The 135,775-nt window shown below is 41.6% G+C and overlaps 1 long non-coding RNA gene across 3 annotated transcripts; it reads left to right on the top strand.

The window, feature by feature from the left end:
- Positions 1 to 20,870: 20,870 nt before the first annotated feature.
- LOC116035859 lies at positions 20,871 to 123,499 on the top strand. Of its 3 annotated transcripts, XR_004895772.1 has the most exons (6): positions 20,871 to 21,354; positions 28,625 to 28,704; positions 28,807 to 28,858; positions 54,080 to 54,133; positions 71,801 to 72,030; positions 122,646 to 123,499. It is a non-coding gene; the product is annotated as an uncharacterized LOC116035859 (long non-coding RNA). The 3 variants fall into 3 exon arrangements; XR_004895773.1 differs by lacking the exon at positions 54,080 to 54,133; XR_004895774.1 differs by lacking the exons at positions 71,801 to 72,030; positions 122,646 to 123,499 and adding an exon at positions 56,386 to 57,246 and having other exon boundaries at positions 20,873 to 21,354.
- The last annotated feature ends 12,276 nt before the right edge of the window (positions 123,500 to 135,775 follow it).

The raw sequence follows: 135,775 nt of genomic DNA, 5'->3' as shown, positions 1-135,775 counted from the left end.
GGTTGTTAAGTGTCTGAGTCTATGGCTGTGGTGTTCATCCCTGAGAATTATCAAGTGTGCTCTACGCAGATGAACATAAAAATATCTGCATTGTGGCGCCATGACATCACAAACGCTCTATTTGGATGGGAAAAAGGTCATGTAACTACAACATACTCTGTCATTAGAAGGGCACAGTGTCATTATATTACATGAGTTATTACAAAGATAAAAAAAACACATTATTCTCCTGCTTTGACCTCTTCTGCTGGTATTGTCTCTCAGGCCATGTTCAGACCTGGCATAAACATGCGTCGTGGGTGATCCAATCACAAGTGGACGGCTGTAAGTATGTCTATTCACACCTGGCATTAAAATGTGTCTCCACATGCGTCATAAGTGACCACTTGTGATCCGATGTCACTTCCCAGCTCTATATGAAATAAACACATATGTCATTTCTGTTTACAAAGACCAAATGAGATGTTTTTTTTGTTTTGTTTTTATCATTTTTTTTGTTTTAAGGTTATTTTTTGGGCATTTTCAGCCTTTATTTTTGACAGGACAGCTGAAGAAATGAAAGGGGAGATAGAGGGGGAATGACATGCAGCAAAGGGCCGCAGGTTGGAGTCGAACCCGGGACCGCCGCATCGAGGAGTAAACCTCTATACATGGGCGCCCGCTCCACCAACTGAGCTATCCAGGCGCCCTGAGATGTTGTTTTTAACCGGCGGGAGGCAGCAATGCAATTCCTGTGCTTAGTCTGCTAGAAAGTAAAAGAACAAGAAGAAATAAAAACCTTGTCCCAGGCAAACCAAATTGCCCAAGATGTTTGACGCAAGGGCTTTACAAAATTTTCAGACATTGTGAACAAAGCCAGCTTAAGCAATTTGAGAACACTTATGCTTACGCAGAGGACATCAGTTGAGTAGGCGGTCCTTCAAAGTGGCCCAGGAAACATTCTCGTACACAAAGAACATGGCCATACCAGACCAGCTCAGAATGTGATCGGATCTCAATGCAACCTCAATGCGTCTTGGGTGCATTCATACCTGTACTTTGAGCTGTCAACTTGTGATCCAAGACACATCTTAATGCCAGGTCTGAACAGGGCCCATGTTTGTTTATATCTGTCCATCTGTCTGCTAAAAACGTCAACTTGCAGTTGGCAAGGGTGTAGTCTCTCTTTGCCAGACCCTCCTCCAAAGCGCGCTGGAGAAGGGTCTGGCTACTCCACATAGCATTCGGGGATGGGAGGAAAACTTGCTCTTGTTTATTGGCATTTCTTTAAACCAATCACAATCGTCTTGGGCGGTGCTAAGCACCGAAGAAAAGCTGCGGTGACGCTCGGAAGGAACTTGTTTTGGTGGAACATGTGTACGTTTAAAAGTTGTTTTAGTCGTGCAATAGAAAACTCAGATTGGACAGATAGTCTAGCTAGCTGTCTGGATTTACCCTGCAGAGATCTGAGAAAAGGTTAACCATAGTCCTCATAAATCGACCGGAGTTTAAAATGCCAACACAAAGGAAGCCCAAGGCAACGGATATCCGGCCTAAATGAGTGAAATCCGGCGGATTTTCCGGCGGCAACGGAGCATATAGACTAGCAAGGGTGTGATTCAGCTCACCTCTGTGCTGTTCAGGCTTCATGATGGTAAGGGACTTAGTAGGTTTAGACCAAAGCAAACAGGAGACCACCAAAGTGGGAGGGATGAAGGAGATAGGGGGTTGTGAGAAGCGGGACAGATGGGGCAGGGATCAAGGCTCTGCGTTTCTCTGTCCGTCTGCCTCTGTGCCACTCTCTTTGACTTGTCTTCTTCTTTTTGGTTCAGGTCTTTTTAGCCATTATGCAGCACCAGATGACAACCAGTCTGCCAGCCTGTAAGTCTCTCTCATTATGACCACAGATGTCTTCTCACCACTTATCTTAAACTGGTATTATATATTACTTTTTCTATGATATTACGACATTCTATGTCTAAGACATTGTTTGTTTGTTTTTTGCACAATACTTTGGGCATAAAAGATTTCACCCAGCAGAGCTTAATCTGGCAACCTGCCGTTCCCATGACCCCCCCCCCCCTCACCACCACCACCGACACATGCACATAGAAAGCACCAGAAAATGACAGATAGTGAGACAGAAGTTGTTTTTGTCTTTTCCTTTTTCTCCCTCGCTTCCGCATATGGTCATCCGTTCTGCCTGTCTATCTGTCTGTCTGTCATTACAGTAAATCAGAGGGCTCTTCGGCTTTATCCGAGCGTCCTTCTGGCTGGGACGGCTGCAGCAGATGTTGGAGCCTGGGACAAAATGGATTTCCCCCCGCTGAGAGCAGCTTTTCTTGCCCTCTTTAATGGAGGCTCCTTGAAATGCTAATGCCCCACCATTAGTATAGCGGTGGTCTAGCATAGTGATGGTGGGAAAAAAAGGAAAGACCGCGATCCCGACTGAAAAACCTTTGTCGCTGAACAACCCCTGGAAAACATACTTTGCTGATACAGACAGACAAGCATCTAATAGAGGTTTGAGAAAGAGAAAGCAAGGGAGGGAGATATTTGTCACACCACACACAAAGTTAGGGTGTGTGATGGCATCTCCTCCCCTGGCCTCCTCCCCTTTCCTCCCCTGTATTTCAACCCCCTCCATCCCTTCCTCAAAGTTCAGCTCAAAAGGGGGATAATGATAATCAAGGATATGAATGGAGCAAAAAAAGAACCAATTTCTACTTTGCACCAAGCACTGGCATTTAAAGGATCAGACGGCGATTCCAAAATTACGAGGCTTAACTCGTTGAAAATATTTGATGATCAGCCGCTGCTTGCTGTTATCGGAGGAATCAAACGGCGAAAAAGCAAAGCTGCTTTGCTCAACAGCATGTACCACATGTTTTCACTCCTGGAGGCATACTGGAGGTCCAGAGGAGGAGGAGGAGGACAGCAGTTGTAGGAATTTATGTTTCTGTTTTGTGTGAAGAGGCAGCTTACGAGCAGATGAAAGGGTTTGCAGGTACGAGTGTGGCAAATATTGAAGAAGCAGCTTTAAAAGCATATCAGGCTAACTTCACATTTTCATGCAAATCTGTGACTGTTATGCTATACACTGACTTCTGTGTAGCATGTCAGACTAGAAGAGGCTTATTGCTCTTTTGCTATTTCTTGCCTAACCCCCCCCCCCCCTCTCTCTCACACACACACACACACACACACACACACATGCTCACAGATTTATCGCTCTGGACACTCTTGTCCCTGTCAGCAGCTGGCGGGCTGAGTCTTGTTTGAGCTTGTGTGTGGATGAATGCTTGTGCACGTGTGTGTGTGTGTGTGTGTGTATGTGTGTGTGTGTGTGTGTGTGTGTGTGTGTGTGTGTGTGTGTAGAGCCCCAGTAAAGCCTGCTGCTCTGCTCTGCTGTGCTGGCCAGGCCATGTGGCCACTTTAAAGCTCCTTTCTAAGAGTCCTGTGAAGTTGTTAAGGAGCTCCTCTACACTGGCAGTTGGCTCTGGGAATCCCTCTGCCAGCTGTACCCTACACACACCCCTCTCTGCTTCACTTGCCTCTCTCTGTCTCTCATGTCCTCCCTCTCATGCTTACCTTTACTCCGTTTCTCTGGGTTTGCTCCCATCTCTGTCCTCTCTTTCTGTCTGTATTCGTTTGTCACCTGCTCTCCGTCTCTCTGTCAGTTTCTTGTGTTCTTTTTCTTCCTCTCCCCTGTTACCCACCCTCTGTCTGTTCCTCATTCTGACCGCTGTATCTGCATAATCTATGTAGTGAAACATCATTGCGGACCTTCTGTCTCTTCTGGCACTGGTCCGGCTGCACATGTTTTCTCCTGTATACCTGCTCAGATCGCTGGAAATGCACTTTGGCAACCAACACTGAGCCACATGTGGCAATGATGGCTATTTAGAAAAAAAAAAAAGTCTGCAGTGAAGATAGTTACAAAAAAGATGAGCCGCTGGGAATAGATTGCGGTACTAATTCTGCAAATAATAGAGCTAAATAGATGTTTACTGTACATATTCAGACTATAAATTGACCATAATAGTTATTGTGTCACTCTCTAACACACACACACACACACACACACACACACACACACACACACACACACACACACACACACACACACACACACACACACACACACACGTACTGTACACACAAACACTGGAAGGTTGCATCCCTCTCTGAATTTGGCTGACCTTTTATCAAGAGCAGAGAGCAGGTGCACCTGTGTCCTGTTCCCTGGCTCATACTCCCAAGGTCTGCAGTGCACATCTGCTTGAGTGCACTTGCTTGTACACAGAAGGAGGACATTTGCTTGTATTGTCATCAACTCCATTTACGGCAGAAGTCCCTAGCTGCAGGGTTATGATGAATTGTTGAAGAGGGCCAACATCTCCAATATCTATTCTTATATAATAATAATATTTATTTATTTATTACATGATTTTTTAATATGACTGACAGAAATGTATCAATTGAAGGGATAACCAATAGGTACTCCTTTTATTTCAAGGGAAGTCTTGAAGTACAAAGAATATATATTGTGAAATAAGGTTATAATATGACTTAATTTTGGCTTGTTCCCTGACAAATTTGGTAAAAGTAGGAAAAGATTTTAAGTTGACTGCCAGGTTCACTTGTTTTTCTGTAGGACTTAATACACGATTGAGCAACTTGTTCAGATTAAAGATTTTCATCTCTGTCTAAACTAGACAGGACTTCTCGGCTGACAGACCAGGTTTGGAGCTCCTACCGACTCTCCTCCATCCTCCTGCCCGTTCCTCTTCCTCTTTCTACTCCTCTCCTCATCCTCTCCTCCTCCCATCCTCTTCTTTCTCCAGAGACGGCCATGCAAGCTGGCGTCCTTTCACTCCACAGATGTCTCTGTTCCTATAGGGCTCTCGCTGCGAGGAGATGTGTTGGCAATCCTGTGAAACACACCTAACACACGCGCCCGAGCACACACACACATTCGCAGACGCTCACAGAAACACCCAAACACACGGTGTGATACTGCTGTTGTCGCTGCTGGAGTCGATGTCTGTGAAGACTCTCTCATCTTCGCTCCCTCACTCTGTTGTTCCTTCCTTTTCCTGTGTGTCTCAGTTCAAAAGACAGACAGGAAAAAGTGAAGAGAAGTGTGTGTGTGTGTGTGTGTGTGTGTGTGTGTGTGTGTGTGTACACACAACACATCCTGTATGACAACCTGGCGTAGCCTAGATCCGCCAGAGCTCTCAAGTTGGGTGTGAGAAGGTTGTCACCACATACCTGAGGCTGGCAGGATTAACACCTGTTATGTATGTGAGTGTCATGTATGTTTGTCAGTGAGCATCTCACTGTATTCATTGTGGAGTTTACCTTTTAGGCATTTAGCTAAGATTTTATGCAAAGAAACTTACAACAAACTTGACTCAGTTCATTGTTTAAACCATGGGGAGAAGTTCTCTGTAGAGGTAAAAGACACTGGATACCGCTAATACTGATGATGTCTTGTGAAGTGAACTTTGGCACATATAGTTTTTAGTTATATTTCATAAATTTTTCCTCAAATGTGCTGCATGTGTGTCCGTGATGCCTGTTTAGGCTAGCATGTTGGTGTGTTTTTCTGTTTTCTTCAGTCATGTTCTCTTGTTGGCTGTACTGTTGTGTGTCACTCTGTGTGTGCGTGTGCGTACGTGTGCATGTGTGTGTGTGTGTGTGTGTGTGTGTGTGTGTGTGTGTGTGTGTGTGTGTCCACAGCATGGCAGTCCATCTGTCTTCAGGAGAGCAGCTTCCTGTTCTCTCCCTCTCATTTCTGCCACTGCAGGAACACACAACCTGGTCTGACATCCGCTCACACACACACACACACATGAACACACGCGCACACACACACACACACACACACACACACACACACACACACACACACACACACACACACACACACTCATTGACGCACAAACACACATGTATATATACCTTCTGTCTGTCTATCTATCTGTCTGTTTGCAGACACACATTTGTCTGTCTGTCTTTCCCCACACATCCCCATAAAGCTCGTCAAAGCCAGTCATCTGCCTTCCTTCTGTCCCTCTTTCTGCATTTGTGTCTGATCATCTATTTGTCTGTCATCCAAACGGTCACAAATGATGGGGTGGGGTAGGGGGGTTTCACATGTGCCATTTGACATCCCCAGCTGAAGCTCAATAGAGTGCTAAATGGCAGGGACACAAAATGGCTGCAACAAAGTAGCTGCTGCAAAATGGCAACAGATGGGAGGTGAGACATCAAGTCAAAGGTTTCGGGATCTCTCCGGCCTTATCTAGGTTGTGATTATTTTCAAGTCCAAGTGAAGTTCAAGGAGGATGCAACAGCGAGACGAGCTGATCGATCGCCCTCACTGCTGGCCGAGGTGGTTTACAATGATTGTTCCATAGATCCTGAACAGCGGTGCCAGGGATGTGTGTGCGAGCGTAGCATGTGTATGTGGGTGTGCGTGTGTTTGTGTCCGAGGGAGACATTGATTGGAGCTATTTCTGCTTTGCCACATGACAGATGCAGCCTGTTCACAGCAGAAACGTCAATGCCCACACCTGCTTGGGTGGTGAATGTGAGGCATCACTGACGATTGCCTCTGTGGAGCCAGACTGAGATACTGACAAAGTAGGAGGAAGGACTTTGTTAGGATGCAGATATCTAGCAGAATGTGAATTATCGCAGTGGCACGACAGTCTGTAACATGGGCTCGCAACAGATGATTTCAAATTAAGAGTTGTTTATTGTTGCTATGTAGGTGAAAACAGTCAATGTTATGGAAATAAATATGATTGTGTATGACTCTCCTTTACAGTTGGTCTCTTCACCGTACATTGCATGCTGGGCAAGCATTTCCATCCAGTACTATCATCTTCCAGATCTGCACCATCGTGGGGCAATCTGTTGACTGTTGATTTAAAGGAAAGATAACCCTGTATCGTATTATCCCTGCACATATGTGTCAACCACGCAGTTTGCAGATTAAAAATACAGAGAGAGATAGTGAGACAGAGAAAATCGTGATGAAGACTTTTCTGGCACATAGAACTGATTTAAATGAGGCGAAAAAAAGAAAGCCAGCCCTAAGCATTGGGGCGTGTTTGACGCAGGTACGATTATAAGCCCTAATAAGTTATAAATGATAGTAATGGCCATCTGTTCGCCTATAGGGAGCTCCTAGCCAGCTCTGACTTGGCACGCCGAGCCGCGGCACGACAGACACTCCTTTGAGCATTGGGCATTTAGAACGCAGCCACCTCGTGCCTGGGCATTTGCTAAATTCAGACGTGACACTCTGACAGCAGATGCTCAAAGCTAGACTTCAAGATGAGGATAAGTAGAGCTTTTTCCCTCCTCACCAGGAGCATTTTGAACACTGTAGTTATAGAACTGTCAAATGTGCCTCCTCCATGGACGATTAATACCAACCAATTAGAACTGATGGTTGCAGCATAGGGACGGAAAATCCACACACCGCAGGAAATGATCACGTCTAAATGTAAAATGTGGCTTTGAACAATACAAAAACACCTGAATGTCACACTGCTTGAGCAGTAAGCGAGTGACTGCTTTGTCCATGGTAACTGTGGCCTCTCCATCTGTGTGTGTTTGTGCGTCAGGGCTCTGGTCTTAGCCCTGTGGCAGGTGTCTCATCCCAGTGCAGTGTTTGCAGTCTGGCCCATCTAAGCACCGTAGCCTGTCTGAGGCAGATTACACACACACACACACACACACACACACACACACACACACACACACACACACACACACACACACACACACACACACACACACACACACAGGAGCAGATGGGTGCAGACCTCAGCACCCACAAATACACAAAGCAAGGCCCAGCTGAATGTACTGGATCTACACGGGTCTATATTGTGTATTTATGTACTGTATATATGTGAAATTATGTGTACATATCTGTTCTTTCATCTATGTTTGCATGTATAGTGTCCACATTATGTGTATCAGAGTGTGTATGTACTCTATTGGTGTGTGTGTGTTTCCTGCTTCAGCGTAGCTAAAGACATTAGCGGGTAAACATTCTAATCCTGCTGCCCAGAGATGAGGAGAAGAGTCTCTCTGCTTCTTCCTCTATCTCCCACACACGTCTCTCGTCCCATATCAAGGCTAGCTTAACTGGTTTGGCTGGCTAAGATATTTCTCTCGTCCTCCTCAGGTTCGCTCATATCAAAGCAGGAATTACTAGCATTGCTGGCTAAGATGCTACACTAATGCACTGCATGCCTCCTCTCTTATCAGAGGACCTTGTGTGGCTGGGATAAAATGCTACGCCACGCTGAATGTAAAAGAGCCCAAGGGTGAAATCACACCAAAGCTTGCTGACACAAGAACATGGGTGGAAATGCTGTTGTAAATCTAGACAGACATCTTAAGGTTCATATATTCTTTAAGCTACAAGATTGTTATGTGAAAGTACTCCAGTCAGATCAGGATAATTCACAAAGAACACCCATATTCCCCATCACTGAAGCACCATATTCACCTACAGTGATTATTTTGGTATTGCCATTATGGACAAAACTGAAGAGAGAAAGCTGGCTCACAATAAATAAATGAATGTTTGAGAGGAAGACCTTTTTTTTTGTTTTCACACCTGTAGTTTGTTTACTGTGGTCCGAATCAGTTAATGCATTTGTAAACTTGGAACATTTCCTCCTTGGTTCGGTTTAGTTGCACACAGAGAAAAATCCATTTGAACCAAAATGCATCACTCCAAACCACGCAAGAACGTTCATTCCTCTTATTGGTCAGATTTGTCTGGGACAGGAGATTGAAAGTAAATACAGGAAGAAGGTCCAGTGTTCTGGACTGTTGGATTAGAATCGCAGACTCCACCAGACAGGTTTATGACATAATAAATTAATTGAGTGGTTATTTCAATAACAAGGGATGACAGTATACATACTGCAATTACACGTAATGATGTTTGTTAGCATGCTATACCCACAAGTGCTCCCTATGCTAATAAAAATGAGCTACACAATCCTGGTCTACACAGCTACAGCTACAGCAGGATGGAAGAAATTTTCGTTTGGCCAGTGTACAACCTACCCGTATAGGGCATGGGTTACCATTAGGGATGTCCAGATCCGATCACGTGATCGGAAATCGGGCCCGATCACGTGGTTTCAGACTCGATCGGAATCGGACGTTACCTCCCAATCAGGACTCGGATATATATGTACATATAATCTCATTATTTTTTAACACATCTATAGTTATGCAGTGGCACAGAGTTAGACCCTTTTGACTCCACACAGAAACAGCAACGCGTGCGGTATGACATCACAGAAACAGCAACGCGTGCGGTATGATATCACTTTGTTGCAGAGACGCTATTGGTTAAATGCTGGCAAAGTAGAACACGGAAGCAGCTTGAAGCGGAAAGCGCGAGTATGTCTGCGGTCTGGAGGTATTATAAAGTTGAATTATTATAGAAGTATCGGATCGGGACTCGGTATCGGTAGATACTCAAAATCAAATGACTTGGACTCGGACTCGAGGGCAAAAAAACCTGATCGGGACATCCCTAGTTACCATCATGACAATGACAATATACGTGGCATTATGTGCTAGACTATTTCTTTTTCAGGGCCAGTTGCATCTCAGCTGGTTGCCTGGCAAATGCTCCCAGTTGTAGGGCACTGTGTTGAAACAGAAAAGGACCTTCCCCCAAACCGTTGTCACAAAGTTGTCACTGTTGTCTGAAATATCACAGTATGTTGTGGCATTAAGATTTCCCTTAATTTAAACCAGTAGCCCTAGCCCAAATCATGAAAAAAGGCCTGAGACCAACAGTAAACTAAAGTATGTGGACAGAAGCTTGTACTTACTTTTGGCCATAAAGTTTACAGTAGCGTATATGACAAGCAGTACACAGTCAGTAATGTGATTTATTGTGGGATGTGTTATGCTTGTTTAGCACAGTGGTGGTATTTGGGTATTTCCAACAGACTCAATTCAAGGTCTTTGGGAAGTATCCGTTTGATTTCTTACCTCACATCCCAAACTAAAACAAACTGAACATGATATGAGAAAAAAATGTATTTGATCCAACTGCTTCAAACAAAGCAGGTGCTTTGTCTTTTTATCGTCTCTATACTTTGTGACAGTTTACTTATCCTGCTTAGAGATGCAGCTGTGATTTTACACTGATTTGTTGCATTTTTTCTTCTGTCACGGTCATTTTCTGGATACTGTAGTTTCACAGTGATGACAAGGTGATGTCAGAAGAAACTTGTTTTGCTCAGACTAAACTGATAATAACATGCACACACATACATCATTTTATTCACACACCCGTGCGTATAGATGCTCCTCTGTGTGTTCCTCACAGCTGCTGTTACATCCTTCATGTGACCATGGGCTGCTGGTCACACATGAAAAGGAGAATGTGTCACCAACAAGGCTGATATATGGGACCTTATAGGCAACTGTGTGTGTGTGTGTGTGTGTGTGTGTGTGTGTGTGTGTGTGTGTGTGTGTGTGTGTGTGTGTCTGTGTGTGTGTGTGTGTGTGTGTGTGTGTGTGTGTGTGTGTGTGTGTGTGTGTGTGTGTGTGTGTGGATGCAAATAAAGGGGGCTGGCTTTGTCCCGTCCCCAGCTTTGTGTGTCCTCAGGGGCCTGATGTCCAAACAGGAAGAGGTGTCAGATGGCCCGGGGACCCATCTCTGAGACACAACAACTGGAGGTCGGTCTGGCTGTCTATCTGTCTGTCTGCTACACGTACACACAAACTGTCATCTATACGTCACAGCAGCAGTTTGTCTTCATTCCCCCAGCGCCTTGCATGGATGCTCAGTCGACAGCAGCCTCCTTCCTGCAGTGTGTGCCTGCCTCCTGTTTGCATCTGTTGGCGCACGCACACACACACACACACACACACACACACACACACACACACACACACACACACACACACACTGATAATGAGTAATTAGCCAACCAAACAGGTACTGCCTCAGCTAATGGCTAAGGGTGCAGTATTGAATCTAGGAGGTAGGAAGGTGTTGTGGAAGAGAAGGAGGGGGGAGGAAACATCCTCTTTCATCATCCAACAGAATCTCAGTTTGACTTTAAGAACCATAAGGTGATTGGTTGATTGATGCCTGACATCCACCACCGCAGCAGTGTCCTTTTGTGACATCAGATTCATATTGTTTGATACTACAATTCATGGCTGTCATGTCAAATTACCGTCACTTATCACCATTTGGAATTGAGATTGGACATGGCTATGGTTTATGTGTATTTGTGTTGTTTTTTACTGTCCTGACATTGTTCCACTCCTCTTATTCTCACTCTGTTTGTGTGTGTGTGTGTGTGTGTGTGTGTGTGTGTGTGTGTGTGTGTGTGTGTGTGTGTGTGTGTGTGTGTGTGTGTGTCTGTGTCAGTGCACGAGTGTATCCTTGTATTTGTGTATGTTGGGACAAATTGGTTTTCAGCTTGACTGCTTGTGTGTGTAAATGAGTTTGAAAGGCTATGTAATCACCCAAGATGGGGACTAAGTGTGCCCTGTGTGTATGTGTGTGTTTTTGTGTGAAGGCAGCTGGACCTTAGCCAAACCCTTGCCAGGTCCTTTTTGGTACATCCTCTCAAGAATGAAGCAGGCACTTGAGAGAGAGAGAGAGAGAGAGAGAGAGAGAGAGAGAGAGAGAGAGAGTGTGCATGTGTGTAAGTAAGAGAGAGAATTGAGAGTCTAATAACATAATTAACATCAATGAAATGTCAATCTCCTCTCTTCTTCTAAGCTGCAAACAAGAAACAAAATAGACCAATTTTGATGTCACAGAGCAGCAACGTGCCATTCGGTCCCTCAAGACAACTACGCCGCGGAAAGTAAGTGGTGTTTAATGTTGAGAGCAGGCGTGGAGTTGTTGGTTATGGGGAAATTCCTGTTAATCTTTAGAACGTGAAGCAGGCCTGATTCAACCAAACATCTGGGATGGAAAGTGTCCCCTGCATAACCCCAGTGACGCACCCACAATCAGCCCTCATCTTTGAACATCCAGTTAGCTTGCTGTTTACATGCAGATGGAGCTGTAAATCAAAATATATAGGCCTACCGTCAACTCCTGTCTCATAACTCTTACCTTTGAGTTCACAAAAGAAGCCTTTTTGACTGAATTCTTTATGCTATTTCTTTATTTTTTTTTATTTTAATCGTAAACGTTTTGTTGTATTGTATACACTTTATCTATCATCCAGCCTTGGATCCAGCTAACCATCCATCATCTTTAAATGTTCCCACGCTACTACCCATGGTTGAATTATTTTCCATTTCACTCATTCCTCCTTTCTCAATTGCTCTCTCACCATTTCCACTGTTATTTCTGCTTCTCTCTCCTCTGATATATTTAAATCATCCCCCTGGGGAGAACAGAAGCCCTCCTCAATCTGGAACCAATTGTTTTGTCCGGTTCATGAATCCAGAACCAAACCCTGACAAAAGAACACTTGTAAGGACCGCTGTGTTATTTGTTTTTGCTCGAGTTACAGATTGTGCCGTTATCAAAGTATTCATTGTGCCGCCGTGCTGCATTTGTGGATGCAGAGAGGGCCTGAAGCCTCACAGCACATCAAAGCTGTCACAAAGCGGGGACCAAATGGCAAGAAATGCTATGGGCACAAATGAAATAAGCCCAAACTGTTACTGATAAGGAGCCACTTTTACCGTGTCTCTCTCTCTGTGTTGTAGTGATTGTGCTCTGCAAGTTTGGGCTACTGCTTAATATTCTCACGCTTCTATCACTTTGCTGACGTTTTTAGACAGACTGACTTTAGTTCCGTTCACATTGTCAAAGGGCGAATTAATTGGAATGAAGCTTGGCATTGCAGAACAATGATAAGCAACTGATTAATAAGCTGAACTTGTAATGTTAAAATGAATAATAAGCAACTCAGACCTACTACTGTAGGAGCCTTGTGCAATAGCACATGTGAGATAATGGAATTACAGATGAGAGCAGACTGCAGGATGTCTATCCCCTGGACGTCATCTTGGAGAGGACCTTTGGCTGTGTGTTCATGGCTGATATAGGTGTTTGTCTGTACATGTGCATGTGTGCATCTGTTGCAGGCTGAGCCGCTCCACAGGGAGCCTGTCAGCATATGCCAACAAGCTGAGTAATGCTGCCGAGAGTTAGCTTAGTGACTTTAGCCACCTGACCCCAATAGGTCACCTAATGACCTTTACTTCAAATGTGGAGCTGCAGACACAGGGTCCAAATTTACCAACTGCCAAGTGCCAAATGCCAGATCAATCATCAAGGGTCAGCCACACTGCCAAAACTTTTATAATAACATTTAATGCCTTTGTTTGTGTCCCTGCTGGCCAATGTACACTTTCTTTGACTATCAGCAAGTCAAAACAAATAGCGACATCACATTTTACTTGTGAGAACTTTAAACAGGCTACCACTATGGTGTGCTTTGGTGACTTCTTGGCTTATTGACCTCTCACGCGTCTGTCCTGTGCAGTCACATGCAGAGACAGGAGACACGAGGGCTCAGGTCTGGACAGAAGCGCATGAGGATCTCTGACTGCTCTTAAACCAATTAAGGCCACCTGGGTGTGTAGCCATGCATGGCTAGAAACATGGCCAGGAGGTGTGCGAGTGTGAGCATATTTGTGTGTGCACAGGCCAAAAGGTGGCCAGGACGAGCAGGCTGTTCGGCGAGATTAGCAGGCTCTCACATGTTGCATAACAGATTCCCCGTTTCGTGAAAAACCTGCCTGCATGCTGCCGCCCGCTAAGCAGGATGGCCTTTCACTAACGCCCTCTACACATGGACACGTATGCATGAACACACCCAACACTTTGCAGATTCATTGTTAAGCCTCACCACCAAGATGTTTTTGCTGTTTTACTATTACTTTCTTTATTTATATAAGTGATGTGTGAGAGGGAAAGTAGACAGACTGGCCTCCTTCCTCACGCAGGATGAGTCAAAGCCTTAACAAATGCCATTATCCAGACCAGCCTGGAGGTGATTAGGTAGTGTGCTGCTTATGGCTCTGTGTTTAGCATGGGCCTGCTGCATCCACCAAGGCCAACTGCTGTGTGTGCCTTTGTGCATATGGGCCTGAGCTTGCTGGGGGCTGTGATCCGATGGGTCCTATAACACCAAATCTAACACAGAGGGAGACGCAGCCTGCCTATTTCTCTGTCATAGCGTGTGTGTGTGTGTGTGTGTGTGTGTGTGTGTGTGTATGTGTGTGTGTGTGTGTGTGTGTGTGTAAGCAGGGGGGGTTAAGTAATAAACAAGGTATCCATGGTGACAACAGATGCAGCTGCAGCAAAGAATGAAGTTGAGTATCAGCAGTAAGAACCCACTGTGTGCATGTTTGTGTGTGTGTGTGTGTGTGTGTGTGTGTGTGTGTGTGTGTGTGTGCGCGTGCATGCGTGTGGGGAAAAAACACCAGCAATAGGGTCCCAGTGAGAATCGTAAACACCAGCAGGCCATGACTTCCACAAATAGACCTCTTAAGGAAAAAAGCAGAGCTGGAGAATGGGCAAGAAAGATGATTTCACACACACAATATAAAAAGACTCAGAATGTAATGAGTTAACAATCGTACAAGGCAAATAAAAAAGCTAGCTTACATTAAAGATCACACAAACAATCACTCAAATAAGTACAGCTGGAATAAAAAAAAAAATCAGCACATTTCTTTGCACTTGAAATCCTAAACTCTGGCTGCCACGCTGGAAATGTCAAGTTCCTCACAGAAGCAAGTCGTCCTCCCTCCCCCATGACTAAAGCGCCAACAATCTATTCATCAGTCTTCATCATCTTTCATCATTATATGGTAATCCTCCCAGCTCACTCTGGGTCTGTCTTGACAGCCCCCTGCAGTGTCTCTTTCTAGTCCTGTTGTGTGGTGAGTGTGCCATCTTGATTCACACATCCTGTCATTGGTTCATAATCCCTCCTTTATGGTAGCAGAATAGCACACTGCTGTCTCCCTTCAATGCCTAACTTCAAGGCCAGATATCCGCACAGCAGCCTCATGATGCGTTCTCATTGTCAGAGCACCTCTGCTGGCAGTCCACATCTCACCCCAGCATAACCCCCCCCAACTCCCCACACCCTTGCCCAGGCTATTTTCCAATATTATTTATGCAGCAACTGTCTTTAGTCATCTCTAAAATGGCTTTTTTAAGGCTTTTCACTGAAGGGCTAAAAACATACTAATCCCCCCAAAAACCCTCCGAAAAACCATATGGAGCACTATACCTTAATCAGAGCAGTCACTGTGTGTGTGTGTGTGTGTGTGTGTGTGTGCGCTCACTAATATTAGAATAATCCCTGGTGATTATGGGAGTGGTTATTAGGATGAATATGGCAGCAGGGTTGGGTCGGGCCGAGCTGAGCTGAGCCCAGGCTGTGGTGAGAAACAGATGTCAGTTGACCCACATCTGTCGAGCATGCTGGGACGCTGGAGTGTCAGGTCACAGCTCTGATCACCTCAGGGACACTGTACATACATCTGGGCCCTGAAAGATCATTGGCTTTTTCTCTTGGTTCACAGTGTCCCCTGAAAGCTGTCCCTAACTGTCTCTCTCTCCCTCTACCTGTCTGTCTCTCTGTCATGACCACACACACACACACACACACACACACACACACACACACACGTGCAAATACAAATATTTCTGGCATAAAGAACAAGTTTCAGACTCTGATCTCCAGATCAAAGGTTTTGGCCAATCTACCCTCTTGGACTGTGACCCAGACTGGTGAAGTAGGGATGCTTGAACTTAAACACTCACACTGTGGTTGAAAGGCAAATTGGATGAAGCCCTGGCAATGAACTGGGAAATATCTGACTGCACTCATTTTTATTATTATGTTTATATATACTATGTGCATCTTTGGCATCTTTGACCCCATCTCTCCATATATGCAGCCAGGCACCAGACGCCATTACTTTACTGGTCACCAGGAGAATATGCTACATGTGATTATTGCCGCAAAATGCACCTCACTGAGAGGAATATGCTACCTAGAACTAGATTACATCTAGAAAGAGGATCTCATCTTAATCTAGTAGTCCCCATCGTGTGTTGCATCAGGCTAACATTTGAAAAAACCTTATGCAGCAGCTAATTTTTAACCTATGTGTATTAAAAACAATTTATGACTTGAAGCAGACAAAAACAGTTGAAAAGCAGCAGATCAGATCAAAATTGACAAACCTTTTTTTCATTATTTTCCTAACGTGTTCAGGTTTTTGTTTTGTTTTTCCTTCTAGACCTCAGGGTATGGGTCAGGAGCCATAACTTTTGGGGACATATACAACCCACTGAGACATTGCATGTGATATTAGGCTGTACAAATAAACTTGACTTCACTGAACTATTAAAGTACTGCTGCACTCATGCCTAATTCCCAAGAGACCATCTTTGAAGAAGTGCATTCTTAATGCTCACAAATTTATTCTGATTATAACACTGACATGTTTTGTTCTCTCTCTGGTTGCATCTGGTGGTTTCTGCAGTTGAGTGGGTGAGTTTTGTATTACATTTTCATACAACACAAATGAATGTTAGAGGACTTTTTCGGTGGCTAACACTGACAAGAGAAAGGAGAGAAGCACATATTCCCTTATGGCCAAACCAAACATTGTGGCTTTAAGTTATGGTTGCATTTACTTGAAAAGATGTGGTAGACCAACACTGAGAATCAGCGAGCGCTAATTGAAAACAGCTTGCTGGAGCTCCAGCGAAAACTGACTGTGGGATAGAGTATTTTTTTCTGTATTCTACTGTACTGGTTCCCTGGTCATTCCTCTATGTTCCCAAGAGGCCTGAGGGGTTACGGTCTTCAATAGCTGGTGGATGACTCATACGGGCCTTTTGGCCGTCAAATGACAGTTCAGACAGTGTCATATTGCCTACTATGGAGAGGGACATCAAATATTTCATTTCCCAAGATAGTTGGCTCCATGGTGAAGCCTAAATTAAAAAGGGAATAGCTGCAATTTTCACTGTCTGTTACCGTATAAACTTCATGTGGTTACACAATCACCTGTTGGGTTTAGTTTTCCTCAGTAGTTAAAAGTTAAATGACATCAGTACATTTCTAGAATAAATAATCAGCTTGAAAACAACTCTCTCTCTCTCTCTCTCTCTCTCTCTCTCTCTCCCTACCAACTCTATGTCTGCCTGTCTTTCTCTGATCTTTTCTCATTTCTCCCTGTCTAATTTCTCTCTCGTGCCTTTCCATCACTCCTTCTCGTCCCTCTCTCTCCTCAGCAGGATTAAGGCCCATCCTTGTCATCCTACAGGGCAGAGTGGTTTGATTGACAGCTGGGTTCAGCATCTTGACACAGGTCCGTGCCCCCGTCATCATCGCTGATCGTCCCATGCTGGCCCCTCAGAGTGACAGGCGCCTGCAGAGCCATTTACTCCTGGTGCAGCCAAAAAAAGGCCTACACGATCATCCGGACTGTAGACGCACACTCTCCTCCCCTTCCTCATCTTTCCATCTTAACTTATTTCATTTCCTTTTAACAGACCATCACCTTTTGTTTTAATCAACAACCAATTTTACGGTTCCATTTTTTCATTCATTTTTAAAATATGTTTTATATATATACTGTATATATATTACATTTACTTGTCTTTCCCCACCTTCCTACTCCTCTGCTTGACCTCGTCTAATCCCCTTTTCTCTCTCCTCTGATATCAACCTCTCTAGTATCTAAAGAGGCTACTATTAATCTAAAGGAATCTGCCAGATCTTAATTAGGGTAATTACTGTGTTTGTTTTAACTTAACACTGATGACTCCACTTGAGCTACTATCTTTGAGCAGGCCATAACAGATGGGGTGCTTAGTACTCTTTTGGGTAGGCTGACAGGAGTCAGAATGGAGCTGTATGATTTTTGAGCTTGATATTTATCAACTTCATTTACCTTGCAGGAATTTCTCCCAAACCTTTTCCTCAGAGTTTTAGAATGTCAGTTATGTGCTAGAAATAAAACAGAAATGGCTTTATTTCTCTGCCCTGCCCTCTAATACAACATATACCATTGACTGAAGCTGGTCAGTAATGTCAGTATATGTTGCATTTTTCATGTCTGTTGGGCCACAAGTGTCTGGTTTATCATCTCAGATTCATCAAACTGTTGTGGGGGTGCCGAGCACAAGGTTAGGAACCACTGCACTATATTATAAAGACCCAGAGTGTCTCTTTCTAGCTTGTAGTTCACTCTAAAATTAGGAAACTCCCAGGCTACAGTAGAAAGTCATTTAAGAAACGAGTTGCTCTGTTAATGCAGGCATTTATGTCTTGTTTCAAGGTTTTTGCTTGTGTAATTTCCTTTTCTACTCTCTATCTTACAGGGGGGCTGCCACAGGGCAACTCACAGCAAGGCCTCACAATCTGAAACAAAGATACACTTGTACGCACTTGTTGTACGCACTGTAATATGACATTACGGTTATGACCAAGTTACATATTGCGTGTGTGTGTGTGTGTATGAGTGCAGAAGGACAGGAGGGCATCAGATGAGTACAGACTGTTTCCACCTGCCAGGTGCCTGGTCTGTAATCCCCCCTCTCTGTCTGATTAAACACACACACACACACACACACACACACACACACACACACACACACACACACACACACACACACACACACACACACACACACACACACACACACACACACACACACACACACACACACACACACACACACACACAAAGGCGCAACAAGGTCATCTCTCTGTCAACCATACAATAGTGCTGTGTACCCATCTGGCCTACATCCTAAATACTTCCTCTTTAGAAAGCAAATAAAAAAGAAGAGAGTGAACACTTGGTGCCTAAGAAACAGGTCACTCTTACTATTAATCCAAGTTACAACAATACATTTGTATATCCCACTATTTCATGCAGTTACCATATATTCCTTATTTGTCAGTCACCTGGGAATGCTGCAGACGTCATCTTGGTGCTGTGTGAGAAGAGACCCTCTGTCTTGTTCACTCCAAGTTCACCTCAGTGAGGAAGATGCGTCACACAATACTTTCTTTGTATGATATCAAAAACATATTTTAAGAACACTGTCGTGTGCCTATGTACTGCCAAAGCCACATGAAATCCCACACCCACATTTTACAATGATAAAACTGCTCTCTTTCTTTCTTTCTTTCTTTCTTTCTTCTTGTTTTTTTTTACTGCTTCCCCTATGGTGAGTCATATCATTCTGATAATATGTTGTGCTGGGAGTACAGTGCTTTGATATCTAAAGGATAAGAGGGCTTTGTGGAGACAGTGACACCCATCCTCCTCCTTCTCCTCCTCCGTCTCCTCCCACTCCTCTGCTTTTCCTTCCCCTGGGGAGGTTTGGCTTTTTCTGCCCCCTTCGACGGCTTTTATGTCTGACGAGGTTCTGTGCTGTCGAGGTGAAGACGAGGTCAAACAACTTCAAGCACTGTGCTGAGGAACATCACATTGTAAATAAATCAACATTAATGCAATAATGTTTGTGTACTCAAACGGATACCTGAACACGGTGGTTTTTGTCTTGCATTTGTTATATTTGATCCTGTTGACGCTGACAGAAAATGCTTCCACACTCTAACATAATATGATGTATTATGATATGATATATGATATGATACCATGTGTGGTGGAATATGTACTGTACATTATTTTCTATATTTAGCATCAAAGTAGAGAGTGGTATATGTTTACCATAAATCATGAATACTGTGTGTGTGGTTTGATCCACATTATGATAGTGTAGGAATTCCATGTGGTGCCATGTTGTCTGCGCCGTCTCGTCTCCTCACCTGTTGAGACTGTGATTAGATACTGTCAACCCCCAGGCTATAGCTATCATATACAGGTAGAGTACAGACAGGCTATAGCTTTCCCTTATGCTGTGGGATGGGAGAGAACTGGTGAACTCCAGAAACTGCAGACGGTGCTGAAAGTTTGTGTCACACTAATGAGCAATCTGTCAACAAGTGTGCGCTGCAGGGAACTTGGAAAAAAAAAGGAAACATTTGAAAAAATGTAGATTGTATGGTGGATATCCTTGTATGAATCCACCTCCTAACCACACACACCACCATCCATGACAGAGAAATTACAAAATAATCCCCCTGTAACAGAACTGTTTGTAGGTGTCATGGTTCTCTACCTCTCACAATGTTTTCAAGTTACAGTGTTTAGACTGCTGGGTAGCTGTGATTTAAAGGAATAGTTCAACATAATTGGACTGTGGTTATTCACTTTTCCCCCCAAAAGCTATATGAGATAATTAATATCAATCTCATGGCTGTGTGTTAAGTATGGAGCCTTTGTGATGAAAATCGCTTGGGAGACGAGCATATTTTGTTTGAATGTAAGAATGTAAGCATAATGAGATACAGAGAAAGGTATTTGCCAATTGCCAAGTACAATATTTAGCTAGCGTAGCTCTCTCCAATGAACACGTTGTATGTTTGTTTAATCCGTACACAATGAGAAATTTAAAAACTAGGTTACTATTTTCAGGTTGACTTTCATCATGAGCTTTTGACAGATATGGTTGAAAAGTCAGAAAAAAGCAAGCAAGGGGACATTAAGTCAAGATTATTTTGCCTAACCACTATTCCCAAGGCCTAAAGGAACTTTTTCACCCCAGTAAATTACTTTATTTATTTATTTTTTACTTTATTACATCTGTATCATGTTACTTCCCTTATTCCAGTAGGTTACTGGGTTGTAACCAGCATTAAAAACAAACTACATTAATCACATTTTATATCTTAAGACTGTTGTTTTTTGGCCAAATGGCCTTCTGTAAAGTTACACTCCTATGGTTACACTTGATTAGAAGGACGTTTGCTTGATATTACTCATAAGCTATTCTGTGATAATGTTTTCTCAAATCTGCAAATTGTCAATAATATATCCCCCTTCCCCTGCGTTAAAAGTCCTCATTCACTGTAGTTTTACTGATTTGCTTTAACGTACAAGATATGTGAAGAGGAATTAAAATATTTAAGGTATCCAATATCAAGCTAACTTCCCCTTCCTCCAGAAAATTAGCTGCGCCACTTTCCTCTTACGTTACGTGAGTTTTTTTGTTTTTTTTGTCTACGTAGCTTTTAATGTTAAACCTGATGTCAGGTGAGTAAATAATTTGGACTGAAACAAACCTCGTGTTTACGCCATTGTCATTTTATGTAGTGAGTAACGTTAAACGTTTCTCTACTCTGAAACTCCACCATATTCGTGTAGTGGAACCTGACGTCCTGTCATCTCTTTTTAACCAGTTATCAGCGAGAATTATGGATCCTGGAAAGCAAGGTACGTTATATTAATAATACTGTTTAAAGTTAGCTAAAGAAGCTTTTATTCTTCACAGCTTTTAGAGTTCGCTCTTGTATGTTGTCATAGGTTATCTTCTAACTTAACAAAAGAGCATGCTACATCCCCAAGTGGAAATTTGTCGGATTTGACTACTTAATCAAATCATGTTTCAACAAACAACATTTCATGTTCTGCCTCTCTTGGTAAAATTTTTTATTGAGCATACTGCTATCCCCCACCCTATACCATTGTTTGGAATGTAGTTTTTCTCCAGTGTATTATAGGAATGGTGCATCCAAATTATAATAATAATAATAATAATAATAATAATAATAATAATAATAATAATAATAAGTAGTGACAATTTCTTCAGTATAAAGTAGTTAATTCTATCCACCTCTTCTGTATTTGGGTGGAGGCAGAGATCTCAACATCTCAGAACCTAAGACACATACCACAAGCGGTAAGTGAGAAAATATGTTCTTGTATTTTGGGTGTACCAGCCCTTTTAAATATAATTGCTTTTACCCTAGGTACCATAAAGCAGCTATATGTCACCGACCCTGCCATATCTTATACAAGATGGTTCCTGATTGTGCACTGAAGGGGCCCATCTTGCAGGCAGGGAGGCTGACAAAGTAGGCTTGACCCTGGGCTGAGGCTTGTTGTGGCGCTGTGTCTCTGGAGGGCTTGTCTGGAGGTTGGCTGTGCTCTGTCTGGCCCGTGCTGCTCTCTAATCACCCTGACACTGCACTTACAGGGCTGACAGCTATGGCGCCAGAGAGAGAGAGAGAGAGAGAGAGAGAGAGAGAGAGAGAGAGAGAGAGAGAGAGAGAAGGCCCACCTTGGCTCTTCACTTGTTCCCTCTCAAGATAATCACTTTCTATTGATTTTGTTTGGAGCACACATATCCCTGTTACCTTTCAACCTCTGATGTTGCTTGTCAAAATACCTAAGGGCCACAGCATACAGACCTGTTACCTATTACCTTTCCTCTTCTCTTTAATAATTGATCATGTATGCAGATAAAAGAAGTAGAATAGTGAAGGTGCTGCCGGCCTCCATTTTTGCGCCATGATCAATAATGAAACTTTAATCGTAAGCACACATTTAATCCATCCCTTTTGAAAACAATCAGGGCTATTGAGATTAGGGGGTGGGGGCTAGTGTGGTGAAACATAAACCTAAACTCTGTGTGTGAGTATGTGTGTGCAGTCGATGCTTCATTCCTTTACAGCTCGCATCAGTGAGCTGAGGCGTCACAGCCGGCGCCCTCTGCTACTTACCTAATTAGCTCTAGGAGCCCCTGCATTATTAACAGACCCCCTAAATCATTCAGTGGGGCCCGTGTGTGTGTGTGTGTGTGTGTGTGTGTGGGTGGGGGTGTGTGTGTGTGTGTGTGTGTGTGTGTGTGTGTGTGTGTGTGTGTGTGTGTGCGCGCACACGCAAAGGAACACAGAGGGGGTACTGCGATAATGTCCCTCCCTATTCACGACATGTCAGACGTAATTATTCACCCTGGGAAGACACGGGTCCAGAACACTGGTAATGGCACTCTTCTTATCCCCTCCTCCGTCTCCTCCTACTCTCCCTCCCCCCCCTCTACTTTTATGACTGACAAGGTGCTAGCTGGCTGAGACACACTATAGATAGACAAATAGAGAGGACGATTGGTATTGTTAGACAAGAATGTTCATGTTACAAAGGTCATGTGTTAATGCGGGGGAGATCAGCAGGAATAGATGGATAATGTTTATTTTATTGTGTACATGGATCTCATTAACGTGAGCAGCTATGTCATTTGTAGGCCTCATTTGGTTATATTAGATGTAATGTACTAATCATTTTAGTGGAATATTACTGTGATAATGGTTTGAGTGTAATTTAGCTACTTTAACCACTGACTCACATGATTCACAATTGTGGCGGTAGAGCAACAGAAGTGCTTGATGAAAACACTCATTTGAGAAGCAAAATGCAGCTGAATCATGTTCAGCAGAATGTGGTTGTTTTCTCTAGGTTTAGCAGCTGGAAGTGGTTTGGTCCTTTTGTCAGCAGAGTCAGCAAGACACAAATGAAAAGTCAATATACATCACTTCCTCCCACTCAGCCAATAGTTGCTATGTATTTGGTGGTGGTGGTGGTGGTGGTGGGGGGTATGATATTGTGCTGTATGAGATAATATTTGGCTAGGCTGGTGACCAGGAGCTCTTTCCCTGGTAATTCCACATGTGTTTACCGGAATGTGACTGTTTCCTGAAGCACTGCAGTAGCCCTGGTATGCGGGTTGAATTCCAAAACATTGCTCCCCTTCTATGCAGCATAGTTCACTCTCCCACATAGATTTTCTAGTATTAGAATTATGGATGAGGTTTGTGGAGACTAGGAGAGGATGACTTACATGTAACACTTCTTCTTGCAGCAGAGGGCTTTAGTAGTATTGGTGGTTGTATACGAAATTCTGTGAAATTCTGTGAATGGTCACATTTTGTTAAACGGTGTTGCTTGTGTGACTGACAGAACAATTTATGTAATTTATTTGGTATACGTTAGTGAACAAACAACATGTATTGTAGTGTTGACAATGTTTTCCTTCAAACAACTATTCAGTTATTTTGTCATTTATCATAAAATGATGGATTTTGCTAGCAAGTGCACTGTCTAGAATGGGCTTTACTCTAACATGGACACTTCTTACAAAGATTCTCAAGAGAGATCTGAGAAAGACGTCCTTCTGTGCAGCTTTACTTGTACCCAACAGTGTTAGCAGGATGTATGGGTGATCATGATTGTGCATGTGTTATTGCTTTTGCATAATGCATATGTTCGCTGCTTTAACACATGTAGTCTTTACCATTCATTTGTTTTAGCATTTAACAGGGCACCATATGAATAAAAAGTTGATGTACATCCAATGATGGTAAATCAGACAAATTTGGCATAGCAACGTTAGTGCTAAAGATCCATAATTGCATATTGTGTAAACAAAGGTGTTAAATTACAGCAGTGGACATTTTTGTTAAAAACATTAAGGCGTTGCTTGTGTGAATGACAAAACAATGTACGTGATAAACGGCAGTGAATATACAGTATACGTGTGAAAAGAGCTATGGGCTTTTGGCAAACAAGCATTTTAGAGCACAAGCGGCAGACCAGCAATACTGTTCTTCAGAAATGTTTCAGCCTTACCCTGTCTTGATTTTAAGATGGGTGTGAGGCTAAGTAGATTATTGGCTTTTTACTGCAAGTGCAGGATGGGGGAAACAATATGGTGAGAAGAACTGTAATGGGGAAAAAGAATTAGACAAGGTAAGTCTCGACGTTGTGAGAGCGAGGGAGAGAAAAACACTCCTTTACATCGTTAATCTGGTCTGCCCCTCCCCCCTCTGTTTCAATTTATAAAATTACTTTTTAGTTCAATTAACAATAATTCACGGTTAACTGAATAAAGTTTATTACACAATCAAGGCGACAACAGAGCAAGTGAGAGGGACACACTTACACTCACAAGTGCACACAAGAGCAAGTGAGACACACACACACACACACACACACACACACACACACACACACACACACACACACACACACACACACACACACACACACACACACACACACACACACAGACAGGCTCCTAGCAGGTGTCAGGGCCCCTGATCTGTTGACCCATGCAGGCTTTGGTGAACTGTGGCTGGGGGAGGCAGGATACTGGTGAGGGCTTGATGCTGGAGGTCGGGGGAGGACGATGTTGTTATGGGATGTTAGGGAGAAATGTGTCATCACACTCTTAGATGGAGGGGCCTCTCTGTCCTCTATCTTGGCCTCAGGCAGCAGCTTGCATCACAGCGATTAGCTCCCGAACACAAACAGTAACGCCAGCAGCCACATCGTCATAATCGCCATTATCTCCCCCCACAACCAGCACCACAAAACATGGCAGGGACTCATTTCTGGATGGTTCTGCCCCCTTTTATGCAACTACAGATGAGCAGTCTGCCCATACACATTTAGAAAAAGGAAAAAGCACAGCATGTAAATTGTTCTCTTTTACATATTCATACCAACAATAAGGTGTTCTTTGCTTCAGTTGTAATTCATCCTCCTTTGATCATTCCCTCCTCCACTTCTCCCCTCTCTCCTTCTTTCTTCTCTCCCCCCCAAAATGATTTACACTGCTACAATTATTGGGTAATCTCCACTGTCATTACTCTTAACATCTGCTCTGTCACAATGCTAAGGGCTTTTGCCTGTGCTCTGTGACAGTTATTCTATGTGCTTACAGTCCTGTGATGCAGACAGACAAATCCTCCCCCCTTTTCCCACTGCTCTCAGTATGTGCTATCAGCATTAGAGAGATGAACTGGCTTTTATGTGAGTGGGGGCAGTATGCTGGGATGATTTGCTTGTGCTGGTATGTGAGAGAGTGAAGAAGAATCCGATTGGAGAGGTAGGCTGAGTTGTAGACGGGCGCTGCTGAGGTCTCTAGAGGTCAAAGGTCAGCTGATGATCTTGAGTCAAAAGTCAAACATCAGCTGAGGGGAAACCTTTCAATATCAGACCCTACAGAGAAGGCAAAGCAACTGATATTACTGACAAAATTACCACCCACCATCTTGATTTCCTCTTATGGATACACCCATTCTCTCATGTGTTTCTGTCTGTCTGTCTCTCTGAATGAATAATAAGCAACCACCCAGCAGACAGACAGTTAAGCAGGCTAACCTTTAGCAAGCAGGGAGAGGAACATTCAGAGATTTCCATCAGATTACCCTCTCCAGTTTCCATTGTGTGTGTTGGCCCCCTCCGTGGTATTCCCCCCCCCCCCCTTTCCACACGGCAAATTGGAACCATTTGGTATTCAGATAACGGCAAACAGCTCAGATCTGCTGGAACAATAAGCGGTCTCCAACCAATCGCCCACCTGGACTGAGCTGTGCTAAGACGGTCTCGATAGTTGTCAGTTCTTTCAACACCACTCAATTGCCAGTGTGGGTTTCTTTTTTTCCCCTAACAGCTAGCGTTTCTAAAGCCTCCCTTCTGATTCTAGTTTTACCTCCCTCTCTTCACTCACTGCGGATTAACCTTCAGCTTCTTCACAAATGAGATATCACTCAAGAGTGCCATACAAGATGAATTTGGTCTATTGAATGTCGCAACCTGGCAAGCGTTCTCTATGCACTGTTGTCTGTGAGTGTACGTTTGTGTATAAACTTTCTATGCTTCACCCCAGTGAGAGGAATGTAATGACATGGGTCCAACACTGTGTGATTGAGATGGATGCCCTGTTTTATTATCTGTGTTTTGTATGTGTATGTGTGCACATACTCCCAGAGTGCTGAGGGAACACATTGTGACCCTAGTTGTATTTGGCCACCAGAGGCCATGCTGGCAAAGGCTGAAATGATGATTAAGGATAGGGGGGCTGAATGGGGAAAATGTGGATTAATGAAGCTCAGATAGAATTAATAGCCATGACATCCCACAACAGTGCAGCCGCTAAATGAGAATATGTCGTGGGTCCACCGGAGTCTCAACGCTTGTTTCACTTTCAAGGTGATAGTAGGAGTAAAGAAGGAAAAGTTGCATCTCTCAGCTGACTTACCTAATTTAAAAGCAGTGTTTCTCACAGGCGGAGAATTTAGTTATGGAGGTCTTAGCTCAGTATCCCTAGGAATTAACATTCATAATGAACCGTTTTGCAGTGCCAATGCAGGAAGTAGTGTGCCCTTCTGACCGATTCGGAAACTAAGGTTGTGGCGATTATGCCGGTGAATGGGCCTGTAGGGCCGCATGAAACTTGTTTTGTCACAGTCAAACGAGCATTGTTGGCTTTTCTTTTATCTGTATGATCTCCTCTTTACCTAAAAGGTAATTTTATCATTACTTCCTCAATTGAATACATGTTGTGTTAAAACAGCATGATGGGGTGACTCAATCCTGAGTGTAATGCAGAGAAAGGCAGTTGTTGTTCACCACTGAAGATGCAATGTTTTCCATTAGGTTTAAGTGCCCTTTTAATGGGCTATTTCACAAAATGTTTTAGTTGCTTTACATACATCTTATCTTAATAATAACTTAGCAAAAACCAGCAAGTCTCCCTACCCTTAACTATACAGGAACCGGGGAGTATTGCGCTTATTGAAAAAACTGAGAAAAGCTCAAAAATGTAAGCAGCAGAGGCCAAGATATCCTATCATTGAGTTCCTATGTATGGGTCAAAATGCATAGCTTATGTGCGGCATTTTTTCAGAAAAAAAGGAAAGAATAAGTGGAAATTGCAAAAATAGAATCTTGTTTGGTGCAGACACATCTTTTGAATATATGGATTAGATTCAATATATAGCAAACATTGCAAAAATAATGTTGTCACTGCATGGCTGCAGCATGTTTGTCTCTCAGAAGCTCAGATGTTTTTAGCAGCAGCAGCTGCAAAGAGTACAAATTGAACCCCCTGAAGTTTTGAGTTTGACTGTTTTGAGGATAACAGTTGCTGGACCGACGTGTCTTCTCTGTGATTTCACCACCTGGTTCGTTGTTCAGTTGGTGGTCTTTCACTTCTACCTCCTGCAGACTACAAACATCCTGTCTTGTGTGTGTGCTCACATACACACACACCTGGACAACTTATTAGCAATTAAAGTCAGGAACCGGAGAATGGTTTAGCTCCAGGTGGTGATCAGTCATTAATGTGTGATCAGCTCTGCAGGTAAATGTTTACCTCAGACTGGTTAGACATTACTGGAGCCTAGAGGCTATAGAATCAGTAGGCCTTGACTGGAAGAGTTTGTAACAGTTTAACTATTTGTAACTGTGGCGCATGATAATGACTCATTTGTTTCTTTAAGAACTGGAAAAAGTGCAAACAAGGAAAGCAAGAGTTAAGGTGTTCTATATAAACGTAAAGCAGGTTTATTTGGACATTAAGTTGTTTTGTTGTTGGAAATACATCTCAGATGTGTGAAAGTCTAGGAAACTGCCTGGCCAGATTTTTTGTTATAGTAACAGGCTACATGATAGTACACCGCATAGTGTGGTGGAGAAGAGTGATGTAGAAAAAACACGAAAGGGGAAAGGGGGGTGGAGGTTCATGGAGTTCAGTACAAAGCATCTCGCTTTCTATGAAAACATACCATGTCTTTTTTTTTCTATGTAAAGTAAGAAGGGCGGCCACTGAGAGTGAGCGAGAAAGTCAAAGAAGGATTGAAATTACAGTTGAAATGCATAATAGTCCACTTACCTACTGTGCTTTATTCTGACACAGAAGATCCTGTCAAACCTGGACTGATCAGCCGCTCAACCAACAATTCTGCAGGGCACCAACCTACAGTCTGTCCTGCACTAAAGGTACATATTGTAGGCTCATTTTAAAAATAATGTTATTGTTCGGGGGAAATAAAGTTAATAATATCTCTAACATGAACTCTTGATGATGCTCTCTCTCTATAGGCAACAACCACATGGCTTAAATGATTCTCTGCCAAAACATAGGTGACGACAGGTAGGTGTCATTTTGTTTCCCCTTTTCTCTTAATACCTGCAGTGTAAGGACATTTTCTCATTGTCACTTTTTTCAAGTGAACTCCTCACGTGAAAGAATGATCCCTCATTACGCCATCATGCTGCCCCCTTCTTAAGTATCTGGAGCAGTGACTGGGGTCAATGCTGACCCTGGGAATGAGTGTAAGGAGAGAACACACTACAGCGAAACTGAAGGGAAACTGAGATAGTGAGCATTGACAGGATTGAGCTCCCAGGTGGGGTGCCTCCCTCAGGGGAGGCAACAGTTGCTGACAAAGGTGTGTGTGTGTGTGTGTGTGTGTGTGTGTGTGTGTGTGTGTGTGTGTGTGTGTGTGTGTGTGTGTGTGTGTGTGTGTGTGTGTGTGTGTGTGTGTGTGTGTGTGTGTGTGTCAAGGGAATGCACACTTTTCACACACTTGTGTGTCTCAAGGGAATGCACTTTTCACACACTTGTGTGTGGAAGGTCTTGGCAGGAGAATTTTTTCGGGCTCTTCACGAATGAATATTATTTGGTTATTGCTCATTAGAGGCCAGTGAAGATCTGGGATGATGACAATTTGACAAGTGAAAACATCCCAGTGACTTCAAACTGTGGTCATTGTTGCAGAGATGTTGTGTAAGTCAGATAACAATGTATAGAAAATATACATCAAAGAGCTTTAGCTATTCCATATTCCCTTTTAAAAATAGTATTTTCAAATAAAAAGAACACACTCTCACTCATCAATGAAAAATAATTAACATTTGCCACTTTGACCAGCCTGTATTTTTTTAATTTATTTTTTTACAGTAGCTTTAGTCAAGCAGCAAGTGTTGTTGACTTTGCCGCTACCTTCCCATTGTGAAAGGGTGACCTTCCTCTTTCTCCCACTCTCTGTTCTGCTCAGCTCCGTGCATCTGTGTCTGTTTACCAGCCTGCCTGTGTCTCCCTCAATCTGAACTGATGAGTGCAACTCACAGCTGCTCCTCTCTTGTTTCCCGCTGCTTGGGTTGTTGTGTGTGTGTGTGTGTGTGTGTGTGTGTGTGTGTGTGTGTGTGTGTGTGTGTGTGTGTGGTGTCTTTGTGCTCGGTGGTGGTGACAGCGCCACGCTCCCAAATCAAAGACGACTGACTCGCTACCACAACTCACCTCCGATCGCAGAAACAAGAAAAGTTTAGATAAAAGGAGTAAACCTGGGTTTATATGTGCTTTGATCCCTCTGTTTTCTTTACATATAACTGCATGGATACAAACACATGAGTTACTGTATATGCATGTACATATACAACTCATATCTACATCCACCTGTGTCACCTAAGCCTTTTGACCTGCATTCCTCTCTTGCCTCTACTTCATGTTTTATCTCGGTGTTCTGTCATTTCCTGCTCTATCTTTAGCAGAATGACTGTGAAAATGTTGTGGTTTTTAAAAAAGCATTTGTTTGGTCGTTTGTCAGAGTGGCGGTAGTCTGGGCCTGTACTGTGCAGGGTGTACAGTTCAGAATAAGAAATAAGATGACAAAATACTAGTGTGTAGGAAAATAGTATCACTTTTAGTTTAAATTGGCTGTTAAATGAATTGTGAGGTGTATTTGAGAGAGTTGATGCTCACTAGTGGCGAACAATGGGATCAGGAAGTGTATGGTGTCAGGGAGGGCAGGGAGAGGTGAAGAAGAAGAAGAAGGAGGTTAGGAACTGAATAAGTCTTCAGGCAAGTATGAGATACCCTTGAGAGCATGACATCATCAGGACAGGTGTTGTTTGCTGTTGTCCTGAAGTTAGGGCAAGGGGGCCTCGAGGTTTTTGTCAGCCTGAACCTGTTGGACCTGTTTTGGACCGTCAAGACCATTTCTTACCTCAGGTGGGAAGGTGGTGAGTTTGAAAACTGATGAAGAATTTAGGGTGAGTCTTCATACAATAGCTACACAACATGAATTCCCAAAGAAACAAAACACCGGCACTTGCAGATACAGAACGCGTTTCAGCTAGAAGCCATCATCAGTCCTGATTTGATCTTGTAGTTTTAGTTTTGTCTTTAATTTTGATTTGTTTTAAATAACAATCTGGGACTTTTACATATCACTACAGGTGCAAATTAGGTGTTTATCTGTTAAGTTTTTTACAAATTAAAATGATTTTGAACTGTCCCCTATCAATTAAACAACACTGGAAAGATTGTATTATCATAACATTTTTGGTTGTTTTTTAGAGCTAATACGACAACCACAGACTACACTCTTGTGCCATAACAAGAACTGAAATAATTAGTTGATGAATCAACAGACAATTTATCAAGTATTTGGATAATTTATTAGTCCTTTAAGTTATTTTTTGAGCAACAATACTTATACGTATAATTAGCGTGTCAATTGTGATGATTTTGTGCTTCTTCTTGTTTTATGTGATTTATGTTTATGTAAACTGAATATCTTTTGGTTTAAGACGCAAGTTGCAATTTGATTTGATTAATAGGAAATAATCATCAAAGAAAATAATCCCTAGTTGCATCCCTAGTCATAATGTTTTAAATGTTAGGATCAGCAGTCATAGTAAAGGCCTAGGTTTGGTATCTTTTGCACATTACCATACCGCAACCTTTTGCATTTCTCCACTAAACCAAAGTCTCTCTAGGCATATATGTATACAATAATTTGTATATAAGTAACTGTATACAATATTTACAATTTATTATAAAATGAAGACAATGGGTAGATGTATAAATATTTAAAATCATTACATGAATATCATGAGCCCTTAGGCCAACTTTGCATCATTGCAACTTGCCTTTTAAATGGTAGGAGCTGTGTTTTGTGCACAAAGATTGTGTGCAGAGTTGTTTTTCTGTCTGCATTGCAGAGTCGAAGCTTGCATAAACTCCACAGTTGCGAATGTATGTACATATACATTTGCATTCCTACATACATTCAAACAGACTTCAGGGGACCATTGGCTTATGTGGAAGTTCCATAAGCCTTCTATAAATATTTCTAAGAAAACACTTTCTCCTTCAGGTAGAACTCGTCTCTGTGTCGTGTTGCCTGTCAGTGCTGGCAAAATGTTTCTTTGGTAATTCATTTGCAATTAGGAAATGTAAATAAGACAGGTGCTGCTGGCATCTATCAGAGTTTGTATTTGTTTTACCTAAGGCATCCCAGATCCTCCCTTTGTAATCACACGCATGTGCACACTTACACATTTGAAGACGTGCACGTACACTGACACAACGAGGTCACCTCCACGTATCGCTTAAGGTCTATCTACATGAGTGAGGAGACTTTAGAAGTGCTGTATTAAAAGAGAAGCAAACTTTTTATTCAGAAGAAGGAATACAGAGTCTGCCTTGTTTCTGACTGACATATGTTCACTGTGTGTGAGAGAAGAACTGGGATCAACACTCTGCACATAAGGAGAGGTACAGCTGCGTGTGTGTGTGTGTGTGTGTGTGTGTGTGTGTGTGTGTGTGTGTGTGTAATGCATACTTTTCTTGAGTGTGGTGTGTGTGAGGCGAGTGACTTCACACAGGCGTAGTAGTAAGGAAGCGTGCCAGTGTGGCAAGAGCGGAAGTTGAGTGTCAAACTGGTGAAGAGGAAGGAGGAATCTGCAACATTTGGTTTCCAGTATGTCACATTTCCACCGCATTTTAATCACCTTTTATTAATGCCAAATATTGAGCATGACAGATAAATTCTTGTTTACAAAGACTGACCAATATGACAAATGTGCAATTTTAATATTTGGACCACGGACAAGCAAGTTTTAAAAGACAGTTTTTAATATTCAGATGCTCTCCCACACACGAAGGCACACGCCTACCACATTTATAAACACACACACAATTACACACGCAGTGTTTTATACCACTGGCAACTGCCTTATTCCCACCAGCTGTCTGAATGCATAAAACCCAGGCTTGTTGTTAAGTCTGGGGCTTAAAAGCACTGCCAAAAAGAAAGCTGGGCAGGAATAACGGCATTAATTCTGTGACTTGAGCCTCAGCATTTAAAAGTGCTTAAAACTAGCAGCTGGTGTCAACAAGGTAATAAAAGCAGGCACAAGGGATCACTCTGCCTGACTCGTGTTGGGCAGCAGGACGTCCATGTTAGTTTAAACGGTAGTGATGCGGGAAGAGTGGAGACCCTGGCATGGGCCACAGCCTGCCATACTGCCAGAGAAAGAGAGGGCAGTTAGGGCAATGTGATATAGTAATTTGTAGTTTATCAGCTTGTGTCAAAGAAATATAACATACAATAGATTGATGCTGGCACGTCACACCCTCTGTGTTTCATTTCATGTGTTGCGTCTCCAGCTCCAGCTGTTTCTGAAATGGCTTGAGAGAGCTCTGCCAGTGACATCACTCTCACTGCAATGTCTCTCTCCCTCCCTCTCAGGTGAAAGGTATCATTTGCCACAGCTCCTGCCAAGTCAGGAGTTGGAAAACTTTAATTTCCCTGGCTCCGGAGAGAGTGCCAGGGGTTTGATGTCCATTACCCAAACCCTGAAACTAGAGTTGATGTGGTCTTGGATTGAGCTAAGCACTCTGTGGCAACATTAGCTATCCTCAGAACCTCTGTATCATCTTTCTTACTGTCTCTCCGCCTCTCCATTACTTCTTCCCTCCCTCTTCGCTATCACTTTCTCTCCTTTGTTGTCCTTCCTTTCTGAGGGCAAGGTTGAGATTCCTGTTAAAAAGTCAAGACTGGGCTGGACCCGGGCCACAAAGTGCATTATGATCCACCTCCTCTCTGCTACCCATTAACTTGTCCTTCATGATGTGGCAGCGGCTTGTAAATGCTTCGGCACTTCAGCACTCAAGCTCCTCTGCTCTTAAATCTACACGCTACAGTCTGTAACACATCTTAAATGTCCTCACCACTTTGCACTGTTGCGAATCCCTTTGAAAGTGAGACTCAGCCTTTGAGTGAGCACCGGTATTTGCACATTTTAACCACACAAAACCTGATAGAAATCTGACCAATACTAACATTTCAATTACCAATAAGAAATTGTTTATACCAGTGGGGTTCAGATAAATATGTGAGCTCACCTGATGATTAAAGTGAAACAAAATAAACATTTTTTTTTACTTTAATCTAAACGTAACTTTTCCGTGTGAAATTCTTTCTCATAAGAAAGTGCCTTATTTTAAGGGGCCACTGTTATATGTGATAGGGATAAAATTTAGTGCTTGAAATTGTACTTAATAGTGGGGATGTTTTATAAAATGTACACATAGCTGTCAGTCAAAGTGGAGGACAAGTGCAAGGTGTCCTGAAGGTTAATGGCTTAGGAAACGCTGAGCGTTTTAAACACCATATGGATAGGCTCATCATCTACAAGCTGTTCAAGGTTGAACCCATCCAGAACACTGTAGGATTGAGATAATAGCCTTCTTCGCCCAACTGTTGTTAAGCTACCAATCTCCTGTCAGCTGCAGAGGAACTGATAGGCATTAGGCCTGAGCAACTTTCTCCCTTTGCTTAATCTTTGACTCATTTTCTCTTTCGTCAGTCTGTCAGGTACAGAATACAGAGGTGTTGGTGTGACACATCTATCTTCCTTTCTTTCTCACCACTGCTTTCTTCCTTTCCTTCGTCATTCTTATTTCTCTTTTCTCCCGTTTTACTCCTCAGCCATACACATCATTTGGAAAGTGGCTCGCCCTCAGTGCCATCTGTTTCCAGGCAGCCTGTGAGCATTGCTGAAATATGTAGGGCCTAATTAATTCAACCAAATTGTTTTAGAATAGATTAATACAATAATGGCAGCGCATGAAAGGTTATTTCAAGTACACCACTCAGCTAATCTCATCAAAGGGTAGATTTCTCTGCTCTGCACTTGGTGAACACCCACTGCTGTATAGATCCTCATATAGGGATACTGTACTGTGTACTGTACTGGGAAGCTTCTCAGTGTGGGTGCTGATTTCACAATCAAAATGAAAAGACCATTATTATAGAGAGGAATGATTTAATACTGTAGAAGATGAAATTAAAACTGTAACAACGTTATACAAATGCAGGGTCTTGAGAGAATTCCGGTAGAATGTAAATCAATTTGAAAAAGTATATTATAAAAACTTTTAACTGTACACTTAAGTCCTTACTTTTAAAGTGGAGGGGTGGTGTTACAGTAGAGATGGTACAGCACCCAAACTTTAATAAAAGCCCTACAGATGTATTAAATCTTACCTAATATTAGTATAGTCATTATTCTAGTCACGGTGTCCTAGCAATAGAAAAAAAGGATCCTAATGCATAATACGATATTAACCTGTTTTTAACAAACGGTTTATTTTGGCTGTAAAATGAGCCGCCTTACCAATATTAGAAGTTATTATTGTTTAATAACGATGACATTGGTCTACACGTCTGTAGAATACTTCTTGGTGTCTTTCCTGTTTTTGGTACTTATTTTGTAGCATATAAGGTCAACTCGTAATTACTAGTTCTCAGTATTTGTAGTAGTCTTTGGGTCAAGGCTTGTTTTTGAACCAGTAACCTTTTACTTTTCGATGGCTTTTCTGATCCTGCCAAGCTTTCCAGCTCATACATTATAGAAGATGGATCTGTGATGGTTTTTCCTTTGATGGTTGTTTAGCAGAACAGCTGGCGATGCTTTAAATTCTGTGACCTCTAAATACAAAACAATAGTCACTCACTTGAAAACACTTTATAAATGATAGCACAGTGAAGTCATTATAAAGGGTGTCGTTTTAAAGCACTTGGTAACCATATTGAGACAATGTTTCTTGATGTATTATTTTGTTGTTGTCTATTGATCCCTGAAGGGGAAGTTTGACCTGGGTGAAAAATGTCTCCGCATTTGTTAAACTACACACCCTGCTGGTCTTGTACTATTTTGTTGTGGTAGAAAGGTTTTGTAGGGAACACCAATAATATTTTAAGGTCATATTGGTCACTTGTGCTGCAGTGGTCTATCTGTGGTGTGTCTTGCATGCTGGCGTAGGCTGCCTGTTGGCACATATGTGGATTAATCACTTAAAGAATGAATAATGTTAACCATCAAGCCAACAATCAAAAGCTCTTTACATTCTACTCCTTTGAGATAGAGAGGGTGTGCCATCAGTCACCTGGACTAACCTCTGTAGGGAATGATACAGACAAGCACAAGTCACAGGGCTGTTGTTCATCAAGATTAATACCAGCTCACTTGTCCTCCCCAGAGAGGCAAACTAATAGATTCCCTACTTGACTTCCAGAGCCGGCTCCTATAGACGGCTCTGGTTCATTAACATGAGTATTATGGCTGAACCACTTGCAATTAGGAATGTGTTTAAGACACAGCCATGCACATACACGTACACCAGCGTGTGCACATGTCTGGATACACACTCACCCTTACACCTACACCTACACACACACAAACGCACACGCACACAGTGGCACAGTGTCGGGTGCATTTTTTTAAGAGGAGGAATATGATAATGAACCTGGCTTGATAGAGTAATTAACTGGGCTAAATGGAAATCCCACGAGGTACAGTGATAGTTAGCAGATGTTCTCTGAAATACATTAAAGACCAAACGTCTTGTGAAGCGGCAGAAAGAGAGCGAGTAAAAAGAGGGAGAATATTGCCACTGGAGATAAAGTTTGTGGTTTTTCAAATAAGGAGTTAGAATTTGAGGTCTGGATTCTTGTGGTGGGAGCCGTTTTATTTGGAAACAATGTCTCGACAGGAGGGGATGAATCAGCTGATCAGAGTGATGTGGCTTATACAGGAGTAGCAGGCATATAAAGAAAACAACCTAAACCAAGCTTGGTTTTAAATAGAGAGCTTTTACGAGCAGGAGAATTGTCTGGTGAAGCGGTTAGTTAAATTTGCTTTTGATTATGCCGACGAAGCAGCATGTTTATAGTTGGGAACAAGCCTATGAATGTGACCCAATAAATCTGGCACTGAAAATGTTTCTGATTTAATAAAGTCTGTAACATACCAATATGGTCCTCTGATAGTTACTGTTCCCAGTGACACTGATAAAATAGAGGTGTGGTTGAATCAGTATAATAGCTGTCCCCTATTGCATCCATCTTCCCACCTTTTTTGTCTCATAAGACGACATTCCTTGTTCTGTTTGCAGGATGGTGACCGTGTGGTGATTAACAGCTCAGCAGTAGCTCTAATACAAATAATTTTCATAAATACAGAACCATCATTTTATCACAGACTGCTCCACACTGTTACAGCTGAACACAAGAAATGAAATGCTGTTATTACTTTTTAGGCTGGTGAAAATTATTTTTGGAGTGATGTAAAGACCTTAAAACATTTGAATTCTGTGAGCCTCAGAGGATGATAAACTGTATGAAAGGACATTTCTCAATAACTATATACATAACAGTTGAAATGAGTTTGAAGTAGCAGAAACATGAAAGAGCCCTAACCTTATTTTAGTCACATAATGTTCACTTCTTCAGTTACAATAAATGTGGCTGACAGGCTCAATCTATAGTTTGGCTGTTGTCTTCTATACGGTGTTATCAGTGGCACCACCAGAGGCGGTGAAGTCGCACTCCGCAGCTAGCTAGCTTGCTAAGTCACACTGAGAAGAGCCATCTGCTTCCCTGTCTGAACTTTAGAACAAAGACGCCAGGCTGTCAAAGTTTCCCTCAAACAGAGAAATGCACCCTGACTCAATCACAAGCAGACGCATACAGGCAGACGGCCATGGACGCATATACACACACGCACGCACGCACATGCACACACAGACACTCCACCCACATATGCACACTCATTTTGGACTTGTTTCCTTCTGTTCTGGAGTGTAATGGACTTTCCCATTCTTAGTTCAATGGCTCATCTGAGCAAACGGATGTAATTTTGGATATTTCCTCTTTTTGCAAACTCAGAAATAGTTCCCTGAAAAAAATTAAATGAAATGAAGCATGTGTTGGTGCTTGTGGAGAGGAACACCTGTTAATATTGAGTTTATTACTGAATTTATTCCAGTCAGTCCATGTGGTCAGTAGGTGTAAAGCAGCTGCAGGAAGTGTACTAATGACTTCCTGTTTACTCCGCCTCCTCCCACCCACTCACCGGTTACAGCCGGCCATGTGGTCCTGCATGAACCAACTCCATCACCAATGGACCGGCACTGGACACAAACCTATGGCAGACTAAACACCCAAATATACACCTACATGACACACAGCAACTTTTACCCTAAACCTGATCTGTCTCACACTCACTCACATAAGCTGATGTGATCTTATTCACCATGGGTGACACCCCAGATACTTGTGGGCGAGCTTGAACTTCCAGTGACCTCACACCTTTAATGTATTGATCAATCAGCGTTCCATTAACACCGCCCCTGCCTCCTTCTAATCTAATCTTTGTTTTCTCTTTCCGGCACATCCACACTATCGCACATGAGCGAAAAACCTGGAAAACCTTTTAGCGAGCCTTATTTGACATACATAATGTGTTCCAGAGGAGTACACTTGGATCCTCTGCCAAGCCGATCTGTTTACATTAAGTGTGAAGAATCCCTGAGCATGAACCTTCCTGCCCTAACACGAGAGGACAGCTGATATCAAGCTTTAACACTTGGTCTGTTGCTGTTTTTTCACACAGTGTGGTAGCAGAGTGAATTATTAGCTAGGACGGAACCTGACATGAAGAATTATTACTGACACTTTGACATTTTGCTATCTTTAACACTTGATGAAAACCAGAAGGCTGTGAGTTACAGTTGTGGTCATATCTATCATAAACAGTGCAGTGTAAGCGTTACTGTTTACAGTTCTGCGCACAGACGTGCAACATTGCACTAGCACTTTGTGCTGATGTAGAAGTTGATATATTGCGCTTCTCTCTGATGGTAAATCCTATTGGATTGTACTCTCTGATAACTTGGGCCACAACACGGAGGGAAGTTCTTAATCATGCAGCTAGATCTGGTGTTTTTTTATGACCTGACAAATAAATAAATAAATCCAATTAAGGTCGAAATGCTGTCAGTGGAGATGCTGTATGTGGAGCGTTGCAGCGCTGGGATAACTTCTGTGCATGCTATCTGAGCCTGTTACGAACACAGAAATCTCAGTTGACATGGAGTTTCTTTGGTGTCTGTAATCGAGTGCATCTCGTAAACATAATGTAAGAGGTTAGCGGGGAGTTAAAAGTTACATCTCTGGGGAGCCAGAGGTCCTTAAACCACTGGACATGTTTTATTATTCTTACAACCACTGCAGCCTCAGAGGAGGGTGGCTTCCTTGTGGCCCTCATATAAGGGTGTAAGTACAGTATGTCTTTACATGTTAAGAATACTTAAAGATCCATGAAAAAGCATCAAATAGTACCTGTATATAATAATTAGTGGTCATTTATGGTCCATAGAAATGGTATTTCTATGTATTACACATGGTTCACACATCTAAATTCTAAAAACTAAGTGTTTTTAACGTGGCGTACAGTGGTTACAGCTATAATAGATTTGTCAGTGTCTGACCACCCTGTGCTGCCATGGTAACCTCTTTAATTGTCCACATAGTATGGACGTGACATCTGCCATGGTGTGCTTGGCTTGTTTGATTATTGAAAGCAAAGGCAAAGGCACATTGATTAAAAGAGAAAACGTTCCTCTCACAAGTAAATGACTGTAGCTCCTGGTCTCTATATATGTGGGACTATATATTGTGTTTTTATTAAGTATGGAGTTCAAGAATCCCTACTGCCAACTGTCAACTTCTTAGCTCAGTTTCACCAGTAAATAGTTACACCAGAGTACAGTGGTTGAACCTTTAGTTGAGGTCTCAGAGCTATGCAGAATCAAAAGCTTTTCGAAAGTGTTTCTCAACATATTCCAAATTAATGTGACTATATTGTATCTCCACCCAAGTTTGTTGTTGTTCCTCCCACTGAGCTCAAGGGTCAGCTCAGTCGCAGCGCTTCAGTTAATCTGTGCCACATTCCCAAGAAGATAAAATCACTCTGTGCTTGTTAACCATTACCATACTCAATTAATCATTCTCTGAAACTATATGAGAATTTCAAGATGTCCATCTCCTCCTCCTCTCCTCGTCCTTCCTCGTTTCCTCATGCCACTGGTCTTCCTTCATCACATCCTTGTTGACACCCGCTGGCCGCATGGCGACAAAGTCTGTCTTTCATGTACTCCCCAGTCGGCTCGGAAACACCGGTGTCGCAAGCACCCCGGAGCGCCATCTGCCACCGCCCCTCCAAGCAGATGATAAAGTTAGCATCTCCGCTTTGCATCCTTCCCCTAGATACGGACAAACAGACACACATGGAGACACGCCTACACAAACACATACAGCACACACAGTATGTTCCAGGTATTAACATATCCGTGTGTGTGTTCTGAAAGAGGAAATGACCACTGGACAGCTCTCCAACTCCTGTCCTTCCCAGACTTGGACACAGAAAACATGAATGAGAGGATGAAGGGATGAGGGCAACAAGATGGTGATGGAGGATAATGGCAACAGAGAATCAAAGGGTGAAGAATCACTTAAGAGTGGAAAAAAAATGGCATGGTTGGGGATTTGTTTAGGAGAAAAAATGTTTGCTCAATGTACCCTTAAAAAAATATGCTTCAATATAAATAAACATGTATGACATTTATACAACTTTATTATAACTTGTAGCTCATATTAGTAGCATGGGGTCCTTTTTAGATAAAACATTGAAGACAAAATTTAGTATAAATTGAAGTTCACTTTTGTTTCCCCCAAAATAGATTAATATAAGTGTTCGTATATCCACAGTAGATGAAAGATATGTGGCAGAGAGATGACTATCCAGGTGACTATCAACTCTGTAACTGTAACCTCTTCTTTATTGCAGTTTTGCATAAACTTTCCTTGATTTCAGGAGCAATTAGAGCTTGAAAGACATTAAATGAAACTGACAGCGGTTCACTGAACACATCTTTTCCTCTGCGCTTCCTCAGCTTGGTTTCTCTATCAAGATTTGACGTTTTTAATTCTGTCGCTGTGTGCTTTTTAATGGAGGGAAAATTCTTTCAGCTCCGTCTTACCTGCTTCCAGATGGAAATGATAATAAATAATAAAACTCAGAGCTACAGTAACATCATATAAAGAAACCAATGGGTCTGTTTTTTCAAACCAAAGGATCAGATCTGGCTGAGTAAGTGATTAAAGTTCTCGCCTGTCAGTCAACAGATTTCGTTGAAATTGCCAGCTTCATCAGAGTACATCTCGCATAGATTAATGTAATCAGATTGTACTTTAAATGCATTTCACCGCCAAAATAACCCCAAACAAATCTATAATGATGGCTTTGGCCTCAAACTAAAACAAGCCAAAGTGTCTAATGGAGTCATCAGCACACTCAGATTATCATTATCTGTTTGGGCTAGCTACCTCTGTGTCACACACACACACACACACACACACACACACACACACACACACACACACACACACACACACACACACACACGTGTGCGCACGCTTATCCCTCAGATTCCCAACTACAAGGAGCAAAGAAGTGTCAGGAGATGTTTAATTAAGACAACAGATCAATTAACAGCTCAATTAGCCTGGCTAATTAGGGGCTCAGTTGGAACAAAAGCTTGCTCTCCTCTGCTCTCTTTGTCTCGGTGTCTCTCTCTCACTCTCTCTCTTTATCACACACACACACACACACACACACACACACACGTACACACGTACACACACACCCTCTCACAGGGTTTGAGCACAGGACATGGTTTTCGCAAAAACTCGCTATAGAGCACATAATCCTACTTAATCGTCAGTCCAGATTTGGGCTGAAAATTGCCTGGAAGGGAGGATAGGAGCAGAATTCTCTCCCTCTCAGTTTTATCTGTGAATCCAGGACACTGGTGATCTCAGAGGACTAATTGAAGTTACAGCAGCCTGGAGGTTGGGGTGCATTCTAGTTAACATGGTTTTTATGTGGCAGTGTGCATGACATCATTCTGTTCCGATACAGTATTTGAATGTATGCATGTAGACATTTATAAACTCGGCTATTTCAACCTGCACATTATCCTCTTTCTCAGAACAGTGACCCTGTGACCAAGGGCAGAGCTTTATTTTTAACTTCGGTTGGTACATTCTTTGTCGAATGACCAATATGAATATTGGTGTGTGCCTCTCCCCTTCACACACGTACACCGAAATAAAGAGATTATTATGCAAACGCTTGCTTCATTCAATATTCACATATTACTTATCTGGAATTTAAACATAAAGTTAACTGACTGATGTTATGTATTTAGCAATAAAATATTTTCAATTCTTTGACGTTTGAATCTTTTAAAGTACAAATACTAACTGTTTCAAATTCACCATCATCCATTCACCTTACAAAGTGCTACAGATAGTCGACAACATGTTTTACAGCCTGATTGTTGCCACATCATTACTTTTTCATTCTTGGTAGGGGTAGTTCACTTGCACCTTAACTTTGATAGGGGCATATCCCTACCTTTCATATCCAGATCTATGCCTGTGCCTGAAAATCTTCTGTTATCCTGAAAAATTAGTATATTTGTGAAATAATTTCTCCCCCATCTACACAAACTGTCGTGTTTTTGTCTGTTGCCTAGTTTATTCTTCATGTTTTGGGCTCTCTGGTAATGATGGATATCAGAAATAGGGCTGTGTCAAGAAAAAGGAGAACCATGCAACATCATTATTCATTGTTAAATAATGTTACAAGTATTTTTGTATTTTACTGTGCGTAAAAACAGGTAGATGGTAACATAGGTGCGACTATGGTAAGAAGGTGCGTGTTTGTTTGTGCTGGTCGTGGGCAGGGTAACCTCTGGTCAGTGTGAGATAGATGTCCTCATCTGCCCTTCCTTAGCTGTCCCTGGGGTGTTTGTCTGTGTGTTTGTGTGTGTGTACGAGCTAGCATGCAAGCATGTGCACTCGTGTGCGCCTGTGTGTGTCAAATAGGGTTCAGATGCCTGGTCACCCCATATATCTCCAATGCAGCAGACAGGTCTGGGGTTCTGCTGCTGATGCACTGTCTTCTCTCATTACTGGGCAGGACCAGGAGCAGGCCCAGGCTCGACATACACACACAAACACACAAACACACACACACAGACACACAGACACAGTTTTTCTGGGACAATTAAATGCTACTGGAAACACTGGAAGAATCTGCCTAAAGTGAAGGAGACGGCTGGAAAACAGCTTCAGATTGATGCATGTTGAATTACCTTCACCACCCCCCCCCTACACACACACACACACACACACACACACACACACACACACACACACACACACACACACACACACACACACACACACACACACACACACAATGGGACACACTGTGCAAGTCTTGTGACAGGATGACTGACAGTAGGGCAGGCTGTTGCCATATGACTTCCTCTCTGTCTCACACGCACACACACACGCACAGACACACACACACACACACACACACACACACACACAGACACACACACACACACACACACACACACACACACACACACACACACACACACACACACACACACACACACACACACACACTTCCCTATGTTCCAGTGTTAATAAATTGTGTCCCAGCAGCTGTGCGATCTGATCTGGCAATGACGTCCAGTAGCCACTGACTCTCCTCCTTCCTGTTTCTCTTCCACTTCCTGTCCATCTGAACCTGCCCAGTAACATATCCCATAGTTTGCAGAGGCAGTAGTTCGATGACGGGATTCCTACCAGTTACTGAATGAAGGGAATTTCATACTGTACTGCTGTACTTTTGCTTCCTGATAGCTGCCAAGTGCTTGTTTCTTAGTTTTCTCTCCTTTTGCTCTGCTTGAATATGTAAATACCTTACATACAAATATACACACTTAACCTGTCACTTAGAATTTTGACCCCTGATCTTGGCTAAGTGTGGGGGGTATGTGAACACCCTGCCATTGAGAGAAAAAAAGACATTGAAAAAATGTTATTTCTCCTTTGTAATAACAAGAGAAACCCAGTCCACACCCTGACAGATGTTGAGGAACAACATAGTGCAGAATGGAGTTCAATTATGAATCACAATCCAAGGAGTCGGAATATGTGACCCTGTATGACCGTCCAAAATCAGTTGAGAACATGAGGCCTATGTAGAGGGTTGACATCAAATATTACACATAAATGGTAATAAAAGGGAATATTTGAAAGATGTTAAACATAACAAAAAAACATTGACATGAATGTGGATGACTTGGGAGATCATATGAATAAGACAACTTTCTGCATCACAGACATCTTTATGCTGGCATCTTGGCCAGGTCGCCCTTACAAAATCATCAGTGGGACTTACCTGTTTAAATGAAATAAATACCTTTCTAGTACTACAAAGGTTTAGAGCAGGGTTTAAGCATTGTCCACAACATCATTGTTCTACACTCTTCTCTATAGCTTTATCGTTTTCATCCTGGCCTAAGTAGACTGACAAATAGGTCACTCATCAAGCCCTCTGGCTACCATGTAACCCTGCTTAATCACTACCTTTCATGATTTGCATTTTCATTTAACAAAAGAAAATCTATATATATATATATATATATATATATATATATATATATATATATATATATATATATATATACATACACACACACACACACACACACACACACACACACACACACACAAAAGAGAGACATTTAGCGCAGAGCAGCCAGGGGAAGATTCCAGCAGTGGATAATTGGCCTTAAGCCATTCCTCTGGCCTGCTGCTCTCTGAATAATGTATGGTCTTTTTAATGAAGCCTCTTTTTTGTTGTCTTTTTACTTCCCTAGGATGTAGGGTAAAATTAGCATACTCCTGTGTCTGCATCTTGATGAGGGTTCGGCTACTACGGCTTGGTCGTGCTCAGAGCTACGCCCATTCTTATTGATCTTAGATTAAGGGTGAGATAAGGATAGCCATAACAAGAATTCAACCACCCTGCAAGTTGATGTAGAGAATCATGGCATCATTCGTAACGATGAAGGAAAGCCAGTTGCTTTGTCTTGTGATACATGGAGTGTAGCCATCACCTCTCTGAAGTTTAGGGTCCCACGAGGCTACGGTTATTAAAACTAAAATGTGAAACAAAAACATTAATTTACTTGTAAATGTTCCTTTTTATATGCATTTCTTTTTAACATTTCTTACTTTAATGGTGGGTCTCTGCAGCATAGTATGTGAACGCCCCCAAAGTATATGCATGTGAACATGTTCACGTGAGGCTTACAGTAAGACCCTCTCACTGCTGTCCAGATCTGAGAGTGCCGTCTCTTTTGCTCCATACATACTGGAGTCTGGATGATTTGAGCCTGTCCTTGAGTGGGGCAGGAGAGCATTCCTCAATCACTGGGGCATGTACAACCATTCCCTAATCCTACTGTAGACCCCTTTTCATCTACAGGCAAATGCTTTGTGAAGCACTGAGCTGTGATCAGGCCCAGCGCTGGAGGAACGGTGGAGCTGAGCAGGTCAAAGGGGGCAAAGTAGAGACAAAAGAGACAAAAACAGGAAGGAGCTAGAAACTGTAGACAGGGCAACTTAAAAACAGCGCTGTTTGTCACATAGTTTTGACAGAAATTAAGATGGAAGTGTCTGTATCCTCTCTTGGTGATCTTACAATGCTTGATGGTTATGTGACATGTGGCGTAGGATGGAGATGGATGAAGACAATAGAGGCCTCATAGTGTGTGTGAAAATTGATTTGTGAATCATGAAATGGTAATTTTTCAGGAGTCTTTGAGTGTGGCTTCTTTATGATGAAGATGACAAATTGCATTCTCTACACAAGCAATATTTGGCTGCTGATTTGTTGGTGTTTACTGTAGACTTATAAGCAGCAGCTGAGTGATTTTACAACATCTGCCTTCATTTGTCCAGGCCATCAAGTCACCAGCCTTGCAAATGATACTTGCTTTCTGGCATTTCTTTATTGACTGATTTATCACGATCTGAGAGGAGTGGTAAGTTGAGAATATCACGGATGACAACAACAATGCTGGCCTAACAAACCACTCTTGGCTCGGATTCTGTTTTCTCCAAACAGAGTTGCCTGGATAATTAACCTGTACATTAACTTCCCAACTGATAGGAAACGGCATGTGGATATGAGCTCAGTGAGTCATGGAGATTGATCCGGAGTGCAATGGGATGGCAGAGGCAGGAAGCCTCACAGTTTGGCAGACGCTGCCATACCTGTCAATTCTCACATTCTGTTCAGTCTACCAGGTTCAGAGAGAGTCTCATTTCCTAGTTTGGCTCGGGAAGGAGTCTGGCACAGGAACAAAATAAGAAGTGAAGTTACAAGATGCTGCCTCGCTGGGATTGTGTACCAGCAAACTTTCTGACAGCTTGAGCAACCGACTGGTTCTCTGTGATGGACTGAAGTCACGGCTGGGTTGCTGTTCCAACTGACAGTATGCACAATTATCATATCTATTGAAAAGTATTGTGTTATTTTGACAGTGTGACAAAATGACGGCATGATTGTCTTATAATATTACTTGTCATTTGAAATCCTGCGACTCCTCGTTTAGTACGAGGTATGTTTAATGACAAGAAACTTTCCATCTATATAATGCTTCAGTTTAGTTTTCCCTCTTTTTTGGAAACCAGATTGCCAATCACTGCTGGCTCCCTGTACCATGTGTATCAGTTTGTTATTGTGAAGTTGGTGATCACTCCTCGCAGCTGATGGTGCACACCACTGCACATCTTTAACTGTTGGCACAAACCTTTCCTCTGTGCTGGGTGAAAGCCTGTGGGACTCCAGGTCAACGTACTGCTGGTCACCGGGCAGCGAGTAATGGGCTAGTGGCAGCAGGCACTGGGCACTGGGCGGTGAGCTGGGACACAATAGTGGAGGGCTAGTCCAGGCCAAAATCAGGCCAAGTAGTTGCAATCAGTGGTGCATGAGGAGATCTGGCACAGGCTTTCAGCAGCCTCTCCTCAGCAGTGAACTGCAGTGATGAGCATAGGAGCAGCTACTGTCTGTCCTGTCTCAATTAGCACTATTCTGTGTTCTCTTTATCCCAGAGAAGAGAGGCACAGCAGAAAATATGTTAGTGTGTTGTATTTGGTGATACTTAATTTTATGGGTCCTGTCATAGGACAGGACTATGCAATTGAATGCTGATTATAGACAGAACATGAAGCAGCTCGCTCATTTACGAGTTTTTGAGACGGAACCAGGAAATGATGTTGTAGTTACACTGTGTGGGCAGAGTCAGCCATTATTGATATCCACAAGGATTTCCTTGAAAGAACTAAACTGCTAAAACCATTTCAATCCATGTATTCATTTATTTTTTGGAAACTGTATTCTGTCTTCTTCTCCATTTGTGTTAAACTGTATGCTTCACTGTCATTTACAGTTACAAACAAAGACACATTTTACAGTTGTACATGCTGACCTAATAATAAAGTTAAGCTACCAATGTGATGGAATTAAGCGAAAGTCTGCCAATTTAGACTCAAGAAATCAAAGTCACATGTGCTGTAATATCTATTAATCTGCTGATTTATTTACTTGATTAAATCAATTGATTGTTTTGTCTATGAAATTTCACAAACAGTGAAAACTATCAATCACATTTTTTTTACAGCTCAAAGTGACATTTTCAGGTTTTTGTTTTGTCAAAGGATTAGAGCTGCAAAGATCAATTGATTAGCTGTCAACTATTACATTTATCGCCAAATATTTTGATAATTGATTAAGTTTGAGTCCTTTTTTATGAAAATAAAACAAAAATCCTATATAATATTTTTTAGTTTCTTCACTTCTCTCTGACAGTTAACTGAATATCTATGAGTTGTGGAAAACACAACATTTGAGGATGTCATCTTATTCAACATTTTTCTCCATTTTCTGACATTTCATAAACCAAACAACTAATCGATTAATTGAGAAAATAATCCACAGATTAATCGACTATGAAAATAATCATTAGTTGCAGCCCTACAAAGGATGAAGATATTCAGCTTACAATGATATAACCTAAAGAAAAAATGGAACCCACAATTGTTTGGCATTTTAGTTTGAAAAGTGACTCAAAAATGTATCAATTATCAAAATAGTTGCTGAAAATGTAATTTAAAAAAAGGTTACAAATCAGTTCCTTTCTATGAAATGATCAGGAAACTATTTGACCCGTAGAATAAATTGTTATCTTGTAAAGTAAAGTAAAATAAATTAAAAGAAACAACCTGCTGAGTCATTGTTTCTCAGAGTTGAGCTGTTTTAATGATGGAGGGTCTCTCTTTCTGCACAATTGCAAACCAATTGAGTTTCTGTTTCCATACTTGATTTAATTGGTGACCATGTGAATTGTTTGGATGCATTCTTTTGTATACAGCCACATGGTACGGCTACGTTTTGATCTGAATTCACGTTTTTGGCTAATTTCACCACCATCTATTTTTAATTAGCACACCACTATCATGGAATGGCAATGAACAGGAGACCTCCAATCATCAGTGCGGCTTGCAGCCCCACCAATGTTAAATCAACTATGTGAAGGCAGCTGCTCTTTGAGCTCAAACACTTTTGTTGTGTGGTGAAAACAATGAATAATTCTCTTTACACCCTATATGTGGGTGTTGGGAGCAGGGCAGCAGGCAGGAGTACCATCCGTGGCTCAGATCAAAAGCCGGGCGAAGTTTAAAAAGAACACACACATCGAGTGGAGGGGGAGGTGGGAATGCAGAGGAGTGTTTGTTTGTGTGAGGAAGAGAGCCCTCCTGTACCATAAGGCAAAAACGAGATGCGTAAGATGCGAGAGTAAAAGAGTGAGGCTGTTTTCATGTGACCACTGAGTGCGTATGTGTTCACCTTCAGAGATGACACCTGTGTAAGTGGCTCGTGGTTGTTTCCAGCGTATGGTGTGATACACTGTGCTGGTTAAAGATTAGCGACAGATTGTCAGCAGTTACAAGTAGGGTTGGGTATCGTTTGGGTTTTTTCCGATACCGGTGCTAAATCGATACTTTTAAAACGGTGCCGGTGCCTGAACCGGTGTGTGAACTGAAATATATATAATATATTTATAATGTATATAATATAAATATATAAATATATACGGCAGCTGCAGTCTGACTATTACGTCCCGATGTTGGAATCCTCTACAGGGAAATACAGTCACACTTTACACCGCTTAACGTAAGCTGTCAGCATTTTAACCTTTGTGTTTAATCCAGCTACTAGCTAACGGTAATGTACCGTCCCGTGCAGCGATGCTTCTAAAAAAAATAAAAGTCAGGCACCGAAATTTTCTTATTTCTTATTCGGTGTTGTTACTACCGTTTACGTCGCAACCGGTGCCCTATTGGCACTGCGTTTCGGTACCCAACTCTAGTTACAAGAGTAGGTGGGAGTCACACATATCGATTTTTCTGACACTTGACACACCTGACCTGCATGAGGTGGGATGAGCCAAACGCAATTTATTATAGTCAGGTGCAGCTTCTTTAGCACGCATTGACAAAAGACCCCACAATATTTCTGTTAAAATAGAATAAAAAAGATAATTCAGAGGATGTTTTCTTTACAATAACTTTGTAATGGCCTTTTTTGGGGAACCATGTGTGCAAGATCACACTCCCACGCTGTAGTTTTCTGTATAAACTTTCTATAAAATCAGTTTATAGTATTATGTATGATGCTTACAATGCTGAAAAGAGAGGCTTCCTACATGTCTTTTATGGCACCAAAAAAGAAAAGAAAAGCCTGTTCAACCTACAGGAAAACTATCTCAGCAGCTTGCCTAAGACAGAATCATTCCCTAATGGTAACAAAACCCCGGCAATTTTCATCAAAACAGTTCAGTGTGCAACCTTACGTGCCACTTACCGCAACTTCACCGTCTCCCTTAGATCTATTTCTCTCTGTTTCTCTCTCTCTCTCTCACTTCAGCTGTGATACCTGTGTAGCTTCTGCCAACTCGGAAACACCTTCAGAAAATAAAGTCAGTCTATGGTGTGTTGTCTGCAGGGCATTCACCTGCCTGACAGACACACAGGGAGAGAGGACAGAAAAGGGAGTGGAGGGGAGTAAGAAAGAGAAAGAGAGAGGCAACTCGTTACCAAGCTCCTCGACATTGATCATGACAGATTTTTTGGTTTTGCGTTGAAGGTAAGCACCGGAGTGCTGTGGGTTCAGTAACTCACTCAGGAACATTTCTATGAACGGACGGAGAAGTTTATTATTAGCCAATAATTCCAGCAGCTGCAGTCAGTCTACAGTATATGAGAAAATATGGGAAAATGATGTAGTGTGTGTTTACCATGATTTGGTTTGGAGGAGGAATCCAATAAAGATGATGAAGAAGCCTCATCTCCGCACCTCGCAGGGCTGGGCTGGGTGGCGGAGTATTCAGTGGAGTGCAGGGAGAGGGAAGTGATTACTGTCGTTAAGTTGACAGGAAATGTTGCATCTCCTTGACGTTTAGTAATGATCGCAGCAGCTGGAAACAATAAACTCAAACATTGTGCAATCATTGGCCCGCTTCACTTACATTGGATAAAAGTAATAATGCACATTATCCCCACGTCCCCCTTTATAGTTGCACCAGCGAGGGAGCAGAGGCAGCAAATGAGATTTGCTGCGCAGGAAGCTGAGTAGGCTGACGCTTATGATTGACTGGAGGAAGACTTCCTACAGTGTTGTGTGATGTGACCATTCTCGTTCTCTCTATCGATTCATTTATTTTTTCCGCCTGTATTTTATTTCTCATGATCTGACTTTGTGCCTCGGGGACAGAGAGGGAAGAAAATGAAAACAAGACAGTGTTGTCAGCAGCTTGGAGTCATGACAGAAAGAAACCACAAACATTTGCTATTGGCAGCAAGTTAACAAGATGTGAGTGAGTTAGAGAGCGACCAGACCAGAAAGAGAGAAAAGGAATTACCATTATATTCAATTATCAAACCATAACTTATCTCATATTTATATATTACATTTTTGTATTGATTTGTTTGCAACCATTTGTTTTTCTTCCATTCTAATACACTATGTAGTAATGTGTAAACCATTGTCTTTTTCTCTTAGATTAAATTATTATACTTAGTACATTGTAAACCAGTGTTATTACTGTACTGAATTATAGTAATGCCAATAGAGCAAGAGAGACAGAGAAGTTAAATTATAGTTGTGCTAAATGTGTAATCGAGATGCAGGGTTATCCAGATAGTATCACTGCCATTGAGCATTTAAAAAAAAAAGGAAAATGGAAATTTTTTACTTTTCTGCATAAAATATAAACATATCAGAGAAACTGATTTCCTAAAATGCATGCACTGATCCAAAATATAGGTGCCAACATGCATGTAAGTAAACTATGTTTCCACTTGACCCATTACTGGTATTGATTATTTATTTATGATGCGTTTAATTATTAAAGGAACACGCCGACTTATTGGGACTTAAGCTTATTCACCGTAACCCCCAGAGTTAGATAAGTCCATACATACCCTTCTCATCTCCGTGCGTGTTGTAACTCTTGCCGACGGCTCCACCGGTAGCTTAGCCTAGCACGGATCCTGAAGGTAATTGGTTCCAACTAGCCTACTGCTCCCAATAAGTGACAAAATAACGCCAACATGTTCTTATTTACATGTGATTTGTATAGTCACAGCGTGTACAAATAACAAGGTCAGATGAGACACAGCCATCTTCAGACCGTATATAAACTGGGAATTATATTCTCAGAAAGGCGAAGCAATGCTACTTCTGCTACTTGGACGGAGTGATATGCTTGCAGCACCTGAGAAGCCCCGAGCAGAGAGTAGAAATGCTTCGCCTTTCTGAGAATATAGTTCTCCGTTTATATACAGTTAGAAGATGGCTGTGTCTCATGTGAGGAAAGAGTTACAACACACACGGAGATGAGAAGGGTATGTATGGACTTATCTAATTCTGGGGGATACGGTGAATAAGACAAAGTCCCAATAAGTCGGCGTGTTCCTTTAATGATCATGCATTTATCATTAGATTTATCAGTGTGTACAGTATATGGCTCATACACATTCATGCAAATAAAGTATATTTGAATACTATTGAGAGAGAACGCCAGAGAGATTCTAAAGTATCATCTTCCATATTTAATTGAGGCCTACAGTACAGATGACAGTGTTTTGACCTTTCTGGTGTGTGTGTGTGTGTGTGTGTGTGTGTGTGTGTGCGTGTGTGTGTGTGCGCAATGAGTTTGAAGAGGATATAACCAGTTGAATATTAATGAATGATTAGGACTGTCGTGGCTGTGCATAAATATCAAGGGTGCGTTTGGACTACGAAGGGCATTTTGTAGTACCTCTTCTCTTTTCAGCCTTAATTGAAATGTTCAGATTCCCTTAGTAATGACCATTACTGATACTACACAGGAGAAGAGGTAACTTAATTGAATTACCAAGAAGGTCGAGCCTCTGATTGAAAAGCTTTTTATTTGTTTAAATTTCTTCAACAACATCAACATCCTCCTTTGTGAGTTCTAAAATACATTGCAGAAGGCTGCTGTGACATTGCGTAGGAGCGATAAAACCGTAGACATCTCAGAAAGACGCATTCTTTTTTTGTAGAAGGAAACTAGTTTATCTTCATCTTGTGCCCTGGTTTCCTGTTTGGGAGTCGTTTCAAGAACAAAAGAAACCTCTCGGTCTGTTGAAGAGAAGAGTGAAGAAAAAAATAAAGAAGCATATGTACCTCACAGTGCCTTCTCAGAAACTCCTCTGACACCGGATGCTTACTTCTCGATATGGCGAGTGTGTGGTTGTGTGTGTCTTCCGGGATACTTTTACCTTTTTGAAGGGGCTTTGAAGGAAGTTATCAAAACCTCCCTCTTTCATCTTCTCTGGCCCCAGCCCTCTCCTCTCCTCCACAGGTCGTTTCCCCTCAAGTCCCTTCACTCTCTTCTCTCGCTTACTCTTGCCTGCAGCCTCTTCACCCTCACCTTCAGAAAAACACACACACACATGCTACACTGCTGCCATCAAATAGCTTTCCAATAACTCTGTTTTGGGGCGTTCAGTGTGTGCATTTTTACCATCCCTCAAGCCTCTTTGCTCACTCATCTCGGAAGGTAGTAGGTAGATGATAGCAGAAAAACTGGGTCCCAGCGATGATTATGTCATGTTTATTTCTTCTAGGGTTGTATCACTTGTTATGAGTCATGCCAGGGTGCTGACTCTGTATGCTGATGGTGGAGAAAGAGTTCACGATCAGTGGGAGGCTTTGGGAAACCACCTCTTTCTTTCATTCCCACAGGTTTGAACTGTTAGTGTGTGTGTTGGCCAAAGCAGTAGCAGCTTCCCTTTAACGGTCAGATGGTTAATATGGTGTGATAATGTTGATTTGAAATGGATATTTCTGCGGGTGTATGAATAGATGATTAACCTGCGCGTCAAAATGGCTAAATGCCACCGTCATCCCCACATGCCTGATACGAGCGGCAGAAAATCTCCGCACACAGATTTTTATTCGTTTGTAACGGACTTGCCAATCATTTCAGGTCAGTGTTTGTCGCACGTCTTACCAGTCAGACAGTGGGACCGAGCGGGATGTGGCAAACTCTTGAAAATCCTTCTCTCTGTTTCTGTTTCTCTCACCCCTCTCTCCCAAAGTTTTCCTCTCTCTGGCTGGGCGGCCGCAGGTTTCCAAACAAACTAGCTGAAACATGTTGTCTGTGAGTCCGTCCATCCAGCCCTCCTGCTGGGCACCAAAGCTGCCATCCACAATGCAAGCAGGTGGCGCTGGCATCCCAGGGAGAACGGGCAGAGCGCGTGGGCGTCACACAGGCGACGCCAATCCAAAATTCCCAGCTGACCTCCAAACCAAGGCTATGGCTATGCTCGCCAATCTTCGGCAAACGCTAGTTTGGGTTTATCTGCATACAGTATATCTTTCTCCTGCTATCGCGCTCTTGTTTTGCCAGCTGCATTCACATATTCTATTAAATAATCACATTTTCAATGTTTTGTGCTTTACTTTGTTTGAATGTCTTTCTCTTTGCTTGCATGGCTGCCTCTCTCTGTCTTTCTTTCTGTGTTTGCTTTGTGGGGGTGCTGTTCAGCCGAGTGGGACTCGCAGTAGGCCCCAGGCCAGCCGCCTTCGGTTGGACGTTAATGAACGGAACAGGAGTGGGCACATCTGATGAAGCTGGCCATGCTGTCAACTGATTTTCATCTGGTGTGTGTGCGTGTGTTTGTGTCTGTGTGTGTGTGTCTGACAACAGGTGCAGACCAGATCTCTATGCACTGACAAAATACAGACTGCTGTGCCAACACAGGTGATTTCCACCAAGAGAGACACACACAAACACACATCCTTTCCACTGTCCTTCAGTTTGTCTTACTTTCTTCCCATTCTGATATGGAGAATGCCTTCAGACCTAAATGTCAGTTTGATTACTTAGATTGTCTTGAGAGTTTAAACTTCCACTCTCTCCACTGGGTCCCTCATTAATAAATTATAAATCATTGCCTTTGAGCTGAAGATGTAAAACCATTCTGATAGACAAACAAGGAAACACCTGTCACGTACAGCCCTCAGTCAAACGACTCAGTCATAAGCAACATACACACACCCAGTGGAAGGTCTGAGTGACAACATCCTGTTCCTTTCTGGTTGTCAACAGGCCTGAAGCAACAACAGTATAAGTGTGTGTGTTCATTAGAATAGTACCTGTCTGGGGCTCCCTTAGCCACCTGGCTTTTCAAACAGAAGCAACTAACACTCATAATCTTTCTTTCTATATGCCACAGGCAGACAAGATCTAAAACCGCGTCGAAACAACAAAACCAAACATCACAGCGTTCCCAAATGTCACATTATAGTATGTCGTACACAGACAGAAGCTAACGAGACGGGGAGACAGGAACGTGATTTTCCTTAGAGAGAGACAATTTTTCACTGCCGCGTCCGAGTCCAAAAATAACAAAGAACAAAGGCGGATAAATGAGTGAGTTTTTGAGCACAAGCTAGTAGGCTTTGGCAACACCGGCCAGGCAGGAGGGGAGGGAGAGACAGGGAGAGCTAGCTAGTGGCCCGTCCACACATCTGTCCACACAGCACGGGGTGGGTTCCAGCGACACCCACAGAAACAGGCTTAACCTTCTCTTCCCCCCACCACCTGTTCATTACTATGGGCCCCCCCACCGAGCCACCACCACTCTCCTCTCCTCCTCTCACCCGCTCCCTTGTTCTTGTTCTCTCTCTGTCTGTCGCTACCCGTTCCAGTTCTCTCTTTGTTATTCTGCCGTTTTTTTTTTTTTTCAAATCTCTCCCTCTTTCTTTTCATTTTTTGCTTTTTTTAATTTCTCAGCAGTGCAGCGTTATCTCTCTTCTCACTGTCTCTTCCCGACGAGGCTTTTAGTTGAAGTTAAAAATCTGTGCGACTAAAAGAAAGATGGTCTTGCTCTAACAGGAAGGGATCATCAGACAGGTTGTTTTAACTAGTGCGAAGGAGAAAGAAGTGGCCGGCTTACGTGGAGGGAGAGAAGAAGAGGCTTTTGATGAATTGTCTGTGAAAGAGCATCAGTCTACCCACATCTTCAAACCCCCTGGTGCCTCTTGTCTGCTTTCAGACCCATTTTTCTCCACATTGTTGGTAATTTGAGCATTCTCGCCCATGGCATCATTCATAGTTGGCCCATATAAATCCCCTTAGAAATTCAATTTGGAGAAAGGAAATGACAAGATTTAGCTTATTGAGGTATGCCAGAACATCTATGAAAATCAGACATGGGAATATGAGAGATTGTAAACCCCTCATCATTGCTCCCCTTTGTTACTGTGTGAAAAAAAGCACTGAATACTCTCTGTACTTGTTGTGGCATTTGAATTTTTGATCATTTATTTAGCCAAGGTGAATCATGAAATAGCCTCTACATCTGACATTACCTTCACTGGACGGACATTATCTCATAAAAATAAAATTCTATATGCTGTATAGCGGGAGGGATTTTTGATTTGAGCTGCATTTTTTCTATAACATAATTTCTGTCCAAAACAAAAGAGGAAAAAAGGAAAACAAATTGCACCCGCACTCTCTCATATGGTACCACAGTGAGAGCAACTTGGCATCGGCTTATGCCATCATTGTACACAATGTGGTATATTTCAATTCAGCCAATTGTTATTTTTAACTGTAAAAGTGAAATCACATTGTGGGCTGTGCATGTAAGGAGTGCAAATATCAATCATGGAAAAACCTGCAAAACAAATCTGTAATATTTTTAAATATTGCACGTGTTTCAGACATGTCCATGCTGTAGACAAGAATAATGATCATCAAAACCTAATTTGTGTCTGACTTTAATAAACAACTGATGGGCCTGCAATAAGCTTTTGCTTGCATTTTAATTTTAAAATTGGAGACTGAAAAATATCAGGAAAAACATAACTACAATCTGTCATTCCAATTCTCTACTTCTTTAGGTTGTGTGGGTTTATGTGTGCACAGGGCACCTTGTGTTCTGCTCTTTTGGATTCTGCATAACTTCAGATATTCTTTTTGACTCTTTAATTGCTTTTGCACAGTGGCCTTGATGATGATAAGGAGGACTTGGTGACAACATCTCAATTTCTCTCCCCAACTGAACGCTCCCCGTTTCAATTATCCTCGCCGTTTTCCTTGCCGCCCTCACTCTCTTGCCTCCAAATAAATTTCATTTCCCTTAAGCCCGCTGCTTTCAGTATCTGATGGCGTCTCACTCAGTTATCCATGCATGGTATTATCGGGAAGACAGGCCCTTACTGCTCACTGAGAGGGAAAGGCTGCAGGCCCCTTATTACATACCAAATATCAGGCACCATATTCAAATCCAAAGTAGCTGGCTGTGGGGAATATGCCTAAACTGGTTCAGCCTGTTAGAAGCTTTGCACCAGCCTACACAGAAAGACGAAGTCCACACACTGTGTGAGATGAGGCAGTTTGCTTTGAATGTTACAGTTTTAATGTATTTACGCTTTTTTCAATTCCAACATATTTGTTAGTTTGTTGAATCATCTTTCTCAACGCAGAGTCAAACAGTTGCTCTGCATCAGTCAGACTGCATCTGGGAGGATAAAAGCAATGTGCAATCTGAGAATGTATGTAATGGTGTGCAAAGGGAGCCTAAATCCAAAAATGTAATTCATAGTGCCTTTTTCCACATGTTGGGAATGCATTCAGAACTGTCATGACATCAGTGTATTCAAAGGAGAGAATTGCCTGAGCTCTCCAAACAATGAAATCATTATAAGCAGCTTTTCCAGGTTGCATACCTGTTAAAGAGAGAGAATAAGGAGGTTAAGAAGTTTGATGCAGCCGCTGGGTATTATGCAACGTAACAAGGAAAACAATGAGACAATCAAACAGTGTGATATCATATTGTTTTATTGCCTCCCAAAAGCTCAAAGTAATATTCTCTTCTGCATTTAAAAAAAAAAATTACATAAAAATTCTCTCCTTGGATTTTTATTATGCCATCAGTATGAGTCCATGCCATGACAATCTTCCCACAGAGAAGAAACTCAAAGTCGTGTAATAATTACCAAACACTGAATGCTCAACAATAAACATGTAAACTAGTCAAGGCAGCTGAGATAAGATAAGCACCTTTTTATTGCACAAGGTTCCCACAGTTCAGGGTGTTCAAAGGTCTCTTACACAACCATAGAGGTCCATAAAAACCAGCAGTTCTTGATCAAAGCAGAGAGTGAATACATATATGTCAGAGAGGAGCTACTGGTGATTAGGTTTGTTAACAGAAGGCAACCCCTTTCATTTTCAGCCCACAGTAAAGTAAAAAAAATAAAATCACATTTGATTTACAGAGAACATCCACATGTTGAAGTGTCTAGTTTATCTGGTATAAAAAAACACTTTTATAGTTTAGCTTTTTTAAAATAATTTATAATTTTTTATAATACAACTTTGAGTGGTGGTTAATTAGATTTTTATTTAAAAGATTTGAGCAATAAATAAAAATATGAAAAGAAATCAAACATAGTATGCAACTGTTACAAATAAAAAAAAAGATCACAAAGTTTTTATCATACCAGAATAATCGCAGCATTAAATGTAAAACATTTTGTGTTAAGGTATTTGAAAATAGAGGTCAATGTTAAGCTCTGTGACATAAATCTTAACCTTGATGGTGGGAATAAATTTGTCGATACAGCTACTTCACATTGGTTTTGTAGGAAGCTTGCTTTTAGGAAGTGCCCGATTTTCAAACACCAAGGTCTTATTTGAAAAGGATTTTTTTTAAGACTAGCCAAACTAATTCTCTTATTTGGTTTTACAGTTAATTCTGATTGGGATAATTCAGTTCATTTTGACGCGAGGATGCAGTATTATCCAGAAAATGTGGGCGAGTGGAATTGTGTAGAGAGAAGAGCATGGAAGCTAAAATCAAAAGGTGAATGAGATCAGATGAGTTCCGAGCCGAATGTGATAATGAACTGAGAGAGAACTCTGTTGAAAGAAAGCCCCAATGAAAAATATACATTTAAACAGTTTAGATAATTAAAACACTCTTTCTGTAAATTATATTTAAAGTAATATTAAGTTTATAGAGTTTTCAGATAAACTTTTTACTACAGCCACCTTGGACCATCTTCAGTAGGCTAGCCCTGTTCTCCTATACTGTTGTCCAGCCTTTATCTTTCTTTTACATATTTTGACTAAGGTTGGATATCGTTTGGGTTTTTTCCAATACCGGTGCTAAATCGATACTTTTAAAACGGTGCCGGTGCCTGAACCGAAATATATATGTATATATATATTTATAATGTATATAATATAAAATATAAAAAAGGAGCACAAAACGACAGTTGGCGACATTAAAGAACAGCTTGTTTATTGCTAAGGCCATATGGTCAAAATTAAATGATTGATTAATAATGTAATAACAATAACTTATAACAATGACTTATTTCACCAGTAAATTGCTGGTAAATGACAAAAACAAGCACCAGATGGGAAAAGGGTATTTTACAATAATTTAAAATGCACCACAAGGCTGGCGAGGAGAGTTTCAAGTGAACGCACCGTCTGTGTTGTTTATCCTACAACGGCAGCTGCAGTCAGACTGTTACGTCCCAATGTTGGAATCCTCTACAGGGAAATACAGTCACGCTTTACACCGCTTATTGTTTCTGTTTATAGTGTGTATATATTGTTTGTTTTTGTTGTTTGTTTTATATGAATAAGCACATTGTGAGCAATGTATGTATAATCCAAAGCAAAATTCCTTGTATGAGTCGTCATACCTGGCAAATAAAGCTGATTCTGATTCTGATTAACGTAAGCTGTCAGCATTTTAACCATTGTGTTTAATCCAGCTACTAGCTAACGGTAACGTAGCGTCCTGTGCAGCGATGCTTCTAAAAAACAAAAAAAAAAAAGTCAGGCACCGAAACGAGGAACCGAAATTTTCGTTCTTATTACGTCAGAACCGCATTTCGGTACCCAACCCTAATTTTGACAGGTTTGATGTTTATGTGTAACACCTCTATTTAAAAAACACTTTTTCTGAACTCCCTTGTGTGTTGTCAGCTGCATCTTACTTTAATATTTTTAATCTGAAAACTGTAGCTAATCTAAACATCTTTTTGGGAGAGACTTTGAAAAGGTAGTAGTAGGTAGGATTTGCTCGTGCCATGACAGAAAAGTTAGTTTACATATAGTTTAATGCTGTAATTAATGATTTTTAAATTTTTTTTTTTATCATTGGTTGATTTGCTGATTATTTTCTCGATTATTCGTCAAATACTGAAAAATGTCCAAGGTCACGCCTTTAAATGTTCTGTTTTGTCCACCTAACAGTCTAAAACCCAAAGATATTCAATTCACAATGAAATAAAACAGAAAAGCAGAAAATCTTCTAAATTAGAAGCTGGAATCTGAATATTTGGCATTTTTGCTTGAAAAATGTATTATAGGATTAATTGATTATCAAAATAGTTGTAGAAAGAACCATTTTCTATTGTGTATGAATTCCGATCATACTCTAGTGGCTTCGTTAATCATTCTAAAACAAAAGAGCAATAGTTTAGGTAATGAGTTAAAAGTGATTCACTAATTGCATATTCTGTGATTACTAGAGGACTTATTAGAGGACAATGGTCTATATGTGTTTCATGAATGGTGGGAACTCTAAACTTTTTGTTAGCTTTATAATGTCTTTGATAACAGCTCAGAGATTGTCTGCTGTAAAACTGACTGGCATACTCTTTCATGTGTGGACTTTATGCAGTGATGCAGCCCTATCAACGTGTTTGTCCACGCTGTTATTGAACTGTTATCTTTGAGACAAGAAGGCACTCAAAACTGGTGCAGATAAAGATGTAAAGCCTGGTCGATTTTTTTCTTTTTTCTCCTTTCTGTTTCAAACTGAGAGCCTCCTATTTTCAGTGCCAGTGGATGAAGAAAGATAGAAATGGCTAGAAATGAGACAATCAATGTTGCAAAGTCTGAGTCCTAATAACACAGTTCTCCACAATCACGGCCGCATGCATCAGGGAGATTTGACAAATCAATTGAGCAGTCAACCTCGAGTGAGAGACTTCACCGTGATTTCAAAAGCCTGTTGCAAACAAATCTTCCAGATCTTCTGATTTACTTAAGATTATAGAATATAATACAATGGTGCTCATAAGTTTATGAACCCATGCTAAAGTTGACTAAAAAGAGGAATAAAAAAATCATCTTTTGGAAAATTTGAAAAAAATCCAACCTTTAAGGACACCAATTTTCTTTGTGAATGAATAATGTATCGTAGATAAATACATGTTCTTACTTAAAATACGTAAGTATAGACACCCCTATGTTAAATTCCCATAGAGGCAGGCAGATTTTTTATTTTTTAAAGGCCAGTTATTTCATGGATCCAGGATACTATGCATCCTGATAAAGTTCCCTTCGCCTTTGGAATTAAAATAGCCCCACATCATCACATACCCTTCACCATAGAGATTGGCATGGTTTTTTTTCAGTTGGCCGGTCTGCTGGTTTGATTTGCATTGAGAGAAATGGAAAGTACCCTATGCCAATCGTGAGATATGGTGAAGGGTATGTGATGATGTGGGGCTATTTTAATTCCAAAGGCCAAGGGAACTTTATCAGGATGCATAGTATCCTGGGTCCATGAAATAACTGGCCTTAAAAAATAAAAATCTGCCTGCCTCTATGGGAATTTAACATAGGGGTGTACTTACTTATGCCCCCTGTATTTTAAGGAAGGACATTTATTTATTTACATAAATAAATTATTCATTCACAAAGAAAATTGGTGTCCTTAAAGGTTGGATTTTTACACTGTGTACTTAGAATATGAGAAAAGTAAGAGTACAGAACAGCTGCTCACATTATACTGGATGCATCAGTCCCCTACCTCCGCCACTTTTCCTCTCCCTTATTTTGAGGCTAATTCAATTTCTCTCAGACAGACTCTCACACGCTGACGCCGTCTCCATTACAACGCGCAGCCAAACACAAGCATTCATTAATTAGTGCCATCGTTGTCTTTTAATTATGCATGTGGCTTATTAGGCACCTCACCCGTTCACCCAAGCCTTCCCGTCTACACTCCCCTCTGTTCCTCGCTGTGCTCATACGGGACCTTTAAACTTCCACCTGCACATTATGGCTCTAATAAAGATGTTATCAGCCCATGAAGGAGACGGCAAACAGGTGAGAAAGAAAGGGAGGGAGAGAGATGGCAAACAGGCGACTGAGGGTTCTGATATGTCAGCAACAGAAATTAGCTAACTGCACTCCCGACTGTGACACAGGCAGGGAGAGCATAAACCCACCAACTCCTCTCTCTCTCTCTCTCTCTCTCTCTCTCTCTCTCTCTCTCTCTCTCTCTCTCTCTGGTTTGTGGTGGCAGAGAAGGAGAGAGAGAGAGAGAGAGAGAGAGAGAGAGAGCGCGAGAGCGTCAGCCGGTGAATTTTTACAGCTCTCCAAAATCATTATTGGCAATTAGCGTTCGTCAGGGAAGACAGCAGCTGCTTGTAATTACAGGTAGCCCCTCATTACTTCTTCGTTTAGGGGAGAGGAGGAAGGGAGAAAACGTGTTCCAGCGCCAGTGTTTATATGTATTTATATATTTCTTTACCTGTGATGTTGAGCCACATAATGTATACGAGCTATAGCGGAGGGCTGGAGACTTCAGCAGGTGCAGGAGGAGGGGGAGGGGGAGGAGAGACTTAACTCATTGTAAACAGCCATCGTTATCATACAAATATTGTGCTATCGCAGTAGTACTGTGTGTGTAAGAGTGGATATGATTGTATATATATAGAAGTCTGTGCATACTCATTAAAAGGTTTGGTTACAATTATTTGCCTCTACTAATTCTTTACTTTATTTCTTCTGCTGCTTCTGCTATGAGCTTCAAGCTATATGATTTGCTGGGTTGAGGAGAGTCTTGGAGCTGTTAGATCTCAGCCTGACATGGCAGAGGTTGAGGTTAAGATGACCTGATATCTTAACATCTGCACCGTTACCATGCCCTAAGTAATCAGCACTGCATGGCACGGCTAAGTGTTTATTTGGACCTTAGATGCTGATATGGTCCAGCCTTGTAATATAATATTCCACTAATGGTTAATGATGGGTTTGTATTAGGGCAGCTTCACCTTTCTCATCACCAGGAGTAGCTGCTGCCTGATATCAATCCAGCAACTCCTTAGAAAAGAGTGATTTAAGAAGAGTAACTCCTTGATAGAGAAGGAATTTCTATTTAATCACCACGCTGGAACTCAAAACTGGCACAGGTCAAACGGTGCTTAATTTTAAAAAGTTTTATTTTTTTAATCTCAAAGCAAACCATCTCAATAAATGACAGCTTGTGCCTTTACACAGCATCAGATTCGACCATCAAAGGGTTATATTTTCATACATTCCAAGCTACTTTCAGCATTTCCTCACGTATTGCGTTTTGCCCATTTTTATTGTTTTATGAGGCTTTGGCACATCTGTCAAATCAACCCATTTTCTTTTTGCGTCGCCAAAAAAATGTCATTTGTGTAAATGTTTGTACCAGACTGGGCAAGGTTGTCATTAATTTGACTGCATAGCTGAAATAGTTCAACCTTTACTCATGAAGGTGGAGAGGTGTAGCCTTTAGTAACTATAAAAGGAGATATTTCTGGGGGTGATGAAGATGAGGTAAACGCATACCTCGGGCAGGGGCTAGACTCCTATGAATAGTTAATTAATACCATCTGAATGTTGATATGCCCTAGCGACTGCAAGGCTTGAAGTGCCCCACAGAATCCACCATAGCCTAGGGCAACAATCAAACCAATTAACCCAGGGCAAAAAACAATGGAGGTGAGGTGTGTATGCAGCTTGGTAATACAGTGGACCATTGCTTCTCCTGACCCCTTACCTCAGACAAAGCGAGGTTAGGTTCAGGGGAGTAGACGCCCTGCTCCGTGTTGAGGAGTAGTTTTCCACATGGAGGTCAGGTCTGCTACATGCAAGGCCTCTCTGCAAGACTAACAGAGGGCATGCTAATAGCAGCCAAACATTAGCCTCTTAGCCTTCGTGGAGGGTTTGGCTTGTTCTCAGAGGAAAGGCACGTCTGAGTTTGTTTTTCCTCTTTGTTACTGAACATAATTATGAGTCTCTCTTACCGAGTGAGTCATTTTGGTTCATATGTTCCACAAAGGGAAAAAAAGTCACAACTGTCAATCGTGTGCTGACTTCCATGACAAGCCGCCGTCCTTCGTCTCCCTCCCTGTTGATCAGCATCATAACAGTATACATAACAGCTCTTTTCTGCCAACAACATAAAGCCCTAACCATGTTCTTGCTAATTCCCAAAGCATTGCCATTTACAGTCTCTTTCAATAAACCATATACTATGATTCTCTGTTACAAAAAAAAAAATCTCTTTAGACCTTGAGGATATCTGCAAAGCTCTATCGCTGCGAGGGTGCTGGTATTTATTTCCTGCAAACACACAGGCTCCTGCTCAGTTACAGTAGAACAACCGGCATCCTGGCAGCGGAATAGCTCACATTTGCAGGGCATCTCTCGTTTCCACTGTAGACCGTCCAACGCAAATACAAAGAACAACTGTCACATTCAAACTGGAGCTGAAATGACTGGCTGGGTTTCGATTCATCTTGTCTGTCCGGGTCTCTCTTTTTTATTCGCTGCCATGAAAAGTTGGAACTGTATGAGAACCCCGCACTACAGGGAGAAGATCAAGTGTGTAAGGATTTAACAGATGGAATTGGGACTAAATGAAGCGCTAATGCATGGATGGTATGAATCCACCGTGCATTTTTCAGCAGAGGCATGAGATGGTTTCTGCTCAAGGTGGAAGTTAGTTGTTGATTTAATTTCCATTTAGAGTTGTAGAATGTATGTTTTAAAAAATATGTTAATCCCTGTTAAAATAATATCTGTGATTACAATTTCAGATGATACTTTGCAGAATATTTGCAGGAAATCTTATAGAAAAACAGAGGCGATTCATGTAATTTTCCCAATCTAAAGAATGGATGAATTTTTCCATTTAGAGTGAAAAAATGATAGTGGTACTTTAATTACATACATGATGAATGGACTTCTCATGTGTTGAAACAGCAGCAACTGTGGCGAATGTATCACCAGGCGTCTGTTTCATTTAATACTTTATTAATTCACGGAATAGCCAGCTTGAGAAGACACTTCACATTTGCATTTTTTTTTTACAATGCTGCGACTTTGATAATGAGTACCTAATGTGCTAGCACTATTCTTAAAATAGGGAAAGTTATTCCCTATGTTTTACACTCAAATCAATTTTCAATTTAGACAGAAAACCTTCCTTCTCACACCGTACCAGGCTACATGCAGTGTTCCTGAGAAAAGTGAGATCTTAAAACAAACCCTTATTTGGATGCTCCTGCTGGTTGTGTTACTGTGGCAGCTTTGAGAAATATTGTCGTTTTGTTCTACTGATGCTCGCAGTGCCGCATTTTAAACTGTTGAGTCAGATTTCATTTAACAGCTCTTTCATCTGTTTAAACTCAGTGAGCTGAGGTATCGCACAGAGTGCGCCTGTGTGTGTGTTTGTGATTTAGCAGCAAGGATATGTGTATAAATTTGCGTGTCTGAATTTGTGTGGGCCTGTCTGTGTACCATGCTGTTTGTGCTTGTTCTGTTTGTGTGTGTATGTGCACCCCTGTCTTGTGTGTATCCAAATGTGAGTGTGTGGCTCCCAACCCAGAGCTATTATGTGGAGACAGCAGGTATAATATCTGCAAACCTTTGCCGCTGTGCCGGATAAGTAATGGCCTTAAGACGTCACCTTTATCTGTAGCCACACTCCTGCAGCTGGGGCTGTGTATTCCCTGCCTCACTCCCTCCATGATTCACAGGTGTGGCATTATGTGTGTATGCCGTTTATCCCACAACCACCCCCCACCCCCCATGTATTTGCCACACACAAAAGTGGTCATGAGGAAGGCAGATAGGGCCAAGACTGACACATTCATTTCCTTAACGGCCGTGGATGTGGTGGCAGTCAGTGCTGCCGTCTTTTAAGCAGCTTTAGCTATATATCCCCTACAGACGTAGACACTGGGCGAGCGCAGAACGAGGCGCTACTGGGAGCATCCCATCATGCCCTGCAAACGGTGAAAGGGAGGCCATGGTGGGGACAGATAGGAAGTAGGATGGAAGGGAGAAGAAGAAGGAGGGGGGGCGGAATTTAGACAGAGACAGAGAAGGCAGAAGCAGAGAGATGCGGGAGAAAGGGACAGATGAAGTGTAGGATAGATAGGGAGAGAAAATTGAAATGAGACAGAGGGAGGGAGAAAGAGAGGTGAAACAAAGGAAGAGTTAGATGGGGAGTGAGTGAGCTTTGTGGTCTCAGGCTCCATGGGAGGTTCAGCCCAATCATTTATAAAAGGTAAATGCTGTCAGGACGCAGGGCGTTTAAAGGCGCGGCGCTGCAGGTGTGATTTATGCTCTCAGTACGGGGCTATAAATCACCCTGCCTTTGTTTCCACAGGCTGCCGCTACTGCTGCTGCTGCCGCCGCCGCGTCAAGACATAACCATCCCTGCCTCATCCATAGCACACAGGCACACACATCTAAACACAGACACACACACACGCGCACACACACACACACACACACACACACACACACGGACAGAAATAAAGACAGAGAAAAGAAGCATGATGATGGGAATTGATGACTGAATGGAGAGTGAGGAGAAAAGGGGTGACCGGTTGGAGTCCATCAATGTGTTGAGTCGAAGAGGTGTGGATGAACACACACACACACACACACACACACACACACACACACACACACACACACACACACACACACACACACACACACACACTCAAACACAGCTATCAGTGCAGAGCAGAGAAAATCTACTCTGACATGGAATTCATGTTTCTCCATGTTTGTAATTCAAACAGTGTTTGTGAATGTGACCCACTGTCTTCTAAAGTTTGTCTCCAAAAAAAAGAAAGAACCAGACTCCAATCTGTGAAGCTGCTGGAAAGCAATTTCTGTTCTGTTCTTTTCTGTTCTGTAGACTTGCAATATTACTTTGAGCTTCTTCGCTCAAATTAACATTTTTACATCCACATTGTGGTCATTTTTGCAGGTCTAATACTGGTCTGCACTGGTATCTTGCTTTTCTCACAAAGTCCGTCATATGTTCTTTGTAAACTAAGCTACTCTCTAATTGTCTCTTGATGCTATGACAGGCAATATTCTTGTTCTTGTGAGCTCTCTTTGCGCAGACAAAATGGATTTCGAGATTTCTACACGCCTTTTTGTAAAATATCATCTTAAGAATTCTGGTTCTTCTCAGCGTAACAATGCAATCATAGTTATACAATCTTCTCTCTCATGGATAACACAGCATTTCTTTATAGCTACCAATTCCTTGCCCTGGTCACAAGCCATAGCTTACCAGTGTTTGAGTGGTGAGGACATAGGCAGTATTGATATGATGGCTGTGTGGGGGGGAATGGCACTTCAGCAAGGTCACAAGTCGTGCTTATGACACACATTGTCACATTGTCAGCATTCTTTAACTAGAGCGGATAAAGCCCATTGTTTTCCACAAAACACCCACCACTTTTGATGGGACACGAAATGGGTTCAATTTCTGTCAACTCTGACGTATGCAGAGTAGTGGTTAAAAGAAAAGTTGAGGAGAGAAAGGCAAAAAAGCATCTTTTGTAAGACTGAGAGAAACCAATATCCATCACTCTTAGTGGAAAACCCCACCTTCTTGCGATATACAGTCTAAGATATGCAAAGCATTTCAGGAGTAATCTTATGCCGCAGTACCATGAGTCAGTCAGCTCCTGCATTTCTTTGAATAAGTTTCAACAATGCATAAGCCCGAATGTGTTAGAACGACACTGTTGGCTTTATGTTTATACGCTGGAGAGATCACTGGCAATGGTGAGTAACAAAAAGGGAAAAAGTCCCTTACTCAAAGTACAACCTGTCTGCTTCTTTCCTGCTCAGTTTTCAAGAAAGCAGAGATATTGTACACTGTACAACTACAAAAATATTGTAAAAACACTCCTCCGACGGCAAGAGCAGCACTTCGTCTTCACACATAATCAATCCCTTCACCCAAACCACATTTCACCCTTGTACGCATCACAGAACTCAACAGAAAACCCAATTGGATTCCATAAAGTGGTCAACAATGCTTTCCACTCAATACATAATACAACTGTATAAATCACCTCAGAGAAGGCTTTCTGTCTCTCTTGCTGTGAGTGGGTGGGGGAGGAAAATGGAGCTGTAACACGCAGTGAACACGTACAAGCTGACCTGAATGGCTGCTGGTATTCTGATTTCCCTGAGGAGCTCCTCTCTGGCCTGTGCCGGTGTTTTAGATTCCAGAGGGAGGCCATTAATGCTCAGCCTGTCGACCTGATCCATATGTATGGCTGGCTGTTCCGTTCTGTTCAGCTCCTGCCTACCTGACTGTCCTGCCGGAGCCCAAATTGGTTGCACGTCCCGCAAAGATAGAAATAGAATAACAGACATGGCCGACACAAAAGACGAGCAAGGATGGTTTTACAAGGTGATTATTCAGACCGTGCGTCTGGATGTCTAGCAGCAGCTATTGGGCTCTATTTGCAGACTGAGGAACACAAACTGGGCTCCTGTCTTCCTAACTCTGGGACCAGTTTTCATGGGTTATCAGTACATGACTGATAACCACTCTGTCCTGTCAAACAGACCAGTTACCCCTCCTGACAGTATTCTTCAATCGAGAAATGGAAATGCTTTTTACTGCAGCAATTACCCCAGCCTTGTAAGGTGAATATTAAGGGTGGGGGAAAAAATCGATACAGTGTAGTATCGCGATATTTTCCGTGGCAATACTGTATCGATACACAGACACCAAGTATCGATCATTTATTATATACTGTATATGTTGGTCAGTTTGTCTGCTTGATAATCCCATTTTGCATTCAATACAGTTAAAGTGAGATGAACAGACAGAGAAATGTATCTTTTTAGATAAAACAGATGTGGACAAAGTTTCCTTTTGGGGACATAATTTGAAATTGGGAAAAATTGGAAGTTGGGAAAAAAGTAATAAACTGCAGTATATTGCAGAATATTGCAATATGTTTAAAATTGCAATATCGTATCGTGAGGCCTCTGGTGATTCCCACCCCTAGTGAATATAGTGAATCGGTTTACTGGTTGCAGCTCACTTGGTCTCTCTTTTGTTACTTCTTTCACTCTTATCTGGTCTTTACTCTCCAATACAACAGGATCTGATTTGTCACACATGATAGGATTGGCCTGATATCCTTTTAATGGTCACATACACTTATGTGCAACAATCTCCAATTGGCCAGCTGTACTGAGCGCAGTCGAGCAACGTCTAGACAGTCTAATTAACAAACCATCTCTGAAGCCCTATTATCCCAATTGGTGACAGAATAGATAGAGTAGACAGAAAGAGTAAAATAGAGGGCCATTGATTCACTGTGTGATATTTGTTTAATTGCTAAGTCATCTGTGCACGACTCTTTCCTGCACATGTGCATCCATTGTGCATTGCCTTCTGTTGATTCACAAGTAACAAAAATTTTTGAGGAATGATGGAGCTTCACTTGACATCAATTTAAAATGCTAGTAGCGGAGGGTCTCTTTGTCTCTGTAATACTGGGAGCCCTTTTGGTCTGTGTTAATATTAAAAATTAATAAAGCTAGACTAGAAAATAAAGTGGTTGCGAACCGTGCTGTCCAGATATAGCGGCTCCCATCGTGTCCATTTAGTACTTAGCATAGAGTCTAAGTCATCTTCTGGAACAAATGGAGACCAGCTTGTATTGCCATACATCTCATCACATTAGGGTGCGCGACAGGGACAGGGTCTCTGTAGGATGGAGGAAGGGTCAGTAGCTAGCCTCTTGAAACTGAGCAGAAAATGTGATTACAACCCTTTTGTTATGGGGGGGATGTACTCAATCACATGTGAAGCAAAAACTGTATAGTGTGGTATTTTCTCTGCCACTGCAACACAGAAATAAAGATAAATGAAGCATTCTCTGATTACAGAGTATTTACTGAAAATATTTGACATGTCTAATAATATTAAAGCAGCTTATATATTAGAGTAGATACAGGACTTCCGTATATCTTACTATTGTAATGAATGAAAAGGCTGTGTGTGCAGTGCACAAAACAACTTAAGGTCCTTAGCCTCAGCAAATACAACTACAGTAAATAACAGGTGGATAAATAGAAAGTAGAAAGTTGCAATCAATTGCAATGAAAGTTTGCTATCCATATTTAAGAAATATTAAATAAATTCCTTGTAACTAACTAACAGCATTTTATACTATCCTATTTTAAATATCATAACAGTAAATGACACACAGCTATTCCTAAATGTTTGGACGTAGAAATAGAAGTAAAATCTTGAAATATCCTTTAGTAGGTGTACAGAACATCCGGGAAATGTTAAAGAACATTTTGTCCCTAAGCCTTCTTTAGGATTATGAAGGCTTAAAGCAGAAACATTTCACAAATATGTCTTTTTTAATCCAGTTTTTATTGGTTGATTCAACAGCTCTGAATGAAAGTGTCCGCATAAACTAATAATGGACAAATATGTGGAACATGGAAACTTGAATCATTTGAAATCATTCCTTCACATAAAGGGAAGAGGGCAGACTGTGTTCAGTTTGTATTGATTTAATGCGTATAATTAGGTTATTTAATTGTAATGAACAAACTGTTTGACAAACAATTTAAAACTGAGTAAAAGATGGAATATTTTTACTGAATTAAATGTAATACATTTACATAAATATTCCCTATATTCCTATGCCTATTTAAATTACTTTTCTTAATTTGGATTTAAGCTCAACAAAAGGGAGCGATATCCCCCACATCTGACAAATCTGGACAAACCCTTTGATTTGCATTTAATTTATTTTATCTATTTTCAACACAAGTATTATCGTATATAATATTATTGACATGTAGGCGTTTATCAGTTTTACTTTGATTATCATAATTGTCATGAATCTAAAACAATTAGGATTTACAAGTAGCCTATTTTGCCAAATGGAAAAATAAGGCTTAATGATCGGCTGAGAAAATGATCAAAGAACAGTTTGCCCATCACTTGTTGTTGGCTAGGGGTGTAATCCTTGTTGAATGTTGGCAGTCTAGAAAGAGTCGACTGCCTTCCAGTCTCAATTTCAAATTGTTCCTCTCAAATTTGTCATCTGTGTTTATGCATTTATTTATTTTAAACTGTTTTAAAATGAGCATACAATTTTGAAATACATGCAATTCAGAGACGATGTCTGCAGGTGAAATCATTCCACATATGCAGTCTTTTCTTTAGGGATGTGAGTGATATGAGAGTAAAAATGTCTCGCTGGAGTCTCCAGTGAATTAGTCAGACTTTCATCAATGACAGCTATAAGGCAGAACATGTGAAGAATGCACACAGCGGGACACAGCTAACTACAGTATCTCTCTCTCTCTCTCTCTCCCCTACCACCTATATTCCTTCCTTTCCTCCATTTTCACCAGCTTGGATAAAACACTTTTATTGTGCTTAATGGAAGTCTCTCTTGTGCGTAATGTGCTTATGAGGGTGTAACAACACTGTAAGAGCAAGTGTGCAGATGTAGCTGCTTGTTTTGACATTGTTGCTGCTTTGCATTTTGCATTAACTTAATGTAATCAAAGGATTTTCACTGAAACACAGTTTTATTGTGTAACCTACTTAGACTTTACCATAGTGTACTGCACATTGGAATAAGGCCATTCCAAAGTAAAGTGTTACCAAGACGATCCCTAAAGCAAGAGCTTTGAGAGCTATAATGCTTACACACTATCATCCCTGGTTAAAAACAAGGGGATTTATCAGGCATGTGTCTGCCTCGGCTGGGGCTAGGGGGACCAAATTACAGCCCCAGTGTCTGGTTGGAGGCGGAGAAGGAAATAGATGGGTCTAGATATAATGGTGATGGCCCCTGGGTGGTACTCCTGTGAGGGAGAAAGAGGAGATTAGAGTGGAGGTGTGAGCTCGCAATAAGATTACATTTTCCCTCGTTTTAATGGATAAGTGCTTCTCTTTTTTCCTATTTCACTCCCACTATTCTGCTTCTGTTTCACAGTGTTCCATCTTTTTCTCTGCTCTGTCACCACACACACACACACACACACACACACACACACACACACACACACACACACGCATGCACGCACACACACAAAAAGCATACACATGCACACACACTAAACACACATCTCTCCTCTCTCCCTCTGTCACCCTCTCTCTCCGTCCTCCCTCACTTGATCCTTACACCTACATGCTACAGATGGTTTCATTTTATAAGAGATAAAACCACATTTGGTGGAACTGATTAAACAGAGGGAACAACATCCCCATCTGCCATTTATTCCAATCTGAAATTGCTTGGGCAGATGCTGACATCTTTGGAGATGATTGATTTGCCCCGTCTGGCCAGAGAGGAGTGGAGTGGAGAGGAGAGCAGAGCTAGAGCCTCCCCGGGGCTGCAGCTTCCTGCCGCCCTGCCATGGCACCACCACAGTGTCACTTCACCAGTGATGGAGCCCCCAGATCCCCCCGTCTCCCATCCCTTGTCTCCAGCAAGCTGCTGCAATCAGCACAGGCCCTGATTGGACTTGGGCAGGTGAGCGCCCAATACACTTTAATCATGGGGCCAGTACAAGCCAGCTCACCCCCTCTGTATCAGTGTGTGGATGTGGCGTGACAGAAGTCTGTGTTTCTATGTAGATGCATTAAAGGGTTGGTTCACCCAAATTACAAATAAACACATTTTCTCACTTACCTCTATCTAGCCATGCTGATAGGTCAGATTTAAGATCTGTCTCTGAGATTTTTGCTTCCACCCCAATACATCAGAGTACAACGGAGGCAATGGGATTTAATTTGTGACACTCACAGCATTGAGGCTGTGTGGCTATGCTTAGACACAGTGGTGCTTTAAGGTAAATGCTTCACCATGTTTACCATCTTAGTTTAGCGTTTTAGCATGCTAACATTTACTGAGGCTGATGGGAATCAGTGTTGTTGGTAGTTGGTCGTTAACCAAAGTATTGGAGAATTCAAATTTTGCCCTGATGGTGTGAGATAAAAAGTCAGTTGATCAACAAAGTTATTTGAATTCATCTTGAGGGGAGACATGAATGTGTGTACCAGATTTCATAGCAATCCATCAAATAGTTGTTGAGATATTTATGTCTGGACCGAAGTGGTGGACTGACACTAGTGGACCTACTGTACCAACACCTAGGGCTGGGCGATATGGAGAAAATGAGATTGAGATGAGATTTTTGATAAATAATCATCAGTAATGTGGATATAATGACTAAGTGGGTAAAGGCAAATAATAGAACAGTTACAACAGTCTGGTAAGTTCATAAATGACATAACTGTACTGTAATGCAGCCTATAAAACCAGGAAAAGACAACCCTTATGCCATATTACGATATCCAAAATCTAAGACGATATCTAGTTTCATATCACGATATCGATATAATATCAATATATTGCCCAGCTCTACCAACACCGGCATCCTTAGTGCCATGCCTCTATTGTGGGTAAAAATTCAACAGCAAACCACAAACAGTGTTACCTTATTATACCCACATACCTTACTTTTCTAGCAATTTTCATTAGAACTACTTTCTACTAAAGAAAAAGTGTAGCCAGAGCGTTCTTTGCGGCATCAAGGGTAACAGGGGAATCGGATTCACTGAAAAACCTAAACACAAAAAAATCAAAACCACAGGCATAGCTAGATATCATTAGAGGTGAGTGAGAAAATACGTTTCCGTTTTTGGAATATGGTTGAATCCTTTAAGTGATTCACTGGATTCCCACAGTCAGAAATGTGCTAGTACGGACCATTGGCCTACATTGATGGCTAACTGTTTACATTCATTATCATCAAGCTGGGACCTTTTGATCTTTGATCAAATAATCAAGGCCCTTTTCACATCACTGTTTGTCAACTTTCCTGTTGGTGCAGAACGTGAACTTGAGTCGTTGCCGTCATGCTCTCTACCACCGCGGCCACATGATATAACTGTTGTGTAAAAGAATACCAATGGGTCCCTGATGATTAGATATTCCACTCAACCTTCATCTAATCAACATTTATAGCGTCCTGCCTGTGGAATTACACTGCCCTCCACTAAATCGTCTCTGCGTCATCACTTGTAAACACTCAAGCATTTTAAGATGGAAAACTCCTGCGAAAGTGTCATCAAAGCCAGCGGTGTGTGAGTGTGAGTGTGCGATGAAACGCGCGTTGTCTCATAAAAACTGCTGAGCTGGGCTCTTCAATGCAATCAGGCGCCGGTCTCAGCTCATATACTTGTTTGATGATAACCGAAGATGGAGGGAGAGTGATGGAGCTCTCCAAGGGACCGCAGCGATAATTTAGCTCGGGGAGTGGGTGTGAATCATGGTGGAGGCGCAGGCGGTTCGGAGGTGGTGGATGAATCATTAGGGTGGGGGAAGGGGGGAATGGAGAGATGGAAAAGAGGGCAGAGTCCCCGGGGACTTAGATCCATCAGACAGCACTGCTGTGGCCTCGACTGTAGCATCGACCCGTAGGACTGCAGCCCAATCCCGTCCATCTTTCTTTCTCATCTCTCTCCCTTTTGCAAACTGTTGGTCTCACTATTCCTCTATCACTGTGATTCATAGCAGTCTCTCTCTTTCTCTTCTCCCTCTATCATCAGGCATGTCATTCCACATCAGAGGCCTCATCTCTGCCTTCTCCACATCTCTCCTAAGCCTCTTGAAGTATGACCAGGCCTGAGAATGGCAAATGAATTCCAAATCTGAATGCATGCTCTCACCCTCTCCTCTCTCTGCTGCCCTCCTCCTCTTGCCTCAGGCTGCTCATTCTACCTCTCCTCCCCTCTATCCTCCTCTCCTCCGCTCCCCCTTGCCCGCATTCATGGCAAACTCGGATGGGATTCAGAGCAAATTGCTCAACCCTTGAAAAAAAGGCACAGAATAACATAAAAGGAAGAAAGTAAATTGTTTCAGTTAGCCGACTGCCATTTTGCATGACTGTGTGACATGACGAACATTGTGCGCTCTAAAACATAGCCCTAGACTGCCCTACTTCTCACAGTGCAATAATCCATTACCAGCAACATCCACGCCTTTTCAAGAGTTTTAGCTCCCCAAGGCTTTGACTTTGGACAGGCAGAGGTTAGAGGAAAACAACCTGAAAACAGCCTTATCTCCCAACACACGAATGTTTGTTAAGGCTCCCCATTAAGTCTCCCCCTGAATTTGCATATTAATTGCATTTTGGCTCTAGTTCCCTCCTTTAAGGCTGCTGTTTATAGGTGCTTTATTTCTTTGAGAAGACACAGATGTCCGCGGGGAGCTCACCTGCAACGGAGGACAAGAATTGAATTCCACAGGAAATTGCTTTAACTCGAGTGTAATCGAATTTGCACCCACACAAACCTTGACTCGAGGACCCGGAGGTCACGCATGCATGTGTATATACATGTACAGTACATAAAAATCCACAAATCCACACACCGCGTACTTATCAAACACAGAAAGAAAGCCTTCGAAAACAACCTAAAGAAATGAATACTACTACAATACGGAAACTGATGTCATCTCAAGCTCTCTGGCTCCCCCAATACCTTTCTGTCCCTTCCCTGCTTTTTTTTTCTCCTTGTGAATTGTGTTTACTGCTTAGACATCAGAGCGTGGCAACTTTCTCAACAAATGTTTGAAAAGATGTGGAAGTTTTAATGACTGAATAGAGTAAGGGATAAAGGAACAGCTGGAGATTCTGTAATGTAGTGGCTATTCTTATATAGAAGAGGTACACTCAAGCTGTCTCATTTGAAAACCGGCGTTGCAGTTTTATCCATACTTAAGAATAACAGGTGATTGAGCATTCTCTCGTCCCTATCTCCAAAACAATGTGAACATATGGGACTTAATATATGATGTATGAATATGATGTACTGAATTGCACTCTATATGTGTGATACCGCATTATGCAGAGTGGGCCTATTTATTATTTTCAAGATAATAGTATCATTTCACAGATATTGACTCACATAGATTTTTCTTTTCCACAAGCTTGGTTGCAGTGATAGCGTGCCATTTAATAGAAAATACAAGACAGTGACTGTTATAACTGAAGAAGTCATTATTGTGATTATTATCCACTGCCAGTAACAATGTTTGTGATGATCTGTATCTTGAACATAACTATTATATTCTACAATAAATTCCACCACAGGAGACTTAGTTTTATGGTAATGGTCCTTTATTCAACTGAAAATCTAATGATCTGCACTCAACCCATCGGAGTAACTCAGTTCCGGGGCATTGATTTCCTTTGTGTTGCAGATTGATCTGTGGCCTGTTAGAGCTCAATATGTCACAGCCTCCATGCAAAAGGGACACAATAAAAAAAACATGCATGAACACGTGCTAGAATATAACAGAGTAGAATAGAAAAAGGTGTAGAGTCGTCTAAATATCATAAAAAATATTATGCATAATGCACATTTCAGCATGTATCAAAGACTAGCGCATACTTGCACATATTCTAAATGAACCACATCATGGGAAACGCTAATGACGATTTCATAGATGCCACTGGATCGCCATTTGGACTCTAACATGATCATTAATGTGCTGCTATGCCACTGGCCCTAATGCCTCTGCCCTCTCTGCTCTAGTGTGAATAATACACGAGCAGTAGCCTGGGAGAATACAGTCTCATTATGGCTTCCACTGCAGTGGACCACTCCCCAGATCTCCCTATAGCAGCATCATCTCCTTTCACCCACTGGACCACAGCCCCCCCTAAGGCAGATGCGCACAAGCATGCAGATATTAAACCCTTAGTCTTCCATTAGGCCATTTACTGTAGCACCCATCTCTTAACATTGTCTGGCTTCGCTGTCTCGTCTGCACTAATGCACACTGGGCGCAGACCCCCACCCGCATGTGTTTGAGAGAGAAAGAGATCAGTGTCTCAGTTATGGAGCATTTATCGATGAGGAAAAAACAAAACAAAAGAACCATACAGGGACCTTGCAGTGCAGTACATGTGACACGCTGGAGCCCTGCAAGAGCATGCATGCCTGTGCGTGCACATGTTTGACTCTGTTTTGAGGAGGATTCTATGTGATATGTGTGTATAATGTGTTCTAAGGGGTTCGGTAGGCACGCGATGGGACACATAGGGCTGCTCTCCCGCAGATGCAATTAGGCTAAATGGGATTATGCCTATCACATTTCAGACAGGCCGGCCCCACAGCCACCTGGGGGAGAGGGTGATGGGTAGAAGGGGCGGGGGGTGATGAAGAGGGATAGAGAAAGAGGAAAGGGGGTGGAGAGGTGGTGAAGATGCAGAGAAGGGAATGTGGTCTCTTAGAGACAGCATCCAGGGTTGTTGTAATGCAGGCTGTAGCAGAGCACACTGATGCTATTCTGAAGGAGAAAACATGTCTGACTTCCTCATACTGTGTCTCCTCACAGTTTTCCGACTATACAAAGTATGAAACTGGGTCTGTATTACATGATTCAACACATTTCTGACCCTGCATATAGTGGCATTGTATGTTGTCTTTGATGTGATGTACTATAGTGAATCCCCTCTCTAGTAACAGCCTAAATGTCAGCATCTTCAAAGAAACCGAGGGAGGGGGAGGCTGACATTTTCACACCGGGTGATTGTGCCCATAGATTCTCCCCATAGAAGCGGTACGCTATTGATCTGTGTGGTCACAGGGTAAAGGAGAGGACACCGGTGAAGAGGAGAGGCCATACACTGGTGCTCAGCCACAGATTTTTCACAACTAGGTAGCTGTTTTTTTTTAAGGGCTTGTATGCAATCAAAGTGCTGCATTCTGAAAAATAAAAAAACAGGATGTTTCTCTGTTTTTAGTTCTAACAAAATGATTTGTTTATTCTTGTCTCTGTTTCATTTAATTATAGTTTTGCACCAATTAAAGGGTAGCGCACTTTCCCACTGAATGATGTACAAGAATCAGCAAATAAAGACCCAACAGTTATCAAATTAAATTAGAATACCAGGGAAAACAACTGCATGCCAAATCTTAAAATCTGAACCTGCATTTGTCCAAATTCTTGGGACTTTAAAGTAAGTCTACATGGTGATACACAACATAAGGAAACGGGCCAATCTTGGTCCTTGGTTTCCACCTTAAGTGTAACTCTCAGAATGGCTTCTCTCAGAAATGAAAGGTCATGGGACTGAAGATTTAATTAAACATGTATAACTCCCTTCGACTGTCAACCGTATCACAACTCACACACGCGCCGAACAGTGAGACATGTGGGCCAATGGTGGACCTTCCTCACCTACATGCACCTCCTTGGCAGGAGCAGAGCAGTGAGGGGCACAGTGCCGCCATCCTCCCAGTCTCCCATGCTCGTTCTCACATTAATCAAAAGGGATGTGGTGGTTCCCAGCTCACCTCATACTCTCCTGGTGCCAGCTGTGTTTGGGACGGGCCCTGTTGGCCTGCCTGCCCCTAATCACACACTGTCATTGTTCCTTCGGCCTTGTAAACACCGAGCCTGCTACAGCTGATCAAATCCAGGGTCACATGCACAGATGCATGTCCGCTTACATAGACCTGCACAAACACACACATACACATTCTTGCTTCTACGCATACAAATTCACATTCAAAGGCAAAAATGCATACATGTCTTACTGTATGCATCAGACACAATCTCTCCTTATTTATGGTTAAGCTTATATAATTTATTCATCAGAACTCAATTCATGAACACATCACAGTAATCAAGCAGGGCTAATACAAAGAAGCATTACGATCTTCACTCTCTGTGCCAAAGCACATGCAGATAATGACAATAACTGCATTTCACATGCTGGTTCCCTCTGGGATGGATGCTTCAAGTGCTCCCATGTGAATGCGAACAGTGAGTGTGTACATTTGTCATTGAGAGCAAATAAGTGTCTGGGTGCAACTGGACATCTCTTAATGATGAGGAATTAAATGTTCATTGTAGACCACTGAGAGAGACTACAATATGCTCCCCAACACGGGGGGACGGAGAACTGAGACTGAAGGGGGAGGGGGGGGGGGGGGGAACTGGAGAGCTGTGATAGGATACGGCCCATTAATTATTGAATTTGCTGACGCTATGACAAATGGCGTTGTCCTAGCCCTCACTGGTGCTTGTGACTTTTACAAGGCCAGCTGGACAGAGTCTCAGCATTTCTGCTGTTATACCACATATGCAGGTTTAAAATCTGTGCTGTTTTTTTCAGGCAATTTTCTCAGCACACCTGCAATGTGGCAGAAGTTGGATTAAGTAGCTGGAGTAAAGTATCTCTAAGCTGGGGCCATTTACACTGTTGCAGAAACTGAAATCCTCCTTGAGAACCTCCATGCAGGTTTGCTGTTTTGTGGAATGAGAGTAATTGAGTGAGGGTGCATGTAGGTGAGACAGTAAGCAAGCCAGTGTGGGAGTCAGTTACACCTCCGTGTTGGGTGTTTTTGCAATGTGAGGCCAGCAGAGAAAGAAAGGCAACAGTGTGCTGTGTTTGCACTGTGTGGGACGGCCTCCTGCTCCTGACGTGTATGTGGTCAACGGTGCCCTAAAGAGGCGTCCACTATAAATTGTGGGCTAAAACCCTGGAGGCTCTGGAGTGTATATAAACCTTGTACATTCTCCCATCCGTAAAACCCTGGAGGCTCTGGAGTGTATATAAACCTTGTACATTCTCCCATCCGTGCCCTGAACACAAAGTTACAGTACGTAACTGAAAACCTGAGCTACTGTCCACTGTGTTTGTCTGTCTGTGCTTTTCTTTGTTCGTGTCTCTGCCTACCTCCAATCTACAGTATTGTGAGCAATCTTTCATAGATACATCATTTCACTGTTCATCTGTATCTGACTGCATCTAACCTTCAAACACCTCCAACACTCCTAGTGTGAAAAGTGAGGAAAAAAATGTGCAAAACAAAAGACGAAAGAGAAAGCAAGTGAGAGATCATTCTCAGGGAACATGCTGTACTCTGCACTGAATACAAATGGTTCTTGTTTGGTTTGTCTAAAATAAGCCCCATTACAGTTGTTAACCTTTAACAGCAACGATGTATCACCTGAAGAAGAAAAAACACGCAGCTGTTCATCTTTATCACGACTTTTAATATCTTGCAAAAATGAGTCTCTGGTGAATTGCACAGGGCTTAAGTGTTACTAATTTGAATTACTAAACAACTGGGTACCACATACTGAATAATGGCTCCTTTTATATGAGACACTTAAGATTGCCCGAACCGGAGCTAGAATAATAGCACCATTTATGAGTCAAACGTATGGTGAGAAGTCACAGAGGGCATTCTCGGTGTATTTGTCTCCTGTGGTGTTTGCCCGTCTCAGAATAGAGTGACTGTCTGTTAGGGAGCCAGGGTCTGCAGGCCTTATTTCTTTGCTAGCTACACCATCGTTAATGGCTATCCCTGTAGATACAGCCTGCTGCCAGCTGCTGCTCTGGCCCTCTGGAAAAGAGGCTGGCAATTAGACCTTGCACTTAAAACAAGGTGAGTCAGGACCTTTTAATGGTGCACTATTTCTGCGCTCCCACACATGTGGCCGCTTAGATTTTCGCTGCGCCAGAGAACTCTGGGTACTGAGGCGTGGAGGTTACTTCGTCCAAATAACTGAGGTAGTGGGTGGCTTGGTAATGGTGTAGAATTGTTCTGCAGAAATAGCGTTTTGTGAAACTGTACGTGATCTGCACTTTTACCTTCATCTGCAAGCCATTTGTCAATAGTGTTATTATTTTGTCATCTCTAAACCAACCGCTAATTTAATACCTGTTCCAGTTTGTTGGAATATGCTATAGCTAACATTATGCATTAATAAGCGCTACAGGGCGCCTGTTGCTTTCCATTTGAAGGGAGTGAGATTTCTAATTCTGTCCTGCCTCTCATCTCAGACCTTGATAAGATGGAGGTGAAAGGCTGCCTGTGTTTAGGCTGCTGCACCTTGTTTCCTTACCCAGCTAACCTGGAGTCTATAAGATGATGAGTGTAAACGCACAGACATGCATGCTCTCTCTGTAACATACACAACCATAACATACACAACCATACCCACAGCAGAAAGAGGGCGTATCAACATGAGCATGGAAGGAAATTATTTACTGTTGCACAAATAGAACAGCGTAGGCAGAAATAAGAAGGCTAATATCCATGCTATTTTCTGCTGTTGAAAGAAAAAATATGAGTGTAGAACCTCACATCTGCCTATTTTGATCTATCTTTAATGTCCTTTATTGTGTTTAAATGTGACCCTTTTTTATAACAGAGAGTGACAGCAAAATATTTTCCACTGAAGTATTTTTAAATACAGATTCTTTTAATATCTGGGGAATGGGCTTTTCAAGGAGTGGCACTGAGCGAGAAATAGAAGGCTGATGTTGTCTTAGTGAAGTCTACATGTCTGCCAGGTCCTTCCTCGTGCTGTGGAATTTTATTCCTCTGTCCAGACTGGAGAGATTCACAGTCATCCATACACTGTGACAGACGTAAAGGCCATTGGACTTAGACTCTGGTTGGCTGGAGCAGTAAGACTGCCATCTGAGGAGGGGGCTATACGCTCATGATAAATGACAGCCTTCAACCTAGCCAATCTAAATAGATTATCTTGGCTGCATCCTCCCACAACCAGGTGCCAGTGTGTAAAATGGACCAACTATGTAAAAACCATACAGTAACCTGCTTTATGCTGCCTATTCATGGCAACATGAACACTAGGAAGCAGCATGGAAAACTGGATTCAGTTGTATAGGTTTAGTAATCTTTTGTCTGATCAACCTTTTTTTTTAGGTGGTAAGCTGCTATATTGAGTACACCCTACATTTTAAACAATGTTAAATCTCAGCATTGTTTGTTTCTGCCAGGTCAAATCTTCAATATGCAGATAATGTTTATGTCTACTTACATTTATGGATGCATACTGTGCACACGTGTGTGTCTGCAAAGAGCTCTCTGTCTTTTGTTCTCCAAGAGATAAAGAGCATCCACTGCTCAGTACCAAACACATAAATATGCATTAATCTGTTCTGGTTGGGCGAATCTGAAGAACTGTCAAGCGTCAAATGTAAAGGTCATGCTTTGCTTGCTGTAAGGGGGAAATCCTGGAGACCATGGTTAAGGCACTATTTGAATAAACTATGCAAGGATTTACAAGAAGTAACCTTCAGGGGTAAACGCGCCCCCTTCCCTCACCAGGGAATAGCTACCATTATGAATGCGTTCTATCACCAACTTCACCATATTGGCTCAGACTATAGATGTCACACAGATCATGATAAATCGTCAGCTGGTGAGCACCAGTATGGTGTAGATGTTGTTCTTTCAGAGTAAATTGTCAGGCTATAGTCAGGCCACAAAATTCATCCTTTCTCTAATTAGCATAACGCTTTTTACATAATTTGCACATTGTTTATTTATTAGATATATCACTGCAGTTAATAATATTTTGTATGGAAACAGTGTGCACAATGGATTACCTTTTTGAATTTTGAACAACGTACCCCCACTCCAACCCCCACCTCTTTCTGTGTAGCATGACAGCCGAGCAGAATGTGGCAGGTGGAGGTCTTTCAGGCAGAGCGAGGGGTGACCTTGCCACTTCCTCTGTAGAATTGGTTTGGTTGGTAACACAGCACCAGGTCCCAGATATGTGCTACGGCTCTACAGACAGGCCTGGTGAACAGAGGGCCAGGCCCAGCCCCAGCCTCATGCCCAGCCCCATGGCAGCAGATGCCACATGGCGGCCCCAGAGCCTTCAGCCGGCGAGGAGACGTAGGCGAGCGCCAGCCGGGTCACTGAAGCCCATGTCCATGTCATGCACAGAGAAGGCCTTCTCAGCAGGCAGGCAGGCAGCCTGCCGTCCTCTCCTGTCCCCCTTTCTTGGAGGCAGAGTGTAACAGCTCGTTTGCACGTGCTTTGTGTAGATTAAAGCAAGAGGCTGTCAGGAATAATTAAAAGTAATAGAGCTTAGCACTTTTTGGATGAGTGTCCTAGACGGTGATACTACTGTCTGGGTAAGTGTGTGTGTGTGTGTGTGTGTGTGTGTGTGACTGTGTTTGCATCCATACATGTGTACATATAGTATGCGTATGTGTACCATTCAAATGGATGTTCACAAAACATACTGACGTGATACATAATGTTGAGAACTAATGATAATGTGTCTTGTCTCAACCGTGTGCGCACATATAGTATGTGTATGTGTACTATTGAAGGGATGTACACAAAACATACTGACATGTGATACATAATGTTAAGAACTAATGATGTGTCTTGTCCCAACTGTGTGTGTGTGTGTGTGTGTGTGTGTGTGTGTGTGTGTGTGTGTGTGTAAAAGAGAACAAGACAACAAAGTCCTCTCATCCCATTAAGTCTGTTCTTCAATCACCCAAATGGTTGCTTGAGCAAAGTTAATTGCTACTGTGCAGTAACCCACGTAAAATGCATAACAAAGACGGAATAATTAATATACAGAGGGCATGTAAAAAACATGATGCATAATTGACATGGTTTTGCTCGGTCATTTCAACCATCAATCTCTCCTCACACTCCTTCCCATAAATCTGCTTTTTGTTTACTCTCTCTGAGTACTTGTTTTGTTGGTTTATGTTGAGCATTTTCAAAATAGGATGCAAGTAAGTACCGTTACCACATTCATATTTTTTGGCATCACTTATGTTCATATTTATCAGTATATTAACTGATTTTCAGCAAGAATTATTTTTCATTTTTCTTAGCTGCCTTTATGCAGCTTATGTCATGATTTTCAGCTTCCTGCTTCAGCTACTAACATTAGACCATAGACCGTCGGTGTAGAAGGTTTGGTTTACGATTTGGCATATCAAAAGTTTCAAGATTAATTTGAGTTATATCAACAAATAACTTGGTTAACAATTGAGTAACAGGATAGAAAAGCAATGAACAAGTGCACTAAAAATAAAAACCTGTCCTTCTGTTGCTATTATTTATCATTATCCGAGGCTAATGGAGTAGCTAGGCAACAAAAAGAAGAAAAAGATTTTACGTCAATACTCAAAAATGCTTACACTTTTTCCATCATGTCATAACATTATTTTACACTTCCTACTCTCAGCAAAAGGAGGGCTACACTTTTGTTGTTGGGGTGTATACGTTTGTAAAGTAAATCCTTTGTGTCTGCATGTACAGTATTATTAAGCACAGTTAATGTGGTTTTTGAAAGAAAAATTTTAAAATGCACAGTAATACGCTTTAAATCAAAGGTTTGTTCGACTCCACTGTAGGTTTAGATGTCAAACTTTACTGGGCAGAACTGGTTGGAACTTTGGAAAATAACATTTGTAATTTAAAACAAATTAGTTTGACTAAACCAAATAGGGGAATGTAAAGAAAAAGGTGAGACCAAAAGGTCATTCAGCAGAAACACTTAAAATACTGTGCTTGGATATGGAAATGGGTGCACAGCACATTATGAATCAGCTGATGTTTATCTCAAAAATGCACTTGTGAATGCTTTACCTAGCCAAAAAAAAGTTATTATGGGGTTTCCTCAGGACTCAAGCAATTATTTAGAAAAGTCTTAGATGTTTAAAATACCTTTTCCCATAATAGGATATTTACTTGTGACTAACACTAATGCAACATAATTTTTCGTATTTTAAATCTAGATTAGAGCATGGCTGTTTTGTTTAAATATAAAATGTGCTCTTCCTCATTATAAAAACGTACAGGAGGATGAAAATGCTCACCAAAATGAAATTAGAGGGGACAAAATTACTATTTGGACTTGGTACAGTAATAGCGTGATGAATTATGGCACATTTTCTTCAGGGGACATTGCTTGAGGAAATGTTGTAAAACGCCCATGGGAACCGGCAGTCATCAATCACACATGGTGTGGTTGGGGGTGTTGTGGTGGCCCTGAGGACTTGGGGTCTGCACAGCAGCCAGTAATCTAAATGGTGACACTGAGCTCCAAGGCCTCCATGGGGCTGCCCGCTCTGTCGCCTGAAAAGAAAACAGATCAGGGGAGAAGGATAAAGGTTTGTTTTCTCCTTTTTCTAGGTCATTATTTATTATGTGAAATATCAACGTCCTTGGCTGCTGCATGGGATCTTGTCCCCAATTGACAGATCTCATTATAAGATAAACGTGACAAAGATAGCTCATAATGCTTCAGAGAAATGTAACACCATTAGCAGGTCATTGTCATCGTTCTAATGTGTCCTTTTAAGCCGCTTAGTGAACTGGTGCTGAAGTGTGATACAGGGATTAACCTATCAGAGAGTTTCTGCGGAGGAGTTGAGCCGCCATTGATGGAAATTTTTGGACGTGTGGCGATATCTTCCCAGGCGCTATGCAGAGTCATGGTGGAGCCTGATTCCTAAGCACACTGAGGTTTCTGGGATACGGGGGAGGATGTCTGGAGGGGTATAGGCATGCACAGGGCTGGTACTGGCGTGTACTATATGAATTCCTTAGTGTTACATTAGAGGAAATGCTTGGCATCAAAACATGGCTACATTTGTTTTTCCTTACATGCTTGGAAATTATTTTCGTCATTTATTTTCATACATTACCTACTGCAGGTTGCTTACAGTAATAGGGCAACAATTATTTTCATTACAGAAACACAGAAAGCACTGGTAGTTGCACTTCACTCCAAACAACATAAATCTTAATATCATCTCATCATCTCATTCCTAGGACAACCCTTTATTAAAGAATGTGCTTTTAATGAGTTGACAGAACTGATATAGTGAGGATGGGCGTCTGCCTCTGTAAATTAATGAGTGAATTTCACATTTGAGTCGTGGAAATTACTTCAAAATGTGAATGACAGCAAATGCTTCCAGGGTGAAATGGTTATTTATGAGGCCATTGTTTAATTCTGTCGTACAGTAGAACCATCTGCAGTCATGAGGACACATCGTTATCGTTCAGTCATTCATTGCACTTTTGGTGACTGTTAGCTGACACAATTTCACTGATCAGTTTCACGACCTCATCAATCATACTATTAGCTCTAAGCATCACATTAACATCATATTAAAGTTGGGGAGCAACACAAAAGATGCGTGTTAATGATGATACAACACACAATAGCGGGCACATTGTCTATGGCGCACACAGATATACACACACGTGGTGTTTCCATGTAAGCTCTGTTAGACTGAAATATTCTATTTGCTTCAACACATCTTAACTCAAAGGTTACAATAGTGATTAGAAATAAGAAAACTCAGTTTCATACAATGTTTACTGTATGTAGCGTGACATGTTCCAGTCAAGTTTAATGGAGGTAAGACATTTTAGCCCAGCTTCACTATTCCATTTTCTAATTTCATGGCTCAGCAGGAATTATCAAAGCTTTTTTGATTACATTTTCATATGACCTTGATCGCAAAGGGCAGAGCAATCAATACAATAGCCATTAGCATCCTGGTAATTGTTAGTGAAATAGTAATCTTTTCTCAAGCCCCAGAATCTCTTTTAGCTTCTTATTTATTTATTGGGCATATGGAGGGAGAACGGGGCTGCTAGCCGAGATGGATGTGATGAATAGAGCCCCGAGATGCAAATTAAAATGTTTGTAATTAAACCCACTGATCATAATGGCTTTCTTGCTGCAGTCCTGCTGGTTCTGGCTGCAACTGAAATGGATTTTAGTGTTAGACTTTTCAGAATTTGAGACATATTTTGCCTTTTGCTTCTTGAATTGTGTTATTTTCTGTATTTGTTTAAGTTTTTGGTGTGTTAGCATTGCAATCCGAAAGCAGGATTGGCATGGCGTGACGTGCTGGAGCCATCTTGTTTACATACAAACATCAGACGACATGTGAACCGACAATGCACCAAATGACAACGCACTAGTCAGAGTAATGAGAGTATTTATTCAGCTTTGTTAGGAGAAGAGGTCATGTGATCAGGGAATAGTAATTATAGCATACGCTTAATTACATTAGCTACCTCCTGTCTTTTCATATTATCTCTGACGCAAAAAAACACAGAGATTTGATTATGTTAATAAGCAGCGTTTTATACATGGTAATGGAGGCCTAGTTCAAAGCCATTAGTGCTATGAGGAATATCCATTTGAGTGTTGGAGCTCTTGAGCTCGGCTCAAAGTGCACATTGTTTAATGGTATTGATCAACGGTCTAGCGAGCTCCGGGGCTTTTGCTCATTACTGTGTCTTATTCATGCTTTCTTGGGTAATGATGCCCACACAGCAATTACTGCCACAGCCATTTAGATGATCTAAGAGAGAAATCATAATCGTAAAAAAAGATGGAGGAGAAACAAAAGAAAAAAGAATCATGTGTCGTTATCTGAGAGAAAGGTAAACGGCTTATTGAGAGGAAACGTGTCAAGATCTCAAGTACATTGACTTCAGAAAAATCTCCATTAACTTCCATCAACCTCTTTGAATTGAATCCAGAAGAGTCCTAAAATCTTGATCTTACAAACACAATTGAGAATAATTTTCTTAAAGGGTGAGATAAGCTCATGCTCTATATTGTACGAATATGTTTGATTTAAGATTTTTTTTTTTTTGATTAAAAGACATTTATAGTTTTAAAGTGGACTGAGTTGTCTTGTTCTGCTCCTTATTGCAGTAATCTCAGTCACATTGCATGACTGCAATGACTTGTAATCTGATTGGAATGATATTGGCTTAAAACTACAGTACAATTTGGAATTTGTCAGGTGTAGTATTTAATGTCAGTATTTGCAAAGACATCTTGCTGGTGAATATACAGTATGTGACAGCTAAAACTACTACAGTAGTTATGACTGCATGTCTACACAGGCACACGACTACAGTTAAGAACTTCTCTTTGTTGTCCTTTGTTTGCAGTCCTGTTCCTATGTTGCTTTAAGTGCAAATTATACTTTCCACGTCCGCATAGCTGCAAGGAACCATTTGATGTGAATTTCATTATCTACCAGTGTCTAGGAGGGTCGGTGCCGACTTCACACGTGCAAACACAGCCTATGCAGACATCCAAAGCAATGTCAACAGTAGCTCTTGCGCATCCTTTCGGTAGTATATACAGTACGACCCTTTAGGCTCTCCTTTTGTGAAGCACATTTGAAATGTTGTACCCGATGTCATGGACAAAAAGAGAAAAAAACACTGCTCATAGGCGCTTTATAAAACCAATCGAAGCAGATACAAAGCTAGGTCAATTTCTGAATTGAGCCTACTCCTCTCATACGCTGCCTGTCTTTCTTGCTTTCCCTCTCTGTCTCTCTCCCTCTCATTCTCCCCCCCGCCTTCTTCCCATCTCTCCCTATCAATGAGGCAGCAGACATCCCAGACCTGCTCAGTCAACTGCTTCAAGATTTATTCTTTGTAACAAATCTGCAACAGCTGGAGAGCCGGGAAATGCATGTAAACTTTGTGTGTGTAATTTGGTGACAAGTCAGGCTTAATCAAGCTCCCAGTGGCTGGATGAGAGGAGCGCAGGGGAGCGGCATATGGGGAGCTGAGTGGTGAACAGGCAGTGGGCAGGGAGGGAGACACAAAGCTCTGTTCATGTGCGTTAACATGCTCTACTGTAGCAGTGGCAGGCACACAGACAGCCAGCAGTCAGCCAGCTCCATCCCTAGTCCACATAGATGTGTAGACAGATACTGAACTGGCTGTATCCATAACTACAAATATTTATATATATTTTATTTTTGTTGAGGGCAAATCAAACTGAACATTTACGCTTACAAACATATAGACAAATGTGTATTCATTGTTTGTGAATTTAATGTGCATAATCAGATGCTCAAATCTCTGTCACTATAGTCATGCAGAAATGGAACTAAAATGACAAACAGTGCTTATAGAAACTATCCATTTTTGTTGTCCTCATCAATACAAAATGATCTACAAATGATATAAAGCACTGCTATTGTGTTTAAGAGCCTAACAGTGAAAACTAAGACATTTAATTCCACCATAGGTACTGAGTAGTATATGATAGTGCTATTTTGTAGGCTGACAACCTTCTGTAGTGAGCACTACCTGAGTTTAACGCACACCATTTACTGTACTATCACCCATAGTTATAAACTTTCCTAATATGACCATACAACTTATCTAAAATCATCTAAAAATTATGTTTATATTCAACTGATTTGCTTTAGCAAGTATGTTTTGTTGGGACCATCATGCTGCATGGATTATGTTTAAAATCAACATACCAAAAAAAACTATTGTATTCAACGTTTAAACTTAGTGTCAATACAAAATGTTACTAAATATACCTGCAAAATGTTCAGTATCAAAGTATTTATTTAAAGTTTTTTTACCTACAATATTTGCTCCTGGCAAGTGAAGCATGATTGATGTTTAATGGTCATGATGTTTAATGGTCATGTTTAGACAACGCTTTATTAAAGTTAGGGAAAGATTGTGGTCAGGGTTAAAAGTTTAACCAAAACCACTTTCTTTTCCGAACCTTAATCTTGGGTTTTAGTAGCTTCATATTCTAAAACATTAGAATATGTTCGACGCAGGATGCAAATCCACTAGTGTCCTGTGCTCTGCACCTCTTGATGATGTCTGTGCTGTATAGGAATGTAAGACTTCAGATTCAATCGTTAGCGTGTCTGGCTTACTAGCTTACTGCCTACAGTAGTAACTTAGTGTTACTTGCAAGGCCACGAGTTAGCATATCAAAATCAAACTATTAGTTTGTGGGGTTACAGTTTACGTTAAATAGCCAAGGCCAAGTCAGCCGTAGACAGTGTTTTCTTTCTTTTTTTTAATTTTCTTTTTTTTTTAATTGATTCCATTCAGCATTGTCCCATTAGCATTTAACATCTCACATATATGTTTTCCACGTATACAAAACATACAAATATTTCACAGCAGGGATCAAACACACAAATAGACAAAAATTCACAGTTAAACACAAAACTCAGTAAACTCGAAATGCTTCACTGAATGTTTTCACTTCAGTCCACATTTTCATTCCCCTCTTGTAAAGACCTTTCTCTCCTGGTGAAGGATAATGCCGAACACAATCTTATGAACAATTGAACAGTCAAAATTTGTAGCAAGAACCAAGGGGATCCATAAGATACGAAGTTTTTACCAAATAAAGTCTGTTCTCAATGGTGTTACAAAATCAACCCAATAACTCCAGAAATTCTTAAATTTATCAGATTCTAGTCTAACTAAGAAAGTCAGCTTTTCCATCCTGTAAATGTTATATATTACTTCGACACAACGTCGTCCATTTTAGGTACTTCTGTTTTCAGCCACTTCGTAGACAGTGTTTTCAACCAACTCATGGAGCTTCAGTAACGTTAGCTTAACTAGCTACCTAGCTACAGCTGATAAAATCTGGCTATGACAGTTGTCGTGAAATTGATGGTCACCAGCTGGAAATGATGGAGCCTGCTTTTATCTACCACCGTATGAAGTCAAAAATTTGACTATTTTACTATATTTAAAGAATTTAGCATAGCATATAGTAGTAGTATACTAGTAGTGATATCTGCCACAGTTATCATTACAAACTACATGATGTACCGTGTGAGAACAGAAAACTTAAAAGGCATAGCAAGAGTAACACAGGGGAGTTGTCAGTAAACAATTGCGCAATCATGTTTTGTGTCTTCCTAAAGGTATCTGGCAAATGTAATTAGTAGTATATAAACGCATGTTGTAGGAGGTACTGTAGATTTTGGGCCATCACATCCAGATGAGGCAGAGTAGCAGCATTATCTGACCCAACGCAACAACATACATGGAAGCTATTTGAGATGTCCTTGCCACTGGCGCACACACACACACACACACACACACACACACACACACACACACACACACACACACACACACACACACACACACACACACACACACACACACACACACACAATGACCACAGGCCCCAGTACTGGGCCACTCAGGAGGCTTAATGTTAATGACAGGGTCTGTAGCTGAACTGAACTGTACAGCTGGTCCCAGCCGCCCTGCGCAGCTGCAACACATGTCCGAGAAAAGGAAGAATTAAAAGAGAGATAAATATGGGAAAGATGAATGTAATACATTAGAGAAAGTGTCAACAGAAAACAACAACAGTACAAGGCTGAAAGCATAGTGAAAGCGGGAGAGTGGGCGATTGAAATGTTTGTGTGTTTAGAGGGAAGGTAATGGGTGGCATCAAGGACTGTCAACATAATATGGCAAGGTTAGAGCAGTGTGACAGATAGAGAGAAAGAATAATAGGGAATAAAGAGAATAGTGCTTCATATAAAAAACTTTTCCTCTCAACCTAAAGGTCTGCATCTAAACCTCCATTAACAACATTTCTGCACTGCGTCTCATCAGCCAACTTGTTTATGTGTCTCCACACTGTGTCAGTTGAAAGGAGCTATTGTGTGTCTCCCAGGGTTCAAGGCATTTCTTTAGGCTCTGCATTTGCGCTACTCTTGTAGTTATTTTTTTTCAATAGAAGAACCTTTGGCTGTTTTCTGTACAGTATGTACAAAATGGTGGTAACCGTGGTTACGCAATTAAATTAATTGAGACCTTTGGCTGAAGCTGATTGTTACAATGAAAGACTGTTTTTTTGCATTCTCTATTAACTTTGGAATGGCCACCATAAAAGTGATGTGCAAAGTGTGAAACCTTGATGCATATGTAGGATAACAATTCTTTTTGAAAACAAACAAGCCTTAAATAGGAGAAAGGGGTGGATTATGTGACTGTGGTGTGTGAGGTTGGGTGAATGTGTGTGTGTATTTTGTCATGATGCATTATGGTTTCTCATCAGGAACACATGGCAAGGTATTTACCAAGCCATCTGCTAAAATCGCCTGGCTGAATTGAGCTGACGTCCAGTTGCTAAGGAAATGGATGCTTTTCAAAGGGGCCAGCCAGTGTTGCACACCTGTCAGTGTAAAAGGACCCAGTCTCCCTCGCTCTCTGCCTCTTTCTTCATCTCTTTGTGCTTGTACGTCTGAAGCTCATCAGTCACATACTATAGTCAGATGTGATGAGTGTTCCCGGCAAAGTGACTATTATTCAGTTTTTGTGTGATTTGCTGCTCTTGTGTGTATGTTTGCTTCTGTATATTTTAAGTTCAAACCTTTACTGTTTGTAGTGCAGACTTCATGTCATTGATTTCTTCTTTAAATTGCAATTAAATAGCTAAAGCATGTGATGATTAAAGCGGCCCAATGAGTGAGCTGATGTGGATCAGCTCTGTGAGAAGCATGACTAATATTGGCTCAGAAGTAAAGGTGCATGGTGCATTTCAGCACAGTTGTGGCACGTCAGCGAGCAGGTGGTTATGATTGCTTTAGTGTCACAATCCTACGGCCCGCGGCTAGACACTTTTCCCAGAAGAAGTTAATGCAGTTGGAGAAGTGTGTCCGGGGCTTGTGATGAGTCTCAGAGAACTTGGCTGTGGGACAGGGCTTGACCTTCGCAGAGAAGCTTTGTCATCTCGGCCTGAGCGCCGCGTCCCTATCTGTGTGACACCTATAGAGGTCACCGCAGGGCCACACTTCTGATCATAAATCAAAAAGGTAACTTGGGACGTGGTGTCCTTTTGGTCCCAATTCCACTGTCCTGCTTGGGCCTTGCCCTAGATTCAAGAGGAGAAATGATATCATACAAGACGGAGTGCTCCAACATAAATGAAAGCTTGAAATATGTATTTTCCTGAAAGCTCAGAGAGGTGTAATCCTTTGCCGAGAACAGAGAGCTGTATAGGTTATAGGTACTATAATTGCTGTGAATGCTGCGTATATAAAGTAGTGCTTTTTTAGAATTAAAGTGCACATATTTTTCAAAATGGTAAACAAAACTGCTAGAAATACATGATTCTCTTTTGTCTTCACCTATTGAATCCACTTCAAACATGAGGCGGAGAACTAGACAAAGAGAAGGAGAAAGGAGAATGAAAGAGTAGTTTAGTGTCTAATTAAAGATTTTTTCACTGTTCGTCTTATTCAACTTCACCCGCTATGATCTAAAATTTAAATTTAAAGCTCTTACCTGTAGTGACTTTTTGTATACTAAGCTCCCTGAAGACAAAAACACAGCAGTCATAAGTGAGTTCACTGCTTCCCTGTAACCTAGCTACATAAGGCGAATATCTGAGTGCAAGATCAGAGCTTTTGCTTTGCCTTTGTACTTAACATCAGCTTTTGTATCCTATGCTCTCTGCGGTATATTATTACTTTACCATAACAGGACTATCAGCCTTCCATTAGTGAAATATTAATATGCATTTCAGAAAGATAATTGCCCCTAGTGCTCTCATCACCTAGACACCATGTGAACTTAGAAACAATCCCTCCTGTCTGTCCGCCCCAGAACAAAAGGGCCTTGGGTGGAGGAGGAACATCTTCATTTCCCTCACAGAATACATTTGGCCTGTAAGTGGGCTTGGTTATTGCCGATGCCTGCGTTTGCGTCGGGCACCTGGCATTCTCCAGACCTGTTTGATGTGGCCCTTTTCAAGCACTCTGATCATCCTGTTAAATTGTGGCTAATGGACAGGGCCTGCCACTCGGAGAGGCCTAGACAACGGAGGGACAATTTAGTGACACGCACACACCTGTCCTTTGTAGTTGAGCGAGACATTGTGTGCACAGGCGCATTAGTCTCTGCGGTGCTCATACAGGCACTTTGTGAGCTGCAGTGTAGCCAGAGCTGCCATTTAGGCCTGAATAACCCCAGGTGCCATTACCTTTGGGTACCTTAATATCCCCCACACCCACACTCTGACCAAACAATACACAGACAGTGGGGATGGTGGTGCTTTTACATATGCTTGTGTGTGTGTGTTACATATTGTGTGACATTATGTGTTTGTGTAACTGTGTGTACACTGTTGACTGTCTATTTTCCCTATGGGGTAGGGCTGATGCATAGCTGCACCTGTCCCCTTAATGGAATCCCCTCATTGGAGAATAATAGATGGGGGGAGGTGGCATTAGGCCAGGGCATTGCGGAGACAGATCTATTCACTGTATAACATATTGGTTCATGCCGAAAATTTTTGTGACTGTTTTTATTTTTTCTGAAATGTTCAGTTTTCTCTTTTTTATGTTGATATTTTCCATTTTTTCTTTTAAGACAATGTCCTCACTATTGGTTTATTGTGATTTTGTCGACTTAATATATGTATTCTGGTTAAGCTGCATTCAAATATTCAAAATGGTTTTAATGCTGTATATACTTTTTCTTATTGAGATTGTGGGTCAAAATAATGATTATCTTAATGACAACACCTACTCTATAATTTTTCAATGCCCTGACATATATCAAATGGGCTTATTTTTGGCTTAATTCTTATGTTGTATGAAATGCTTGCAGAGTACTGCAGCCGTGACATTTCTGCTAATTGGCGAAACCTTTAACCAAGCGGAATCTCCTCTTTGTTCCTGAACGCTAACGATCATTTTATAAATTAAGCAGAGATATAACAAATTATTACGCCTCAACAACAACCAAACAATTAAAAACAAAACCAAGGCCCAAGTAAGGAAATAAACACTACTCATACAAACACACCGCAGGCTACTTTTCTGAAGTCTGCTGGAACAAATAACTGAGCAGGTAACTGAGCAGAACCTTTGAGAAATGTCCGAGGCTTGGCTCCAAACCAAGCCCATATTGAATGGCACCTAACAGTTTTAAATCAAGTCTGTGTGCCCAGCATCTGATGTGGGAGGGACTGGGAAAGGCTTTCTGTTAGCGCACCGGGAGATTTTTATATTTGAGCTTAGTGTGTGTGCGTGTTTGTGTTTGTGTGGACAATGACAGTATATGTTGTGCCAGAGGAACTGATGAGCAGGTGGTCTGAGTGGGATTCAGCATACTCTCTCTCCCTCCTATTCACACTAGCACTCATCTCTCTCTGCTTCTGTATTTGTGCGTGTGTATCTGTCTGTCTCTCGGGCGGTCTCACTCTCTTTTTCAGTTTTTCCCCCGTTTTATTTCATTTTTGTTTGTTATATGTGAATCATCGGTTAGTGTGCTGCTTGGGCCCAGCCGAAAGTAATGCAGCTTACTTTTTAATAACGCTAGGAAATTGAAGCAGTGGCTCTTCTTAGAATTGGGATAAATGTTGAAAAATGAAACAAAATTGAATTCAATGTATTGGACCCTGCGGCCATGACATGCAATATAAGAGTTTTGACACCTGTGCTAGAATGTATTGTGGATGTTGCGATGAATAAATCATCACAGGAACTCTCTTCTTCTGTTACAAAGGCAGTGCAGTGTTACATGACTCAGAGGACGCTGGACAATACCCTTTGCACACACACGCACACGCACACACACACACACACACACACACACACACACACACACACACACACACACACACACACACACACACATACACACACACACATACTTTACATACCGTCACTAACCAGATGCCTGTGTCTATTGATTGCTCCAGTGACATGGTTCAGTGACGTTCCATTTCGCTGATTTGAATACTTGCTGTCCACACTGACACACGCACATGCATAGACGCATGCACACCTAGACACACACTCGAGCAGCTTAGGATAATACACTGTATGTACACCATTCACGTTGAAGTCTAATATGACCCATATGTTCCTGGTGCTTTGTTGACCTGTATGGACAGTGACAGTGATGAGTATCAGCCCCATTCAGAGGATCAGGTTGTGGCTCAGCATCTACAGCCTCACAGAGACGAGGTGTCCCATGTCTTCGTTCTCTCACTCAGGGTCATGCTACAAGTTTTGCAAAGACAATTTCAAAATTTTACTTTTTTTTTTTTTTTTAAAGTGATGTGGAAAGTAGGGCTGTGCATCAAACCTTTAATAACGACTGAAATGCAGTGATAAAAAGTAACTAAGTACATTTACTTAAATACTGTCATTAAGTACAATTTTGAGGTAATTGTAAATTAGTTTTTTCTATTTTTAAGCTACTTTAAACTGCAGTTTTAGTTAGTTAGTTACTTTACAGATAACCATGTGTGATTACACACACAACACATATAATCAGTTTATAAAGTATATTGCATAAACTACCAAACAGTTTTCATTAGCTAAAATTAAGTAATGCATCCACAAAAATATAAAACTGAAAGGGGCCATTCTGCAAAATTACTACTTTTACTTTTGATACTTTAATTGCATTTTATTGCTAATACTTCCGTACTTATATTTATTTATTTTTTTTAAATATTTTATTTTAACTTTTTTAAACTTTTACAAACAATAGAAAAAATCTGATGGGTATACAACATCTGACATTGTTACATGAAGTAAATGAAGTAATAAAAGAAAGACAGAGGCTATAAGAGAGTATATACAATAACCATAGTAGTCCAGTGCTTCCTGTCTCATGATACCGTCAGGAGTATAAATAGAAAACAAAACAAAACCAAAAAGAACACACACACACTCACAAAAAAAAAAGGAAGGAAAAAAAAAAAAAAAAAAAAAAAGGCCCAGAGAGGAGAATCAAACCCTTAGTCAGTGCCGAAAAAATACATAGAAGCCTGTTTTATATTTTGGTCATATAGGGGTCTCATCAAGTAAAGCCAAAAATGGTTTCCACGCTTTCTCATAATAGTTTGGTGCATCCCCTCTGCTAAGGCGAATCTGTTCCATCCTAGAAACACAAACCATTTCGTTGAGCCACCTTTTAAAGCAAGGAGATGACGGAGACTTCCAGTTGAGTAAAATCAATTTCTTGGCCGCTACCATGCCTGTTTTAAGTGCCTGCTTACAGTGGGAAGGGAGGGTCGATGTCTTTTCAGAGGAGCCAAAGATTGCCAGGTTACAGTCTGGTTGAATGTTTATTTTATATTGCTTAGAGAACCAATTAAATATGTCACTCCAAAAGTTGTCCAGTACTGGGCAGTACCAGAATAAATGTGAAAGTGAACCTTCTGCTCCGCCACATCTATCACACATGGGAGACACTGATTCAAATATTCTATTAAGTTTAGTTTTGGAATAATGCAGTCTATGTATGACTTTAAACTGAAAGAACCGATATCTAGAGTTTATAGAACACTTCTGTATACCAGACAGGCCCTCCTTCCATAATTCCTCTGACAGTGGAACTCCCAGTTCTTTTGCCCATGCCTCCCTGAGATGACTGGTACCCGCTGGTGTCTCAAAGGCAGTGATAAAGTGGGAAATCAAGTGTTTGGAGTTTGGTTGTAAGAGAAGTGTATCATAAAAATTATAATTGTGTGGTCTATTTGGGAAATTAGAAACGTGTTCCCTAACAAAATGTCTAACCTGTAAATATCGATAAAAATGTGATTGAGGGAGGTGATATCTAGCCTGGAGCATAGGGAAAGAAGCAAAATTGTTATCTATGTAAAAATCTGAAATGCAACGTAGGCCCCTCTCCCTCCAGTCCAAAAAAACCCCATCCGTCAATCCTGGTTTGAACAAGTGATTGCCTGTTATTGGGGCATTTACCGAAACATTTGGTAATCCAAGGAATTTTCTTATTTGATTCAATATCTTCAAAGAATTACTAAGAACATAATTGTAGCTAAATAACTTGTGAGACGGTTGTGTCTTTGAAAAGAGCAACGCTGGGAGTGAGGTTTGCGACACAGACATAGATTCAATCTTTAGCCAGAGCGGAGAGGAACAGTCATCGTAAGGAGGACCCCACTGCCAGAAAATGAGAGCCCTTGCATTTGCAGCCCAGTAATAGTGCCTAAAAACTGGGAGGCCGAGACCCCCACTTTTTAAGTCCTTCTGCAGATGGGCTTTAGAAATACGAGGGAGTTTATCTGCCCAGACAAATGACAGGACGGCTAAATCCAGTTGTTTAAAAAAAGATAATGGCAAATAAATAGGTAGGTTTTGAAAAAGATACAAGAATCTTGGAAGTGCAACCATTTTAACAGCATTGATGCGGCCGATCATTGACAGAGGGAGCAACTTCCAGTTCCTAATATTAGCTTTTAGTTTATCCATCATATCCAGAAAATTCAATTTCAGTAAAAGTTTGGGGTTTCTGGAGATCTTGAGGCCAAGATACGTAATGTGGGTAGTAACTATTTTAAATGGCAAAGATTTCAAGAAATTTGTCCCAGTTAATTGTATACCCAGACAATTTACTAAATGATTTTATATAATTCAGAAGGTTGGGAACTGAGACCTCTGGATCTGATAAACAGATCAATAAATCATCAGCATACAGATTAACAAGGCTTTCCACATTACCAAACTTTACCCCATTAATACCTGGGTGACTCCCTATGCCTATTGCAAGTGGTTCCAAGGTAATGTAAAAAAGAAGAGGAGAAAGAGGGTCGCCCTGCCTTACACCCCGCTTCAGTTCAAAAGATTGGGATCTATCTGAATTAGTGAGAATAGAGGATACCGGTTTAAGATAAATTATGTTCACCCATTCAATGAAATTTTCACCAAATCCAAATTGTTTTAGTGTCTTTAGCATGTAAGGCCATTCAATCTGATCGAATGCTTTCTGGGCATCAAGGGATAAAACAGCAGCCTGTGTATTCTTCCCGTGCAATGAATATATTGTATTTAAAAGCAAACGGACATTACTAAAAGAAAACCGACCCGGGATAAATCCAGTCTGATTAGGGTGTACAATTGTGGAAATGTGCCTACCTAATTTTGTCGCCAAGACTTTAGTTAGTATTTTTAAGTCACAGTTTAAGAGAGCAACAGGTCTGTAACTTGCCGGATCAACCTCTTCCCTTCCCTCTTTCAAAAGCAAGCAGATATTCGCTTCATATAGTGAACTAGGAAGTGTCTTATTTCTCATAGAATCGTTCACCATTCTCAGCATGAGTGGAACTATTTTGTCATGAAATGATTTATAAAATTCACAGCCAAAGCCATCTGGACCGGATGTTTTTCCCGAGGGGAAGGCTTGAATAGCATTCAAAAGGTCCGTTTTAGAAATTGGGGCCTCCATGTCATCTCTTGCTGCATTATCTAATTGGGGAACATTTAAATTGGCAAAAAAGTTACAAAATCTGCTTCAGTGGCCTTTACTTTACTAGAATACAGTTCCTTATAGAAGTCCCTGAAGCAAACATTTATCTCTCTTGGATTGGTTAGGAGTCTGCCTGATTTGGACTTTATCCTGTGAATGGCCTGTTTAGCCCTTTCGCCTCTAAGTTGGCTAGCTAACAGTTTCTCCGGTTTATCTCCAAGTTCAAAATATTTCTGTTTAATTTTCAATAACAGACTACCAACACGCTTATTAAGAATGGTATTGTACTCATATTTTAATTTCAAGATCTTATTGTAATCAGTGGTTGAGAGGGAAGATCTATAGGCCTCTTCCAATACTGGAAGCATTTTTTCAATGTCCTTGAGGCGGCTGTTAAGTTCTCTTTTCTTGGCTGATTCAAATGAAATAATGTGGCCCCTCATAACTACTTTGAAGGTTTCCCACAAAATAGAATCAGAGACCTCTCCGTTATCATTTGTAACAAGAAATTCGTCTATACGTGCATTCATGTGCTCAATAAAAGACTGGTCTTCAAGAAGAAGAGGGTTGAGGCGCCAGCTATATTTTGGACTAGACAGGATATTTTTGAAATTAAGAGAAACTGGACTGTGGTCAGATATTAAAATATTATGATAAGTAGAATTAGTAACACTAGGCAATTATTCAGAAGCTATCAGAAAGTAATCAATCCTAGTGTAAGACTTATGGACATGAGAATAAAAAGAAAATTCCTTATCTGTAGGATGCTGCAGTCGCCATATTTCAACCATATTCCTTGTCTTAATCAAATCATTCAGAATTCCCACCGAGGTAATTGCAGGAGGTGGTTTAGTAGAAAGTCTATCTAGGACCGGGTCAAGATAACAATTGAAGTCGCCTCCAATAATAACATTAGAGGCAGAAGCCGGTATCAAATCAAATGCTTTACGGAAGAAGTCAGGATTGTCAATATTTGGACCGTTGATGTTAAGCAGCGTTATCGGAAGGGAATTTATATGCCCAGATATCATCAAATACCTGCCATATGGATCTGCTATCATACAATCAAGGTGAAATGGTATATTTTTTCGGAAAAGAATAACAACCCCCCTATACTTGCAGGTAAAAGGTGCTTGATAGACTTGGGAGATCCAATTCGCTCTCAACCTGCGCTGCTCATTTACACTAATGTGCGTTTCCTGAAGAAAAATTACGTCTGGCTTTAATGACTTGAGATGCGAGAAGACTCGACCCCTTTTAATCACATGACCCAACCCCTTTACATTCCATGAGACCACTGTAAATGTATCATTTATACTGCTATGGGTTATGCTATCGGATACTGACATCATCTCTGGAATAAAAGCAATCTGATATCCTCTCAGAAGCGCACAAAACACAATAAAACAAGACACATAAAGAACCTACCTTGTAACCTGAGGTAACACACTCAAACAAACCCATGAACAGGAAGATGTCTCCTACCCGCCCGCAAGCACTTCCCCAAATGAAGCACAGACATCCCTTCATGCCCGGGACCACTACACGCACGGCTGAAACCCGCTTTCAAACCTGTAACTCGCTATTAAAGCTGTAATAGCTAACTTAGCCCGGCTCCCTTGCCTAACATACTTGACCGAAGTCAGAGAAATCAAACTGACAGTCTCTCAAAATGTTGAACACAGTTCAAATGAGAAAAGCAGCATTAAAATAGTGCTATTAGCCCTCTGTGTACGTATACACTAAGGGACCACAACAGCCTTAGGATCAATTCTTTAAGTCAGTGTTCATAAAAGTCATTGCCTGCTGAAAACCTTAAACGATCCTTGTGTTTTATCCGGAGCCTCGCTGGGAAGAGTAGGCTGTGCTCCACCTTCAGCCCCCGTAGCATCCTCAGGACCTCGGTGTATTCACGCCGCTGCCGCATCACCTCTGGCGTGTAGTCCGGGAAAATAAGCACCTTGTTGCCTTTGTACTCCAGTTGTCGTTTCCTCCGGAGGCGAAGTATGAGCTCTTTCTCCCGATAAAAGTGGACCCTGGCGATGATGGCGCGAGGCTTAGCTCCGACTGTGGGCGGCGGTCGCAGGGTCCGGTGCACCCGTCGTCGCCGAAAAGCTTCGGAATCAATGCCTCGACAAATTCTGTTGGCTTGCCCCCTTCTTCCTGCTCAGGTATGCCGATAATCTTAATATTATTGCGACGTGACCGGCCTTCGAGGTCGTCCACTTTTAGTTTGAGCACGTCGTTCTCGTCTTTCAGGCTAGCGACCGTCTTCTCCAAGCAGGTCATGCGGTTCTCATGGTCCAGCACTTGCTCTTTCACCGACTCTACCTTCTCCAATAGCTCCCTTTGAGAGCTTTGCACCTCCTGAAGTGTCTGCTCCAATTTATCAAACCTGCCGTTGATGTGGTCAAGGATCTTGTCGGAAACTTTCTCCCAGATTAACGGCAGCTACTCCGTGTCACTGTCGCTGTAGTCATGGCCTGGCAGGCTATTGCTAGCACCATTAGCATTAGCGTTAGCAGAAGCTGAGGATGGTCGAGACGTCTCGACGTTTTTGAACGGCTTCTTCGGCATATCGCTGCATACACTTAACTGGTTAAGCTCCTTGTGTGTAAAGTTATTCCCGAGGCTGATAAAATTAAGTACGAGACTGTCAAAATAACTATTTTAAATATTGGCACGGAGGTGCCCCTGAAAGCACGTCTACTCCATACGCTGCTCACTAGCGACCCCCTTCCGTACTTATATTTGAGTAAATTTTTTAATGCAGAAGCTTTACTTTAACAATTTAGTTTTATATTGTGCTATTGCCATTTTAAATGATCTGAATGCTTCTTCCACGAATTCTGACCTGGACTGCCAGTTTTATTTGCTTTTAAAGCCCTGAATGGTCTTGCCCCACCCTACCTCTCTTATATCCCCACTCGCTCTCTCAGGTCAGAAGATCAGCTGCTCCTGAGTGTGCCTAAAACTAAGCGGAAGCTCAAAGGAGACTGTGCCTTTGCTGTGGTGGCTCCTAATTTATGGAATGATCTGCCACGTTAAACAGGCCTCTTCTTTGTCTGTTTTTATATCCCGTCTTAAAACCCATCTCTTCTCTGTGGCCTTTGACACCTAGTAAGATGTTGACTTGTTGTACTTCTTTTAATTATTTAGATTGATTGTTTTTCATTGCGCAGCTATTATTTTGTATTCATGTTATATTGTTATGTATTTTATTTATGATGTCTTATTTATTCTTCTGTACAGCACTTTGGTCAACTTTGGTTGTTTTAAAGCGCTTAACAAATAAAATTGGATTGGATTAACAAAAAATGGGCATTGAATGTCAGGTCACATTCATCATAGTCTTATTTACTTATTCTTTGATCAGTTTTTTATTTAAAGCATTATTTTTTTTTTTTGAACTGTATTTCATTCAGGCAAAGCTTAAGTGTGAAGATTTGCTATACCTTTCTTTGTCTTATGAGATAATAAATATTTTTGGGGTTTTGACTCTTCGTCAAACAAAACAAGATGTTTGATGACACCACCTTGGGCTGTACGAAAGTGTGATGGTATTTTCTGACTTAATATAGACTAAAAAGTTAATCAACAGGTGTATAGATAGATAATGTAATAGTTGCTAATTGAAGCCCAAAGCTCAGTATTATTCTTGTTTTCATATTCATTGTCTTGGGACCAGTTGTCTGTTTTTGCTGTACTTGTCTGCATTATATTCATAAATGCTATGCTGAAAAATTAATTCACATGATGGATATGTGACACATTCTAGCCAAGGCGTGTCGGCACTGATGACTGAGCAAGATGTGAGCTGAGTAACGTCGACAGTTAATGGCTGATGTGTCGTGAATGATAAATATTAGAGGTGAGCTTTCTGCTGGCCCGTGACAAACATTCCTACAGGAACATTTAAGCGTCGTGGTCTCTACTATTGTGTCTGTAGCTGCACTAATAGGCCTATGTGATGTGAACGATTTCTGCAGTATATTCATAGTAGCAAACCATTTTTCATTTCTCTCCTTTATCGCTGCAACTTGCGTCAGCCTAAGGCAAGAAAAAAGCCAGCCAGTTTTAAATATGCAAATATTTTAGGAATTAGGGGCTTGATTTGAATAATGATGTGAAACGATGAACTCATTTTTACTGGAGAGGAAGAGACATGTTAACTGTGGTCCACTGTCCTTTCTCATTAGCCACAGCACATCAAGCCTTGTGTGTGTGTGTGTGTGTGTGTGTGTGTGTGTGTGTGTGTGTGTGTGTGTGTGTGTGTGTGTGTGTGTGTGTGTGTGTGTGTGTGTGAGAGACACAAACCTTCAGTCTTCCTTCATGGCTCTTTAATTAAGGAGTATTTTTCTGCATTTTTGTCAGCTCTTTATCAGTCATGGCACCACAACTGAAACCTTCAAACCAAGGGGAGAGACGGGTGTAGGGAGGAAGATAAACAGTGAAACTGCAAACTGGACTGTGGATGTACAAATACATCTGAAACATATTCTTTTTTTTCTCTTTTATCTCCTGCTTTAATCATGAAAATCTGCTACTGTGGCACTGTTTCATCATTTATGCCTTTACGCTCTTAGCAGATATTTAATTGAAAGCTTCAGTCAGATGATCTTTGTAAATAATGCTTTTTAATAAGGCTAGAAAGTATGCGAGAATGTATCATTCATGTTTTGATACATGACTGTAATCTGTTGATAATTTCCATCAGGGTTGGGAAGCTTGTTAATATTTATTGGATGTTTTGTTAAGACGTAAACCGTAGATCAATAAAGAGTGCACTTAAGAAAATTAGATGAAGGATTTATTTTTATTGGTATTGATTATGATGTCTGGCAAAGAGAGAGAGAGAGGGGAGAGGGAACTGTCCCTGCATTACCTTTGTGAAAAAAGCTGATTTAAGGATTGACTAATTTGTCTGACTATTTAGCTATTTAGATTTTGCTGTATCGTCTTAGATCAGTTCCAACAAAAACACTTAAGACAACCACAAAAAAAGGGAAAATAGTCATGTTTGATTGCCTTAAATGCCATATAAAGATTTATTTTTTCATGTAACAGTAGAATTTTGAAGGATGCATTTTTTCCTACACATGCTTGTGTAATTTAATTTATATTGTGACCCTTACATGTAATAAGAAGTAGATGTATGCAGAGGAATGTACTTGATTAACAATGTCCGTTTGCCAGAATGAAGCACCATCACGGCATTGACAACTTTGTTAGTGTGTTTATCCTCTTGCTGCGCATGCACATTTGTGCGTCCCGGTGTGTGTCTGTATTTGTGATTATTGTGTAAATTGAGCTTTGAGTGGGTGTTGTCCATTGCAAGCTATGCCTTGGCAGGTGTGGGATGCTACGTGGGCTAACTGAAGTCCCTCAGCCAGCCTGTTAGCCAGCCAGTCAGTCAGTCAGTCAGTCAGTCAGTCAGCCAGGCACAGAGAGAGGCAGAACACAGCTGTCTAAGCAGGCCTCCATTATCCAACCCTATCTATTGATTCACCCTGTGGGATTTTTCCTTTTTGGCATTGGATCATCTGTGAACACACACCAGCACACTAACACGCAACCCCTGCGTATAGACACAGGCATGTAAACGAACGCATGCACACCTTCACACATGTATGCGCAGATGCAGCACATACAAAAATGGAACACACACATTTGCTCCACCATGTGCTGAGATCGATAGCCAGGGGGCATCTGGGACCTTTATTTTCTTCATTTTTCTTTTATATTTATTTTAGTATTTTATGGTCTCTTCTTCTGTCATTGGGGAGTACACCCCTTCACTCTGCAGGGTGCTGATGCTGTGTGGTTGTGTTTTCTCTCATTATAGAGCATGGTAATGGGCAGGGACCCATAAAGAATATATCTGACGCTATAATTACTTAGGCTGCTCGCAAAATGAATCAGATAGTGTCAATAGGATTAACAAATGGTTTGGGTTTTAATTTTATCTCCACCATAGGTCTGGTTGCTTCTGTTTGTTTGATATTTTATTATTTCTCGCCTTTTTAATCAAGTTAATTTTCCCGAAGAAATATGAGAACGATGAAACTGACTTCCATTTGGGCTCTTTGTTCAGTTTTTTTTTAAATTATTTCTTTGATGAGTATTAATATAATTCTAGTAGATTACAACATTCAAATCAAAGATTATGTTACACAATGCATTACATGGAAACAACAGGAAAATGCAAACAACATGTTCGCATTTTTATCATCCCACATGTAACTGTATGGACAATGATCAAACAAATAAGCATCTTAATCAGCCAGTGTACACAAACAAACCAACAGCTACAGTATGAGCAAGTGTAAACTCCAGATGATCATATGATTAATGTATTCGTCCTATACACGCACTCTTCAGTATTATTGCCAATAAATAATGCATGAGCCCCAGCCTTTGTTTATAGTAAGATGTAGTGCATGGTTTGGAGTCTTCTGCTTTCATGCCAAGCGATGTCTCTATACAAGATGCTTCTCCATGCTCCCCTCCCTCCTCCTTTCCTCTCACAGAACGTATACTGTATTCTGTTTGTCTCATTTCTCTGCTACTTTGCTCACAGCGCTGGCAGCAGGCTAAACAAGGCTTTGAGAGCAGGAAAAAAAAAGTTAATGAATAATAACAGCCGTTAATCTCTGATGGAAAACATCTTTTCGTATGAAAATCTCCAGGTTGATCTCCCAATCCCACCACATTGTCAATCTGGAATATGGAGGCCCTAGAGGGAAAGGCTCTGTAATCTGCTCTTAATCTGTGTCGCCCTCCCCTCCCCTCGCACAATATACTCAACAGCAGCTGTTTAGCACGCTCTGCTTGTTTTCATCACTATTGATTATCTTTGAATATCACTCTAATATTTAAAGTGTCTCTCTCCTGAGATTGTCTCCGGAGATGATAGGACAACCATTTAGGGCTATTGTACAGAAGGAATGTGTACTTGGCCAGCGTGTATCTAATTTGGAAATTATAGTGATTACGAGCTAAATATAAAAACCAGGGATTTTGAGGCTGTAAGAGGCCTGCAGCAAAGGCTTACTGTATTGTTTGCCAGATGCACACACAAACAAACACACACACACACACACACACACACACACACACACACACACACACACACACACACACAGGGAATTGCACAAACATGAACATGCATACACAATAGAGGGAAAAGGCCGCCTGATGCGCTAAGTGCTGTTGTGTTCTGTTGAGTGCGTGTCAGACTCTGTCTCGGCTGCCCTCTCTCCTCGCTCTTGTTCTTCCTCCGTCTGTCTGTCTATACAGAGGAAAACATTTGGAGCAGCACCGCTAAAAGCCTGCGAGCGGGGATGCAGGGAGCCTCCTTGGGCTCTTAGTCCACTCTGGACTTTAAATGGAGCCACACATATGATGTGATGGCTAACAGATGTTAGCCAGATTACACGCAACATGGGCCCAACCTCGCATCAAGTGCCACTCTCTGTTTGCCTTCATTCAAACACTCCAGGTTCGAGTCCTCCCCGTTCTCTATCTGCTTCTAACTCAAATCCAGTATTTAAAGGGTGATCTGCGGTGTGCTCTGAGGTGTGTGTGTGTGTGTGTGTGTGTGTGGGGGGGGGGGGTTGTATTGTTGGGAAATGGGGAGCGTGACGAGAGTCTGCTGTGGATATAATTAATAGGCCACATGCGGCTGCACCAAATGTGTCACAGTGAGGGGAAATCAATCGATGGGGCTGAAGGCATAAAAGGGTGTATTTGGTTGGGGGTAGAGTTGATGGAAAGGTGGAAGGGGAGGGGCAGGAGAAGAAGGTGGAGTGGGAAACAGGAGCAGGACTGCTAGAAATGAAGAGGGCTCTGGAGGAGAGTGGAAGCATAAGAAAATGTTACAGAGGTAAAGGGGAGGAAAGGGTTTGAATCTCCCATCTCAGCTGGATAGAAATCACAGCCTTCAGCAATATCCTGCTGAGATATTTGACATGGAAATTCATGACCGTGTCAATATATGGACATAACGTAGATCCAACCCATACATCACAGGAAACTCCCCAGTCGCATATTTAACAGCTGCTTTTATCCAATCCGATTCAACTTACCGTGAGTCCATACCTTTAGTATGGAAGTCATACAAAATCAAACCATTACTCCTGTTCCCTGCAGATATCGCCAATGCTTTGGAACTAATCGCACCAAAATTAGGGAACCTAAATGCAGTAGTGTCGATGCTTTAGACTCACCACCCAAGTAGCGAGATATCCTTCCTTCTCAGGGCCCAAACTCTGCAGTTGGCCTGTTTTTAAAGAGTGCATATCTAAGTTTGGAGGCAGGGGAGGAAATCAATGCAGATAAGAGTTGGATAGAGAGCTGTGTGTTGAACAGGCTGGCAGCAGACTGAAAGAAGCAGCCTGTCACCAGCTGCAGGGCCATCTCTGTTTGATTGTGTGTGTGTGTGTGTGTGTGTGTGTGTGTGTGTGTGTGTGTGTGCGCGCACTTGTGTGGGACAGGGACACATCTAGGCACACAGTCACTGATTAGTGCTGCCAGGCGCCAGACACCCATAGATGAGACAGGGGGCGTTATCGCAGGCTGTTGCTGTTGCCCCTGGAACTTTAGTCATGTGGGTAGGTATACAAAAAAACACATATGCATACACTGACATGCATTTAATGCTCATCACTTGTATACACACCATAGATACACACACAGAGCTGAGCTTCAGTTCCTCCTCTACCTGTAAACTGGCAGTCTGTGAGCTGTGGATGAATGTATCCACCAGATTATTGGGTGTAATATGCATTCTGGCCTAAAAACTTGAAGGATGAATAGTGACTGCTTAGCTATGTTGATTGTATTTCTGATGGTTTACTGCAGCAGTCAAGTCAACGATTTAAATATGAATGTTAAGCTTAAATAAATCCATATTGAAGAATGTATTATAACTTACTTTGACTAAATAGTATTTCCCTAAAACAAATTGTTCTGGAAGTGCACTGTTACTGCTGCTCTCTTTATTTCTGCACCCACTTCATTACTGTTCAGTAGCGAGGTGGTCTAAAAATCAAAGCCAGGCCTTTTCCTGCCTCCAGTCTTTTAATTTCATATTATACTGCCAAATAACATTCTCGATTCAATTATGTTACACCATATGTGGTTTTATAATTCTCTGGGCATGCAGTTTCATGTCACTTAATACCGTTTTAATACAGAGCACAAATATATTTGCATAGATAGATGCAGTATTTAAATGTTAAATTTAACATATTACAGTTCATGTTATGTCAGTGTTTTTTTGCACTTTGCAGATACATTCATATTTCCGAAAAATAACTTTTCACCACAATTTCACAACATGCATTTTGAGTTATTTGTGATATTTAATACATATATGGGTACAATTTAAGGGTATTTATGGTGCAAACAATGTTAAGAAAGGGATAAAGACTATATTACTAAGTGTAGTGAAGAGTCCAAAACAGGAGAAGCTTGGGTAGAAGATGCCTCACTGCCTGCAACATCTCCTCAACATCTCTGTGGTCTTGTTACAAGCTTTACATTACTCTATCTGTCAGGAGTTGTCCACTGATTTGTCGTGGGTTGTGTGGATGCTTGGATGACAGTTTCCGCCCAACACGGCACTTGAGGCATCACATGCTGCATGGTGTATGTCCTACAGTGACTGACATGTTACACACATTCCCAAGACTTGCCTTTGTTTGTCCACATGTTACACCTCATTAGTCTTTTTTAGCAACCGAGCAACACCCACAGATTAGCACTTTTTAAAGGTTGCTTCTCTGTATTATTCCTAGTGGTGTCTGTGTAGCTTTAGATATAAACGTTTGTCTTCCTACATTCATGCTTTTCATACTGCTGCTTCATTATTACCGATTCTGAGTAAGAATTCACGTTAAATGTTGCAGTGGCGTTGGTGTTTTTGCAGTATACCAAAAGTCATTACAGTGGCTACAGTTTTCTTAGGAAAGGGTTATATGATAACCCCTGCATGAATTGCAGCGTCAAACATTCAGAAATGACTGGCTTGCTCAGCTGGAGGTTCGGTAGTCTCCTATTGCCAGACCTATCTCCATAGGGCTGTGTAGTAAGGTCTGGCTACATCACAGATAACATTCTAAGATAGGAGAAAAAAACACTCTGGGTTGTTTGCATTACTTTAAACCAATCACAATTGTTTTGGGCGGCGCTAAAATGGTCTCAGGAAGGAACTTGTTTTGGTGGAACATTTGCACCGCGGAAAAAAGAAAACACGACATACAATATTAAATGAAGTTAACTGTTCACACAATACAGTAATGTGAGCTAATTAAATTGCTGGATACATGGTTAAACCTCATTTAAACAAACATCCCAGTTAGAGAGTAGATGCTATAAAAATATTCCTTGTAAATCTTTACAATCATTCCCCGAAAGAACCAAGCATGCCTGCACGATCCAAATTTTCTTCAAAACTTGCCATTTTCAGCATGTACTTTGCTTTACTTTCCTGAAGCGAACAGAGTTTGAGAACGGCAACACACAGCAAGCGGAAGGTGAGGGACATCCAGTGTGTGAGCCACAGGCGGGATGTCAGGCAATTATCCTGGAAATGTACTTCCGTTGATCCAGACTAGAGGTTCGTGACTTGGAGAGCAGCCAGTTTATTAAGAGCCAACAGTATTGGCCAGGACAAGCTAGGTTTAAAATGAACTAGATTTCAAGGTTTGTGTTTTGGAACAAAAATAAGACAACTTGAATTAAAAACTTACTGCAAAAAGTAAGGGCCTGAACCTTGTGTGGTGACAGCCTTCCATTCCACTACACAGCCCTGCCAACCACTGTATACAGCCATAACAAATCAGACTTGCGATTTATTGTACCCCAGTGTAATCCAGCCATGTTTCTTTGCATTTTGGTCCTCCATCTGAACTCTTTATTGGTGACAGCCACTCTAGATCAGGTGGTTGGTGGTTTGTTGGTTTTAGGGAGATGGGGGGAGCAAAGGAGCTGTCATTTGGTCTAAGGAACACACACCCCAGACCCAGTGCTGCCTGGTCTCTGCAACACCCCTCGCTGCTACCCCCTAGTAAACAGTCCATTAGCGTAGTGCTCCAAGGTAAACATATTTACTGGCTGGTGACGGCTTGCCAGTGTGGCTCCTCAGGCCCCGTGGCAGAGGGGATTTCATTAGGCAGAGGGCAGGGGGAGAACGGAGGAAATTAATGTGCCATTCAAGATGATTTCTTTGTTTCCCATCAACATGATCACAGACAGGCCGCAGGGAAGAGATGATTTACGCGCACAAAGGAAAGAGACAGGGAGAGAGAGGGAGGGTAAGAGGGAAGGAGAGAAAATATCACAAAAGGCTCCCAGTGCGTGAAATATCTTCCTTTCGGTGAAAATGCTCTAGTCATGATTTTTGTTATGGCTTGAAGTGCTGGAATTGTTTTCAATCAGAAAAGCTTTTTTGTTTGTCATCAGGATTGAAAATGGAAGTATTTCTTAGCAAAAACACCAACAGGCACAACAATGTAATGCAATTTGTTTCTGCACTATCTACACACAGTAATCCAACCAATACGATGATGTGATGTCCTGCAGCTTCGTTAAAAACCACAATAGCTGTTTTTTCATACAGTACAACCTGGAGGATATTATTTTGTGGCCTGCCTCGTTTATTAATAACTGCTGTTCATTAATTAATTATCTGAAAAGTACATGGCAGAACATTGAGTATGTTGGAAGCTAGTTTGTACTGAAGTGTCATTGCTGTATTGTTTGTCCACGGAAGTAAAACTGTACTTAAATCTTCAGTTAACAAACTTTTCTTGGGTGTAATTTTTTTGTACCAACCATACAAATAAGCATTTTCTACATAGGTACAGTATGTTTAAAGTGCTCATATTATGCTCATTTTCAGGTTCATAATTGCATTTAGAGGTTGTACCAGAATAGGTTTATGTGGTTGAATTTTCATAAAAACACTATATTTTTGTTGTACTGCACATTGCTGCAGCTCCTCTTTTCACCCTGTGTGATGAGCTCTCTGTTTTAGCTACAGAGTGAGGCATCTCAATTCTATCCATCTTTGTTAGGAGTCGCACATGCACAGCAGCTAGGTAAGCACTGCTAGCTAGTCAGAAGCAGAGTATGAGGGCGAGCCACACTAACAGCTAGGTGAGCATTATAACGTGTGTTACAAAGTGATGCATGTTTGTCACGGAAGTAAAGGCTGGACTACAATAGAGCTGTGTAGAGCAGTTTGTGTTTTCTGTTGGAGATGGTAAGTCCCTTTGGGGTGGACGTTGGGCTTTTTCATTTTGTAAAGCTATAACGTGCACAAAAAGATATATAACACAATAAAGGAAAGGGAAAAAGCCAAAACGCATTATATGAGAACTTTAACAAACGTACTGAGAGAATTTTACTTGTTAGAAATCAGTGCTTAAAAGTAATTTTTAAACCAGATTTGAAATTCAAATTTAACTTAAAAAGTGAACTGCATTTATATAGCGCTTTTCTAGTCAGACTACTCAAAGCGCTTTACACAATACAGGCACCATTCACACACAATCAAACGCTGGTGGCCGAGGCTGTCATACAAGATGCCACCTGCTCATCAGATAAACATTAATGCAGCATCGGGAGCAATTCGGGGTTAAGTGTCTTGCCCAAGGACACTTTGACAAGTAAACTGCAGGGGCCAGGGATCGAACCACGACTATTGGTAGACGACCGCTCCTGGTAGCCTCTGCTTTTTTGCTGATGATGTAATCCTCTTGGTTTCATTAGGAGGTGACCTTGCTGTGAATTGGAGCAGTTTACAGTTTAAAGAGGTTGCAATGAAGATCAGAGTGTCCAAATCTGAGGCTGTGGTTCACATTTTGTAAAAATGTGTACTGATGCATAAAGATGCACAAAATTAACAGTTGGATATGTACAATGCATTAATGAATTAGCAGTTAATCTACTTTATAACTTTAAACTACTGTCAGAAGCTTTGGAAAGCAACCAGAAACATAACTAACTATGCAGGTGAAGTTCCTTTGCAGAGTTTTTTGGCTCATCTTCATGAATGGGTTGAGGCACTCAGATATCTAGGATGACCTTAGAATAGAACCACATGCGTTTTGTGCACATACACACATAGAGTATCTCAGGATTGCCTCAGAATCCCCCAAATGGACTGTAGATATATGCAGGAGAATAGGGCTACCAAGGTTACTCTGCTTTGTCATTATGCCGGTGTACACAGAACTGGATAAGTAACTGTACTCTAAATGTATAAATTAGAATTGTCAACATTAGCATTCATCTGTGTATTTTCTATAATTTGTTTTTAAGAACTAGTCTTTTGACTGCTACTTTGCTTCAGGAATGCAACCTTTAAAGTCATTCCTGTCTGTCCACTGACAGTAGGAAAACAACCCACACAGTATGTTTCTGATGTACTACGCAGCAATCAATGGTAACGTATGGATAAGAGAATGGAGTAAACTATGGAACACAAATTGTGAAGACTCCCTGTTTTCACTATAATTCACTTCATTAGCATTCAACATATTTTTCTTTTTAAGCAGTGTTTTGTTTAATTGTTTTACCAGTATTTTTTCAGAGGCTCATATCTAGTACATTTAAGTATATTGCCGTTTTGTTTAGTTCTTTATTTTGTCACCGCAAAGATGGAGACTTTATATCACCCAGATGCATAATGTTTTGTAAAAACAGCTGCAGTAGATATTTGAGCATACAGCCCATAGGCTGTATGCCTATGGGCTTATGTACATCATAAATTATAGCCGACCATGTATTCCCTCACTCTTTTTTTTCTCTTTCCTATTCTCTCTCCATCCACCTCTCCTTCCTTTCAGGTCATACTCAGGGTTGTATGACACCTGTGAGCGATGTGCTGGGTGACATGAGCTGCATATAAATGACAAAACATGCCCCTTTTTATTTAATTTACATGCACGCACGCAGGCACACGCACACACACACACACACACACGCACGCACGCACGCATGCACAGGGTATTTTCAGGTGCCCATCTCTCTGTGCTAGAAGGCAGTTTTATGTAGTTGGTGACCTTAGACTGTGGAGCAGGTGTTTAGGGTCTGATAACATCATGACAGAGAGTACAGGTGTGTCTGCATACAGACAGGAAGGACACACTCGCACACAAATAGGCACACGCACACAGGCACCTATTGTATGCCATATTGGATGGCACAGCTCTTTGTTCACTGACCAAAAGACAGCAACGTCAAACCGCAGGGAGATTATTCTCATGTTTGGAAACAAATGTGCATACAGCTGTAAATGAATAATATGTATTAATAAATATATATATATAATAAAGCTAGGCAAGGCATTGATGTGCAGTGCTGCCCACCCAATATAAGCCTTTATAAAAACATGCATCTGTTCAATACAAACAATGCAGACATAATTAATAAACAGTGATTATGTGGATGTTGTTTACTTCCTGTGAGATCCAAACCATTTACATACATGTCACTTTCACATTGTCAAATAACTATTTATGTATATTTGTATGTATTACGTGGCAGATCTTTTGATGCAGTTGAAAGTGATCAGAAACCCCTTTTTTCCACTTCTAAAGCAGCAGTATTTGAGCATGTGTGCATCTGTGTGCAGTGGACATGCATATTTAAGAGCCTAAAGGGAAATGTCAGCTTTCATGCCATCCATGGGGAGACTTGTCCTCTGCACCATCATGTGGAGAGAAGCAGTACAGCAGTGACTTCATTGACATTCCTCTCATAAAGGCAGCGGCTAAACCGGCCTCAGAAAGTAATCCTTCTTTACTGAGACGTGGTATGGAAGAGGACACAGTGTAAAGCTGATCGATTTGATCCTAACCAGGAAATTGTACATGTGCTTTAAAAGCTATGCAGTTTGTCCGCTATGCTGCCATCCAATCCCATACTTATACCCTGAGGATAAATACATAAACTGTTTCTGTGTAGCATCAAACCGTGAAGAGATGTTTATAAATTCAAACTATAACATAAAGTGCAGGGTTTTTTTGTTTGTGGAGAAGTCCTAGCCTGCGGGGTGATGTTTTGTTGATATCCAGCGAGGCCCAAGGTACAGCCTTGATAAGGTCTGATATACAGACAGAGAATGTTTTGTCTTTCCAGTTCTCATTGAGCATGACAGAGAGGATTTCAGAGAGACTGCACTGCCAGATGGGAGATTGTTCCTTCATGGGTATTGTCTGCGAAACGCCTCGGAATATGTCAGCTTTATCTGTGTTAAAACATACCAAACATTTTTGCATGCGATACTGTGGTACCGAAGCTATAGCCTCTCCCATCTGTGCTGTTGCAAACTGTATCTTGGTCCTGCAGCATCCAGTACACAAGGCAGAAATAACTCCACTGATCTGAGGAGAAGGCTGCCACTGCCAAATTTGTGATACGTAAATGTGTGAAATATTGTGATATTGAGACATGGTTCCAGATAGATTATGTTGTATCAGTGAGCTGTGTTTTATCCCTCTCCCCACTGCTCTCTCCTGCTCGCTCTCTCCCTCTTTCTGTCTCTCTATCTCATTCACACACACATACACACATTGACACACATAATGCTCTATCATTTCCCTCATTTCGTGCAAGAGGTGTGAAAGGCAAATATATGCTCTCCTTCACTGTGGACATAATACTGAGGTCATGAATGGAATGTTAATGAATGTTTTACCACATACCTCTATCAGCGGACACGCACGCATACAGGATCACACTCGCACACCAGGATTTGCCGAGCGAGTACCAACTTAGCCAAAACCATAACAATACACTATTTCAAATTTGCATTCCTGTGCGAGCGAGTGGGTGTTTTTTTTTTTCAGACCACGGCAGCTTGCTTTGACTTGTACGTCGAGCTGAAAGAATGTGAAAATGAGAAAACTGACCAGCTAGGTAAATGGAGGCAAAGAATTTCGGCTGTATAGCCAAGCCGGTCCGTTGCTGAATGCGACCCGTGAACTTCAAATCCTTGTCACATTGGGAATTATAATAGAGGAAACAAAGGGGACAGAGGCTGTGGGAAGGAGAGGCTGCGGCTCGCAGATCACTAGGCTGTGTTTGAGTATCTTATCGTGGCTGTCGCCAGCTCAACCTGGCTCCATTGACTTTGTGTGGGGATTAGAAAGGCCCACAGCTTCTGATTATTTGGGTGAGTGAGCGGTTCTGTGTAAACAAACATTGTGGCCGGGATTGTTCCAGTCACAACACGGCTGGTTGGCCCCTGACAAACCCAATACACACACAATCAAACATGTGGAGAGTACACACACACTGTGGTGCATGATGCTCCTCTTGGTGTGTCCTGATGGGTGTGGGTTGCTGTTTTATTCACCTTTTTATGGATATCAATCGTGCTTTCTCATTGATAGTCAGGGATGCTCAATTTAAAATTCCAGTTCAGGAAAGTAATGGATGCCAGTTGCTTTAGACCTTTTCAACCTGAAACATAAATAATACACCTCAGGATATTAAGATTGTATTTTGACTATGAGTGGATGTATTGTTCCTTTTTTAAAGTGCAACATGCTGAAAGATGGCCAACCAGACTGAAGCTCCTGTAACCAAAAACTGGCATCTGTACACTTGTTAAAGCCACGAGGAGTCAAGCGGAAGCATATTGGGGGTGAAGGGAATCTAGCAACTATAAGTAGAAAAAAGAGATTATTTTATCAACAGTAAAGTACACGTTATGCCAAGCAGATGGGATACAGTGCAAAAAGAGAAACTTTGAAAAACATGTATTTATAAACACAAATCCTCAGTGAGACTCTTGTTTTATTTTTACCGCAACTTTTCACTATATGTTTTTATTTTTATTTTTTTATTTTTTAACAAAGGTAGAGTGAGAAGCACCCGTGAAGGGGCTGTGAAGTCGACTGCATCTCTAGATATCCATTCCAGATGCTGGCTAGACTTGGTGGAGCCGGGGCCCGCTGTACTGGGGGCTGGATTTAGTTGTCTTTTCCTCCAGGTGTGATGCCTCATGCTGATTCCCCCACATGTTCCATGGGTCTTATCCAAACACGCCGGGGCCGGTGACAGCGCCGGTAGGCCTGCCCTCCCTCCTGCCCGCGCTTCCTCTCTCTCTGCCTCCCCTGGTGGCCCACCCACCCACACTGCAACAGCATCAACCAGCCAGTGCCCTTCTCCTTACCTGTCACCAGAGTTGCTGCCTTGAATGCCTGTGCGACGCAAACCGAGAAACCTCCTTCCTTTACTCTTTCATTTCAAGCTTTCCCCACTCCTTCAGACCTCTGTCTCCTTCTGGGTTTGAACCCTTTTGACAAGAGGTTATGTTCACACCGCTGCTCCACAGGCTCTGCTGCAGCCCTGGACAGGCCAGTTGTTGCTCTAGTAACTCAATCGTGCTCAACGGTGATGTAGGACGTATTAAACTTGTCATATTTCAAGCCTGGTCAGTTTTAGGACGATACGCCATCAGGGAGTGTTAGGCGGTTAAAAAAAGCAAAGTGGAGTGGAAAAAGAAAACAGAAGCTCTGCTGTTTTGTGTATTTGTTCTCCATCTGAATGTTCGGCGTCTGTTTCCATTAAAAGTGTGGGTCGGTCTTTATCCTACAGTAAACTAGGCTAGCTAAACGTCTTTCTTTTTGCAGTTTTACTTAACACCATGGCTCAATTCTTCCATTGCAAAATAAATGTTTCCTTTTAATGTAAATTAATTCCTCCTACTCTTAAGTTTTTTTTTTCCCAGGGCAGGAACAGAAAGATGCAGTGGGGGCAAAACATTATTAGCTAGCCCACACAAAATATGTTGTCTCATCATGGCTCAAGTTGGACCCCTTCCAAGTTTGGCATAACTGAGGATAACATATTTATGGGAACAAGAAACATGTTGGCCATCGTTTCTTTGACAGGAATTTGTCTTGATTTATTAGTGTTACAAGAAATACTGAGCTGATTAATTGTTTCCTACCACTTGAAGTTCTTTATCACTGAAAATGTTTTAGTACTGATTAATTACAAGTCAATTATGGAGTTACAAAATTAGTTAGAAGGCAGGCATACGTGCTGTTATTTTGAATAATGGAGTCAACAGATTAAAATGAATCTATTTTTCTACAGAAGCTCTGAAATGAAATAGTTCTGTTTTCTAAATCCATTTATCTATTGAAGTCCCTCCAAGGCTGTATAGTATTAAGAAACCATATTTTGTGTGTGTGTGTGTGTGTGTGTGTGTGTGTGTGTGTGTGTGTGAGCGAGCAGTCTTTTGTTGTCATAACTTTGCTAAGATACTTTGAAACGACCCATGAGCCAAAGCAATGTAAATGATTTCCTGATGTTTAAACCATCATTGCTGTGATTAGACTCACAGGGTCAAGATTTCAGCTCATACACTGCTGGGACTGTCTCCAGAGCTTATTACACACAGACGATGGTAACTGTTAACTCTTTGCAAATGTGCACTGATAGAAAGTGACTGTGATGTGATATGTGATTTTTTTGTTTTGTTTTGTTCTCTAACTGGATGACGGAGGACAAAATGTGTCAAATACATGACAAACCTAATGTAAACAGTCATCTGTATCTTATCAAGTCATTTTCTCATCAGGTTTTGTCCAACAACTCATATTATTGTAATTTCCCAATGGGGGTGATTAATATGTTGTGTCAAACTGAATCAAATGTTGGGCAACTTTTGCTTAATATGATTTAGTAATAACAATTGTCAGGAAGCTGTGGTTTGGTTTGGAAGCTGTGGTTCAGCTTAAACTCTTCATCATTGTCAAACGTCTCCTCCCTGTCGTTAGGGTGACTTGAGGATGTGTTTTTGTTCTGCTGCACAGCGAGGTAATAATGTTTAAAATAACAATTTAACAAAAAAGTTTGAATGAAATCTGATTAACTGGAGAAAAAGGCTGATTGATATTTACACAGACTGATTATCTTTCATATCTTTTCATATTTTTTTTTACATATTTCACTGTGCTGTAAATTCAAATCTCTCAGAAGTTGCCTGTCAAGTTTTGAGTGCAACACAATTTTGCTTCCATCTCTGGGTTTTGCTCATCAGTGGGAACTGATAATTTCCCGCTGTTATTTCCAGGTGAGGCATCACTAACAATGGCTCAGGACCCCCCGAGCCACTGAATGTCTCGTGACATCATTGCCAGTCATCCATTTTGTATCCTCTGCTCCAGCTGGAGCTTGATGTTGGACCTCGGTGAGGCCCCAGTGCTGGTATTAATTTCTTGGGCCTGTTGGCGTCCATCCCCTGGCAGCCCAGCGCCAGCCTCAGCCCCAGCCCCAGCCCCAACTCTAGTTCCATCTCCATGTAGGAGTGTTACTGGAAAGCTGGCCAGTGGGATCTGGCTCTGATAATCATTTCAGGCTCGACCTGCCAGCATCTGTAGCAAAGCTTGCAGAAGATGGGCTATTAGTATTCAGAGAGGACAGACGTGAAGAAAAAAAAGTAATAAAAAAAAGACCTCACGACCTGGAATCATACATCATCTTCCGAACATTTTGAAAAAAAACCTTTTTCTGTGGTCCATTTTTCTACAATATGGCTTTATAGCTTAATACCGATATGGTCATGCTTTTGCGGAATTTCAGTGTGGTTTCCAAGATTTTGAGCAATTTATATTTGTAAAGGGCTGTTTCCAATTGCAAACAGAATGAATAGCTGAATGATGAAGTGGAACCTTTTAGGGTTTCTACAGGAGAGAAGGCACTAAAGTCCACAAGTCGTTTCATGTTTAATGCATTCACCATTCAAGTACTGTAAACGTATACACTGAAGAACACTTTTGGATAAATAAAAACATATTTGATAACCCATATGCAGTGTTCAAATGTTGGAATTATGTTACCATAAGACATGGATTCCAGGCGGAACTGTGTGTGGATGTTTATTCCTTTCAAACAAGTCAAGCTAATGGAAAACAAACTTGAGCATTTGCGTCTCTATGTGGTCAGCTACCTTCAGTTTTTCATTTTTCACTTAAAGGAACACGCCGACTTATTGGGACTTTAGCTTATTCACCGTAACCCCCAGAGTTAGATAAGTCCATACATACCCTTCTCATCTCCGTGCGTGTTACAACTCTTTCCGACGGCTCCATCGGTAGCTTAGCCTAGCGCGGATCCTGAAGGTAATCGGTTCCATCTAGCCTACTGCTCCCAATAAGTGACAAAATAACGCCAACATGTTCCTATTTACATGTTGTGATTTGTATAGTCACAGCGTGTACAAATAACAAGGTCACATGAGACACCGCCATCTTCTAACCATATACATACTGGGAACTATATTCTCAGAAAGGCGAAGCATTTCTACTCTCTGCTCGGGGCTTCTCAGGTGCTAGAGCTGTAATCGGGCCTTAAAAGTTCGGCCCAAAAAGGACAGAGCAAGACAGAATTCGGCCCGAGCCCGACAAGTACATTTTGATTGACAGCTTTTTAAAAGCCTGAACCCATTTACAGCCCGACTGTACAAAAGGCCGTCATCAGCAGTGATTAGAGTGCATGTCAGAGAATAGCACGGAGACACGCTTCACACCGCGAGCGGTCACACGCACCACTCAGCGGAAAAGGGAGAGAAAGAAAAAAGAGACTGCGCTGCACGCACCCAGCTCTTTTGTCTTTCGTCAAGAATGAGTCATTTATAAGTTTTTTAACATCATTTATTCATGACTAACGGCGGCTATAGGCCACTTGGAAGTTGGAACAAAGAAATAAAATAAGTCCTTCAGAGGCCACGCAACCCTGGAGCGCAAGATCGAACCCGTTCGGGCAAAGATCTTCAGCTCTGTCAGGTGCTGCAAGCATATCACTCCGCCCAAGTAGCAGAAGTAGCAGTGCTTCACCTTTCTGAGAATCAAAATCAAAATTTACTTGTCAGGCTCGGGCCGAATTCTGTCTGGCTCAATCCTTTTTGGGCCGAACTTTTAAGGCCCGATTACAGCTCTAGCACCTGAGAAGCCCCGAGCAGAGAATAGAAATGCTTCGCCTTTCTGAGAATATAGTTCTCCGTTTATATACGGTTAGAAGATGGCAGGCTGTGTCTCATGTGACCTTGTTATTTGTACACGCTGTGACTATACAAATCACAACATGTAAATAGGAACATGTTGGCGTTATCTTGTCACTTATTTGGAGCAGTAGGCTAGTTGGAACCGATTACCTTCAGGATCCGTGCTAGGCTAAGCTGCCGGTGGAGCCGTCGGAAAGAGTTACAACACGCACGGAGATGAGAAGGGTATGTATGGACTTATCTAACTCTGGGGGATACAGTGAATAAGCTAAAGTCCCAATAAGTCGGCGTGTTCCTTTAAGGGAATATTTTTCTAGTTGCTGTTCTTTTTAATGAACCAGTTTAAAGTTTGTCTATGTCTCACTGTCTCTCCTGCTACTGACAACAGGCATGTCCTACCTTTCAAACTTAAGTATTTCAACCGTAACTGCATACTTATCGCATCTGCTATTGATTGGTACGCGTGTGTTTGTGATTACAAGTTTACATTACTTGTGATTGTGTGTTTGTGTGCATATAGGTGGTCAGAAATTCCCACTGGATCTGGTTCAGCCAGGCCCAGGATTCCAGTGGCTTTATGGGATGCCGCACAGTTTGGTAGCCTATTAGTGAATGTTCCCTCTCTTTATGAGACCAAGATGCAGAATGATTAAACCTCATCAGACAATCATTATAACTAGGCGTACTTGGACTGGAATCTTTTCTCTTCGTGTCAGTCTTTCAAATCAACATTTCATGGGTGTCTGATTTACACTATTTTCTCAGCTAGATGTGTTGGCTCGTCTAAACATCAATGTCCAATGGGTTTAGGTTTTTTGGCTAGATTAGCAATTCCTTTAACCATTACAAGTATTTCATTATAAAGAGCTGAAAACTTAAAGATCACACAAGAATATAGGGCTGGGCGATATGGCAAGAAATGTGATCACGATATATTTTCCCATTTTGATCGATATCGACATTTATCACCATTTCATTTTTTTGCTGATACTGCCTGTTCGAAGTGCATGCTAACTGAAGCCGATTTGTTTATACTTCTCATCCAACCACAATCAAATTCACTCTATCCGGATGGCTCGATTTATCTGGATAGGTTTTAGTTTTTTTGTGTTTTTTTTGAACGATGACAAGCCGGAATGAAAACAAGCCAAACTGAAATAGGAGTAACGAGGCTATTTTTAAAATGTAAGGAGTAGAAAGTACAGATAATTGTGTGAAAATGTAAGGAATAGATGTAAAACGTCTGCTGTAAAAGAATTACTCCAGTAAAGTATAGATACTCAAAATTTCTACTTAAGTAAGGTAACGAAGTATTTGTACTTCGTTACTTGACACCTCTGCATATTATGAGATGCCCCACTGGTCAACAGAGCAGAAGTGCCCTCTACTGGCGAAATAAATTTAAGAGTAGCCCTTTTTTTCTCATTCAGTCATCCTACAATTACGTTTACCTTTTTGTGTCTGCAAAATAAACAGGATTTGATTTTGTAAACAACCTAAAACTACTTAAAAGCAACATTAAATGTAAACTCCTGCCAAGAAAGCATCTCAAATGTTTGTAGAGGTAGCACAAAACCAAACAAAGTAAACAAGTGCATGTGTAAACAAGTGTCCTTCGCTATACATTAACAAGTAGCGCTCGTATTATTTCTGCTCCTTTTTGAATGTTTTTCATATGGGGCAATGGCCGCAAAAGACGACATGATTGATTGTTGTTTTGGTACAGAAGCCAGGATACAGCTCATACTAGCGCTGTTAACAGCAGACAAACTACTACTTTGGACCAAACTTGAAGGCTGTGTGTGTGGACTCGGGCCAGTATGAGTCCGCATTTTCATACTCTGTGTAGTGGCTGGGACGGTACCTGTTCAGGTGATGGAAAAGATTTGTTGCGTTTCCTGTCCTGGTTGGCACCAACCGCCAACATATTTTGCAGACCGGCTTAATCTGCTCGTTGTCGCTTTTGTGAAATCTGAACCATTCCCGCACAACTGTCGTTGTGTAACCCCTTTTTATCAACAATGTCTTCAGCTTGAGAGGATAACGCAAGCTCACGTTCATGTCCACCATCACTTTCGTTGCCCTCGGCTCCACTTTCGCTGTCGAAGACATCGTTACGTTTCCGGATGGATGGGGCGCTACACATTTTAACAGGAGGGAAACACTATTTGACGGGGGAACACACTTCGACGCAATGTTGCAACATAATAGCAAAACTCACTTGCAGAAGCACGGCATCTTTTTGCATGCTTCAGATATAAACCATACATCACATTCATTCTTTTTTTTTTATTGAAGCTATATGTGCATGAACACTTCACCATATGAGTTGCTGACCTCCACCATAATGCCCATGAATCTCTTCCTTCCTGGACTAAGAGCTCCTGAGAGGTTTCTCCAACAAGCTGTTGTCCCTTCTGTAAACACAAGTACTGTAGAATAGTGTGTGTGTGTGTGTGTGTGTGTGTGTGTGTAGATGGGGTTATTCAAAAGCTGTTCCACTTGCATGGCAACGCCTCATTACCCATACTGCTTCCTTCTTTGCCCTGAAGTGGGGTGCGGCTCCCCTCGCTGGGCCCAGTCGTCAAGGTGACCCAACATGCCCCAGGATGGCAGGCAGACAGGCTGGGAGAGAGGGGGCTGTTCGCTCTGTCTTTATTGTACTGGGGCCACCGTATGCTAGCTGGTGCAGTAGGCCCTGGGTAGTTCCAGACTGCCGCATGCGTCCTGGTGAGCAAGCAGCTGATCTCATTTTTCAACACACAGCTGCCCCAACATCAGGCCCAGGTGAAGGTGACCTCCCTTGCCTGTTGAAGTGCCTCTTAAAGTGGTGGGTGCAGTGGATGCTGTGCCAAATCCAAAATACTTTTGATGATGTAACATTTGTTGTTCAGTGTAGAGGTATTAAGATCTTGTTTTTAGCATCAACAGTATGCAGGACTTGTATAAACACAAATGTGACAGTTGTTGACTTATTGTAGCAGGCTGTACAGTGTATGAGCCTCTCTACTCTGCAACAACAGACTGATCAAAAAAGCAGTACAACAGTAACTGTATATCACTCTTTTATCTCTTCAGACATCCATCTTTATCTCTTGCTCCTTCTCACTCATCCATCCCTCTATTCATTCCTTCTCTCATTTGTCTTTCTCCCTCCCTCCCTCCCTGTCTCTTCCTATCACCCCCCTAACTCCCTCCCTCTAACACAGGACAGATTGGGAAGCCGTGATGGAGGCACAGAAGTTGAGGGAGAAGCTATTTATCCCAGACGGATCAGGAGGTGTGTGACGGAGGTGTGGACGGTTGCTGCAGGTCAGTGACGTTGGCAGGCGCCAGGCAGGCCGGCCCACATGGCTCGGGGACTGTGGGACTACAGACAGATGGCACCTGGTGGGTGACAAACAATTAACAAACCAACAAGAATAGCTGGATCGGCAGTATACCCACAAGCACAGGAGATAGCAAGAGAGCGGGTGCATCTGTGCTCTGAACACTTTTACTCTTTACTTTTCCTCCTCCTTGTTTTGTATAACAGTTGCAATTTACCCATGTGTCTTTTTCACAAAAACAGTCTTGTTGTCGTGTCGCTATAGAACAGTCTAAATAAAGCACTGTTGAACATATGCAGCCAGCATATGTTTCTGTTTATTTCAGTGCAGTTTTGAGAGAAGCAGTGGGTGATTTAAATGTATAATACAAAGAAACAACATATTTGATATCTACTTAAATGTTAAGCAAAAGTTTTAAACATTCATAACAAGTTCCCCACAGCAAAAGCAGTACCTGGCATCGTTGTGCACATTTTTTGTAAAAGTCATGCTGGAAATTTAGTGTGTTTGTACTAAAGTTAGCATGGTGGCCGATGGTATTTCATCGCCTAACTACATCCAAATGTCATGGTGATAGGGTGTTTCTACACTCCACTCCCACTTACTGTTCAGTGAATTTGCAATTTTGTAGTATCTCTTTCAAGAGAAGGGAGAGAAGGATTATCATTGATACATACCTAACTGTGTGTAAGTAAACGGCTGTCATGTAGTAGAATTATTGGTTTGGACTGGCATTGGTGTGTGTGTGTGTGTGTGTGTGAACACATCTGGAGTCTAGACTCTGTGGCTCTATGGGCAGGATCCTATCTACGAGCAGCATCGGGTCCGTAGACCGGCCATGTTGACATAGGTGGCACACACATACCGGCATCTGTTTCAACAGTCAGTACTCTTACCAAATACCCCCCTACACACACACACACACACACACACACACACACACACTCTGCCGGACACTTTTATCCTCCACTGAGGGATGGAAGAGGGAAGGAGGGGATGGAGAAGGGAGACAAAGTAGTAGAGGGGGGAGGGAGGGAGGGGAGGTAGGCAGGGCTTAACCCGCAGAGGTCCCTGTTAACCAAAAGCAAATGCAACTTCTTAGAATCAGCACTGTAAATCCTCCAATCCCCCTTTTTCATTGCTGTGTCAGGATATTAAGACATGGAGGGAGGACAGCGTGTGTGTGTGTGTGTTTTTGTCTTCTTCCCCCATGCTAGTTGTATGTGTATGTTTGTTCATATGAATGTGTGTATATGCGTAACAGACAACATAAAATGAATTTCCTCTTTAGGAGTTATGGTTAATCATGAAAATAGCCCCACAGAGGTCTTGGGGCTGTGTGTGTATGTGTGTGTGTGTGTGAGACTGCCAGTGGGCTGCATTGCAGGGTGTATGCTGAAGGAGCCTTTAGCGCTTCCAGATCAGGGAGTTTTATTAGCCCATATCAGAGCACTGCCACTTTTGATTTACATCTGTGTAATGTCAAAACACACACACACACACACACACACACACACATAAATGCAAGCACACATATCAATTTACACTGTTTAATGTGCAGACCAATAACACAAGAGAGTAGGACTGAAAATATAAGAACTACAGGGAAGACGGATGGACAGAGACAAAAGAGTAAAACAACATATACCAACCTAAGTGATGGAGAGGCAGTCAAAATTGTCACTGCAATACTCTGAAGCCAGTTTACATATTGGCTTGACGTATTAATGGGATAAACAGCGATAAATCTTGGTCAGAGAATGACATCCAAAGAATGCCAGAGCAATAGGCTTTTCACAGTAGGAAAATAAATACTGATAAGACTGTGGGAATAACCATGAAGAGGTAGTACACTGGGTGTGTGGGGCATTGTGTGCACATGCGTACTTGCAGAATAAACACGGAGAGGTAACAGCAGCACCTACAGTGCACCAGCTTAGATTTAATGTAATATAAACTGCTCAGGAGAGGATGGAGAACAGTTCATATCGAATATATGCGTCTATGTCAGTAGATAGTAGTGGTAGCAAGAGGTGTGTCCATTTTCATGCTAACTCTTTCTATTCTTAAACCATCCAACAAATGGAATGTGTAATGGCAAACTGACTCAGTACAAGCATTTAATCAATGTAAATGAATGAGTTTCTGGAAGAAAAAAAAAATCAATTTTCATATACAGTGACCAGGGCTGAATGTGCTCAGCTCCAGTGTTTATGCACAGCCAAAATGTCGATGAAAACAAAGGGCCTCTCTTCGATGCACATTGCAAATAGAGATCCGCTAATAGAATCTGGGAGATAAATTTTCCTGTCACTTTCTCTACCTCCAAAGAGCCTCTTGGTCGATAAAGGAGAAAGATTGGGTTGAGAATTGATTTTCCAGAATAATTGCTATTCTCTTCGTCAGGGGGACTCAAGTGTTTCCAAGGCTTTTTCCTATTACAGCTGCTGGCTCTCCAATTTACCTGTCGCGAGAAAATACATGAAAGGGCACAGCCTTTGGCCTCTGCAATCATCAAGGTTGTGAGGCCTCCAGCAGATGAGATTTATGTTGAGTTCATTGTGATTGGCCGGTGGTATTCTGTAGATTGTTAACGTTTGACCTTTGCAACACAAAATGTGAAACATAAATGACACGTTAACTTTTTATTCCCGTAGAAACCATGCTAAACGTATTTATTTTGCAGTTTGAAGGTTGTGCAGCACCATGCAGCTAAATGGACTCTACAGAAATGTGACAACCTTCACTCCTCGTATTAATGTCACAGATATTGACACAAACCAACTCCTGCTGCCGACAGCATCGCGTCATTGTGTCGCATGTGTCATCACCATTTTGATCTCCTGTGCTCCTCCAAGCAGCAGCAAATAGGCAATCCGTAAGGAAGGTAATTAGCGGACCGATCTTTACTGATCCAGATCTAATTCCCCATAGCTTAGCCAGTACCTGGCCTGGCCCTCCTGTGGCTGATCCTGTTCCTTTGTACCATCCAGCTAACAATACTAACAGCCATTTATCAGAAACAACAGCATGGCATTGGAGCCAGTGATGTGCATAGCCTGGACCAGACATGGTGGGCAAAAAGATATTTGGAAGCATTTCAAAGTCCAGTTGAAGACTGCCAGACACCATTAACTACCTCAAAAGTGAAAACAGTGCTTGTAAAACAGCTCGAGTTGAAACTGAAAGTGGAATCACTCATGCTTTTATTTAAACATTTGACATGTACTTGACTAACACTGTGTCTTGCCTGTGCAAACGGCAAAAGCAGTGGGTATGTAATACATGCCGGGTGAAAATGGAGCCGTGCTTTATTATTAGAGATGTGTGGTGTGTTTCATTGTTCCGTATCATTGTGTAGAGCAGAGGGAGTGATTCTCTCGCCCTCTGTCCTCCTGCAAATCATACTCGGCTGCCATGTGAAGCCTCCTCTCCTTGCTCCAGTGTACAAAACCCGATTGTGGTTTCCCTGAGATAAGCAGAGAGGGTGAGAGACAAAGGGAGCGAGAGAGAGAGAGAGAGTGAGGGACATTTCTGGAGGCGCCAGGCATATCTCCTCTATCTCCTCCAGGGAACATGCAGGCATTCCCAAAGACACTGGCGCTAAGAGCCTCGTCGCCCTGCTGCCCACCTCCTGCACACACAGGAGAAGGAGACGTGGAGATTTATGTCACGGTAACCCAATCTCTTCCCCTACTGAACTGCCCGTCTCCTCTGACTGCCTGTGGGAGCAAGGGAGAGTTTAAGAGTGGAGGGAGCATGTGAAGGCTGCTGATGTTTTGGTGGGACTGAGACCGACACAATGTTCTCTTTCTGTTGTTACAATCTGATAGGTGAGGGCTGCAGTGATTTGTATGTGTCTTCACAGTGCTTGTGTGTCTTTATATGTCTTTATAAAGCTCATGAGTTTAGGAACCCATGCTAAAGTTGACTAAAAAGAGGAATAAAAAAAAAAAATCATCTTTTGGAAATTGATCTTAATGCCTTAGGGACTGTTCGTTATTTATTTCAGGGGCCACCAGAGGAGTTTTGGGATCTTTAGTCAAAATAGACCTGACCCTCCCTTCACCAGCAATACATTTTGGATGACCCTCCAAAATGATATGGAAAAAAGGGATGACCCTCCCGAACAATTTATTGAATCCTTCCGTACTGGTTTGCGCTTGGCAAAGATGTACAGATGCCCAATGTTTTTTTACAGCCATAACATACGTGACTAAACCTCTACATTCTCATCTTACGCATCACACTCCTCTGTTATGGTGTGGTGGCCATTTCAGTAGATTTACTCACTAACATTGTTGTGGAAACACAATAAGCACTGGAAACTAAATGCACACTTCCTGCATTACTTCAAATACTAAGTTACTCCTCTAGTAAATTAGTATTCACATGAAATAAAACAATAAAACATTGAGACCATTCAGCAAAGCACACTGGGTAATAAGAAATTCAACACTGGTTGCTATGGACTCGTCACTAGGCTTCCTCAGTCATTGTATAGTTTAGCATAGGTAAAGCTGCCGAAGCTGAACATTATCTAAAACTCCATTTCTCAGACGAGCATCAATTTGGGAGCTTGCATGCTACCACTCCTTTCTTCTCAAATGCCTTGAAAAGGCTGTTGTTTGCACAATTTCACAAATAATCACCGGGACCATAAGGATATTTGAGTTGGGTATGACTGGGGCTGCAGCCTGGAGACTTCCCGTCTCATGCCCTCCCGGCTGGTGCACTCTGCGGCGTGAGCTTCAACTTTTCAAAATAAAAGCTTGCGTCTGGTCCGCTATGTTTTTGTACGGTGTTTTGGATGTTTTTGAACTAAACAGTACGGCAATCATGCTAATGAATAAAATTATTTTTTCAGCAGATGTCTTAGTTACAACACGATGGAGCTAGCAAAGCAATACAGGGGGCATAAGTATAGACACCCCTATGTTAAATTCCCATAGATTAGATAGATTTTTATTTTGAAAGGCCAGTTATTTCATGGATCCAGGATACTATGCATCCTGATAAAGTTCCCTTGGCCTTTGGAATTAAAATAGCCCCATATCATCATACCTTGAGATTGACATGGGGTACTTTCCATAAAATCATCTCTCAATGCAAATCAAACCAGCTATTAGGCTTACTGAAATAAAACCATGCCAATCTCTAGGTATGGTGAAGGGTATGTGATGATGTGGGGCTATTTTAATTCCAAAGGCCAAGGGAACTTTATCAGGATGCATAGTATCCTGGATTCATGAAATAACTGGCCTTTAAAAATAAAAATCTGCCTGCCTCTATGGGAATTTAACATAGGGGTGTACTTACTTACGCCCCCTGTATTTTAAGGAAGAACATTTATTTATTTACGATACATTATGTATTCACAAATAAAATTGGTGTCCTTAAAGGTTGGATTTTTCCAAACTTTTTTAATTAAGGCATTAAGATCAATTTCCAAAAGATGATTTTTTTATTCCTGTTTTTAGTCAACTTTAGCATGGGTTCCTAAACTCATGAGCAGCACTGTAGTTATGTGCATGCATTAGTGTTTGATGTCTGATACCACAGGCCCTACTTTATTTGGGACTAAGTGGGATTAACTTCCACGGATGGCTATGAGAAGAGATGTGACACTTAGAGATAGAAAAAAAGGAGGAGGTCGTGTAAACACATTCACACAGACACATACCCGCTCACGTGCTAACACGTTGCAAGCCAATATTCACACAGTTACATTTTTAGGATGCCTTCCTAATGCTCTTTTAACATTTTAACATTCACCAGATTTTCATTTTTCGCCCAGAAAAGCAGCTGAAAGAAACTGCGAAAAAGTTGATACTTAACAAACTGAACAGATGCTGGGAGCAAGTTGTAAAGCCAACATAAAGATTGCACTACTTCTTTCTATCCATACCTATTAGAATTCAAAGAGTCAACAATGTAGTGTAGGTGTACATAATGAATGAAACACAGAATGTGACAACTCCTTGAATTCATAGGTTTAATATTTCATGATTCGGAGGCACACCTGAGAGATGAACATATGACTGAATCAAAACTTAATGTGGAACACGCAATATGCTGAAATTATGAAGTCAGGGGGAGGAGGCGACTGAATTACTGCATCAAGGATGACAGAGTTGGATAGTAAAACACTGAACTGCAGTCACTTTTTATTTTAAACTTTCTTAAAGAATTTAATCCTTTACTGTATAAATAACAACAATACAGCACAAATGCACTCAGTAATATCAGTCTCAATCCAGTTCTTTAGAACCACAGATTTTTTAAATCTCTGTTTATGATGTTTCTTACCTGCACAAACTGAAGAAACTCAGTTAAATTAGACTTCACACATTCACTCTCACTTTCGCAGCATCTTCCAAACATGTGTCAAACTCACCAGGGGTCGGCCTTATGGAGATATGTGTGTGTGCAAGTAGGCCTTCCTGCATGTGTGTGTTCGGCATGACGTGGCAACCCCCTGCCCTGTTCAAACACGGCGTTGTCTATGCAGGCAGCCTCATCGTCAGGCTTGGCTTGCCACTGGTACACGCTGTGCCTGGCACCCTGCGGAGGGGGAAGGAAGGAGCACAGCAGGGCCAGGCCTCCTCCAACACCTCTCCCACCGAGCCAAAGGCCCCTCTGGTGGGGCTCTGAACACCAGAACAGGCCCAGTGAGAAATGATAATGAGGACCAAGACTGTGTTACACAGGATAACGCGTAGGGACGCCATCCCAGGTTTTAAACCACACACACATACACACACACACACCAAGATGTAAACATGGAAATATAGAAACATATGCACACAAGCATGCCTGCTCATAATCAGGCTGGCAGGGATGCAAATAATCGAAAACACACAAACTCACAATCTAGTTCAGGATAAGACATTGTCAATCGTCACACATTTAACATTGTGTTGTCATGTGTCTTTGTTAGCAGTAATGTTTGAGTTTTCTTTGCACAGCTGCAGATTGGCACACTTGGCATTTAGTCAGTATGGTCAGTGTCTGTATGGTCAGTACTGTGATCTTTTTCCTTCGTTTAAAGGTCCAATGTGTAGGATTTTTTCCAATCTAGTGTTGCGATCATATATCACAATAAACTCTCTCGCGCCACGCATTTCAAAGTACGTATTACAGCTACGGTAGCTTTCACGCTTCAAAAAGCCGGTCTTGCTCTATTCAATATCCTTTTTCTTTTTCTGGGTGAAGAAGAAGACTCCTGCTCCTGAAATTTGGATTTTGAGTATGTCTGGTCCTCCATCTTTCCTTCTTCAAACTTGCCGGGGCCGGGAAGCTATGATACCCATTAGCATTACCTGTGAGTTTATCATGTGACAGCGAAAACGCAAAAGGCAGAGCATTTCAAGGTACGTTTGCAACGTATTTCAAGATGGCGCATGAATATGGAGCGTCTACCCCAGTTCATGCGAATGCAAATGTAACATTTCAAGCCTAAAGGAATACTTGGAATTGATGGTGGTGGTCATGAAAAAGGACAAGTTTGTGAATGGGCAACACAGATTTTGATAATGAACAACTAAACACGTTACACACTGGACCTTTCAGGAGGTAACAGTCTGGTAGCTGTCATTAATAACGCTCTAACCAAAGATACCCTAGTAGTTTGATTCCAAGCAAATCACTGGTGCTCCAGATTTCTCCTGCTTGTGAAAGACCTAAACGCTACTAGGTATGCAACAAATGTGACAAAGACATCTTGAAAAGTGTATAAGGGAAATTATGCTCCAAAACATCTCAGCCGTTTATTTTTCATGAAGTCATACCGATATGGCTTTACTACAAATCTAATTTGTACTGCATGTGCTAGTTGTTGACACATACACAGTGACACTGCAACTTGTCAACAAAATCATGTTTACATTTGTTTTACACATGTTGTTTTGGCCACGTTTCCCATTTATTTTTTGTTGTCATCAGAGCATATCTGTCCGTCTTATTCTTTCTTTCTTTCTTTTTTCCTTTTACAGATTCCAGCTTTAGTGGATAAAGATTTTGTATAATTTGTGTGCAGCAATTAGTGGAAACTAATCTTCAATTAGTAATATGTTTGCACAAACCAGTAATTTGTTCCACCAAATGCACTCATTGCAATTCTACACTAAGCTCAGCATGGCAGAGATTGAGGAGTGACAATTATCACTTACCCCTCTACGTCACATTGTAGTACAGTAGATACACACAGTAGTCAAATGTCAGCCATTATGGGGAATCTTGTGTGAGCCAGGTGCCAGCCATTGTGTGGCCATTCACAAAATCTGGGTGGCTGGAGTCAATCCCAGCACACACTGGGTGAGAGGCGGGGAACATCCTGGACTGGTTGCCATTCCAAGGAAGGGCTAAGTACATACTGTACATCAACAGTCAACCTCCAGGTGATTTACAGTCGCTAGCCAGCACTTTCAAACCCAGAAACTTTGTGCTGTGAATGCTAATGACGCTAACTGCTAAGTGAGCCGCTGTGTCCCTGCTAAGTTAAGAGAAATATTTAAGTAGTATAGCGGTTGAATCTAGTACTTGTATTCCATGAATTGATAATTGATAAGTTTGTATTGACCTTCATTTGAGGTCACAATTTAATAATTTGAAGGTGCACATTAATGATTTGAGGGATCTTACATCCGGACATCTCAGGGTATGAGGTGTCATTTAAAAACGTGAGCACAAAACGTGTCGGCTCAAGTGCTGATGTAATTATGCAGATCCAGCATGTGATTACAGCACCAGTAGGAAGTGTATGGGTTGTAGATATAAACCATAGCATGCATGTGTGACTGCTTTGCGAGATGTTAAAGATGAGAGGGGATGAAAATTGGATTAAATTGTGTGTGGCAGCTCACTGTAGGGAGGTAATTAGGGACAAACATTGAGACGCAGAGTCTGATCTCTCCTGCTGGAGGTTAAGTGAAATAGGAGCTGTGAGTCCCAGCGTCCCGGTGGCACAGTGATTAGAATTTCCTAATGTGGGGCTAATGGGATGTCAGCCGGGAGCAGAACCCCTACACAGAACCACTCATAACAACAAGTGGTCAAAGATCAAGCCTGATTAAAGAGATAGAGAAGAGAAACAGGAACACATTGCCAGTGTTGATGACCAAGTACTGTAGACACCTCTGGGAGTTATGAATCCTGACTATCAGCTGTATTATTGCGCCATTCAGGAATGGGAAGAAGAGAAGTGGGACATTACTGTTTTGAAATTAGATACTTGATTGGGATATGAAAAACAATGCTTGCATTTTATTTTAATACTCCACAGTTTGAAAATGCTTTTGCACAAAAATGTAATTTCACTACCATCTCTTTATATGCACAACTCAAACATCAACATTTGCAAATCAGCACATTTATACATCATTAAGATGAACCACAAGTAATTGCAGACAGATGTCTGAGTCATGTTTTCAACAGATTTGAATGGTATGGTAATACTATTACTGTTTTTCTCCCTCCATTACCACATCTTCTACCATTCCCCTGAAGCTCACATGCCTGCTCTTTCTCCAGTTCCAGTCCTGGCTTGCATATTTGATCAAACCCTGTCAAGGATATGATAATGTCGCTAGTTGCCAGTTGCAGCAGGGCCTGTGGTTGAAATAACAACAATAGCACCGCAACTTGACTGCCAGCCCCTGATGATGAAACGACAGGGGAAAACAAAAGCAGCCCCCAGAGCTGCAGATGTTGACGCTGGAAGCTGTTTGTTGTGTGGAGGTGTTTGTGCGGTAGAGGTGTTGTGCCTTTGTGCAAGTATATTAGTGTGTGTGGGTGCATGAACACATGTACTTGCACGTTTTTGTGTGTGCGCTTACTGTATATCTGTCTGTGTGCATGTGTGTGAGTGCTGTGGCCCTGTGGCTATGAGGAACCCAGCTGGGAGGAAGAGTGAGTGTATTCATCCTGGCTCTCAGGGGCCGGGGGCCACACAGGTACCCAACGAGGGGATGAAAGGCTGCTCTGCAGATGTCACCCGCTGGGGTTCAGTGGCCTAGCCAGCAAATGTCATGTTTGGCAGCTGGCACGCTGCTGCTCTCCCACCAGTTGTTGGCAGAGGCGTCTTTTAAAGGATGCTAGAGTGGGATGCAAGCACCGGGAGCGCCCTAATGGGAGCAACATTAAAGAGAGTTGCTGGCTTCTGTCTGTCATAGAACATTAACCTTGTCTTGTTTCCTGCTTTTCTCGGGCAGCTGACGCATATACTCTCTCTTACTCGCTCTCCCCTTCTCGCTCTTCCTACAATATCTTGAACATGTGCACATGCATGCATTTCTGCATACAGGAGTACTCTATATTAAGCTCACAATCTGCCTGTTTATCTGTTTACATATATTGTATTGAGGTGCAGATTAAACTAGCCTACCATAAAGTGTAGTGTAACCTTTTATTGTGCCCTGCAATACTAAGCTACTATTTCCATATTCATATATCATCATGTTTTAATGTCAAATATAGCACTTTGAGATTTGCTTCAAATGTAAAGTGCATTACAAATAAACCCCCCTGTTGAAGATCACTGGTTTAAAGGGTCAGTTTAGCCAGAGACAGCAGTCTTGGTTTAATTTGTCCAGGTTTAGAGATATGCATCCCATTAAGTGCCAAAGGTCACGTGACTGTCCCACAGCTGAGCTCCCTGAGGTTACTCACACACAGAAACATCACCCGCTAAGAACAAACGCCACACATGGCTACACATCCAGATGCGTAAAAAATATAGCTTTTTCTTTTTTACCAAATACATCCTTTACAAGACAACATTTTGTCTGTGTTCTCAGAACAATTAATAGTATGTATAATATCTATATGCAGTACTTAAAATAGGCCAAGCTCTACAGATGGTATCCCCAGTCTCAGCAAATGATTTTTATTCCTGTGTTCCAAGTGTGCACAATAGAGCAAGGTGGTGTGTATTTCTTTCTGCTAGTCACGCGGTAATTCCGTTGGCATTGACAATACTGTTCCAGTTGTTGGCCTTTGTGTTAATGCTCACCAGGGCCGGTACATGAAAATCCCATTTGTGCAAATGCTAAAAGAAAGCATTAAAGAAAAGGTCAGTTTCTCACTGTAGGATTGCTATTTAACAACACATCAATCCTTCCATAAAATGGGAAAACACATGGGGAGAAAGCTGATGCTTATGTGTGTGTGTGTGTGTGTGTGTGTGTGTGTGTGTGTGTGTGTGTGTGTGTGTGTGTCTGACTGAGTGAGATCTTTTTTTTTTGGGATCATTTTCTGTCAAGTAACTTATAAGAAACATACTGTATTTGGAAAGAAGGCTGAATCAATGGGTTCGCTTACTCATCAAACTACATGCAGAATTGCCTGACATTTCCACTGACGCCAGTCTAAAAGAATAGTAATGTCCAAGTAAAGGTTTGTCTTTTGAAACATCTGTGAATCATTGCTCTGAATTTAACGGCCCCAAATAAATACAACTGGCAAACACCCAATACAATGGCCATATTTTGTATTATTTAAAAAGATTATGTTATGATATAACTATTTCTTTAGGTTTGCTCCATAACAGATTGGTACTTGGAGGAAAAGTTAGACATTAAAAAGTCATTAAAAATAATTGTCACAGCTGCATTTAAAGGGTAAACATCAAAACACAGGACAGGAAGTTATTGTTCCAATATTGATCCATAATTCAATGTAAGTCATTATTAAATAATTATAAATAATAATAAACTGATTCTGTTAAAGCAATAATTTATTGTTCTGGGAAATACGCTTATTTGCTTTCTCTTTCTGTATGTCGTTTGTTTAATATATACAAACAAGTGTAATTTTTGGTCTTCAGGACTCTGGTATGTGGTCTCCATAGTGTTATCTTAAAGGCTTTCGACCCAGCCAGACTAGCTGTTTCCCCGTTTCCAGTATTTGTCCTAAACTAAGCTAAGCTAGCCAGCTGCTGGCAGTAGCTTTATATTTACTGTACAGACATGAGAGTGGTATGGATCTTCTCATCTAACTAATAGCAATAAAGCAATTATGCATATTTCCCAAACTGACTATTCCTTATAAAGGTTTGTTTGGAAAAACAGGTTCATATTTTCAGTTGGGCTAAGTTGGAAACCACAAAAATGTCAATTGCTATATTATGTAATTGTACTTATAGTTTATATTGTCAAAAAATGACTTTTAAAGAGCCATGTGCGTTACAGCGAGAACTGTTACACTCAGCTCAAACTCTTCTGCTCTTTATCTTAAGATGTACTGTAGTTTTACAATGTGTGCTCACAGTCCATACACATATACATATGTAGTTTACAGGCACGTACACATAAACACATACATGCACGTACAAACACACACACTCTCACACCCAACTGCCAAGTGGACAAATCACACCCAGGGGATTTGGATGCATGCAATTAAGATTATGATCAATGACAAGTCAATCATGTGAGCCTGTTCTCCTCTCCCTTCCCCAACTCAGCAATTATTCTCCAGCTGGTGGGGTCTGCCCTGAACCATTGGAGGAGACATTATAATCCTCTCTCCTTCCAGCATTTCTTTTGCCTACCGCCTCCACCCCTGCTCCTCCTCCTCCCTCTCTTTCTCACCCCCTCTCCCCTGACTTTCCTTACAGAGCAGTTTGCTTTGTCCCCTGCTCTTCGTCTTCTCCGTCATCTCTGTGGAGCAGTTAGCTCTGTCAGTCACATCTGACAGCTTTGGGCTTTTCACCATTAGCCTCTGGCCTCCCAGCCTTCAGACTCCATGTTAGGTCAGATACACCCCCATGTTAGGTCAGATACACACACACACACACACACACACACACACACACACATACATACAACACCAAACAGACAGATGAGGGATGGGTTTAATGTTACCTTCATTTGAATGTTAAAACTTCAAACTGCCAGCTTTGAAAGAATGATACAGTATATGGTCTGTTATCACAAATTGGCTCCAGATCGCTGCCAAATATGGACAAAAATAATTCCGTTACTATTGTTTTCAGTGTTGTCACTTGAAAA

This window comes from Sander lucioperca, chromosome 18, assembly GCF_008315115.2.
Source record: "Sander lucioperca isolate FBNREF2018 chromosome 18, SLUC_FBN_1.2, whole genome shotgun sequence".
Classification (NCBI taxonomy): domain Eukaryota; kingdom Metazoa; phylum Chordata; class Actinopteri; order Perciformes; family Percidae; genus Sander; species Sander lucioperca.
The sequence above is the reverse complement of the archived record's forward strand: the minus strand, read 5'-3'. Positions and strand labels throughout refer to the sequence as shown.